The following is a 112,247-nucleotide window of genomic DNA, read 5'->3' as shown; positions in this document are numbered from 1 at the left end:
AGCAACATGACCTTTCCTGTTGGAGCAGGCCCTGAGCTGAGGCAATGTGACTCAGACACTTTTCAGTGTCCGATTTGCCATTTGAAGGGGAGCTATTTTTTTTTTTTTTGGAGGGGATCTTGGGCGAACACCTGGCAAAAATTCAGTCTCACAGATAAGAAATGTGTTTTTACTTGCAGCTATGGGAGGAAGTTTGCTCACTTCACCAAGGAAGGCAGAGCAACAGCTCAAGGAAACACAGCACCTGTCCTCAGGGTTTGCCGGAAAAGAAGGCACTCGGGCTCCACTGTGGTCAGTAATACATACTCCATGGATTGTTATGACACATGTAGTATGTTAACCATGGTTCTGTGTCATTCTGAATCCAACATGGATCTCTTTTGGAAGTTGTTTACATTTGCATATGACACATGCTGGCACAATTCTGATTGTGATGATGATCGTTTACAGAAGCCATCGGATGCAGATGACCATATATACGGCAAGATGCGGTACATCTTTCCTGCAAAAGACTTGGTTAGTCTAAGCATTTCTTTCATACATCAGTAAACACACAGATGTGTTCTGTCTCATTCAAACTTATCTGTGTATCCATTTAGGGCAGTGATGTTACTGTGGTCAATTCAATGACACATCCACAAAGAGTCTTGTGGTACGTAAGGAAGTGCAAATAATCAGGGAAAGAAATTGTCTTATTCAAAGTACTTGAATATATACAGTGTTGCATATTTATGCATTGTATAATTTCATTTTAGGAGAGGGCCCAACAGGCAAAAAAGAAACAGCGTGAGTCCAGTTGCCTGTTAGTTCAAGCAATTACTGAGGATCAAGGCATGCTGCAACACCTTCAAGTGAGTTTGTCAAAAAGCATTTTGTGTGGGATTTATTTATTTATTGTATTTATATATGAATACCCAAACTAAAAACCTATAATATATTTATAGAAAATCATCAGCGGCAGCACAGTGTCTCCCTGGGCCAAAGAGGAGGACAGGGTCGTCATTCTTTCTGAAGAAGACGACCAAGTGGACAAGGTGATGAGCTTCTTGTCTGGAGTACTTGAAAGTACAAAGACAGACAAGAAGTACGCTGATCCAGTGGCTTTCGTCATGGATGTACTTTTGCCAGAGGTGAGATATCAGACACTGATTCAAAGACTACATATTTTATATAACTGCATATGTCTCCTTTTAACACATGGTCACTGTCCAACACAATCTTAATCTTCATGACATAGGCAACAATATTCGCCCTGGCAGTTGTACACTCCATTTCCCTGGACAAAGCCACTGAGCTGTACAAATGTGGAAATAAGTTTGACTCGAGGTAAGTCAGGTAGTTTAGAAAACTGTTAAACCAACTTTCACAGCAGTGTATATTCCCAAATGTATGTGAGTGTCATTAATGACTTCATCATTTTGTTGTATCATTTTGTCTTATCAGTGAGATAACGCTGCTCAGCGAACAGCTTCAGAGCCAGAGCCTGTCGGATGAAGCAAGGCTCAAACTCCAAAGCCTCTTGGCCAGATTCCAGAGCGCTTTAGAGAGTGAGGACTTTCTTCAGCGACTGTGATTCGAGTCAAACTGTTTTCCATCCATATGTCCATTACCTACCACTTTGTCCTCCACTGAAGGGTCACGGGGGGTGCTGTGCCTATCTCAGCTGACATAGGGCGATAGGCGGGGTCACACCCTGAACAGTTCACCAGTCCATCACAGGGACACATATAGAGACAAACAACCGTTCACTCTCACTCACACACCTACGGCCAAATCACCTAATCCCCAAATCTGCATGTTTTTGGACTGTGGGAGGAAGCCGGAGTACCAGGAGAAAACCCACGCACACACGGGAAGAACATGCAAACTCCTTGCAGAAAGGCCCTTGTTCCAGCAGGGGCTCTTTGTCAAAAGTGTAAAAAGTTTATTTTGTGTTACACGAATAAAAATAATATATCATTAATTTCTTGTACTCATTACATGGATTTGAAAGTAATACAACTTTCTGTGCAGAATCAAATGTTTCAGAGCTTTTGTAGGACTTCATTTGTCAAAATATCCACTAATGTCCAACTGTGTTTGATTCAGATACCAGAGTTTCACATATCTACCTGGAAATAGGTAACAACTCCTTAAGGACATAATCAGCAATAGTTTAGTTTATTGTTGATTTTGTAGAAAGCTTTGTTGAGTGATTTCATAGTTGTACCTCATGGGAGTGTAAAAACAGAACAAGTAGACTTCTATAGTTCTAAAACTTTTTCTGTCAAACAGACTAATAATACATTCAAAAAGTGTAGGCTATTAAACACAACTTTTTATAACCTACAGTTTGCTGTGATCATGGAAGTTTGCAAAAATAAATTAAATTACTCACAAACGTTACATTTTACAGAAGCTATTGCTGTCACAGTGGAAATGTTTTTTTAACCCTAACCCATCAGTAACAAGTTATAATGTGATACTGTAATATATAAACGTGATCATTATATTTTATAAACGTGATCATTATATTTTATAAACGTTATAATTATATTTTATGAATGTGATACTTTATTTTGTAAACGTGATCATTATATCAGAAACGTGATAATTATGTGTATGTGTATAATCTGCATTTATATATTTTAGCAGTTTGGCTATATTATTTAATAGTTTACAAAGTGGCTTTAATTATTCATAAATTGCATACAAAGTACACTTATATGTTCATAAATGTCAGCGAGTATTTTATTCGTCTCTATTATTGTCGCACACCGTGGTAAAAAGTCTCTGTCAATGAGTTTGCATGGGATACGCGTGTATAAATAAAGTTTCGACAAAAGCAAACGTCATCACGTCAGACGTGATCTCTCACCCAATCAGTGTTGAGGAGAGGTGCCTGCGTGTAAGGGGAGTGTTGAGGAGGCGTGCCCGCGTGTAAGGGGAGTGCCCGTAATGGGTAAGGGGAGGGCTGGCGTGGGGTCTACGGCCCGCAGTTAGACCCTTCTCTGTTTTATCACAAGTAACAACTCGGTGCTAATGCCAATGCTAACGTTAGCTCGGTGCTATCTTTTCAGACCGAGTTTGTGCTGTCCTGTCTACAGAGTGGGAACATTTCTGATTGTTTTCATGTCACCCAGGTACGATACAGGCTCTTTATATATGGTGCAGTAGTAAATCATGACATGCAGATGAGCTGAATTGCTTTGTTGCTGGTGTTTTGCGCATTAAATTATCTTATACTCAGTGTTATATAAATATATGTAAAAGGCATAACTGTTCAGTGCGAAATAATTGTATCCACTATACGATCACAATGAATATTGTAATAATTGTAATGGGTCACACTGAGACCTGGGAAGAGATCAACTGTAGAGACCGAGTTCGTGCTGTCCTGTCTACAGAGAGGGAACATTGCTGATTTTTTTTCATGTCACCCAGGTATCAAATAAACCATGCAGATGAGCTTAATTGCTTTGTTGCTGTTTGTTGTGTTTTGCGCATGAAGTTATCTTCTACTCAGTGCTACACACATATACATATAAATATATGTAAAAGGTATAACTGTTCAGTGCGAAATAATTGTATTGTGTACCTTTATTAATTTGTATACATATTCTGTTTTGTTTCAATAAAAATCCACTATACGATCACAATGAATATTGTAATAATTGTAATTGTAACGGGTCACACTGAGACGGCTATGGCCTTGACAGAGTCAGTTGAAATAATTATTGATGCAGTCGACCAGAAACTACATACCATAGGGATCTTTATCGATCTGAAAAAAGCATTTGACACCATTAACCATGAGATCTTGGTAGCAAAACTAGAGAGATAGGGTATTAGAGGTATAGCACGGGAATGGGTCAGAAGCTACTTACACAACAGATCCCAATATGTCAAATTAGGTGATGAAGCGTCGCAATGCTTGGACATAGTCTGTGGGGTCCCACAGGGGTCAGTTCTAGGTCAGAAACTGTTTATATTATATATAAATGACATATGCAAAGTATCCAATATTCTGAAATTAATATTATTCGTGGATGACACGAACATCTTCTGCTCTGGGAATAATTTGAATCAATTGGTGGAAACAGTCAAATGGCCAAACTTCAGGTGTGGTTCAACATAAATAAATTATCACTGAACTTAGAGAAAACTAAATATATGCTATTTGGGAAAAACGGTCACAGGAGGAGCATCAATATTCATGTTAACGGGGTGGAAATTGAAAGGGTTAAGGAGCATAAAGTGTTGGGCATGATTATTGATGAAATGTTAAGTTGGAAGCCGTATATAAGACAATTAAAAAGTATGCTGGCCAGGAGTGTGTCCATACTTTGGAAGGTACAAAAGCTACTAAACCAAAATGCTCTTTATATGTTATACTGCACACTAATCTCTCCTCACCTTCACTTTTGTGCGGAAATTTGGGGGCCCATGTATAAAGCGAACACACAACCCCTGCTAATATTACAGAAAAGAGCTCTGAGAATTATACATTATGCCAGCTACAGGGAACATACAAATCAATTATTTATCAAATCAAGAATACTTAAACTTTATGATGTAATACACTACCGTGCAGCACAGTTTATGTACAGGGCGGCTAACAACAGCCTCCCTCGCAACCTTCAAGCACTTCTCCCAGTAAGAGAGCAGGGACTTGAGAGGAAAATTAATGTTTAGGCAAAGGAAAGTGCGAACTACATTAAAATCCTTTACCATGTCGATCGCAGGTGTCAAGCTATGGAATAATTTAGATGACGAGATCAAACATTCAGCTTCACTGAGGGTTTTTAGGAAGAAGTACGTAAACATGATTATTAAGGAGTACATGGTGACCCAGGGAGGATGTGGATGAGGTCACAGTCTGAGATCTGTAGACACTATAGAGATAAAATGGAGTAGGATCATCAGCTGACATTGAAATGTGCTTATGTCAACATGTATGTGTATAAAGCGGGGATACGCTTACCAACTCATTACGAGAATACTTCAACTTCACAATGGATCTGCTGAGCTGGTCTCTGAACGCGATTGACAGGCGGAACCTTCCCTGCCGGCTACAGCAAAGATGCCTGGGGAAAATGGCAAGTCCTGTGCCTTGCTGCGCTGGACATAGAGGATGTGGAGGATGTGTACATATTCACATTCATGATGCTCGGAATGCTAACCTTGGCAGGTGGAATGTTCATGTAATATTGGAAGCTGAGAAAGGCCGCCGCTGAGCAGCTCAATGCGAGAGTGGACATCGCCACGACTCGGAGTGCTGTGATGGGGTTGCGCACTGACATCTCCGCGAAACGTGACTGCGTGGTGAAGATGGGAGTGGATGCAGCTAAAAGAGATAAGCTGGTGAAGCTGAGCGTAGTGAGAGCTATGCAAGAGAGGGATGAGGAGAGGGATGAAGAATGAATCTGCAAAAACGGGCTCCAAGTTAATATTCGCACCACTGAAAGGAATTCTGTTTATTGGTCCATCTTGTGACGTTGTTACACCATGGCAACAAGTCGAGACTGTGATCGCTCGTGACGGTTCGATAAGAACACATGTACGGTCGTGCACGTGGACTATTTACTGTCTTGAGATGTACTGCAGCCTTATGATACTACTGCTCGTTACGTCAATACTGTCTAAAATTAAGAAGGGAAGAAGAAGAAGAGAGAAGGAGAAAAAAAAAATGAATAAAAAACTACTCTGTGGTAATGGGGGCGGGACTAGATAAGCTTTGCTTCTCCCGCTTTTGCCCTTTCGGTCAAGTGTATGAAATTAAATGTGGATGTGTGCAGATGTTGTTGATTAACTGTAATGCCCGAAATAAACAAATCATTCATAACGGTTCAGTGCGAAATAATTGAAGTTATTATATCAAAGTTATTATTGATATAATAATAACAATGAATATTGTAATAATTGTAATTGTAACGGGTCACACTGAGACCCGGGAAGAGATCAACTGTAGAGACCGAGTTCGTGCTGTCCTGTCTACAGAGAGGGAACATTGCTGATTGTTTTCATGTCACCCAGGTATCAAATAAACCTGCTGTGAACCCTGAACTGCTCCCAGTGATTTCTTCAGGCAGAAGACAACATACGGTGGTTACATTGGTGCCGTGACTCGTCCATGACTACACCGGACCGGGTGAATGTCTTCTCATCACTGCATCACTTTGGAGTAGGATCGGTTTCTTAAGTGTGTTTTATTGGTTTTTTTTTGTGTGAGCAGTTTATTTAGTGATATCATCTGTATTATTTGTGATCTGTTGTTTTAGCTGAGTGTAGTTTTGCCTGTCCAGTATGGATTTCAGTGGGTCTGATACCTTTGATGTGTCCCCTCTTGGGTTTGGCAGAGGTTCGGGGAAGAGGGTGGCACAGCACACCTGCTCCAATTTTACGGGGTCAACATGATGTAGGAGCTAAATCTGTTTTTCGTGAAGATTCTGTAAGCAGTCCCTTCAAGTATGGTGATGTAATGGCACCTCAAACGCAGCCCTTAGATGAGTTGAGTCCACCACAATGCACTGATACAGCGGCTCCTCAGTCCCCTTTGAATGATGAGAGACTAGTTGATCAGATGTGCACCATTGTGCAACAAACAGGGCAGCAGGTTGCTGATAGCATTATGACACACCTCAACACAACTAGCCCCATAACAGCTGTGCACACTGACCATCGCAGTAAGTGCGAAAATAAGGATTCCACCCCTTGCCGCACGCTCGATCTCTCCCAGGTCCAGCTGGTCACTCAGCGAGAAGTCAAGGACCCACCTGTATTCCGGGGTGAGAGTTCGGATGCACTGACTGTAGATGAATGGGAGGAGTCAATGAGAGCTTACATCAGGAAGAGTGGAGTTCAGCTGGAGTATCAAGCAGAGGAAATCCTGATTCACCTGAGAGGCAGAGCGAAGGATGTTGTGAGGTTTGGCATAAGGAATAGTGGGATTGATGTGCAGGATGACCCACAAGCCATTTATGGGCTCCTGCGCAGACACTTCGGCTCTAATCAATACTCCTCTGTGCCCCTAGCCGACTTTTTTTCCACCCAGCCAAAAGACCAAAAGGACCCATATGAGTACTGGCTTAGACTGAACAAAGCAGCTGATGTTGCTACAAGTTGCTTCAAAGAGCAGGGTAAGATGTTTGACAACCCCAGTGTTGAAGTCACGCGCATGTTCATTAGATACTGCCCCAGTAGAGATCTAGCGCTTACCTTTCGGGCAAAGACGATTGATAAATGGTCAGCTTGTGAGGTGCAGGAAGTGCTAGAAGAATATCGGCTAGAGAAGGGTGTCACATTTTCTAATGGGGGGAAATAACAGAATCAATGTGAATGCAGTTGAGGTTAGCCAGAATGCTACTCCAGTTTCTGACACTCCAGACATGAGAAAGACTGTGAGGCAAGATTCTTCTGCTCTAGAAAAATTGATTGGCATGCTGGAGAAAGTGTTGCTTCAGGGCCATACTTATGCCAAAAGAAACCCAACTAGCAACAGAGGTCCTAGGATTGAGGGCTTAACTGGAATGCCATGTTCTGTGTTTGGAGACACACATTCAGCCCTCACCGCACTGCCGAGAGAACAAGCTGTGTTTTGTCTGTCATTTACCTGGTCATTCAAGACGCACATGCCCAGAGGGGAGACACCCTCCTCTCAGTGGTCAGCAGGAAAACTGAATGTTCTGCGTACAGGGGAGGAATAAGCAGACCACATGAGTGAACCTTCCAGCTTGGATTTGATGGAAGATGACTATGAGACATTATCACACCTATAGCAGCATAGTCCCATCGCACAAAACACTGATTGTGCAAAACCTGCAAAGACTTCCAACGACTAATGAACTGTTTTATACAGATGTAACTACTGATGGTGGCAATGTCCTTAGAGCCTTGGTGGACAGTGGATCTATGGCGTTCCCTGTGAGTGTGACAGCTGATTCAAAACTTTCACAGATTGTCCCGAACATTGAAAAAAGATCTGCTGAGGAATTTGTCATTGTTGGTTGTGGTGGTCACCCTGTCACACCTTCTGCGATGTATGATCTGGCTGTTTCTGTTTATGGTTATAAAGTTTTAATCCCTGTCGTGGTTGTGCCAGGCCAAGCCGACGATATGATTCTGATTTCTGATTCTGAGGTGGAGCAGTACCACTCAGAATCGGCACAGCGAAACTCAGGAAATGCGTTACTCTACAGCCCATGTCTGAACATTTAGTGTGGGCTAAACTGCCTGCATCCGATGTCTCTGTAGCAGGTAGCATAGTCATCATTGAACCCACCCAGTCTAAATGTAGGCCTGCACTGATTTTGGTTGGAAGAGTTGTCACTCAATTATGGGGTAATGGCTGGGTTCCTGTCAAAAAGGTGAACCCCACTGAAAAGTTACTCACTCTTGGACGAAATGCAAAAGTTGCAGATGAATGACATGGGACTGCAAGATTTGGATCTCTCATCTTGTGAAGTCTCCCCTGAGTGGAAAGATAAATTGCTGCAGCTCATTGTGCAGTTTGAATAAATTTTTTTGAGACATAAAATGGACTGTGGTGAGGCAACAGATTTTGTCCACAGAATCCGCCTGGTGGACGACAAGCCGTTCAGGCTTCCATACAGGCGGGTCCCGCCATGCCAGTATGATAAACTCAGGATTGCTTTGACTGAGATGGAGGAATTGGGGATAATTCGAAAGTCCCAGAGTGAATATGCTTCTCCTTCTTGTCCTGGTAGCCAAGCCAAATGGTGACCTCCGTATTTGTAATGACTTCAGGTGGTTGAATGCTAGAACTGTGAAGGATGCACATCCATTGCCTCACCAGACAGATGCCCTTGCTGCACTTGGTGGAAATGCGTTCTTTTCCACAATGGATCTGACATCTGGGTTTTACAACGTCAGACTTCATGAGGATGACAAAAGATACACGGCGTTCTCCTCCCCTTTCGGTCTTCATGAGTATAATAGGATGCCCCAAGGTCTGTCTAACAGCCCTGCTACTTTTATGCGAATGATGATGTCTATATTTGGGGATGAAAACTTCACAAGTCTATTGTGTTACCTTGATGATGTCATGGTCTATGCTCCGTCTGAATGTGTTGCTCTGGAGCGTCTGCAGATGGTTTTCTCACGCCTTGCTGCAAATAACTTGAAGCTCTCACCTAAGAAGTGCTACTTTCTCTGCCGGTCTGTGAAGTTTCTAGGACACATCATATGTGAGGATGGTATAAAGACAGACCCAAGTAAAGTACAGGCTATCAGTGAGGTTCAGGAAGCTGATTTGATGGAGTCTGATGAGAAAACACCATGTGCTAAGAAAATAAGATCTTTCTTAGGGATGGTTCTTTACTACCTTCACTTCATTAAGGGATGCTCTGCTGTAGCTAAACCATTGTTCAGCCTGGTAGCCGAGCCTGCTGCTCCACACAAGAGAGGCAGAGGCCATAAGCCTAAATTCAAAAAAGGTAATGTGAAACTGTCTCCTGCTGATTGGACTGATGAGTGTAGGGATTCATTCAGAACTTTGAAACATGAGCTTGTGCATAGGGTCACATTGGCCCATCCAGACTTTAATGCTCCATTCATCCTCGCAGTCGATGCCTCGTTTGATGGTTAAGGTGCTGTGCTCTCACGCCTGCTGATTGTGCTGATTGAAAAATCGCCAGACCAGTGGCGTTTGCCAGTAAACACGCTCCCACTCCCAGCTGAACTATCCAGCACATCGGTTGGAGTTTCTCGCAGCTCCTTCTTCACCACAACAGACCGATACAACGACTGCATTACTGCGGCCGCTGCACCGATCCGCCTGTCAATCTCACGCTCCATCCTTCCCTCACTCGTGAACAAGACCCCAAGATACTTAAACTCCTCCACCTGAGGCAGGATCTCTCCACTGACCCGGAGGGAGCAAGCCACCTTTTTCCGGTCGAGAACCATGGCCTCGGACTTAGAGGTGCTGATTCTCATCCCAGCCGCTTCGCACTCAGCTGCAAACCGCCCCAGCGCACTCTGGAGTTCCTGGTTCGTAGGAGCCATCAAGACCACATCATCTGCAAAGAGCAGAGATGAAATCCAGTTGCTCCCGAACCGGACCCCTTCCGGCCCCTGGCTGCACCTAGAAATTCTGTGAACAGAACCGGTGACAAAGGGTAGCCCTGCCGGAGTCCAACATGCACTGGGAACAAGTCTGACTTACTGCTGGCAATGAGAACCAAGCTCCTGCTCCGGTCGTACAGGGACCGCACGGCCCTTAACAAAGGGCCCCAGACCCCATACTCCCGGAGCACCCCCCACAGAATGCCACGAGGGACACGGTCGAAAGCCTTCTCCAAGTCCACAAAACACATGTGGACAGGTTGAGCAATATCCCATGAACCCTCGAGCACCCTGCGAAGGGTAAAGAGCTGGTCCAGTTTTCCAAGGCCAGGACAAAAACCGCATTGTTCCTCTTGAATCCGAGGTTCGACTATCGGCCGAACTCTCATCTCCAGTACCCTGGAATAGACTTTCCCCGGGAGGCTGAGGAGTGTGATCCCCCGATAGTTGGAACACACCCTCCGATCCCCCTTTTTAAAAAGAGGGATCACCACCCCGGTCTGCCATTCCAGAGGCACTGTCCCCAACTTTTCCCAGACCCGAGTTTTTGCTTCTGCGACTGCTCGGGCCGCTGTCCGCTTGGCCTGTCAGTACCTGTCAGCTGCCTCAGGAGTCCCTCCAACCAACCAGGCTCGATAGGACTCCTTCTTCAGCTTGACAGCATCCCTTACTTCCGGCGTCCACCACCGGGTTCGGGCATTGACACCGGAGACCTTACGGCCACAGCTTTGAACCGCCACATCGACAATGGAAGTGGAGAACATGGTCCACTCTGACTCAATATCTCTAGCTTCCCTTGGGATCTGGTCAAAGCTCTCCTGGATGTGGGAGTTGAAGACCTCCCTGACAGGTGATTCTGCCAGGCATTCCCAGCAGACCCTCACAGCGCTTGGGTCTGCCAAGTCTGTCCAGCTTCCAGCCCTGCCAGTGGATCCAACTCACCACCAGGTGGTGATCGGTTGACAGCTCAGCCCCTCTCTTCACCCGAGTGTCCAAGACATGAGGTCGGAGGCCAGATGACATGACCACAAAGTCGATCATTGACCTCCGGCCTAGGGTGTCCTGGTGCCACATGCACTGATCGACACCCTTATGCTCCTTCCAGGGACTCCAAAAAGGCCGGGTACTCTGCATTGTCGTTCGGCCCGTAAGCCGAAACAACAGTGAGAGACGGGCGCGGAGGGACGCGACCCTTTCATTCTGCGGAGAGAACTCCAACACATGGCGGCTGAGCTGGGGAGCTATAAGCAAGCCCACATCACCCCGTCACCTCTCACCTTAGGCAACTCCAGAGTAGTAGAGAGTCTCAAGGAGATGGGTTCCAGAGCCCAGACTGTGCGTGGAGGTGAGCCCGACTATTTCTAGTCGGTACCGCTCCACCTTCCGCACAAGCTCAGGCTCTTTCCCCCCCAGCGAGGTGACATTCCATGTCCCCATAGCTAGGGTTGTTGTCCCGCGATTGGGCCGTCGGGGCCCACGACTGCCACCCAAATCGCATTGCACCGGCCCCTTATGGCCCTTCATGTAGGTGGTGGGCCACGTCGCTCTTTCGGGCTGAGCCCGGCCGGGTCCCACGGGCAAAGACCCGGCCACCAGGTGCTCGCCTGCGAGCCCCACTCCCAGGCCTGGCTCCAGGGTGGGGCCCCGGTAACGCCAATCCGGCGTTACCTGCACTTGTGAACTGCTCTGATCCGTCACCTAGGACCTGTTTGCCATGGGAGACCCTACCAGGGGCATTAAGCCCCGGACAACATAGCTCCTAGGATCATGCGGATACTCAAACCCCTCCAGCACGATAAGGTGGCAGTTCAAAGAGGGGGACACACAGGTACTGGTGTTGTCTTAAAAGCCCCACTGCAGACTCTCAGTGCCTGTGCCTGAATCACATCCAGCTCCTCAAGCCTTGACCTAGCAGCTGATCCAGATGAAATACTGCCATAATCAAACACGGCTCTAATTAAGGCCACATACACTCTTCTTAGTGCCGAGCAACTGGCTCCCCAGTCTCTACCTGTCAGACATCAACACATTTATTACATTTTTACATTTCTTTTCTACTCTATCAATGTGACCTGCTCATGTTAAATGTGAATCAAACACCACACCCAAAAATGTAAATGTCCCAGCTCTTTCTAACCGATTCCCATACATTTTCAGTTTCATTCCTTTCACTATTTGTTTTCTCGCAAAATAAACGGTCTGTGTTTTTTCCACTGAGAACTGGCATCTCCAATCATAACCCCACTCCACCACCTCATCTATAGCCCCTTGTACTTTGCCCATAACATATGCCACATTCCTTCCTCTTTTCCACAAAGCCCCATCATCCGCAAAAAGTGATCTGCCTATCTCCTCTGGCACTTTTGAAATCACATCATTTATTTACTGTAAAGAGTAATGGGCTAATCACACTCCCTTGAGGGATACTGTTCTCTACTCCATACTGCCTCGACAACTCTACCCCTACTCATACCTGTATTTTTCTTCCCAGCAGAATACAGTTGTACATCCTTCCTTTTATACCCATGTTGCACAGCTTTATCAGCATTCCTTCCTTCCACATCATGTCGTATGCTTTCTCAATATCTAAAAATACTGCAACAACTGACTCTTCATTTGCCTGTGTTTTTCTTACCTCAATCTCAAGCTGTATCACTGCATCCATTGTATTTCTTCCTTTTCTAAAACCACTTTGGCAATTTGCCAGCATTTCTCTCTTTTCAAGATCATATGTTAATCTCTCCGTTATCATCCTTTCCATTATTTTGCACATATTTGACATTAATGCTATTGGCCTATAGCTAGTGGGTTGTGAAGGGTCCTTACCATGTTTTCTTATGGGGACAACTACTCTTGTTTCTACTACTGCTTCTTTCCAGGCCCCTGGTAATCTTCCCTCTTTCCATAACTTGTTATACATTGGCAGCAGTGTTAATAATGCTCTGTCCCCCAGTTGTTTTAGCATTATATTGGATATTTCCCAGGAGAAAGTCTTGATTTATTTATAGCTCTCATCATTTCCACCATAGTAAACGGTTTGTCCATTGCTTCCCCTGTTTCTTCCCTCCTGTCTAATACACCTGGATACTGACCCTTTGTTTTCTCTCTCCTCCTCCCCTCTTCTGATAGATTTTCTGTGCCTGTTAGAAACTGCAGTCTCCTCCCCACAGGTCATGACTGGATAATCCCATACCTTTCTTATCTTTTTTATCATTCCCCAAACCTCTCCCACCGGTGTCATTCTTCCTATTTTTCCACAAAACTATCTCTAGCTTTCCCTCTTGGTCTGGCGTATTGTTCTTTTCACTATTGCCTGTGTCTTTTTGTACTGGATTAGCTGGTGCATGCAATGGGTTATTTTAAGTTGTTTAATGTTTCTACTTTTAACAGCCTGCCAACATTCCTCTGTCCACCATAGTACCAGTTTCCTATTTATCTTATTCTTACTCCTAGGAATAGCTCCCTCTGCTGACCTTAAAATTCCTGAAGTTATGTTGTCATTTATCTCCTCTATATCTCCTGAGAGATCAGCACGTTCAGCATATCGCGTACATTTGTCTCAAAATGACTGTCCGTCTGTCGGTGGTTCACGTATTTGGACAAACATCCCATAATCCACCAGAATCACCGGGAGGGCTCTTCCCCCTGGGTCACCACTCTTTACATGGTTCGTCTTTTGCGCTTCACAAAGCGATCCCCCTCTTTTTTTTCACGTCCTACGGCAAAAACCATCGTCTTTTTGTAATGTGATAACAATCTCCTTCCATGAATATAAGCTCATGGGACTGACTCATACAAAAGAGTCATACAAATGCGTGTACAAGTGGACCTGCTCGGCCAGCCTTCCATTGAAAATGAAGAGTTGGTGCGCACCGTAGCCAACAAAGTTAGAAAAATTCAGAGGTGTGCGCCCCAGCGCCGTGCCACCTTTTGGAGCTTACACGCTTGTCGCTACACAGGATATGACGTCATTTTGGGCGCGCGCCCTGGACTACTACCCGCACTATGGCGAATATAATCAAGGCTTTAGGCTGCACCCCTTATCCACACTTCCCATACTCATGGTCACCTCCACATCTTGCACACCTCCTCTTTTCTTTACAATTATTAGCTATATGTCCAAACCTTTGACAATTAAAATATCTTAATGGTTTTGGCACATATATGCTCTCATTGGGAAACTCACAAATCCCAGGAACACTTTCTTGGGCATGTTCTCGTCTTCAGGGCCGTTTCTAGCTGTTTGGGGGCCCTATCGATACTATTTGGGGGCCCCTATTTTTTTTCAAACTCGAGGTAGAGATTCCTAACTTTTTCATATATTCTGTGACGATGCAGCAGTTTGTTACATTTTAAGATTAAAGCAGGCTAGAGTACATTCACAAATGCAACAGATACAGTTTGTTCTTGAAAAATGTTTAATATAAACTTTAAGGTGGCATAACAAAACAGTTTAACCCACCATTCAAAAACAGTAAAAAATTAATAAGTAAACTCACTTATAAATAAATATGTAGTTGACCAGCATCCATGTTATTGCACCAATAAAAAATAGTGATGGCCCTGCTGCTTGCTCATCAGAAGCTGATGAAGGTTCCCCTCTCCTGGCTCTCCTTGAACTGGATCCCAAATATTTCAAAATTGCTCCTGCACAGACAAAGCTCCCTAGGTTACCAAGCAATCAGAAGCAAATATTCAGATCATATAACTGCAGCCCTGTTGCACTATGCAAAATACTCTGAATCTGTTTTTATATTAAAACATTACAATATACAGTGTCCCTGTTTAAGCATCTATTTCTGGTGTTATCTCCACATTATACTAGTTAATTAATACAAATGAAGGTAACTGAGTGATTGTTAGGCAGGCAGAACACAGCTGGACCCAAATGCTCGAGACTGGAGGCACGCTGGAAGGTTTTAAGAGTCTTCATTTAAGTCTCTAGAATTCAAAACAAAAGCGTAACACTATGGCTAGATAAAGAAAGGAACAACAAAAAGTGTAACAATATGTAAAAAGAACAACCAAAAGCATAACACTATGGCTAGAAGATATTGACAGACTTGACTTAGACGGGCGTTCGGTTGGCAACATAAACAACGTACTGACACATGACTGAGGGACTGGGAACACTATATAGGGGAAGAGGGAATCAAGGGCAGGTGTGAGTGATTACTTAAGGATCACCAGGTGAAGAGCATGAGGGAATTAGGGTAGATGTGTTAAGGAGGACGAAGTGACAACGCAACAGGAAGACATGAACATTACCAAAATAAAAGGGGAAGTGAAAATCAAACCCAACACCAAAAAGGTGACATGAACTTCCCGTGACTCTAAAGCAACAAACAAACAGACGACACAAACTAAAAACACTAACATAACTGACGCCTCATGACAGTGATGAGCACCATATGATATAAAGGGATTATGTTTGCATATATCTTGCAGTGCATTACAACGTGGACATTGGCAACTAGCAGTCCTATGCAGTACAGGACACTTTAAATGTACAGGTTTGTTCAAATAAGTAAACTACACAAACAACAAAATATATTCTAATAATTTGGCAAGGGGAATTCAACTAAATCAGCAGATTTGTTCAGTAACCAAATCACAGTAAATACAAATACAATAGAGAAAATAATTGGATAATATTTCATAGCACAGTGATCATTTAAAATTCATAGTACTATATTAATAATCCACTACTTTACTTTTTTTTTTCAATATAATTTAATTCAATTCAGTTGTATTTGTAAAGCACCAGTTCATTACAGAAGTTATCTGAGGACACTTTTCAAATAGAGCAGGTCTAGACTGAACTCCTTCTAACATTATTTACAGAGACCCAACATAACCACCATGAGCACGCACTTGGCCACAGGAGCAAGGACAGACCCTCACTGCTACTACTAGGGGAGAGCGGGGCAATGCGGGACATAGGGTAATGTGAGACATCCCCTGTATCTAGGCAACGGAACACATTTGTGGTCATGTGACCATTATGTTTTCAAGCCCCTCCCATTCCCCCCCTGCCAGGAAGGATAAGTTGGTGCTGGTGCTGAGGTAAGTATGTTTTTACACAAAAATGTGTTTTTTACATACTTATATCATACATGTTGATGAACTTCCAACATATAAAACCATGTGATTGACGCTAGTTTAAAGGTCACATAGAGTGGTCCTGTTGCACATAAATGTTAGTTATGGAGGTCTACTTACATATATTAACTTGTTTTTATGGTCAAAAACCTCCTAGTTTCTGTAAATTTGCCGACAGAAATCCTCTTTTCTGACAGTGTTTTTCAGCCGCGATGTTTCAGAGTGAACTTTCACCCCCAGGAGACAGAGTCTTGTGATTGGCCAGTACTATCCAGCACATCCGTTCTCAGAAGCGCAGCGCCCCCTCTGGAACGGCGGATGCACTGCTCCTCATTATCAAAACATTGTTTTAACAGTGTTTAAAAATAGCTTCGTCACGACTCCCCGCCGCAGTCCCTTTTATGACTTTAAACCGGAGTCAGACCCAGAGTCAGAAGACACTGTCGCTCGTGAAACACCTCCACAACGGACGTTATTCTTCTTCTGTGGTTCAATGTACGCAACCGGATGTGCCCGGACTACCGCCCGGAGGAGGACGATCGGTTGTTCAGGAGAACCGCTGCTTACGTAACTATTACGGGATTTTCAGTGATCTCGTTGAGCCCCGAGATTACAATAAAACACAACGTTCTCAGCAATGGCTGAACTGTTTGTTTCGAACCGTCAGGCTTCATAAACAAGGTAATGACGCAGATACACACCAAAAAAAACAGCGATAATAGGAACTTCCGGTCTAGTTCCGCTTTAAGATTAGCCTAAATTGCTCAATCCACTCTGCGTGGTCCACATGGATGTGCCACGCCAGCTGACTCAGATGTGCCACATGTTCCCAGCCGACATGTGTTTCCTTGTGAAATCCTACCACTTCCCAAATGTCCCCCCAGATCACAAACCAAAAGAAAGCGTGTGAAGACAGCCATACTAACTGATACTCCAGAGAAGCAGACAATAGAAACGGCTTATGAAGGGACTGGCAGGGAAAAAGCAAAATAGCAAAGAAAAGGGAAAACCGATAAAGTAAGCATCCAAAAAGAAAATCATTGACAGCAGCTCTAAGGGGAGTGATGTCCCAGTCCCACTTGATGAGGAGTTTGACAAAGAGAGGTCTGAGGATGAGAGGAGTGATCCTGGAAACACAGATCTGAACATGGGTGACCTAATTAACTTTGCAACCAAACGCAGGAGTCTCCGTTATGTTGGCATGGTTAAGAAAGTTGGGGATGGCGAATTACTTGGCGAAAATGATGTGGCACATGCCTTTAAGGCCACATTATACTTCTCCGACTGCGTATGCGTTATCCGTCTGCGTCACCACGGAGACGCCTCGAGCATTTATACTTCTGCGTCGTGGTGACGGACACTCGCTGCAATTTCCCGCCCGATCAGTAGGGGTCGCTGCGCAAGGTTGTTGTGCTTCTGGCTACAGTGAGCAATGGCGTCCGAGAAAGAAAGAGAGAGAAAGACTGTTGTTGTTGAAAAAGTGTTAAGGGGATCGGCGGGGATCAGCTCCGCCTCTGTCAGGACGCCCGGACGCCCGGAGCGCACTGAGAGCCGGCACAGAGCAGCTTAGCTCAGCCTGTCCTGAGGACCAATCGCAGCTCTTGCCGTCTCCGTTGTCCCTTGACGGAGTGACGGACACTTAAAAAATATTTCGTGCAGACGGAGACTACGCAGAGGCTCTTCGACAGTCTCTGCGTCGACGCAGAGTCTCTACGTAGCCTACGCAGAGCACTTTACGCAGAAGTATAAATTGGGCTTAAAGGCCACATTATACTTCTCCGACTGCGTATGCGTTATCCGTAAAAGGCACATCAACTGACACAGGAAGCACAGAGGAAGATGCCGATCATCTACACTGTCATCATCTTTCCACAGAACGCTTCCAATACTGATGAAAAACAGTGACTAAATTCACCTGTGAAAGTCTCTTATCAACAAGTCCGAGCATTGCAATCACTGTTATCTATCATGTAGCTTCATTCCCTAAAGTCACCACACACAAAGTGGGTCTCAAAGACAAGCTTACCTTGAATACTGTGGAGGTAAACTTTGAGGCCTGAGCGCAGCTGCTGATCAGGGATCCTTTCAAACTGCTTGGACAGTCTGTTGATGGCACTGTGCAGAGTGCCATACCTCTTGATCTCCGCTTTTATTGCAGTGGAGTTCACCGATTTACTGTTGCCGCTCATCCTGGCACGTGGCTCCGTTTTAAAACTGAAACAAAGTGCCTGCTTCAGCCCATTTGAACCCCTGGCTACTTGTTCCACAGGATGAAGACAAACTTGACTGCAGACACAGAAGCTAACAAATGTCTCTCTCTGCCTCTCTCTGTCTCTCTCCCTCTTGCTCTGTTGAAAAAGTGGCCGTTTCTCACTTTTCTGTGTCACGGAACGCAGTTTTAAGATAATTTGAGGCGAGAAATTGGCCATTTAGAGTCTAAACATGTGCTGTGTGTGTTAAGATATGACGTATTTATAGTTCGGCAGCGGCGTTATCGGCGGGGATCAGCTCCGCCTCTGTCAGGACGCCCGGAGCGCACTGAGAGCCGGCACAGAGCAGCTTAGCTCAGCCTGTCCTGAGGACCAATCGCAGCTCTTGCCGTCTCTGTTGTCCCTTGACGGAGTGACGGTGACGGACACTTAAAAAATATTCCGTGCACCCGGAGACGACGCAGAGGCTCTTCGACAGGTTCTGCGTCGACGCAGAGGACTCTGCGTAGCTACGCAGAGCACTTTACGCAGGAGTATAAATTGGGCTTTATGTGCGCCGAGGTAAACGTCCCTGCCTTCACAAAAGGACGCTGTCAGTGTAGTGGGTCTGAAATAGCCACATATAGTTTATTATGTTAACAGACACCCCCCTCTTTTTCATTGTAATATTTGAACCTTTATAAAAACAGTTTTGCAGAAAGCACTACTACTTTCCGCTCTGCTTTGCTCTGCGCATGTACAGAGAATAAACATACCGAGCAGCAGTAGCAGAAGCTAACGGCCCTCGTGTTGTGTGTTTGGATCCACAGGTATGTAAAATGTACTATTTGTACAGTTCTGTTCAGTTCAACTATGTAACAACATATAAGCGAAGCTATGAAGTAGAGCTAAGCATTGTGTGATGTTGAAATATGTACTTTATTGCCGTGTTTACTTCCTTCCACCAAAGGTCGGTTGAACAAGAATGAGTGTATATGTGTGTGAGCCGTTCCGACTGTACACGTTGCTGGCTACTCGTTATTGTCTGTTAAACTATTCTGAAAGTAATTGGTAGGATATTTGCAATGTTGTATATATGAAATGTGATGTGCTCAGCGCATGTGCAGAGAATAAACATACTGAGCAGCAGTAGCAGAAGCTAACAGCCCTCGTGTTGTGTGTTTGGATCCACAGGTTTTTATACCGTAGCTCAGCCACTCAGTGCACGCTGCCTGAGGGGCTCATGCTGCCGGACCAGAGACCCCTAGCTCTGGCGCCGGTAACATTTGGGGGCTCGTCCGGGATGATTAGCGTTTCTGCCTAGTGAAGTGAGTGTCGTGACGACGGGAAACGGTGCTTGAAGTTTCAGGGAAGGCTGCTGCAGTCCAGAGCGTCATCCAGAGAGCGGGAGTCACCAGAGTAACGCCAAAATGGCCACTGTCATCCCACGGCGAATGCTGATCTTCAAGATCCAGAAGAATCTGTCGTATTTGAGTCCAGACCAGCTATTGGCAGTCATGAGTTCAATAGATGATGGCAGCAAAACTCATGATATTCCATTTGAGTGAACCAGAACTGTATGACCTGATGGTGGACTACCTTAGGAGTGGGAAATCAAGTGCTATGGAAGATGAAGGTATGTCTCAACTCCTTGTCCTGACTGACATGCTGAATGACCTGCTGGCCACAGACCCCGGTGGAAGTGAAGCTTACCAGACTGCGACGGAGACAGGACAGCCAGTGGAGGATTCATCACCCCACCAGGAGCAGCTATCCACTTCATCTTGTTCTGACCATCACGACAGTCACACAATTCACTACATCCACACACAACCACAACATTTCCACACAGCCGTTGCAGGTGGACAAAGACATTCATTCCCTTTCACCTCCATCATTGGACAAAGATGCACACACTAACAGCCCATCACAGGACAGAGACATTCATACTTATCCAGCACCTTCACGAAGAGACAGTGGACGGCCAGTGAGGAACTTTGACTCTTCCACAGTCACCAGGGCTTATACCGCAGGCGTTGATGGTTCTCCCCATGGTAGAGTGAGTCTGGAATCCAGCATGGGAGATCAGGTATTGAGGGTGAATGATTTTGCAGCTCTGCTCCCATGCAGAGAATTTAAGATACATGGTGGACAAAACTCTGATATTGGGTCTGATATGTCATACAGTAACCTTTGTAAACAAATCGAAGAAGGTATACAGGAAGGTTTTACTGAGTCAGAGGTGATGCGTACTGTGATGAAAAAAATCAAACCAGGTAAATTCAGAGAAATGTTGACAAACAAAAATTATTTAACTGTTGATGAGCTCAAGCGGTTTCTCCGCGTACATATCAGGGACAAAAGCAGCACTGAACTTTTTCAAGAGTTAAGTAATGCTAAACAACAGGACAAAGAGAGTCCTCAGCAATTTCTGTACAGGCTAATGGGTTTAAAGCAGCGCGTTTTGTTTGAGTCACAACAACCTGGTGCAGAGTTTGGCTATGACAAAAAGCTGGTTCAGGGCACCTTTCTCCACACTCTGTATCAAGGTCTGAATGAGAAAAATAGCCATGTTCGTTATGATCTAAAACCTCTTCTCACAGACTTACAGGTTAGTGATGACTTTCTTTTGGACCGAATCACTAAGTCTACCAGTGAGGAGACAGAGAGACTCAGACGCCTTGGCACAGTAGCTAAAAACCGACCAGTGACTGTGAGCCCCACTCAGCTTGACTGTAGTGACTCAACTAAGCAGACTAGAGTTGACACTGAGTTACAGGCTAACCATACTGCTATTAAAGAACTGACTGCACAGGTGTCCTCCCTGTGTTGAACTGCTGACACTGCCATCCCTGTGACCACACACTCAGCCCAGCCAATGCCACCAACACCTGAAGCCCGTGGCAGATGCTGCAACTGTGTTCAGAAGGGCAAGATGAGTTGCTCTCACTGCTTCATATGTGGCCAAGCTGGACATCGGGTGGACGGCTGTCTTCAAAGGAGGACGCCGGGAAACGGGATGAGGTCACTGGAGAAGGGCAGCCAGTGACCGTGACAGCTTAGGAACCCCCAGCCCAACCCAGCATGTCTAAGGCAGCAAGTCCTGTAAAAACAAAAGCACAGTGTCAACCACCAACAAAGAAACGCTTAGCACAGCTTATAGGAAAGCGATCTATGGTATCATGTACTCTCAATGGTGCTCCTCTTTAGATGTTGCTAGACTCAGGGGCTCAAGTGACGATGGTGGGGAGAGACTGGATGGAAGAAGCACTCCCCCCTGTCAAAATCTAGCCACTTGAATCCCTCCCTCTTGATGAGCCGCTGGTGATTTCTGCAGCAAATGGCACAGATGTCCCCTTTGATGGATGGGCAGACGTTGAACTCCAAATCGGTAACAAACACTGTGGGTATGCTACCATTCAAGTGCCAATGCTAATCAGCCAGAACTGTCTCCACTGGGATCAGCTCCGCGTCTGTGGACGCTCGGTGCTCACTATGAGCCGGCACAGAGCAGCTTAGCTCGGCCTGTCCAGAGGACCAATCGCAGCTCTTGCCGTCTCCGTTGTCCCTTGACGGAGTGACGGACACTTAAAAAATATTTCGTGCAGTCGGAGACGATGCAGAGGCTCTCTGACAGGCTCTGTGTCGACGCAGAGTCTCTGCGTAACCTACGCAGAGCACTTTACGCAGATGTATAAATTGGGCTTAACACTGTTAATACATCCTCAGCTCAGGTTAGCACAGACAGACAAAGAGAAATAAGTGAGAAAAACAAGACAGAGGACACAACAGGCCAGAGATGGCACCCCCCTGTTGATGTGTCGCATCTGGAGAGACACAAACAAAACATAGTCAGAGACATGTTGTATGAGGAGTCAGATGTCTTCGCCAAAGATGATTGTGACATTGGGTGCATCCCAAACCTGCAACTGAAGATCCATCTGAAGGATGACATGCCAGTGCAGACGTCCTACAACTCTGTCCCTAACCCTGGATTTCCACTGGACGCGGAACGGCAGCGGCACGGTCGCCGTTGCAAATCGCTTCCATTCTAATCAATGAGAGCATTCCAACCGGCCGCACTGCGGCGCGTCTCAGTAGCGGCCCAGAAGCGGCTTGTCGCGCTGCAGCGCTATCGATAGGAATCAGTTATATTTTTTACGTTGCCGCTGCTGAACCTCGTAAATTTCAACGAAGCAGATCGCACAAGACAGGAAGTCCGACACAGAATCAAAGTAAAACATTTCCGCCCCCCTTTCAAAATAAAACACAATACGCAGGTCATATAGCCTGTCACAACTTCACATCAACATTACGTCGTGACCGGTGCTGCCAGGTAAACAGTCAATTAATCAGAGCGTCTCGGAGAGTCATAATGAACGACGAGAGACTGATTGTTGAAGTGGAGAAAAATAACATAATTTATGACGTCCGTTCGAGATTATCGCGCGATCTTCCGTGAATACCGCCGGCTCCCAAGGCTCCGCGCCACTGCCGTAACGCGGCCGTTCAGCGTCCAGTGGAAATCCGGGGTCAGTCCTTGTACAAAGAGGTGAAAGACTATGTCCAAAATCTGCTTGACCAGGGCTGGATCAGAAAGTCCACTTCTTCCTACTCATCTCCAGTGGTCTGTGTCAGGAAGAAGGACAAGAGGTTGCGTCTGTGTATTGATTTCAGAGACTTGAATCGGAAAACCATCCCCGACCGCCACCCTCTTCTACGCATCCAAGATCAGTTAGACAGTCTGGGGGGGTACTCATGGTTTTCCATCTCGACCAGGACAGTGCATACCATCAAGGCTTTGTCGATGAGAGCTCCAGGCTGACTGCCTTCACCACACCCTTTGGCCTTTATGAGTGGACCCGCCTCCCATTTGGTCTAACAGACGCTCCAGCGGCTTTTCAAAGATGTATGGAGAGAGTTCTTGACAGGTTAAGGGACGTCATATTTGGATGACATTCTCTGTTTTTCTAAGACTTTTCATGACCATGTTGAAGATCTGAGACGGATGCTCTGTTGCCTGCGAGAGCATAGTATCAAACTGTGTCCAAACAAATGTGAACTGTTTAAAAGCCAGGTCAGGTATTTAGGACGTTTAGTGACACGTGAAGGTGTTCAGATAGACCCTAAAGATATTGAGGCAGTTCAGCATTTGAAAGAGAAAGAGCCAAAGAATGTGGGAGAGGTCAGAGCCCTCTTAGGTATTTTGGGCTATTACAGAACATTCATACAGGACTTTTCTAGGATAGCAAGACCCCTGTTTCAGCTAATAGAGAGTCCTAGTGAGCCTAGCCAGAGAGCCACCAAGGTCAAGTCAAAAAATACTAAGAGTGTTCGGCTCTTATCCAAAACACCTGTTTATTGGACACCAGATCACATTGTTGTAGTATCACGCCTGGTGGATATGTTAACCAGTCCTCCCATTTTGGCTTATCCAAAGTATGATTTACCTTTTGTACTCCACACAGATGCCTCGAACGAAGGTCTGGGTGCTGTACTCTATCAACAGCAGGGAAGCAAGCTCCAGGTTATTGCTTATGGCTCCAGGACACTCACGCCTGCTGAGAAAAACTACCATCTCCATTCTAGCAAGCTTGAGTTTGTGGCGTTAAAGTTGGCAATCTGTGATAAATTTAGAGATTACCTCTATTATGCCCCCACTTTCTCAGTATACACCGACAATAACCCCCTCACATATGTTTTGAGCTCAGCCAAGTTAAATGCAGTCGGGCATCGTTGGGTGGGTGAATTAGCAGACTTTCATTTCACCATCAAATATCGGCCAGGCAAGTCGAACACCGATGCTGACACCCTGTCAAGACACCCAGTGCATCTTGATGGTCACCTGAAAGAGTTCACAGAGACAGTGTCCCCTGATGTAGTCTCTGCCATCTGGCAGGGAGACAAAGCTGTAAAAGACGGTGATGTGCCATGGGTGGTGTAAAGTTCGTATGCTCAATGAATAAGCTTCAATTGAACTTTCTACTAGCTTCAGCTAGTTGTTTATTAAAGCTCACATGTTGTCTCATGCTAACACTTCTTCATGTGCTTCCTGTAATCACATACAGTCTCACAGAGGTCCCTTGAGGTTACACTGCCACCTATGGTTGACCGTCTGCTACCACATATCACTACAGGTGGCTGCATTACAGCTGCAGTCAGATGTTGGTGATGCACACTTTGGAGGCACCCCAGTTATCACCCCAGAGAGTGTCAGAGCTGCACAGAAAGAAGATGGCCCTATCTGTGAGGTGATAAACCTAAAGAAAAGTGGATGGAGTCCTCAGGATAAAGACAAGAGACAAATGGGACGAGAAACACGCAGACTGGTACAGACTCAGACTGGACAAAGGGATTAGACAGACAGGACAGAGGAAACAGTTGGTTAAAGCGGAACTAGACCGGAAGTTCCTATTATCGCTGTTTTTTTTGGTGTGTATCTGCGTCATTACCTTGTTTATGAAGCCTGACGGTTCGAAACAAACAGTTCGGCCATTGCTGAGAACGTTGTGTTTTATTGTAATCTCGGGGCTCAACGAGATCACTGAAAATCCCGTTATAGTTACGTAAGCAGCGGTTCTCCTGAACAACCGATCGTCCTGCTCCGGGCGGTAGTCCGGGCACATCCGGTTGCCTACATTGAACCGCAGAAGAAGAATAACGTCCGTTGTGGAGGTGTTTCACGAGCAACAGTGTCTTCTGACTCTGGGTCTGACTCCGGTTTAAAGTCATAAAGGGACTGTGGCGGGGAGTCGTGACGAAGCTATTTTTAAACACTGTTAAAACAATGTTTTGATAATGAGTAGCAATGCATCCACCGCTCCAGAGAGGGAGCTGCGCTTCTGAGAGCTGACGTGATAGATTACGTCACTTCCAGATACCTGGCCAATCACAACACAGGTGGGAAGGCTCTTCGCTGGCTGGCCAATCACAACACACTCTGTCTTCTCGGGCGAGATTTATGGCTAAAAATAGCGCGACTGACAAGGACATATTTCAATCGGCTCGTTTACATCAACTAGGAGGATTTTGACCATAAAAACAACTTAATATATGTAAGTAGACCTCCATAACTCACATATATGTGCAACAGGACCACTCTATGTGACCTTTAAAACATTTACATGATGACATGGGGCATATGGGCGCTGACAAAGTCATACAGCACAAGAACAGTTTTATTGGCCTTTTATGCAACAGGACATAGAAGATTATGTCATTCGCCAGTGTCAGTGTGTTAAACAAAAACATCCTACCCGACCAGAGAGAGCACCTATGGGTTCTATAAGAGTAAAGGCAGTTATGAGTACATTTTGGTCCTGGTAGACCACTTTACTCGGTTTGGTCAAGCTTATGCCACAAAAAAACAAATCTGGCAGAACAGCGGCTGAGAAAATCTTTTATGACTTTATCCCTGGCTTCGGGTACCATGAAAAGCTGCATCATAACCAGGGCCGTGTTAGTTTGGTTCTAGATGTCGGAGACATCTCTTGAAGCAGGGGAGAGTGTAGTGGGTCTGAATTAGCCACATATAGTTTATTATGTTAACAGACAACCCCCTCTTTTTCATTGTAATATTTGAACCTTTATTTGAACCTTTATAAAAACAGAACTAAAAAAGCACGACTACTTTGCACCAGTAGAGGGTGCTATAACACCAGTGGGTCGGGTCCAAGCAAACGGTTTCTGCTCTGCTTTGCTCTGCGCATGTACAGAGAATAAACATACCGAGCAGCAGTAGCAGAAGCTAACGGCCCTCGTGTTGTGTGTTTGGATCCACAGGTATGTAAAATGTACTATTTGTACCGTTCTGTTCAGTTCAACTATGTAACAACATATAAGTGAAGCTATGAAGTAGAGCTAAGCATTGTATGATGTTGAAATATGTACTTTATTGCCGTGTTTACTTCCGTCCGCCAAAGGCCGGTTGAACAACAATGAGTGTATGTGTGTGTGAGCCGTTCCGACTGTAAACGTTGCTGGCTACTAGTTATTGTCTGTTAAAGGTCACCTAGAGTGGTCCTGTTGCACATAAATGTTAGTTATGGAGGTCTACTTAGATATATTAACTTGTTTTTATGGTCAAAAACCTCCTTGTTGCTGTAAACGAGCCGATTGAAATCCTCTTTTCTGACGCTGTTCATCAGCCGCGATGTTTAAGAGTGAACTTTCACGCCCAGAAGACAGAGTCTTGTGATTGGCCAGTACTATTCAGCACATCCGCTCTCAGAAGCGCAGCTCCCCCCTCTGGAACGGTGGATGCACTGCTCCTCATTATCAAAACATTGTTTTAACAGTGTTTAAAAATAGAAGAAATAGAAAAAATAGAAGTCCCTTTTATGACTTTGACCCAGAGTCAGACCCAGAGTCAGAAGACACTGTCGCTCGTGAAACACCTCCACAACAGACGTTATTCTTCTTCTGCGGTTCAATATACGCAATGTGCCTGGACTAGTGCCCGGAGAAAGACGATCGGCTGTTCAGGAGAACCGCTGTTTACGTAACTATAACGGGAATTTCAGAGATCTCGCTGAGCCCCGAGATTACAATAAACACATCGTTCTCAGCAATGGCTGAACTGTTTGTTTAGAACCTTCAAGGCTTCATAAACAAGGTAATGACGCAGATACACACCAAAAAACAGCGTTAATAGGAACTTCCGCTCTAGGTCCGCGTTAAGATAAGGTCAAGTGTGTGTTTATCAATCAATCAATCAATCAATCTTTATTTATATAGCCCACAGTTTACAAAACATAGTTTGTCTTACGGGACTTCACAGGGTTGGTAACATCCTCTGTCCTTAGACCTTCGACCAGGGTAAGGAAAAACTACCAGGGAAAAAAAACCCTTGTAAAAGGGAAAAAGGGTAGAAACCTTAGGGAGAACCACAGGTGAGGGATCCACTCCCTGGACAGACAGACGTGCAGTAGATGTTACCCAAAACATACAATACACAATGACAAGAATAAAAAGTGAAAAAAAAAGTCTTTAAATGCCAGGATCATCTGGATCACTGGGTTTATCACAGCCTGTAGTGAAGACTGTTGTGGTCAGAGACTTGAGGATGACGGAGTCTTCTTTCCTGTCCTGACCTCATGTCGTTCACTGGTGTCAGCAGACCTGTAAGAGATTAAAATCAGTTAGAGATGTGCTACATGTAGATTTATGTGCTACATCTCATGAGGGTACATCGGGTAAGTGGTGAGGGATGAAAAATCGAGGACGGGGTAGAGAAAGTGCGGCTCGTGCAAAGTCTGTGCTCATTCTAAGTGCATGATGGGAAATTCCCCCAGCAGTCTAAGCCTATGGCAGCATAAGATAGACTATTCTAATCAGGACTACCTGATCTAGCTTCGACTATAGGCTATGTTAAAAAGGTAGGTTTTCAGTCTCGACTTAAAGGCAGAGACCGAGTCAGACTGTCTGACTGAAAGCGGAAGTTGGTTCCACAGGAGAGGAGCCTGGTAGCTAAATGTTCTACCACCGATTCTACTTCTAGTTATTTTCGGAATAACCAGTAGACCTGAGTTCAAGGAGCGCAGCGGTCTATTCGGCTGATATAAAGTGATTAAGTCACAAATGTAAGAAGGTGCCTGATTGTTCAGGGCCTTGTATGTAAGTAGAAGTATTTTAAAATCGATTCTACTTTTCACTGGGAGCCAGTGAAGAGAAGCCAGGACAGGAGTTATATGGTCACGTCGTCTGGTTCGAGTCAGTATCCGTGCTGCTGCGTTCTGGACCAGTTGAAGGCTTCTCAGGGACTTACTAGGACATCCAGACAGTAAGGAGTTACAGTAATCCAGCCTATGACAATGTGTTGGTTTGTTAACCTGCTGCCTGAAGCCAATTGAGTCAAGCAGAAGTTTAAAAGATGAGCCAAGACTATCATTGGCTACATCTACGTGAATATTAAAATCACCTACTATGATGATTTTGTCTGAACTAAATCAGATAAAAAAGCTGTTGTGTGGTATGCAAAGTCAATAATCAACCTATTCATATCAGCTTCAGATATGGCTTTATTTAATTCACATTAAGGTGTGAGAGGCAGGAACTCGTGTCATCTAAAAAGCTTTCGTTTGTTAACATTTTTACATGGTCTTTAAATTATTTTCAGCACTAATCGACTTCCCTGAAGGCAGAAGTGGAAGAGTAATGTATATAAACAGCTTTCATAAGAGAATGACTGTCTCAGGGTACAGTATATGACAGTGGTGCAGAGTGAGGCTGATCCAAACAGATAAGTTCCTGCATAGCTGCTCAGTCTCTTTGACACAGCTCTTTTCTCAAGTCCATCCTGGATTACTCTCTCGTAATGTACCTGACTTCAGTACCAGTGCAGAAAGTGTCAGCTATTGTCTTCCATTCTTTCTCACTTTCTCGTTCTTACAGTAACCAGACACTGCCTCGTATTGTCCCATTGTTGCCTTAATTACTGGTCGACTTGGGTTCAGAGTGATCGGCTTACAGTGTGTTCTTCTCCCTGGCTATGGGAAGCTTGACTGGGATTGGGTGCATCAGAGGCCATGGCTTTGACACAGAGACCCAGAGGAATGGTGATCAGTCTGCTATTGAGAAAAACACATTAGACGGTTTAGGAAAGTGAGAGGCACAACAAACAACTTCAGACAAGAATTGTAGTAGTTTGTCATTTTGAATTTATTCTAATCAACAATTTAGCAACATTCGTGATTAAGTGTGGTTGAAAAAATATGAATTTTGTGCCACAGCAATATCAGATACCAAATTATTGAGCCTCTGTTTAAACCCTCTATCACCAGTAGAGGGAGTGAGAGGACCATTTACAAGTCACAATTAGTATCCTCATGTGTTGGAATGTGTTGAGGTTCTGATGAGATTAATCACAATCATCTGTAACCATCAGCTCTGTATTGGCCTTGATTTTTCTGTACTGAATCATCAGTGGGATTACTACATTATTAAATACACTCCGTTTAGATTACACTGTAGGATGTGGTTTTAGAAGAAGAACATGAGATTCCAAGGAAACATGATCTGGGATTTTTCACAGTTTTCAGGAAATCCTCACTGTGCTCAATGTATTTCCATAGGATCTTGTTTGAAAGCACTTGAAAAGACTTCTGAGGAGTTTCTCTTTGGAATTGCAGTTGTCTTGCCAATAAAAAGCGAGCCATTGCAGAGAAACAAGCCCATAAAACAAGAGTGTGATGTAAGAAGCACCATTCATGTTCTAATACATCATAACTCAGAACATGCCAAATGTTCCATGCAGCTTTTTACACGTTCCACCATGTTTGTTTGTTTGAGTTCCAGTTGTGAAGCTGGACTCCTGCTGTTCCCACTCAAATGTGCAGGTTGCATGCTTGACCTCCTCCTGGGGGAGGTTGGTGAATGGTTGGTGAATGGCTTACACATGGCCCTGTGTGTGCGTGTGCATCTCCCAACAGTCTGGGAGTCATTTCACATATCTGATAAGTATTTAGCTTCGCAGAAAAGGAAAATGAGGGGCTGCAGATGTCCCACCATCATGGAAACACTGAAGACTGAATCTTTTAAAACCAAACAGATTTGATAAAATCTGCATTGCACTTCTCACACAAAAAGCACATAAAAAGCTTAAAATTAAATTAAACAGGATAAGCTTTTTTTTTAATGTATTTGTGTCATATATCCTTCTCGGCAATTCAATTAATCACTATTATTATGTTCATTGATTGAATAAATGGAATGGAACAAAATAAAAGAACAAGTAGTGCACACAGACTTAAGAAACATGCATACAGTGTTTATTTCGCAACCAGGACACATTAAATAAAACTACAAAGATACTTCACTTATACAAAAGATAGATTATATCCCATTCACATAAAAAATAACAATAATTTATCGTATAAATTAAACATTTCACTATCTTGTTATTTACAATTTCATGAAAACAAAGTTACGGGGCCTCCTGATCATTTTCACACAATGTTCTCATGTCGTCAAACACCAATGCTTCAGAAGAATTCTCTGACTGACTGGAGGACAGGGCTGAAAATGGGACTTAAACTGCCAGGATTTTGATGTGGCTTGTGTTAGACTTTCAATGTACAATTATTTAATTAAATCCTGATTATTGTCACATCTACGCTGCTTGCTCAGTCTGCTCTGAACACTACAGACCCTGAGGCGTGTGCTCTCGTCTTGGAATAATTACCACGAGTTCCAGATGAACAGGCAAACCGAGCATTTTTTATTTTTTAACAAACAAAGGGTTCTTCTTCTCATGGGTTTTCGCTCAAACAATTCGATTCTTGAGAAATCTGTTGAGTTAAATGTGACTACGCTGCTATATAATGTGTAAAAACTGACCTTTTGTCTCAAGTGCTCAACTGTGTAAGTACGGTCTCCAATGATAAGAAGGATCAAATGTAAGTGCATTGCTTTATGGCCAGTTTTTAAGTTTATCCTGGTGGTGAATTAATAATCTCTGCAGAGGCCCGCACTAACATCCAGTCCAACAATAGGAAAAGGCGAGTTAACTATGCCAGTCACGCACTCGTGGACTTTGGCCCTTCATGCATTTTAAATGTCACAGCAATGCACAGAAAAGTGAGAATCTGTCGACAGTGCCATGAGTGCTTTTGGTTTTGTTTCTGTTTCTTTTGGCCTGAAAGCAAGGTGACTCGTCAAAACTTGAGAACCTTGAGATTGTTTAGGCCACTTACTGCTGTTTAAAGAGAGAAGAAAACACATTCTTCTTTTGATCTAATTAGTACAATATGTACTTTGAAAGGTCTCACAAATGCCTAGACACAAAATGAAAGCATGGGATATAAATATCATCTTTCCCACACTGAATTACACAATGTACAACACTATTCACCCCCTGTCATCAAAAGAAAACTTAAAGTGAACAATATGTTCAGTAAATGTCCAAGACTACACATAAGAGCATAGACAGAAATGAGAGATATGTTTTTGTTCCAATATGAAGAGCTCCGATCCAAAAAGCTATGACAAAAAAAAAAGGTCAAACATCCAGTTTGGAGAGGTGTTTGGTTGAGTGCACTATGGTTAAAAAGACGATTGAATTCTTTCAATCACTGTACAAGATAAAGCATTTTTTATTTTTCTTCTTTATATTGAAGAGGTGGAAATCCCTTTTTGGAATGAAATTTCCTTTTTTTTCTCTTTTTTTTTTTTTTTGCCAAAAGTGCAGAGATTTGTGTAGGACCTCACTCGCTTCATAAAAGAAACAGATGTGAGGAATCTGAGATGTGGAAGAGGGGGATTCAAAAGGCACTTGAACAGCATCAAACCGGAAAGGATTCCCACCCACAAACTAGAAGGAGGAAAAAGCCCTCAGATCTTCCCATATCTCCCTAAATGGCAGTTAGTCTACAGACTGCCAACAGTTCCACATGAGCATTGAGCAAGTGTGTGGGTGAGCGCACATTCTCTCTGATCTTTTCATTTTACACCAAGTGATTCAAATCCAAAGTGCTGCAATATCTAATTTCTGTCCTTTTTTCTATGTAAAGCACAACAAAAAGAAACACCAGAACTCTGCATATAAAAGTCAAATAATTACACAAATAACTCTTTGTATGGAAGGGTTGAGGCAGTTAAAGGAGTGTATGTGTGTGTATGTGTTTCTTCATACTGTCCTGAAGATGATTCAAGAGCCACAGTGACAGTGAAGCGAGTCCAAAACTGAACAGTGAAGCTACCTGCCTGTGTTGTGACATCACTGGTGAGCCTGCAGTCTGGACATGTGCCGCTTGTTAGAGACTGAAATGGAACCTTGCCGAGCAGAAGGAACCTCCTGCATGTCTAAAGCATCCTTGTATTTTTGTTAGAGCAACAGATTTTCATCCATCCCATCCCCTGTTCTCCTCTCCCACACCGTGGCCACTGACAGCCCCTCTTTCCCCTGGTGCTGAGCATGCTGGGAGAGCCCATGGGCCATTCAGTGGCAATCACTCAGTCACTGTCTTTAGCCACTCCGCTGTTGGCTTGTTAGTGTAGCGCCTCATATACTTTCATTGTCTGAGGACAGAACACCTGGTGGCCCTTGTACAGATTAGTTGTGGGTGGAGGTGGCGTTTGGTTAATGGTCGAGCGCAGCAGTAATGCTAGTTGCCCACCAGGGGGCTGAGGTCGCCGTGGTGGTTCTTTAGCTTCTTCTTGAAGAGGGAGATGGTGGAGGGTCGGTACAGGATGATCCAGGGCTCAGACGACGCTGTGCTCTGGCTGCAGCTGTCTGAACCACTGACTGTCGGGATGTTGGGCGACCTATTAGGGAAGGAAGGAGGAAAGAGAGAATGAAACATAAACATATAACATCACACTGTCATGCTGCGCTCATGTGGTACCTGACACCATCTAAAACAATGTTGGACAGCCATATAGGGATGTAGAAGGCTGTATTTACATGACCTTACTTTACATGACTCTGAAAAAAACATTGTTTCGACTAATATTCAGCATCTTTCAGTTAGATGGGGAGGGCCCTTTATTAACAGAGAAATAAGAAGATTGCCTCTTTGTGCAGTTCTTCCTTATGATGGGATAAACGTGTTGAAAAAGTTTCTCTTAGATTTACTTGCAGGCCCCTTTTAACAAACCTTTTTCTTTTTTTTTTTTACACATAATTTAACAAAATTTATCACTCACAACAACATTAAAAGATTTGCAGTGGTTTGTTTTTCAAGCAATCAAAAAAACAGAGAGAATGCCAGCAGTAAATCACACACTTGGCTTTGTAACAAACTAAAACTTCTCCATTTCAACATTAAAGAGTGGAAGCTTCTTGCATAAGAGGGTAGAGGAGGACAGACCAGGCCACAGAGTGGAAACGGCACATTGTGGCCACCAGTTGGCAGTGCAAGCTGGATTATTAGACTGGCTCCAGTTAATCTCTAATGAGCTGAAAGTAACACGTAGATGTAATAACTTGCACAGGACTGTGTCCAAACATTGGAAGAATTTGTAAAATGTTGGAATCACATTGAAGTTCTACATGGAACGACTGAATCTGAATGTCATCCTGTTCTTTCATCTTTTCCCCAATATGACTTGCGTGAAATGTAATACTGAAGACAAGTGCTTTGACATTTGATGCTTGGCTGATGGTGCAAACCGCAGACATTCTCATACTTACTTGACTGTGATATGCAGCAGCAGCTTGGCTACCATGGCTATGACAGTAAGTATCAGGAGTGCAGCCAGCGCGTAGATGGTCCACACTGCAGCGAGGGAGAAACACAACAACAAGACATCAGATATTGTGTCACGTCATAGAAAACAAAATGAAGCAGACTGAAAGGATGAGCAAGCCAATGACTATTCAAGCACTGCTGGCACACCTGTTAGCAGTGTCCAGCCAGCGCATTGTCAAGAGACAGTGATGCATCATCAGTGCACATCTGTTCCCCTCTGCTTGAGAAATACACCAGATAGGCCTCTGAGACCTCAGAGTTTGGAAACAATAATGTTTGAGGGAAGTAAAGAAGAGTACGTCAGTCCATCCCAAGAGGCTTTGACAGGAGGACACATAGAATTACGTCTATGTATGATCACAGGAGGTCACTGTGAGCTTCTCAACAGACCAAGATGTTTTATAAGCATTCCAGGAAAGCAGGTCATACAGTAAAGAAACCTTCCAAACAGAGGGAAAGACGAGGGTATGGTGAGTGTTAACATACTAGCTCTGTGGCCGGTGGTCTCGCCGCGTCCAGCCCACTGACCTGGCATGTTGTGCTCCGGTTTACCGGGGCTGGACGTGATCACGTAGAGGATCTGGGAGCTTCCACTCGAGGTGCTGTTGGATCTCTCAGTGATGCCACCAGTCAACTGTGGCCTTGTGGTGCTGGAGATGTTCTCTCCTTCATCTTCAGCTTCTCCTTCAGCCTCCATTGTTCTGGTGTCTTGGCTTCTCAGTGCTACAACAAGAATGCAAACAGAGAGACTCATGTTGTTTACATTACATTACATTACATTACATTACATTACATTACATTACATTACATTAGATTCTACTGAACTACAGAAAACCAATCTGTCGTTTTCGTTGTGGCAGAAATAGAACTTTAATGCTGATCAGGACCCAAACATCACTTAGTCAGATGCTGTAGTTTCTGCTAAAGTCATCTTGAGCCACTCACATTTTCAAAATCCTTCTCTCACACACACACACACGCACGCACGCACGCACACACGCACACACACACACACACACACACAAATGCTAAAATGACATTTTCACTTGATAGATGATACTACGCTTGAGCAACTGGCAGGTATTTCTAATTCAATGGAAAAAGACATGCTCTCATGCCAAAGGGTGACTTTTGTAAGCATTCTTAGTTCAGTAACATGGTTTTAAAGTTGGGTGGGGCAATAACTGATATAATTATAGACACTTAAAGTAATACATGTGTCATCAAACGCCATTATATTCTAATGAAATTGTCACACAGTTAGTAATTAATGTCAGTGTTCAGTCACCTCTTTGAAAAAATTTCAACTAATTAATTTCCATGACATACCTGTGCTTTGTCCAAACACCTGCACAAGAAAAACACTGTTCTCATCACTTTGATAATGTAATATTATTCTTACTTTCATTCTCAAAACATATTTTAAACATATAAGTTTTATATGAAATTTAAAAACTTCATTTGTCAGTAAGAGCAAAATAAACAGCTGACAGTGATGGCACTGTATTCACCCTGTAATACATGACTGTCTTCATGGACTTTGTGGTAAATTCAGTCTTTCTGTCCTTCTTATTAATATCGCTGCGTATGTTTCTTATTGCTGTTTGTGAGTCTGTCAGCAGAGTTCTTCAAAACCTACTGAACACATTTCCAGACTGTTTTGTAAAGCGATACAGCATGAGTTCATGACTCAAGGAAAAACCCACAAACTTCTGGGTCATATTCGTAGAACTGGACATTTCCAGGAAATGTGTTCATGTCTTGGTAGAGTTAGGCGCTCTCCAAGAGCCTTTCTTACTCAAACCCAGACCTAAAAATACTACTTTTCCAGTTTGGTCCATGAACATGACTGATCACCTGTGAATATTTGTACTTCTCATAGATTTTCTCATAGTTCTGGAGAGGAGCGTTGAAAAGCTGAGGAGGCAGATCACTGAACACGCCTGTAATCATTCCTGTTACATGAAACACACGGTAATAGGATAGGTTGTGTTGATCATGCTGTTGAAAGCATATACAGCAGAGTCACGAGTGACTATTTAAGACCAGCGGCATTGTTAAGACATGGATTGACACTGTTGTGAACCTGCGGTGTTCAGAGCTCTTCTACGGCACACATATGATTCATGATTCTTTCAACCTGCTTGCACCACATGGCCAGTTTGCTTCATAAAACCACATTTCCAGAGATTGTGGACTATTTCAACTAATTTAGGTTTGTCCCAGAGGAAAGTGATAGCCTAAAAAAGCCTCTGCTGACTTTCATTCATTTCCACTAAACATAGATGTGATTTATTTTAAAATCACCATGATTTTGAGTTTGCTTCTCCTGACAAAACAGTCTATATATCCTCTGCAAACACAACACAGAACAAAACCTGACAGTGGTGTTCCCAGAACTTATCACATGTTCCTCATTTGCAAACAAAATACCATGCAAGTCAGAGAAACGTCCAAGAAACACTGAGGAGATATAAGATGCATTCATTAGTTCTAAATGTTGGATTGGGCCTAAATGTCGTTTGTCTTTCAGGATCTCTCTTTCCTCACAGATTCCATTAAAAAAAAAACCCAAGACATGAGCAGAATGTTTGTGCCTGCCCAGTGGTCAGAGGATCTGGACCCTTTAATATGACACTTTTATTACTGTACGACCACCAGGCTAGTGACATATCATCAAAAATGGAGGCAGAGAGGGAGGAGTGGGGGCAGATTGTATCATATCTTGGTTGTGCTGCATGCATGTCTGCAGAAATTAATAATTTAATGTGAATATTAAATTACTTTCAGTGCATTCTGGATATTCACGCATCACAAGAGACGACAATATAACGAAAAAGGACAGCTTTCCCTTTCCAAGATAAGTCAAGCGAGGGATGAAATAATTCACTGTGAGGTTTCTAAATTTGCAAAACAGTTTCCACGGCTGTGCGTGTGCTCTGCAGTTAAATCGCAATATCAAAAAGCACGACACATAGTATTCTGTAGTGTTCTGTATGTAGGTGGCATAAAACAAGTGCAATTCACCAAAGAAGACACTTGAGAGAAGCAAAGCAGTCTGCTGTAAGTTGATAAGAGGCCGTGTTCCTCAAAAGTTCAAAACATGATTTAATGATGCAGAATCAGCCACGGTGGTCAGACACTGACTAATAAAAAGGGCTTGCCAATGGCACGACAACTGCCTCACAGTCAACAGGCATTACGCCAATGAACTAGGCCTGCAATGCAAATGGCAGCCCAGCCCACACCTGATCATGCAAATGTGGCTCTTGCTGAGGATTTGGGGTTATGTAGTTCAGACAAGGTGATGAAGTGAAGTATAGACTTTTACATTATTAAAAAAGTTCCTCTTTGATCGTTCAGGAATTCTTACCCTGGTAGAGCAGAGCAAATCCATGGGCTTGGTTGGTGCGGTCTGAGTAGAAGTAGATGATGGCGAAGTCACCAGTGACGTTCACTGGCTCTCGTGGTCGGCTGCGCCAGTCAAAGCGCGCCACCACCCGGTTGGTGTAGCCATCGAGTAGCTCCACCATGTCTGTCTGATCGGAAATGTCGAAGAAGGTGAAGTTGAAGAGAAGGGCAGAGGATCCAGGGACCTGGATTGTCCAGTAGCAAACACGGCCAGGCTCGTATTTATCAGGGAAATCAGGGGAGTAGATCACTCCTGACAGAGAGGTGTAATTCCCGCCACAGGCTCCTACTCGGGCTAGAAGGAGGAGAAAAAAAAAAAAGATCTATGTTTTCTCAAAAAATATGTTCTTGCCTAAAAGGAGTGGGAAAAGGCCAAAACTACTTCTTTTTTTTTAAACTGAGGACTTAAAGTACAATTCTTAATAAATATTGCTAAAAACATACAGTTCTACTTATTTAAAACTTATTTCACAATATCTCAATGAGATATCAGATTAAGGATTGTAAAGTATAAACTTTAATGTACAGCAGTGTGGAATCCTTGTAGGATTAACTGCAGTTGAAGCAGAGCAAAGGGGGAATTTTTATGATTCATTTAAATGATTCCGAGAGGTGTTAATATGAGCAAAGCAGTAACAAACACTGACAGTTCAGATAGAAATCTGTTTTTTGACTTTATTTGAAGTGAAAGCACAGAAAATACAGTCGAATCAGACCCAGACAACACTCACTATCAAAGACGATGACCCAACCGTCTCCACCACAGGGCTGTGTGTGGTCGCCGAAGCAAACGTGGTTACACTCTTTGCTGGGCGACTCTCCGTGGTCATGCAGGTCCACTTCATTGCCGCAGAAACAGGCGTATCCTGACTCCATACCTGCAAGCTGCGAAAAATCAAAAGGTGTTATGCAAATCATCTCATTTGCAATTGAAAAACAAAACAAAAACCGTAATCTTTTTTTTAAAGAGTAAATCTTTATTTTATTTATTTTATATTGCAGAACATGTTTTGTGGAGGAAACATGATCATTTTGGCTGTTTGCTCTCGTCGATTATAACATGTCCAAACTGGCCTCTTTCTCACAAGATTACATGAAGCTTCCCAGTCTGGAATAACCACAACCAGTCTGCAGTTTAGAGGTCTGATTTCAAACACACAGCGACACAGAGAGAATGTCATGAATAGAAGTCAGAACAATAGGAACGCTTCCTTATTTCCAATCTAAACTGTTGTTTTCCCAATTCCCAACAAACTATTCGCGTCAACGCAGAAATGTGAAACGTCAAAAACCTTCGCACATCTTGACCTCACCACCACTGGCTGCTTGTTCTCAAAAGAACGTTTGTCCTTCATTCAAATGGACACAATTGTCCCTAAATGAATCCACACAACTGAAGGTACTGCATCATTTCCCTGTCCTCGCCTCATGGACCAGGAATTCACGCAGCCTCTGCTCTCGCCACCACGTGTCAAGCTACATCCTTGTTTCATTATTCTATCTGATGAATAAACGTCTGAGGACACCAGTGTGAATATAGGCGATGAATTGCTGCCTCACTCATCAGGCATGCTCTTTGTCAGAAAGTCACGTGGGATTCGTTCTTTCAAGCACAAGACATTTCATGGACAGCGACAGAAAGGCGAAAAGGCAGGCGGTGCCAATCTGCCACAGCATCCCGTACCATCTGCTGAAGGACGGGGGGAGGCAGAAGCTGTCAGAACCTGTCAATGCAGACCAAGTTGAACCAGATCTGCTGAGACCAAAAATGAAAACCTGGCACTGTTTTCAGTCTGGAAAATGACGAGCCGGATACAGAAATAGAGAAGAGGAGGTGGATAAAAGGCTCATAATCGTTCATTTCCAGTTGTCAGCCTTGATTGCTGCAATTATTTATCATTTGTCTGTTTTTACATTTGAAACAAAGACTCATGACGGCTGTATGAAGAGGGTCTCGGATAATGCTCGTGTCAGTGCTCATGAATGCAGATTATTTACATGATAGCTTGTCAAACCTTATTCATAAAATGAGAGGGGAAAATGTGAACAACTAAGAATACAAGCTAAATTTAATTTTATTCAGCAGAAACTGTGACCTTTGAGTTAAAACATATTATCATCAATGAAATCCTAAGTGAAAAGATAAGTTAAATGGCTCTTTGGTCTGCAGAGAGTTTGGACCGTGACAACTCTTCACACCGGCATTGAAAAGCATCCTGGATGTGTCTCCTGTGACCAAGCCCTTTATTCAAATACTCACTAACTTCATAAGTTCACGTCTGTTAGTGAGAATGAAATTATGTTTTTAACTAGTTTGACTGTGCACACGTCTCTGATGTCAGAGAGAGAGAAGCTGAGAGAATCAATGCTCTACTCGTGCTGCTGTGACATGAAATAAAAATGTAACCATAAGAAAAAGCCCTATGTGATAATCAGTGTTAATATTGTGAAAATATGACTGGTAGCTGAGGAGGCCCCTTCTAATTTCCTGGTGACGACTTGTGTTCATGAACAATCATGTGGTCATATCCTCAATCCTAATAACACCCTCAAACCACCTACAACTGTGTTTTTGTGCCTGGATGAGGGGACACGTTCAGGATGGTTCCAAAGTATTCAGACCTGACCTGACCTGTGCAATCTGACTTTTATGTGATCATTCAAAATGGATGTTAACGCCAGGTGTGAATGGGGTCTAGGAGAAACGTTCAATATTCACAACACTTCATCCAATCAGGAGCCACATCTCTACAAAGAGGCAGTCCTCTACTCATTTGTCAGTGAAAGATGGTAAAAAGGGTCAGAGATGAACACTTGTTTTGGAACCAGCAAACTCTCTGAACAAGGCGAGCAGGTACCACTTCAATGGAGTGTTTGAAATCTTACCTTGTATCTTTGCTTGCGACAGAAGTTGATACATTTCTGAATGGTGAGCTTGTTGGAGGTCTCACTGGTGCCCGACAGTGTTGGTGGGTTCCCGCTGTCTTTGAAGCAGCCCAAGTTCCCAGGCACTGCAGAGAGAAAACAAGAATCATCAAATACACCACTCTCATCACAGGCCGTCCATTAGATTTTCCTGTACAAACATAATGGCCTTTGCTAAACGCAGCCTTCCAGGAATCAGTCCCAATTATTGTTGTGGTTTGAACACAGTATTACTTATGTCATGGGTTCCTCTGAGTTGTACTCTGGAGTTGTTTATGCCTCACAGACCTAAGGTCAAAGACCCCTATCCCGTAAGGTGACACACTCCACAAATATTCACTTCTGTGTTGGTGTGAAGCAACAATGTGGTCACTGAAAAGAAAAGAGAGGAACAATAAGAAGGGAAGAGAAAAAGAGGCTAAAGGAAGACAAGAGTCTTGAGTCATTGTGAGACAAAGCTAGAATCTAGAAGAGATATGTACCCTGTCAGATATGAGAGCAACTCTCCTTCAAATGTGTTTGGTAAGAGATTGTATGCTTTAAAGTCTGATAAACGGCAAATACAACAGAGAACTGTAATGTGGCACTGTGCAAGAGAGAAATAGACACAGCAACACTTTGGGTCTTTACATACAGCTTCAATTAAAGATTCATTCATTCCCAGGCCCGATGGGATATGGAATTCTTCAACCAAGTTCTGGGTCTACAAAATCTTCTGCAAGGTGCCAGGAGTCACTCAGATCAGATACCCAACGTCAAATGATTTGTTTTTACACGGAGTTTCCTTTGGATGTCCAAACTCTTTTGTAAGAGATACAAGCTGTCTCACATTATTTCATTTAATTTTCTTTTCATACACTTTAAAACACTGCCACATCTGTAAATTCAAAATAACAACAAAGCCTCAGGCAGTCAAATCATAGTTATCATTTGTTATTCCTTGCGATCCAGACAGTCGTACCCTTGTTTCATTTCCATATTCGGGGGCAGAAACAAATTTGACAAACCAAAGAAAATGTATGACTTGAAAGTCATTTCCACTGCACTCACAGAGAACAACAGAACAATTTCAAAGAGACAGAATACACACGTACAAAAGATTAGTTTGTGCTGCTTTGAAATAGGAGGCAACAATCAAAAGCATATGATGTTCTAAAATGTTCTCGCACTTGAACAAGCATTGAATATTTCTGTATTTGATTACACATTAAATGAAGTACAAATCATACAGAGCACACTGTGTGATAGTGTTTCCTGTTTAAAAATTCAATAATTCAAAGCTCTTTAAATAAGTCATGAAAGCTTGTGACTTTCTTTTTTGTAAGGAAAGCAGCAATTGCACTGATAACAGCGGGACACATACTGTATATTGCTATTTGCACAGGTGGAATCTCAGAATAACAATGTCTTGCTTTTTGGGTGCTACAAATAAACACTGTGGAGCCATTAACCAACATTGTGTCTGAGAAGGGAACACCTATTCTGAAGAAGTAAGATGTATGGTTGAATATGCAACTCAACAGTTGAGAAGCATCATTAAAAACTACCTTCATGAACTAGAGTAACCTTGATCACATCCACATGTGCAGGTGCCAGCTGTGGCCCATGTTAACATTTGGGCTGAGATGAAATCTCCTCAACATGCACAACAGATGCTACAGATTCATTCTGTTGATGTAAAACAAAAAAAACGTATGCCATGTTTTAGATTCCAAAAGTTGTTGTATAAAATAATGTCCACCACAGACAGTGGGTAAAAAAAGGTGAAGTGGGGGAAACGAGGAGAATCAGAGCAGCAGAGAGAGAGGGGCAGTGTTTGCTGATCGTAAAGTCATTTAGTCCATGATTCCCTGCTGTTTGTCAGATAACTCAACACTTAAAGACAAAGTCGGTCAAACTCTGTCAGAATGGTATGAAACCTGAGCTTCATGAGTGTATGCACATGGTTGTCTGAATAATTGAACAGGAACCTGATGCACACCTACTGTGGTCAGTCATGGCAAAACTGGTCACAAGTCTACTTAGGGACATTTTGAGTTATTTACAGATTCTAAAAGTGTGATTTCTAAGTTTTCCACCAATGTCCAATGGTCCAATGGTGGTTTATTCTGTTATCATTTCTTGTCCTTACACTTGTGTAAGGACAAGTTTGGCAAAGTTTGGGCACCCCTGTAAATGTTCATGATTTTCCTTTATAAATCATTGGTTGTTGGAAAAAGACATTTCAGTTAAATATATCATATAGGAGACAAACACAGTTATAATTGAGACGTGAAATAAAGTTTATATGATTTACAGAAAGTGTGCCAGAATTATTCATAACAAAATTAGGCTTGTGCATAAGTTTAAAAACATTTGTGCATCCTTCTTTTGCAGAAATAACAGTCTCTAAACACTTCCTATAGCTTCTAATTAGAGTCTGGATTCTGGAGGAAGGTATTTTGGACCATTCTTCTTTACAAAACATCTCCAGTTCAGTTTGATGGTTTGCACCGGCACAACTTCAACTTTGTCACTGATTCCTGGACATTGTTCTCCAGAATCTGCTGACATTGCAGACTTTCTGTTAATCATATAAACTTTCTTTCACTTCTCAATTATCACTGTTTGTCTCCTATATGATATATTTAACTGAAATTTCTTTTCCAAATAACCAATCATTTATAAAAGAAACATGAACATGTGCCCAAACTTTTGCATACCACTGTATTTCCATCATCTGTTTTTGTTGTTTCATGAACAACAACAAAAGCTCTGGAATGTGAGATCGCCACACCCAAACTAGGAATGATTCACAGCGATCAAACAAACCTTAATTCAAATATAAAGTTTATGGTTTTAAGACCCACAATATTGTGATTTGAAGCATGTAGTGGCTTCTTACAAACTTCAAGTTGAACAGTTTTGAAAAATGAAAATCCCTCATTTTGAAAAAAAAAAAAAAATCATATATATTTTTTTTCATGTTTTACTTGTTTTGCGCTGGGCCGACTTGCGCCCCCTTAAACCACCAGTTAGTACCAACTGGATTAACATGACAGGTTTAAGGCAGACATGACATTAATAGGAAAGTTCCAGGTGCTTCATATTTTCAGGGTGAAACCGGTTGTACTGCTGTTTCTAAAAAAAATAAATCCTCATCATGAGTAATCCCAGTAAGATGGTAAAAAGGGAACAGAGATGAACACTTGTTTTGGAACCAGCAAACTCTCTGAACAAGGCGAGCAGGCACCACTTCAATGGAGCGTTTGATAATTGGAGGTGAAAATCCCACTGCAGGGCCATCAGCCAGATTACAGGCAGCAGTGCTCTTTCTTCACTCTGCTTTGACAAGAAGATTGTAGACTACAGTTAATTCATCTGTCTTTGTCCCCTTTTGGACCCAGAGGCTGTGAGGAACTATAGCTTCACCAGATCGTTCTGGGTTTGTATGGAAGAGAAGACAGAGGAGGTGTCACCTTCCCCGCATGTACAGAATCTATAGAAATAAGTAAATGCAAAAAATGTCTTGGCATGGAAACTCCTGAGCAAAGTGTTGTCCCTTAAAAACATCTGCTTTGCAGATTGCAGGTGCAACAAGTGCAAATATCTACATGTACAAGAAAAGAAAAAAGCATGCACACAAACACGTTCAAAACACTTCAAAGCTACTGTTGGAATTTAGACTTTACAAGCCAGAGGGGAGAAATGGAGGAAACACAAGGTGCATAAATTCTCTAGTCAGCCCAAACCAGACCTCTGAAAACCTCAGTAGATCACAGCCGTTGGGAGGGGACTCCCACAAAGCTTTCAAAAAAAGAAAAGACAGAAAAAGCTAAACAAGCTCAACCGCAGCCAGACTCATCACAACCTGGCAGCTCAGGAAAGAGCAGTTACTTGGCCTTCCCAATGCAGTGCGGTGTGATGCAGACAGGCGGCGGCAAGCAAAACAACAAAGTGCCATGGGTGTCTGTCTGTCTGTCTGAAACAGGGAACAGGAGACAGACACAACAATGACACCAACACATCAGCAACGAAGAGAGAGGAACAATACACAGGAATATAACAAACAACATCAAACATTTCCAGCAGGCGATGGCAAGTACACATGTGAGGTTGATGAGCTGGGGGTGGGGACGTGTGATTAAAGAAACATAATTACAGATATAAATTCCTGTGACATCTGGAAGCTAAGGAGTCAAAGAAATGGAGAGAAAAACATGAGCGGATACACGGGGAGTGAGACAAAGTTAAAGAAGTGTTGTTCTTTTTAATAAGACTCTGGGTGTCTCGCTTGTGCTTTGCTTGCATCCGCCCACCAATAATATGTGAGATAATTTCACTTAAAAGATGAGGTAAGGCAAAGAGAGAAAGACAATATGAATCCTTGAGGAGGACTGAACCTTCAAAGTCGCTGCTTTATAATCACAGTTAAAACACTTTAGAGGTTTAGAGAATATGTCTGTGTCTGAGAAGCTATGATGGCAATAAAAACACAGGAGTCTGGAATAAAACTTTAATAAAACAAAAAATGATCTAATAAAACATCAAAATTAGAGCGCTGAGATATATTTCTGATTCATGGCCACTGCACAACAAACTCCATATTAGCACTTCTTTTATTTAACATTCTCAGTCAAAACCTCTTGATATTGTTCTCTTGACAGTTGCTGACATTGTGTTGTCACAATGAGAAAATTCCAAAGGTTATGTCAGTTTTCTATGTGGGATTATGAAAGGCCAGTTTAAATGTGGACGAGTGACGGCGCCCACAGATCATACTCAGCTGCGTAGGTGATGATGAATGACTACAGTCACAGAGAAATGTCTGCCTCCTCTCATTCAAATGACATCACATTATTGAACATTTTAGCTGTATTCACTCGTCTTTACACTTGCCACGCTAAGTTACATCTGCCCCTTCATCATGGGACACTTTACAGCAGCCTATGAAGCTTTGCAGCTTGATCTCATTTGTTTTTGTTCACTCTTACTTGAATATTGTCTATAATCCGTTATATTGTATATGTTTGAATAATAACTAGTCTCTCTTAATAATCAATAACATTACCTGTATAAATAAAGGTAAAATGAAATGCATATCTACTCGTAAACAAGAGTTGATCAGCAATAAACAAAATCCATTGGGTCCATCCATTCATCTTCTGGATGTTCAGGAATAAGTGGTGCTACTTAAGAGGTCTGTTAATGTTTTGCCAGTGGTAATGCTGTTATCTAACATGCATCAGTGATTCCCATGTCTCCAGACTTTCACTTTCTTTCATTTACCTTGATGTCGGCCTTAATCTCACACATACCAATCTCAGTGTCAGGAAATAAGCAGTGGAAAAAAGCAGCTCCTGGAAATATGTTGCCATGGCACATGAAGAGAAACACATTTAGATATTTAAGCAGCCACAGTCACTGTCAGATGACAAACCATGTGATTCATTCCTTCATCATCTACTGCTTTATCCTTCACATGAGGTTGCTGGTGCCAATCCCAGCTGACACAGGGCAAAGTGCAGAGTATACCATGGTCAGGTAGTTCAAAATACATTTTTTGAGAGACTCAACACCTGAAGATGTTGTGTGTGGGAGATATAATGTCCCAACAAAACAATGTAAAGCAGCATGTTCAAAATCTCAGCTCCACGTACTCTAGTTTCCTCCCGCAGTCCAAAAGCATTTAGAGGTTTGTTCTGTCCAGGGTGCACCCCACCTTTCGCCCCATGTTAGTTGGGATTGGCACCAGCTCCTTGCGACCCTCATGTGACAGATAAAGCAGTAGATGATGAAGGAATGAATCACATGGTTTGTCATCTGACAGTGACTGTGGCTGCTTAAACATCTAAATGTGTTTCTCTTAATGTGCCATGGCAACATATTTCCAGGAGCTACTTTTTTCCACTGCTTATTTTCTGACACTGAGATTGGTATCTGTGAGATTTAGGCCGACATCAAGGTAAATGAAAGAAAGTGAAAGTCTGGAGACATGGGAATCACTGATGCATGTCTCTGATAACAGCATTACCACTGGCAAAACCTTAATGGACCTCTTAAGTAGCACCACTAATTCCTGATCATCCACAAAAAAAAGAGAAAATCATTAAAGCTTAGCATTCACGTCAAAGGAAGAGGAGAAGCAGGATTTCTAAAGCACATTTCTCAGGTGCTAAAAGGCTGATTTGAGTAATTTAAAACACAGGTATGTTAAATCCATCCCACTGACTAACCCATGAATGCACCGCCAGCTGAATGTGATGCACACCCTCACAAACATGCACTACCTTCCCAGCAACAATTATGAATTATTTTCCTCTGTGCCTTTAAAACTCCCTGACTCTCCCTCTGCATTAACCCTTTTGTATGACAGTATATTAAATGCATAAACAAATACAGCTGCTGCATTCCAGTGAGCCTGTGATTAGTCGTGCGGACTGCACCACAGCTGGTGAGAAACACCAGAGAAACAAAGAAAACATGTCACAAACTCCCCGTGGACACAGTGATTTTTGTGGAAGTGGGACCTTCTATTGAGTTTATGCTTTGTTTTTTATGGGGATCGTAAATTCTCTAGCGTGTAAATGGGAACGGTTTACAGTTACACACAATAAGAGATTTATTACTGGACAGAATGAGAGAAGTCCTTGTGCGTAACAGAGTGACTTTGCTTGTGGGATGTTGAAAACACACTGCTGGCCTGGGAGTATGTTGGGGTTTGGTGTAGGCTGTGTTACAACAAGATTGAGATGGACGAGATCAATGCCCCCACCCAGGGCCTTGGGAGGGTGACTAACCATCTAATTAGGAGGAAGAGGGGAGAGTCAGAGCTTTAAATGAATAATTAGTGTCTACTCAGGAGGAGGGAAGAGATGAAAAATGGCCATCGGAACGCAACTCTCCGCCTCACTGACAAACCAAAGAGTCACAGGGGATCTGATATTGTGGCAGCTGGGAGATGAAAAGACACTTTCAGTTCACCTCAGGGCATGCTGGATAACCATGGTGCTGCACTTCTATTTATCATCATTCACTGCCCAGGAGAGTTTCACCTTGTACTGGGGTAAGATGTCCTTGATATCTGGATATCAATAACAGGGTCTTTTAGCCCATAAAGATTTATTTATCCCATCAACAATATACAACAAATAAAAATGGAACTGGTGGTTTATAGTGTTCCAATGTCAGTTTGACCGGAGCCTTTGTGTGTTTTCCATTTTAGTCCTACAGTCCAAAGACATGACCTGCACTTTGACTCTTAAATGATGGCACGGGTGTGAATGAGAATGTGACTGTTTGTTTGTCTCAGTATGTTGTAAGTATCACACCTCTGGATTGGCTAGCAGCAGTATTGACAGATGATTTTCAAATTGTCCTTAAGAAATGGCTATGAGACAAACACTTTGTATGCAATTTGCAAAGTAAAAAATCAAGAAAACCAAGACCAAACCCAAGACATACCCTGTATACACAGTGGCCTACTTTTGGTCTTGATTCTTGTCTCAGTCCCTACAAGTCTTGGTTTTGGGTACACTCACGTTGTGATCTTGACTTCAAAACCAACTCTTACAGCATAATGGGACAATAAATGTCCAAATGACAAAAAAAGGATGTATGGTTTCAAATAGAGTTGTTCCGATTCCAATACTATTATCAGAAAGGCCTCCGATACTGCCGAAAATGCAGGCATCGGTATCACCGCGTCCTGTAGTCCAGGCACCGATCCAATACCACGTAACTTATAAGGTGCCTGCAATGTGACTCTGCCATACATTGACCGATCTGCACGAAACACGATATGCGAGACAAGGGAACTTCCCTGAACATGTTTAGGGACACGCCCCTGACCAAACAGGAAGTAGGCCATTTTAAACAGGACGTGCCCACCAACTTTTCTGTACGTTGACCGATGTGGACGAAACTCGAGACGTGAGACCAGGGACCTGTCTTGAACATGTCTGCAAAAGATGACCTCCAAACAGGAAGTGCAACACCCAAAACAGGAAGTAAAATCTAACACTGTCCCATCTGCACGAAACTTGACAGGTGTGACAAGGGAACTTCCCTGAATGTGGACTTTGCACGAAAAATGTACACGCCGGAAGCAGCAGGCACCATCGAAAGTTAGAAATAGGAATCTGTTTACTGGTTAGCTCCATTAGCTCTGACACAGTTCTTCTCCGTCACTTTTAAAACAGTTGCGATGTGCTGCCACCAGCAGCTGCTGTTTTAGAGGCACCAAAAAGAATTGATCAGGTGCTGTTAGCTAAGGAGCTAATGTTAGCGCATCATGTCGGCGGTTTGGCAGCATTTCACACTGGATGCTCCCACCAGTAAGACTGCAACATGCAACATATGCAAAGAAGCAATTTCGAGGGGGGGCACTAGTGTTGCAATTTTTAACACCAGCAACTTAATCAAACATTTAAAGCCGCGTCCACCAAAGAACACTAAGGAAAAGAACGACCAACTCCAGCCTCAGTGACGCTGACATAGTTCCCTTTGTCTCATTTGCATTTAAAGAGACAGGCACTCAAAAGCGAGAGTTCTGAACAGGGCTGTTTTGGCAGGGTGATTGAACTGCTGTGGTGCTTCATCCTTAAGGTATTTTGTTATATTATATATATGTTCATTAGGACACAAGGGAACTAGGTTCACTTGCAGAAATACGCTTTAATATGTCTACTTTAGCAGCAGCACTTAAGGAGCCCATTCTGCATCCGTTTTGAAATTCCTCTCAGCTTTAAACTCTCTCCACCGTTCAAAAGCATGTCCTATATAGACCCTCGCTTTATCTTGGTGTTTTTGACATTCATACCGAGGTCTTTTAGGTTTCTTTTCATTTGTAGCTACGTAACTGGCAACCCATGGTTTCTCAACAGCTGCTCTACTGACTGCTATGATTGGTAGACGGTGGTAGATGGCGCCTCATGCCAAAACATAATTTCAAAACATAAACAAACTTTGCAGTGTGAAAAAGATTTTTTTTAATACAAATATTTTGTTGTACTGTTGTTGTTGATGAGTTCAGTTTGTTATATGAACATTATTCCTGGTCCTCTGTGACATAATGATTATTTTATGGCCAGTTGCTTTAGATTTATTACATAATGCACCTTTAAGTTGCTGTTGGACTACTGTTTTATACTGTTCAATTTAAAAAAATAATGTAACATATAAATGGCTTCCATTTTCTGTATTCATTCAAGTTTTTCAAAGGGTTTAACCTGAGCCAGGCCTCACCACAATGATAATCATATCACAGTCATGCAGGTATAGTATGATTTAAAAAAAAAAGAAAAGAATGAAAATTATAACACACTGGTATCGGTACTCGGTATCGGCCAATACCCACAGCACAAGTATTGGAAACGGTATCGGGAGGGAAAGAATGGTATCGGAACATCTCTAGTTATCTGAAGAAGAGGGTGGAGGAGCCTTGAGCACACTCATTGTTATCTTCTGCTGGCCTCTGACCTTCTTCCAGCTCCACCCACAGTTGGCCTCAGGTGAAATACCTGACTGCAGTGGCGTGAGGACACTCTCAGACAGAAAGTAGAGTGTAGAGACTCAAACAAAAGCAAGCCAGGGCCACATCAGGTAGATTTAATTTCTCATCCTCCATTTCTATGGCTCCTTCCCTCTCTCATCATGGCCAGGGTTGGATCAGCCAGAGCCATTAGGGAATTAATGGTATTGATTGCGAGGCGAGCTGCTTGTGTTGAATGTTTGCTAATGAGAGCAAGTAGATGGCCATTGTATCGTGGTTGTCTTGGAGAAAGGGGGAGCTCAGGAATGAGGACTCACATCCAAATGCATACAAGCAGACCACAGTCAATATGCTGTTAGGGTTATTTTAGTGTCATTAATGTACATTGAAGACACGATGCATTCATTTTTCATGTCTGTTGCTGATGTTTTTAGCTATATTTGTTCACAAACATACAGTTAACAATAACGTGCTAATTTTCCGGCAATAATACTTACAGTCTTGCTGTCCTCTTAGCTTTAAAGAATGCACTTTGCAGCAAGAAGACTCGGGTTCGAGACCTGGTCAGAACCAGGTCCTTTCTGCATGGAGTTTGCACGTTCTCCCCATGTATGTGGGGGTTTTCTTTGGGTTCTCTGGTTTCCTCTCACAGTCCAAAAACATGCAGATTTGTGGATTAGGTAAATTGTATACTGAGTGTGAGTAGATGGCTGTTTATCTCCATGTGTCATTGTGATGGATTGGTGATTGGTCCTGGGTATGTCCCGCCTATCACCCTATGTCAGGTGAGATTGGCGCTGAACCACCGTGACCCTCATTTTGGTGGATAATGCAGTAGAAAATGGATGGATGAATGGATGGAGATACACCAACATGTTAACCAACATTTGTCATAAGAAAAGTTTTGAAGAATCCATGACAATCCTTTGGGGAAAGTGGTGCAAAGATGATTCACAGTTTTGAAGAGCATCTGAAGGGCTGTCATATACAGCCTATAGAGATCTAAATTTGCCAGCCATGAGATTTACTGAGCACATCTGTGTTCTCTGCAGGATAAACTATGACACTACTTCTTTTGGATCTCCTGTTCACTGACTCTTAATGGAGTTGTCTTGTTCTACCCTCAAACCAAAATGTCAGTTGTATCCAAAAGATGCAGTATGTAATTATCTAAGCGAGAAATTTGCCACAAAATATAAACAGGATATTAATAGTCCCTCTAAGCCCTGTTGTTTAATAACCATGTCTTTTTTTATTTTCTCCAGCCTCTAAATAAAACACTTTGCTCCAGGACTGAAAGAAAATAATCCGAATGCTGTTTATGATGCTCTTTACTTTCATATAGTGAAGCTATAAATGACTAAAGCAGCTCCAAGGGGCCATTATGGCTTCTTCTTCTTTCAAACAGTGTTTGATGTTCCGATACCATTTTTTCCCTCCCGATACCGATTCCGATACTTGTGCTGTGGGTGTCTGCCTATTGCGAGTACCAGTGGCGGATCCAGAAAATTCTACATGGGGTGGCAAAGCGGGGGCAAGAGGTCTTGGCAGGGTGGCATGGGAAGACGGTACGCAAGAATCCCCAAATGTAAATGGGTTTGACATAACAAACATAAAAATACTTTAAAGCGGAACTCGACTGGAAGTTCCTATTAACGCTGTTTTTTTGGTGTGTATCTGCATCATTACCTTGTTTATGAAGCCCTGAAGTTTCGAAAAACAAACAGTTCAGCCATTGCTGAGAACGCTGTGTTTATTGTAATCTCAGGGCTCAACGAGATCTCTGAAAATCCCGTTATAGTTACGTATACAGCGGTTCTCCTGAACAGCCGATCGTCCTGCTCCGGGCACTAGTCCGGGCACATCCGGTTGCGTACATTGAACCGCAGAAGAAGAATAACGCCCGTTGTGGAGGTATTTCACAAGCGACAGTGTCTTCTGACTCTGGGTCTGGATCCGGGTCAAAGTCATAAAAGGGACTGTGGTGGGGAGTCGTGAAGAAGCTATTTTTAAACATTGTTAAAACAATGTTTTGATAATGAGGAGCAGTGCATCCACCGTTCCAGAGGGGGGAGCTGCGCTTCTGAGAGCTGGTGTGCTGAATATACTGGCCAATCACAAGACTCTGTCTTCTGGGGGTCAGAGTTCACTCTGACACATCGCGGCTGACGAACAGCGTCAGAAAATCGGCTCGTTTACAGCAACTAGGAGGTTTTTGACCATAAAAACAAGTTAATGTATGTTAGTTGACCTCCATAACTAACATTTATGTGCAACAGGACCACTCTATGTGACCTTTAAAACTAATTACTGTTTTATCATGAACAACAGGAACAAGCCCATAGTGCATCTCTTAAAAAGTAAAAGTATTAATAGCTAAATTAAAAATATAAAATACAAAGTGCAATAATCAAAAATATTAAAAAACATACTTAAAAGTCTGAGGACCCTCTTCCTCCCTGTCACTCCTGCCTCTGTCTCACTTTCTGAATCTGCAGCAGCCTCCTCCTCTTCATCCCTCACATCCTCCTCCCCTTCACTTATTTCTTCATCTTCTTCTGCTTTAAACCTCCTGGTTTCTCCAGCTCACTACCTTCTCCTTCATTTCCCTCCTTCTCTTTCTGCTGTGCACTTTTCTTACTAAAAACCCTTTCAATATCCCCACTTTTTGCTCTCCTTTTCATTGTTCTGCTCTCTCCAGCTACTCTTGCCTGCAATAGTCAAGACGTGAGAGGCTCTGGTTATCCTTGTACCACTGCACTGTAGGGCATTGTAGCTAATACATATAAGAAATCTAAAATCAGAAGATATTTATTACACACAACAGTTATGTTTAGACTACTTAATGCTATTGTATTTGCTATTTTCCCAGTTAGAAAAGTAAAGGATGTGACCTGGTTTAACTCATTGCAGTGATAGGTGACAGTAAGTGGTTTTATAGCAGGTCTACTTAGCTTGATAGCTTAGCTAATCAAATCAATATGATCCATCCAACTACAACTGTGTAGTGTGTTGTGAAGTAATCCCGCGAAACTGCGATCCTGTGTAAAAGTTATGGATTAAAACATGACAGGTTTTAATATATTGTATGAAGCTGTTAATCAAAACTAATCAAATAGCAAAACACCTCGAGCCTTCATACTTCTGCGCCTTATCATTGTGGTGAGGCCTGGCTCAGATTAACCCTTTTGAAAACATGAATGTATACAGAAAATGGAAGCCATTTATATTTGAAATTATTTTTAAATTGATCAGTATAAAACAGTAGTGCAACAGCAACTTAAGGCCTTTCCGATACTGGCATTGGAATCGGAACAGCTCTTGTAAGGACACATCGAATATTGTGGAAAAACAGATGGGACTGCCTCAAACTTAACTAAAGACAATACAGACCCAACAAGCTCCTGGTAAAACATTTGTTTTATACTACAATGTGTAATAAATCCCCACATCTCCAGATTTACGGTCTTCAAACTTTTCCCTCTGCTTCTCTAGTTTTTAAATACTTCTCCAATCGGATGTCGGCAGTAAGTTACCGCTGTCACGCTGTATGCCGGACGCCATTTAAGCAATCACACATTGTTTATGGTAATTCTTATCAAATATTCTCCCTGAAAGGGAGGTTGGAATACTTCTGTGAAAAATGTATTCATTTGGTTCAGGAGGGTTTTGGTTTTGCGAGATCAATCCATTCAAAATCTAGTTTTGGTGTTGGTGATGGGAAAAACAGAAAAACACGTCAGGGCAGCAATTCTGACCATTTTAACCTCACAACCAAACAACACTTAATGAAGACAGGAATGGCCAAAACAAGCACAAATCACAGTAACATCCTCTTTTGAATTGTGAAAGTGTTTTTTCACTGTCAAAACTACAGGAATAAACATGAACACACACACACACACGCACACACACACACGTGCATCTTTTTTCCACCCAGTGATGCCTGAACCTGCCTCAGTATGCGGGTTGGTTGTGGCAAAAGTCGGTACAAGACCACCTAGGGGAAATATTCTCATTCTGACAGAGAACGAGATAAATACTGCAATAACAAAACCTGAACACATCACCAGGTTGCGTAGATTCAACCACAACAGCCATGAGGCAGGAGGCAGGAGGCAGGAGGCAGGAGGCAGGAGGCAGGAGGCAGGAGGCAGGAGGCAGGAGGCAGGAGGCAGGAGGCAGGAGGCAGGAGGCAGGAGGCAGGAGGCAGGAGGCAGGAGGCAGGAGGCAGGGCTGAGGGTTCAGTTTCCACACCACATGTCCGACATGTCCGACATGTTCTACGTGTCTCGACATCTTGCTTATTTTGACACGCAACAGTTTGGGTCACTCAACTGTTTGACTTTTTCTGCCCATCACAGAATCTTCAGTGGTGTTTCTCAACGTGAGAAACCATAGAATTGTTCACAGCACTGTAATTAAAGGAATAACTGTGTGTGTGTGTGTGTGTGTGTGTGTGTTTACTGTTTCATTAGTGTATTGATTGCTTGAGGCAGATTCACCTATTCATCTTTCACAGGATCGTAACGCAACAGTCACGTGAGATGGAATATTCCCCTTGTTTTGATTTGACTACCGTAATCTTTTTACGATGTTGTTACCAAGTGGTTTTATCGTCATGTTTCCACCTTAATGTGTGATCTTCAAAGTGCTTTTAAGTGTTTCCTCCAGCTTCACCTCAGTAAAGCACTTTCAGAACTTGAATCATGGTAAATGAATCACATTTATCATCATCATCATCATCATTATTATTATTATAATAATAATAATTATTATTATTGTTAATAATATTTTATACTTGCCCTATACTATTTTCTGCTTTGTCCAGGTGCTCCACCTGGATTTTTTAAAACTGTAATCAAATTGCTAGTGAAACTCTCAATTAACTTAATAAATAACTTAAATCAACAACTTTATGACTAATAAAAAGTCCAAGAATGGATGAAAACAAATAATGACTTTAGATTTAACTTTTTTTCCGTTTTTGTTTTCGTTTTATTTGGGATTTGATGGAGAGTTGAAGATGATAAGAACATCTTTGCAAATAAACATTAAAACATTTTTCATTCATGTCTGCTCCAAGTCACCATTATGTAAACAAGCTGGTGATGCTAAAGAAAAAGTAATTGGACGTTATTTTCTGTGGCCCATGAATGCTTGAATAATCCCCACTCCATGAAACGGCAGGGGATCCCTAAGGTTACTTTCCACTATTTATCCTCTGGACACTTACAAAATGTCCATGGCAATCAAGACCTATGTGCCTAAAAACCTAAACATATTACTGGAAAAGTCTGTGGTCCATGAAGTCTGTATTGTTCAGCTTCTGTCTGAGTTAAGAAAAATGGCGTTTACTGGGGTTTGTATGAAAATAAGTGATGACAAATATACAGCTCAGCTCCATAACAAAAGGTAAACAAGGATGAACTTACAGGTAATTATAAAACAGGTCATTGTTTTCATGTTGTGGCAGAGCAGGGTAAAATGATGTGACCTGTTTTAAAAGGACATTATTCATAGTCATCTGTGACGTCACTTAAAAATGATTTTGAACTAATGATCCTGTTTTACTGATGTGGCCAATCATCAGTGTACTATAGAGATCGGGTCATATTAATTCACTCGTCATATTTCCTTTCATGTTCAGCAATAAAAGCTTGGACCAAGCTCATTAATCTTTGAGGTGTGGCTGGCCAGCCTGCCACATAGTTGTGGTTCCCTTGGTATTGACAGATCATGTTGACAGACAAAGTTAATTAAAAATGCCTCATCAACATTCAATTGTTTCCTTGAGAAAGTTTGAAAAGATAAATGTTAGTTACCATGAGTCATAAGCTATCAATGCACTTTCAGATCCAGAACAAGAACCTATCAGAGTGTCACAGTCACTTACAGGAATTCTTGCGTAGGGTAATAATGATAATAATGAGCATCTTTCCAAGTCAGCAAATACTGTTGGCTATGATAGTATGTGACAAAAAAACGCATGACCTAAGAAGAGGATGTTTTCTTAAGATTGGAGGTGTGGTAACACTCATCACTTTATATGCTGATGATATCATTTTGTACTTACAAAATTAAGAGGAATCTGTCCTGATCCTGCTCCAGTTAACAACCTTTTTTGGTAAACTATCTGCACTGTTTAAAATTGTTCAAGACCATCTCACCTACCTTGGTCTCAGAAGACCTTGGGACATGAGCATATGTTCAAGCTCAACTTTCTACAAAGTCAAATTCTACCAAATGTTCTGGCCTCAGCCTTCTTTAAAGAACTGGATTCTATAAGCTTGTCTTACATTTCTAATTCTAAGAGTCATGGGATCTCTAAGGTTCGCCGGCAAAAGGCCAAATCCGAATATTGTCAGACCACCAGTGTTCAGACACTATTACTGACCAGCTCATGCTACATGGGGTCCTCAGGTAATTTGACCCCTGGTGCCCCCATGTGGCTGCAAATAGATTCAAGATCTATTGTCAATTCTTCTCTGCCATCTATACTAGGGATGGGACTTTTTTGTCGACAAATCGATCGACAATCGACACGTGCGCACCTCGACAAAAAAATTACGAGTAGAAAAAGTCAAAGTGTCACAAACACGTAAAGTTCACAACCACGGAGGTTGAGGAAGCTGTGCACGAGAAGGTGATCCTGCTGTCCAGGCTCTCTGCGCTCTTACATGATGCTGCGCGCGTCACCGGCTCGTTATCTCGAGTGGCTGTGCGCGTCCAAGCGTGTGTGTGTGTGTGTGTGCAGTGCGAACGTGGTTGCGCTTAAGTTTAGGACGGGGGTGGGGGACATAACACAAGCGCTACACAAATGAAGACGGCATCTCACCCAGTCAGGATCACTGTACTTCACTCTGGTGGACACTTAACGAGCGCAGGTTCAAAAACCTGAGCCGTCTGCGAGTGACGACACACGTGTTCCAGCGGAGAGTCTGCTTTTTTTCTTTTTTTTTGCCCCTCATTTTTATTACCGCTGTTCTGATGGTCAATAATGGACATGACAGCCATGTTTTGAGCCTAAAATGAAGTAGTACAGTGTAGAATAATTTATACCCCCGCACTGCTGCTGGTTGCTGTAAAAAAAAAAAAAAAAGTCGACAAAAAATTTGACACGTGGACCTCGACACTAAAAATATGTGAAATTCCCATCCCTAATCTATACTATATATTTCTAAATTGAAGAAGCCTATGACTATAGGTGGTCTGAGTTAGGATTCTGAGTTTACCAGAGATCTGTGTGCAAACACCAATTTATTTAAATAATTCCTTTCTTCCTCCATCTTCCTCAGGACTGGGAAAAGGCCTCATCTATGATCCAGAACAGACAGCAACTGAGGCAACTAAAAGTTGTTGACTATCTTCACTACTGTAAATCCAGTTTACATAAAATCTTCTCCTCTCTTGCACCAACACGTGACAGATGTAATGTCTGAGGGAACCCTTAAAAAAAAAAAACTATTTTAATATTTTTGAAATTCCATCTGTATTTTTCCATAATGATATTTTGTAAAGTTGGAGGTGGCACTGAGATAAAAAATAATTAAATACAGAGTTTAAATCTCATCAAGTATATGTCAGTAAAGAATTCTGAAATCTTGAATCAATAAATAAGTTTCTAAATGTTAGTGTTACAGTTAAAGCTACAAACAATTAATGGAAAAAAAAGAATCAACTGCATTTCTCAGAAGTTTTAAAATGTTGGTATTCAGTGCACTTTAATTTCTGGGTTTTATATAGTATATAGTAAATTGGCATTTTGCTCCAAAATCAAAAATTGCTGCACCTTAACGTAGATGCAGCCAGTCTCTTTAAATGAGGAAAGCACAGTGGCACAACACGTTTTTCTTGCTTTTACGCTGTTGAGAGATGAGCTCCCAACAAACAGATCAAAGTGTACTTGATCTTGGCAAACGCTCGGAGGCTTCAGTCTGACAGTTTCACCCTGTCAGTTGAATTCAGCCAGGGCACATCACTGAGCAAATGCTTGGCAACGTATAGAAGCTACAACAAAACAAAACGTCCTCTCAGTGCGGGACACTCTGTGAGAGGAAACTATGAAAAAAAATGTCAAGCATGGCCAATGATTTTGTTCACTGCAGATGCTACAATATCAAAATAATTATGAAGCAGAGCTACACATGCTAAGCCTGACATTAAAGGCTTCTCTGCCTGACACAAAAGAGTTGGACAATTATATAATATTGATTGTAATACCACCATTACACAGCAAATAACAAGCTCATGTTGTATATATTCTGGCTGCTCAGTTTCTGTTTTAATATTTAATATTATTCTATATGGTCTTCACATTCCCTGTAGAATTTCTAGTTGCAAATATAGAGTTGTACACAGGAATTCAGTGGCCCACCTGTCACTGAAACACTACACACATGGAAATATAGACAATGTGCCTTGACAGCATGCCTTTTTGAAATGTTGAAATAATTCCACCAGCATCACAACTGCAGCCGTGAGGGATTACTAAGATCAACAAATGTTGTGGCCTACCCTATAATCCACACTGTCAGAGTATGCCTCTCTGGCCTCATGTGACCTGCCTGCCAGTGTGTGCTGAACCAGGGTGTGTCGCCCTCACCAGGGTGATGACCCCAGATGACAGGGAGCCCAGTTGGATAACAGAGCAGCCGTTGGCAGGCTCCAGGTGCCACAGCCAGCGGCCACCAACTACCAGCCACTCAACATCAAAAGTAATCAAAGTGTAGACGAAACCGAGGCTCAGACAAAACAAAAGCCAGACAATGAAAACAAAGACCACTGTACTGTGTTTTTCATCTCTTTGTTGCCAGCAGCAGCAGCAGCAGCAGCAGAGAACAGTAACACAGAGAGAGTGTCAGTATTTTGTCACTCGTGAGCTTCAAATGCATTCGTGCTTGTTGTGAAGAAACACTGCCAGAAGGTAAGGCACCACGTGGCCACTGTGGTTTCACAATAGATGAGACAGAGCATTTGTGTGTCAAAGATCCCTGCAGGGAGAAACCGTCTCCAATGAAGAGACCTGTTTTCATGTCTCACAGCAAACCTCATCTTCTTTTCTAACATTACAGGGCTCAGTATACATTTTATTTCGCAAACAGAAAAGGCAACACTCGTGTAAGACACCATCCGATACGGGTGAAGCTCTCAGCCATTAGAAATGGGCCATATGTTGAGAGGATGGGTTACATGCTGTCCAGGACTGGATCCTAGACAAAAACAAGGCTGAACCAGCACATGGCAAACCCATGTGGAACAAAAGGTGGCCTAATTTCACCAAAGATAAGAGATAAGCCCCACACCACACATAATTGGTGGGCTGCTCTCCTCTTTCCTCTCAAACCAAAAAAGGTTAGAGTATTGTCTATTACACACTGAGCTAAACTAAAAGGATAGTTGTCAGAAATAGGTCAAACAAAGGTCTTAATGCGAGGTAGTACACAATTTGCCTTTACACATGAAATCATTCGGACAAACACACACACACACACACGTTTGTGAAGCTATTCTTCTTAGGACACTGCATTGACTTCCATTCATTTGAACACCCCAAATAAAGTGTTATCCCTAACTATATCCAATAACCACTAAACTAAAACCCGGCCCTAAAACAGTTCCTCAGAAACCATAACCATTTCATGTCTAACATAAGCTTAACCTTCAACAAAATTCTAATTAAATTTAATCAGTTACTAAGAAGTGAGGTTCTGTCTCATTAGAACAAGGTTTTGGTCTCACCATTTTGTCCCCATAAGGAAGACTATTCAATTCAATTCAGTTTCATTGGTATAGCGCCAAATCCCAACAGACATCATCTCAAGGGACGTTACCGCTTACGTCAGCCTGTTGCAAAGTCCCCATAATATGACTATAAGCAGATTTCTATCCCTACAATAGTATAATACCTCATACACACCGTCTGATCACTGCTCTCCAGCACTTTATCTCAAGTTCAAACACATGCTGCATAATGATCTTTAGGCTTTTAGGTAGCATGGATTATTAAAGAATGCAAAAAGCATCCAAATCAAAAAGTCCAGAAAACACTGGGCATCTCAAACCATGTGAGAAAACAAATAATAAACTTCAAATAAGTTCACACACCTAGGTGCATATAAACACTCACATAAAAGACATGTCAAAACAAGTTACTAAGCCAAAGGGGAAATTATGAACACATACAAAAACGCAAACAGACACAATACACATACACAGAGGCAATGATTGACAGCTTGCATTAAAGTGAGGGCAAGCCCAGACATGGAAGGAAGAGGGGTGATGGGAGGCAATTAGAGACATTTGTGGATGATAACAGCTGTGAACACGACATGCAGTCTATAACAGCTAAGAGCATTGCCCTGAAAATGATCAGGTCTGTTTGCCCATGATATGGCCCCAAGGCCATGGAAGGGCAGAGCACACAGAGACAGATACATGAAATGAAGTGATAAAAAGGAGTGGCAATCATTCCTTACTCTGGCATGAGGGGATGTCACAGTATTTCCAGTAGACCCCATCTTCATTATCAGTAATATAGCACCATGGCTGAACATCCCCATCAGGATTCCTGCAGACACAGAAGTGTAAAAGTTACATCGATTAAATCTGATGATGCATCGTTACTCCCAAAAAACATTTCTGCAGCCAAAACTGAACACACCTTAACGCCTTTGTTTTTGAAACGCTCCAGCAAACACAAACTTGCAAGCAGGGATCAGGTTGTTAAGGGTAGCAGTGCAGGAAAAATTGTATCGTGATTATATCAAAGATCTCTGTTGCTGCCCATTCAGACTGAAATACAAGCCAGGCATTTCAAATAAAAACGAAGCCAACTTAATTTTGGGGGTCTTAATAATGCTGGGGTAGAGTGGACAGCAGTCATATCAGGGGTGGGATTTATTTGTTTTTAACAGAGAATAAGTCATGTGGATGAAGCCTTAATGTGTAGTTGTAGAGATGTGTTGGGGACGTTGGTGCCCAACACATCTCTACAACTAACCACGACCAGCATTTCCACAAATATAAATCAACACAATTACAAATATCTACTTCATGAATGACATCTATAAAGAACTACTGGGTGCAGTACCATAGAATGTCTGCAGGTGGAGCCCCAGAGCAAAAAGGTCTGGAAAACTACAGGAACCTTCAAGGAACCTTTGAACCTACTGTGACACTGGGGCCTTATCAACACAGAAACACAACTTTGCTTCTTCTTTTTCATTCTTCAAAAGTTTTCAGTAAACACATCATGTACATGTCAGGGCTGAACGTGGTGCTGTAACCTTGCTACAAAAATACACAAAAAAACATTGAGAATGCGCATAAAGCATGTGCGCTGTGTACAAACTTTAAAAGAGAATAAAGAAGCTTCAAATAAGTGTGCATTACGATAAATACAATTACAGAAACAGAGACAGAGTGAACTAAGCCAGGGTGACTAACCAAATAAAATAAAATATATATTAAAGTGAGTATACCAAACAATCTAAATGAGACAACAAAGATAGTGACAGCTAATGCAAAAGAGAGGAGAGACATGACATCATCGTTGCTTATATACAAAAGCACAAGGGTGGCGTTTGAAATTTTTACAAAAATAGCATTAAAGTGCTCCCAAAACACAGGTTCTGTTTGGATAAAAAGCCAGGACAATAAAGAACTAAAGAGTGAATTAATTCTTCTGAACTTGTTTTTGTGAGTATCAGGTTGGACCCTGAGTGTTTTGTATTTTTAGTTTGATTTACAAAAGCGACATAGAGTAGGACTGAAGGCAGAACAACAAAAAATTAAATATCTGTGCAAGCTTCATACCTCCACGTACATCGTTGTAAATCATGACCATTTCTGGAACTTCTATACTGCTGCTCAATTAAATCAAATCCTGATATTTGTGCTATTTCTATAAGACTATGAGCTGTGAAAACACCTTCTAAGATGACATTGCTATTTTTCAGCCCTGACTGTAATTGCTGGAGACCTTTTCTGTTCTTTTTTGACACACCTCATTGTAGCAGCTTGAAATCCCCCCGCGGCTCTGCACTATCTCGTTTCGCCCTTTGTGAGCAAAGTTGTGAAGGGCGTTTCCATTTCTTTTCTTCTCCTATCAAAAACACTATCCTGAGTTTCCTCCTCTCTTTTCACAGTGAGAATGGGGTAATGACAAAGATGTCGCTGTAAAGCCCTTTTCTGGGTTGAACTCAAGTTTATGTGCCTTAAAGCTCTTCACTCTCCATATGGGGCAGTTAGCAGTTAGCAGGCTCGTACTAACACCCTGTCAGTAATGGGAATGTGCAGAGAAACTCATCAAGACACATTTTATTCACAACTATGAACTCCTCTCAACCTGAAATGTCCCAGTGTTTTCAGAAATAAGCCCAGATCTGTTTGTTGTTCCATATCCACACACCTGTTTGTTTAGCCTGAAGCTACTACTGAAATAGTTGAAAAGAACAAAAACTGGGTCCTGGTCATGAAAAGACTGGATTATATATTCGCACTTCTCTTTTTCCTTTGCCGTCAACATGTAATAGTCCTATTTGAAATAGCATTCCCAAGAACTAATCTAAAGCTTCTTATATAATTTACTAATTTAACCATCAATGAAAATCTCCATAGTCCCCTCATACCATGTCTGAACCCCCAGCCATGTGTCCTCAGTTGAAGCCGATCAGATGAGGACACATTCAGGATAGATTTGGAGAATTCAGACCTGTACTTACTGCAATCTGCACATTGTCAGATTACTGAGGACGGATGTTGCAGTAATAACAGGTCTGAACGGGGTCTCCCTCTCCCTCTCTCTCTCTCCCTCTCCCTCTCCCTCTCTATCTCTCACACACGCACGCACGCACGCACACACACACGCACACACACACACACACTCCATTTAAGTTGTGTTAAGTTCTGTTAATGAACTGATTATGGGTAAGTGTAGAGATACTGCTTTGTCTCGGCTGTCCAAATGAACGGACTTGAGTACAGTGATGAGCTGTGTGTGTGTACTTGTAGGACCAGTAGTCCTGATGGGGACCAAACCCTGCACCTAATGAGGCAGAATATATTTTTTGAGGAACTGTTTTAGGGCTAGGGCTTAGTTTAGGGTTTGATCTGTGGTTTTTGGTTGTAGTTAGGGATAACACTTTGTTTGGGATATCCTACTAAGAATAGCTGCACAAACCTGTGTGAATGGAAATGCCGTAAAGCAGACAACCACTTCAGATTAGCTGAGAGGTAATAGTGCAGATAAGAGCAGACCACGATGAGCAGAAATCAATGTGTTTATTCCAGCAGCGCAGAGCAACACTGTATATACAGTGTATATATATATAGATATACAGGCTGTATATACAGGCTGTATTTAAGGAGGTTTTTTTTTTGGGGGGGGGGGGGGTTGTGTTCACATCCATGTGCGTCAGAGAGGGTTCACTTGGCTCTGGGAAGAAGAGTTTGTTGGAACACTTCCATACCCAGAGGTAGTTCTCTAAAGATGTTTGGACACTTAATTGGCACAATTATACCGATTGACTTATTGCTCACAGTGAGCCACACACTTCAGTACAGAGCCAATTGTAGCCACATGCATTTTGCCTCACAGTGTCTCCGGTTATGTGTTTGAAGACAAGAGAGTGGCTCACAACTGATCAACGATTCTCTTTAGAATGCCTGGCACTGTAAAACTTGACATAAAAATATCAAACTTAATTACATCAGACCAGGTGAGGAAATGCTGGGAGAACACGCTTCTAAGTGAGACTGTTTTTAAAACCTGAGGTGTGTAAACTGTCAAGCATCAAAATGTCTGCCTCTCAAACCCATACTCACATGACAGCATTAACACCTGTCCTAAACACAGACATCAGCTCAGCTCAGTGGCTTCCTCCAATGTTGGGTTAATGTGTTTACCAATTCTGAGTGGGTGAAACTACTCCATACAACATGAAAGAGCAAAACCTGTGCAATTCCCATTCTAAAGACATGGTTTTGGTTAAAGAAAAAAGTCAGCAGATAGAGATTCAGAGTTGCTCAAAGAAACAACAAATATAATGTCACCATCCCTGCCTTAGAAACAAGTGGAAAAAGACAAAAGCGAAACTTTGCTCATTTCACAGAACTGCAGAGAAGAGAAATGCTGATTGGAAAGTGGTGTTGAGAAGCTTGTCTGGATTGGGATTTGAGGTCCACAGCATATCAGAGTCTGGCAATTTACTGCCTGAGAGAAGACTCTTTAATTGACTGGGATGATTTAGCATGCAAACTGCTGCCTTCTGCTGTGCTGCATGAATGCATGTATTGAAGAGAAGGACTTGCTGTTTGTGGCCTGATATGTATAGTCTACTGTCCATTGTTGTTCTCTCATGAAGTTCTAATGTCCTTGTGTCATGCGTGGCTGTTGAAGACACTTTAAGTTCCCTAACTTGTGCTTAAGAGAAAACAAACACCTACATTACTCTTTCTGAGTTCCTGCCTCCAACCAAATATAATGGTGATTAATGGAATTTCTATTTGTAGTTCTCACAGCACAGAGAAATGATTCTTCAGCAGGTGTATGCTCACAGAAAACAAGCCTTGTTACTTTGGGTAATCTATAGACGTCACGGTCGACAGTTTTTGTTTAAAGAGGGTGTTTCTAATAATAATAATGACAACAAGGACTGAGGATTATCCACTGTTACAAGGACAACAGTGCCCTTTTTGACTATCACAAAAAACATGGGAGGAGTTATTTCTGGTGCCTTTCCTTCCCTCAGCAAGTATGTGGTGACTCACAGTTGGATTTTCTGCTATGGCTTCACCATAAAAATCCCAAATGTCCAGTGTGTAGAATTTAGTGGAATCTAGGGGTGAAGTTGCATATTACAACCAACAGTTGTACAAAACGATGGACTCTATGTAAGAGACACCCCTAACTTTAAGATAAGTTCTCCTCCTTTCTCCCTGGTGAGTACAGTCTCCTACATTTACTTTCAGACACCTCGTAAGTTCAGATCAATGATAACTGTCAGAATATAGACCAGAGCATCACGGTTGGGTTCAAACGCCGGTTGGAGGGATTTGAAGGGCCTTTCTGCAAGGAGCATGTTCCCCCCGTGTGTGCGTGAGTTTTCTCCGGGTTCTCTGGCTTCCTCCCACAGTTCGAAAAAAACATGCAATGAATGATTGTGGTGGTCGGAGGGACATTGGCAGCCACGCTTCTGTCAGTCTGCTCCAGAGCAGCTGTGGCCACGCATAGCTGACCACCACCAGTGAGAATGTGTTAATTAATAATGGGTAATTTGTAAAACGCTTCGGGTGTCTTGAAAAGCGCTCTAGAAATGTAGTGAATAATGATAATAATAAAACATGAAACACAGACATTGGTTCAGATAGTATTGTGCTGGGAAAAATAATCACATTTAAAAGCTGTTTCCATAAAAAATTTGGAGGTGACATAATGTGTTTCAGCAAAGGATCAGTGAATCCATCTTAAAAGACGAAGAAGAGCGGCATTTCATCTTGTGAAATGTGATCATACTTTGATTCTGCGATAACAATTAACTGGATGGTGCCACACAGTTCATCTTCTCACAGGACACTTCTATTAACTTCTCCAATTTAACAAAGCAGCACACAGGCTTTGTAATGCAATCATACCACGCTGGACAAGTTGGCTGTGTTCTCCTTGACCACAGATTTTCCCCCGACATCATGGAGATTCAATTACAATCAACTTGGGGACATTATTCATTCTGGCATTTCCATTATCTCACCGATGTTTCAGGAAAAGCAGTGGAAGCCATAGTGGACGCTCACGTACAAATGCACACACAAACCAGCATATAAATAGCCAGAAAATAGACACTGAATGGTTGTTCACATTACATTCTAATACTAGGCTAATGCACTAGAGAGTGAGGGGAACAGTAGATTAGAAGGAGCAGAATATAAATTGGGATTTTGATTAGTGTGACATTGTTCTTATGAATGTCATGAAGAATTCAGAAAGGGTCAGGGAAGAAATTAAGAACTGAAAAAGCTCTTGGCTTAAATTGAAAAGTACATGACATTAATAATTCTACATCTGTATTATTTACTTCTATGTGAAGATAGAAAACTAATTCTGAATTGAAACGTGCAGATGATCAGTAATGTTGTAATGCTTTAACACCAGAGCTCCTGTCTCCTTTTCTTGAAGCTTTGCTCTCCTTTTTCTTTGCAGGGGAATAATGTGACATTTCCTCCTGCCCAGTTTGTCCCTCTTTTCATTGGGCTATTTTATAGCAGGCCATAAAGAGGAAATGTGGGGGCTGTTTGGCCTCTTTTTTTCAGCACCGCTGTGGTGTCCTCTACAATAAAATCACCACCATGAAAAAAGCAAATGATGGGACAGGAAGTGAGTTTGTAATCCTCTACTTCTCAAAATGGGATGTGTGCTTAGAGTGGTGTGTTCCTGGCTTTCACATTATCCACCTGTGGCCCAGCCTTAGCTCTCATCTCATTAAATCACAATTTGTCTCAGGGAAGGACATGCCAAAACTGTTCTGGCTCACCCCCTTCTCGCTTTTCATTCTGTTATCACCCTCTTTTGTCTGAGAATTACCACCAGAAATTGCCACCAAGAATTCTAACCAGGAATGTCTGCAGAAATGTAAGCCTCAGACGAAAGCAAACAGAGAGAGAGGATAAGGAGATGGGAAAGTTTGAGTTCTAAAGGGGGTTAAACAAATACTGGAAACAGAAATCCTGCCATCCAAATTGAGCAACAACCTCCAGGGCAGCAAAAACAATCACATAAGCCAACTTTCTGTAATCAACAAGACAAAAAAATGAAAGCGTTGCACAGCTTTCTCTGCGGTGGGATGACCTTATGTTCTGCAGGCACGTATGTACAACATATGCACACATCCATACACATGCACGCAGTGACGAGAGCATGCACGCATTCTTGACCTTGTGCAGAAATGCCATAAATGCCATCCCTCATCATGTCACATTGAAGTGGCCACTTTGGTCCCCACAGCACTGGTGATGGCTGACTATTTACGAGAAGGGAGTCTGAGACAGACTGGGAGAATTTGTAGCTGCAGCCCCATGTGATAGAAATCCCTCTGTCTGAAAAGGAACAAAGCTCAGAGCTGTCAGTGAGTTGGGAAAGCTGCTAACTGCATGTGCGGCCAAAAGAAGGAAAAAAAATGCAGGGAAAGCCTTCCTCAATGGTGCTCATAATTCCTCACAACTGTCATCTGAATCTGTTCAGTGCCACTTCAAAGCACAACTGTGTTATGAATTTACAACCATGACTTAGAGAAATGTTTCAGGGGCTTTGGGTTGAGGAAGGGGGCGTTCTGTTTCTTATAACTTGATAAATGTGAACAGCCTCAAGCATGTAGTGATAGGATTGGCAGTTCATTTGAGTGTACTGAATCACTAGTTCATTAAAATGATTCCTTCAAAAGATTTGTTCACCAAATCCTTCAGTGATTAGCAGGAGCCCAGTGCCCTGCTACGTGACTCACGTCCTCCCTGAGTGCAGTACGTTCACGCCGCGGGTCACAGAGTGAGTGACAGCGCGGACGAGATTCATGTCCTCAGCCACAGTTCACCAGTTCTCAGTTCGTTCCTCAGCCACAGTTCTCCAGTTCTCAGTTCGTTCCTTAGCTACAGTTCACCAGTCCTCTGTGTGTCAGTTCGTTCGCGATGCGAACAAGATTCATGTCCACAGCCACAGTTCAGTGTGTGTCAGTACGTGCACGGGTCAGTGAGTGAGTGACAGCGCGAACGACCCTTTCTGCCCTTGGTTTCGTTCTGGCAGCGCATCAACTGACCAATACACGCCAACAGAAGGAGCCCAAACTAAGCCCACACGTTGGTGAAATCGAGGTAATTCCACTCGGGCACTGGCCTTCTCCCATGCAGTTTGGTTTATTCCATGATAAGTTTTGTGATCTCCGTGGTGAAAAATAAATAAAATGTGTCAATCGGCTCACTAACAATGGCCACGGCATAGCAGGGAGTTAGTCCTGAGTCTGGAGGCTTGAACTGGAGCGTCAGGGTGTTTGTGGGTGCCCAGATCCGTTTTTAGGTCCGCCAGTGTCACCTCTTCCCCACAGTCAGAAGAGTCAGTGGAGTTGGTGGGAAGTACTCTTCATCAGCTGTGTCAATGGAACGCATCATGCTCCGTGCGCTCGGGTTCAATGACCATGTTTAGCGCCTCCGTGGTGCCGCTGTGATGCTTCATTGTGTGTGGTTTGACATGCGAAGTCCAGCTATGCTCCTTAGCTCTGCACAGACACCTCATCACCTGTACACCTGTGATCATTGAAGCGCGGTGCACAGGTGAACAGATCGGGCTTTGTTTTGGCTCTAAGATCGGGGTTATGTGGGTATGTGTACACTCACATGCACACATACCCACACAAAATTTCTGCCTCAGACTTTATGTGTGGAGAGGGAGGGCGGCTTTAGTGGGAGTGCCATTGATCAGAAAAAGCAGTTTTTTTTCTCCATGTGCCAAAAAAAAAAAAATTACTCGATAGATAGAATCTTGATAGAAATGTGTCAGAGCACATATTTAAAGCCTTTTGCTTCAAATGATGTAAAAAAAATTTAGAAGATTCACGTTTTTTACTTTATTTGAGCAGGATCAAAAAAAGTGATTTGAATGGGTTTCAATGTGCACATTTTGATTCGTAGGTGTAATAGTGCTAGCATTTCAGTTCACGTTGTTTACGATGGACTAATATCTATATATATATATATATTTAAAACACTCAACCTCAAAATACACAACCTGGCAAATGTTTAACAATATGCATGAAAAAATGAAGAAGATATGCTAAAAAGTAAAAGTCAAAAACACAAAAAGGTGTCTAGGTGTGTTAGAGGGTTAACGTGACATCATACAACTTTGCCTTCATTCATCAAAGATTTGTCTTTTCAGTTTTCTAAAAAAGATTTAATGTATGTATTATAATGCATGTAAAATAATATATTTGATGTAGTGTCATTGCTGCAACTGCTTACAGTTTAGAATGATTTGACATTAAACCTGAGGTCAAAGCTTCATTGTTAATGCATATCATCATCAGCTTGGATGTAGGTACTCACCTGCAGTAGTTGTGGCTGCCTAATCCACCCTCTCCATTGGGGTATTTGAGCGTGTTGTATGGGTGCTGAAAGGTCTCATTCCACAGAAGACAGGGTTTACCGCCATATAAACTGGTCAGGTTCTGGAGGCCTCTGTAGTCCTCGCCATTGGCAGTATAACACTCTGTAAACAGAGAGATCAAATGGGAACATGAGAAAAATTAAACAAAATCAAAATCTGGTGTTTGCCATTCAGTATTAGACAGTTATTAAGATGGGAATCACGAGCTTGGCAAGATGTTTTATACAGGCATGTAAAAGCCAGCCACATGTGTGACTTGCTTGTGTAATTATATTTTTTAATGTGTTTGGAATGATCATAGTCATTAAGTTTGGAGTAATTGCACTCTTTGCCCAGACATAATTAATTTCAAGATCTGGCCAAAAAAAAAGAAGCAAAATCAATCAACGCATAGTTTCAATTAATGTCAACACATGAACACAGGAGGCAAACGCTCTGAAGATATTCAACAAAAGCAGACATGGCGTAAATTTCCAGGAAGCGTATGACAACCATATGCCCGAGTGAGAGAGAGGGGGAAAGTGTGAAAGAGACAAATCCAAGTTCCCGAGGAGAAACAATGGCAATAGAGAAAGGCTTTTCTTCTGTGAAGAGGGAATTCAAATAAACAATGGCTGACAGGCGCATGATGAGCCATCGCCACTCATTGCTCTCAACCTCCAAGAGGCTCCTGTCCAAGAGAACAAATCCAACTCAATTCTTCTTTTGATTGCATTATGATAGAAACATTCATTTATCCTGTGAATGTCATAACAAGTCATTGCTCTGAATCAGTTTTCAGCTCTGAATTGTAGAACATTTTCATCCATGAAGTGCAGACAATTAGCCATTCACAAGTGACGATATAATATTAAATTATTATTAAACAGCCGGACATTTCCAGAACATTCAGGTGAGGGCTGGTTTCTCAAGACAAGCATGACACTCTCCCACTCGCTTGCTGGGAAAACAGGCCTTTAACCCTCTACATAGAACATTAACGCGCAAAGGAAACTGCAAATTATAATCATACATAACAAGGCAACAGTTATTAAATATAGTAATGCCTGTCAATCAAACCTCAATAAAAAAAGAAAAAGAACTACATCCGTTTGTTTGGCTCATCTCCATGGGCTCTTGTTGCTATGTACGTGGTTAGCCGATGACCGGTCCCTTTCATCAAGGCAAGCTGAGTATGAGCTATTGCTTTACAATATGACAGTCATTCTACCCCTCTGTGAGCCAGCTGTGCTCCAAGACTCCTTCTCCTCTCTGTCCGTCCATCATCTTATCGTCTTATCATATCTCTCTCTCTAACCCTTCTGCTCCTCTTCTGCGTTTGCCTTTTCTTTCATCTCCTTTCAACTCAACATTTTCTGTTTCTCAGCCTTGCAATCCAACTTCTGCAGTCAGTTGCCAGGTCCAGCCTTGACAACCATCAATGACAACCACTACAGGTCATTTCACAGGTAATAATAATAATACCTTTATTTGTATAGCACCTTTAAAAACAACAGTTTATGAAGTTTTACATTACATAAAAATGCATACACACATAAACGTAATCTGTACACAAAATCTATCATTAAAATAAATATTAAACTGATTAATGGTGCATACAAAGAAAGAGAAATGAGAAAAAAGGATTAAAAAATTTAATTAAAATTAAGATAAAAAGAGATGAAAAGATAATAAAAAGACGACATCACATAAAGGCCAGTCTATAAAAATACGTTTTAAGAAGTGATTTAAAAGAAGACACTGATTCAGCAAGCCTTATCTCCGCGGGCAGGCCCTTCCAAAGCCGAACAATTTGGCCTTAGATCCTGCCTGCGGATCTAAGGCTGCAAACAGGCTTGTTTGGGGTCAGCATTTCTGAGATGTATTCAGGGGCCAGACCTTGACGAGCCTTAAAAGTAATCAGTAAAATCTTAAAATCAATTCTAAAAGAGTAGCCAAGATTGGAGTAATGTGATGCTGTCTGTTAAAACTGGTGAGAAGCCTGGCTGCTGAGTTTTGAACCAACTGGAGGCGGGAGAAGGCTTTGTGGTTGATGCCGGTTAGAAGGGAGTTGCAATAATCTAAACAGGAGAATATGAGAGTGTGGACTACTTGTTCTAGGTCGGGCTGACGTCTTTTAAACAGTCTAAAACAGCAGCCAAGCTTCTCGGATCGTTGGGTCTCAGAGGGAGGTATATCTGTGTGTCGTCAGCATAGCAACGGAAAGAAACATTATGCCGCTGGATGATTTGGACGAGTCGGGGGCATAGAAATAGATAATACAATTAGGTAAAAACTTGGCGTGTGCATGTGAAACAGATAAAACCACATTGAATAAAATTGCTTTATGATCGGACACACAGATATCCAGAAGTTCTTGGGGCTGAGACCACTGAATAAAACCAAGTCTAGTGTATGACCTTTACAGCTTGGGTGAGATTAAAATAATCTAAAACATCTAAAAAGTACGTGATAAAACTTTGGGTGGCAAGACAGATATGGATATTAAAATCAACTTGGATAAGAACCCTGTCGTATTTACACATAAAGTTAGATAAAAACTCTGAAAACTCTTGGATAAAAACATGGGTTTGGTCTCGGAGGTCTAAAAATGATTAGAATCAAAACTGGAGTATTTGAATTTATCGTAAAATCAAGTTGTTAAAATGAGGTAAAACCATTATAAAAATGTGTATGAAATAAATCTTTTTGAAGTAGAGTTTAGATTCTCTGCCCGAGCCCGCGGGGCAGGTGGGGCCGATATTTCCTGCCACTATCCTTGATCAAGCATTTGTGTTTTTTCTCCCTTGTCGTGCTCGCGTGGTATGTTATAGCACGTCGTATTGTGTGATGTTGTAAAAACCTGCGGCCATGAACCCATCATTTAAAAACCAGGAAGCGTATCGTCATTAGCAACATATGCGGATCTCAGCGCCTCTGTTCTTGTCTTAACTGTGGCAGCAGGCAACAAGCTCCCGCTGTGGGGAGGACGTGGACGTACGTGTACATTTACAGCTCACATATTAAAAAATTGTCGGGTTTAAATCGGGCTCAGGCTTGTAATTACAGTAAATGTGTCGGGCCGGGCAGCGCATACAACAACATACAATAACCCATACAACACCCCGTACAACCACCTCGGACCAGGTGGGCGATCTGTTGGACGGCCGAGGACAGGTGGAGGTGTTTGCTGCATACATGGAGATAATCTGCTGGCCTAGTTCCTCTTGCATTCACCTGTAATGCTGTATGCCACAATACAAATTTAGCATGAATCAGTTATGCGGAAGAACTACACTTCTACACCGTCTGTTTACAGCATTACAACTAAATCACAAGGCAGAAACACAAGGAAAGCATGATGCACACAATAAGAAATGTCAACAGCAGCAGAGCTTCAGCGATAAGATATTTTGTTGTGTATAAAACAAGGCATCTGTCCATTCTTATCTGATGAGATGAGTTTGTCGATCCCAAAACATGAGTATTTTCATAAACAATGGATGAAACTCAACAGTCAATGATGTTTCCACTGATCTCTCCTATATTGCAGCTGTAATTAAAGTTGCCTGGGCTCGGGTGCTCAGTCAAGCTTATCAGCCGTAGATCGTCTGGCTGACAGGAACCTTACGGCAGCAGAGTGTCAGGTTCCTACTATTATGATGCCAAACTATTGTCTGTAAATGGGTCCCAACTCTCTCAGCAAATGAATACCTCCATGGCAGACAAGGATATCAGCCACCTGATTGTAAATCCACCTGAGAGGGGCTGAGGCTGAACAGACTCATGAATGTTAGAAAGACGTTTTATGGGTTATAACAGGAGTCATGTTTTTGTCACCTATTATAGACACTTGGTGGGTGCAAAAAGTGATGCCAGGGTGGACAGTTAAGCACGTTAATTAAACCAACAACATATGGAAAGTCCGAGTTACTGCACGTACAAAGGATGTCAGTGATCCACAGAGCAGAGTTTTCCCTTGGATTATACCTATTTTTGAAGTTTGTGGAGTGGATGTATTTGGATGACGGTATAATATGATTTACACTAACATGATTAGATGTGAATCATGATGATTTTTCAATGTATGTGCAGTGTTCTGCAAGCTGGCAGAAGAGAGAGAGCAGGAGAGAGAGAAAGTGAAGGAAACACTGCTACTGAGAGTTTGGCAGCTGCACAAGCACAAACATGAGTCACTGCTCCCCAAAAGCAATCACGATTGTTACTGCCCGAGTCACAGAGGATAACATCAGGCAGGGCAACTGACTGCATCCCAAATGAGCTCACATCCTTCAAATATCTCCTCCTCAAAAAGAACCAGTATTAAAGTGACTAAAGTTGGCAGGGTGTGTTGCTGCTCAACACACTGTATCAAAACGAAAGAGCCAAATGACTTTGTAAATGTCTCCTCCTTCAGGAAACTTTGCTCTGGAGTTTTGGGATGAAGCAGAGCTTGTCTGCACATGGTCCACTTGGAACAAACTGCTGTTGGCAATCATCCCACCCTACTGTGGCCAAGCTAGCTTTCCAGGATGAGATGGTAAATATGGCAGCATTTTGCCACCATGAGGGAAATGGGAGAGAGGTTCTTCCATGTGGTTTCTTGGCACCATTTGTGGCTTGTGGTGGGAATGGGAAGTAGCAGATCTGCAAGGACTCAGAGATAAGTGAGGCCATCGTAAAGATGAATAGACCATTTAAAAGCCCTGTGGATGGCCACACATCTATAAAGCTGAGGAGAAACTTTTTAGATATTAGCACTGTATCCTTATCCTCTGAGAAATGACGTGTTCATCTGCTGATTGGACCATCACCGCTTCAATCCCACTCCCATCTGAACACACCCAGCCCTCACACCCGTTTTCTTGTCACCAAGCAACTATTGCGCTCTCGTCACAAGGCCTGGGCTTTTTTTGTGGTTTCATCATAGGCCATGATGGGAAACAGAACCACCGCCGCATAAAAGACTGAGAGAAGGAGGGGGAAAGCCTCCTATAAAATACATGCAGATCTAAAATTAGAAGATTTTTGGGAAAAGGAAAAGAAGGACTCGCCCTTTACCAAGCCCTGCGCTTACAGAAGACAGCACCAGCCCAGCAATAAGTGAAAAAAAAATGTGATAGAGCAGAGGGCAAATGAGAGCGAGCTAATTGCCCGTTATTGTATTTGTTGGGATTTGCGGTTAATGATTTCCACATTGCAACTTCAAAAACACTTGATGCTTTGAGAAAAGGAGTGGAGTGACTGGAGAGGATTTGGTCATGTGATCGCAGGAACATATACACAAAAACAAACCAATGGTTTCACCAAAACACATTGCCAGATCACAAAAGAGCTCTTGTTGTTGTGTTTGAGGGATGAAATGCAGTGATAATTACAGATGACTGCTTCCTCACAGTGGGCTGACATTAAGAGCTTCCTTCCATCTTTATTATATGCTTTGAGCTTTTGGGGACAGCAAGACAGACAAAACTTGAGCATTTGTCCCATTATTATAAGTATCTGAAGGTTTCAAGTACTTGCAGAGATTTATATATACATGATCTGCCACAATATGTTTTCCCTCTAAGGTGTCCTGGTAGCCATTACTGTTGTGGTGCTCATTAATGTCAACGTAGTAAGAAAAGAAAAGGCAGGGCCAGGCCAAACCAGGCCAGATGTAGTGGGTTACAGAGTTCTCTTCTGGGGGGACACAGCTGGCTGCAACACAAATCTGGTTTTCCTTCTCCCTAACAACACTCATTTCCACCCCAAAACCACATCAGACTTCAGAGAAGCGCAGAAAGCCTGTCTTGCATTTATTATCCAGATCTTACAGATAGTCTCAGATTTAGTGAGGCTCTTTTAATGAGATTGCCAAGGAGAAGTTGGTGACTTTGCTGAAGGGGGCATTTGGCAGTTAATGGACCACACCTTGTCCCTGCTTCTCCCATCTCTGTTCTTCTTAAAGTTTTTTTTTAGCAAGCCCCCATGAGGAAGGGTCAATGAAAGTGCAAAAAGAGCAGTGTTGCCCTTCATGCCTCAACTAGTTAAACGTGACAATGACTTCTCAATGGGATTTTATTGTCATTCTTTTCTTTTCATGGGTTTTTCATAGTTTGTAGCCCCAGATAACTAGACCATAAACCAGCAGCTCATTGACTCCCAAAATAGCCTCTATCACCACCATTCTTCCTGCTAAAACCCCTCCACTGCCCCACCTCCTGAGTTCACCACCACCATAGCCACAGACCCACAGAGCCACAGACTCCCTGCCAAAGTTGCTTGGTAGCACCTATAAAATATGGCCCCATCTCATTCTAGAGTGGTCCCTATTATTTGGCTCTGTAATGGTAAGAGTCTAATCTTCTGGAGCCAATAAAGGGTTTCACATGCTGCCAAACCCATCTGTTCAATGTCACATGCGACAGTTTTCTATACTTCACAATACAAGCTGTTCTCTGAAGTTAAATTAAATACTTATGTCTTGAGAGATTTTGAAAAATCAGTCAGCAACCATACCAAAGTGGATAAAATGTCACCTTTGTAGGGTTTTCCAGTGGCCAGGATGATATCTGATGCACAGCATCAGGGCATTGTTATTGGCCAAGGTTGGAGCAACATGAATTGATTTTTTGAGTTTGAGTTCAGAAATGACTGATGGGCTTCAGACTCCTAACACTGATGTAAAGGACACTGAAGCACACTGTGAAACCCCAAGAGAAAAAGCTACTGACAAACTTTCAACATCAAGGACCTGCAAACCAACCTGACATGAGGGCGGATGGTAAGTCATACTTACCATCTGCCAAAAAGAGGACATATTTCAAGAGAAGATTAAACACTTCTTCGTTTTTGCTTCTTGTTTCTAGTAGTTTCTCACACGCCAACATGTAATCGGGAAACTCTTCACACATTAAGAAGACAGGTTTAACAAATAAAAGGGGCAAATCTCCCATAAATTCACACATATGTTGTTGAACCTGCTCTAAACCAACTCTGACACCTGAGTAAACAAGACTATTGCGGCCAGGGAGAAAGCAGACAACTGTAAATGAATATGGGGCTAGAGATAGAGAAGCTGAGAGGAGGTGAGGATGTTCCCAGTTTTCCAAGATGTACAATTACCATGTCTTTGATGTATCTATCTTTAATCAAACCAAACATAAAATAACAACAGAGCATTGAGAATCCAGGATTGTGAAAGACAGAGCAAGGGCAGATGAGATTAACATAAGCAGAAAAGAGAAGAGAGGAAAACAGAGGAAATCAGAGTCAGGGTGGGACTGTTTCTCAAACATAGCACCAGTGAACATGTTTTTTTTCATAGTTCCCTCTGTATTATAGACAGGGACAACAAAGCCAACGTTTGTAAAATTAACAGCACACACAAGCACTCTCGTACCTTCAAACTCAGACCCTGAGTTTGAAGGTCTATGCTGCAGCTGCAGCTGCACACTGGAGTCATTCACCAGCAAACAAAAAACTGATGCACAGCGTTCCACACAAAAGCTTTATCTTTCTAATGCAAGAAAACAACACATTCCCATATGGGCCCCACATAGTTCAGAGCCTTTGGTAACTGGAGGATCTGTGGCTTATGTTGCTCATGGTTGCACATCCCTTGTAAGGTGTTAAAAAGTTGCTCTTTACATTGTTGTTTTCCCTACACATGAATGGTAAAGTGAGCTCAGACAACATGCAAGCAGTGAGAAAACATGCATTCATCTGCACTCCTGCCCGTATCATTCCAGCCCTCCTCCCCCCGTCTCCCCCCTCATACCCATGCTTCCCCCATATGCATTTACAGTCAGAATGAAAGGGAGTCATTTTCATCAGCAGAGTAGCCACAGCATTTAGCATTTTAAGATGAATCCAATGTGGAGGGAAGGGAGCAGGCACACACACACACACACACACACACACACACACACACACACACACACACACACACACACACACACACACACACACACATATGCAAATAAATATGCACACTGGCTCCTTTGTTCCCTCTGTAATAAGGCCAGTGTCATTGTGGCAATACCATTCATCAGTGCTGTAGATATCTGTCCACAAAATGTGTGAGCATTCATACACACACGCACGCACGCACGCACGCACGCACGCACGCACGCACGCACGCACACACACACACACACACACACACACACACACACACACACACACACACACACACACACACACACACACACACACCAGTACACCAGTCAATCCATTAACTTCTCTACTTACAATGGTCCAACATCACAAAGGCAGTAATCAACTTGCAGCAATGTTATGTAAGTATTGCTTCACTTTGCCTGGACTGTCTCACAGGATAATTTCAATTTTTCTTGCTCCTCCAGTGATAATAAGCTTCTGCCCTGTACGTTCAGCCACGTTAAGGTCGTCTCCACTGAGCGTCAAGGAAAGACCAACCACGGAATAAAAGGAGAAGGCTTGTTGCTAAACACACCTGTTTTCCATCGTCCCGTTTGTACTCAGGTTGGCTGGTATCTGAGGAATGTAAATTATATGTGGTTTGGTTTGGTCTGAAGCTGTGTCAGGGCTGTTGAAGGGGATTGTGTGTAAGCCCCCCCCCCCACACACACACCACCTCCTCTGTCTTTTCTTTCTGTTTAAGAAGTCCTGTGTGATTACAGACTGCACAAAGATGAAGTCTGACTTGAATAAATAATGGTCTCAGGTCAAGAGGGGTAGGAATAATGTGAACAGCACTACTACTACTAATAATAATAATAAAAATATATATAAAAATAATAATAATAATAAAAAAAAACAATAATAGAAACCACGGCTGCTCCAGATCAAAGGTTCAAAGGGTAAAATCTGCTTTGCGTCAATCTCAATTTACTTTTATTTTGTGTACTATGTTATCTTTTATTAGTTTATTATTTTATTGACTGGAGGAAAATACAGGTAATAGAAAAGCATCTGTCTCCTCCTTCAGACATTTTAAGGCTCTACAAGTCGTATTTAGGCTGCATCAGTGTTTCTATTATCTGTAATTTAAGGATGGATTAACAGTTGTTTTTGCAATCACTCAATTGCTCTGCCATTCATATTATGTATTGCAAAATTAGTTTTGTACATGACATTAACTCATTAACTCATGACATTAACATTGAATATTTTCTCATAAACTGATCACCTAACCTGTTCTTTCTGACATACTGAGGTTTATACTGTTACTGTATACTATTTTACTACTGTGTAAGCAGATAAAAACATAATATACCCATTAATTTCTATAACACATTATATATCTGTCTGTATAGTTTCTTCACCCTGAACACAAGTGTTACCTCAGCCTGGGAATCCTGGGCCTGCTCACCAGCTCTCATGCCTGTTTTCATGAGTTGATTCCATCAGAAGAGTCTCAACATGTTTACTGGAAATTGGGCTTCAGTTAAATGTCTGAGTGCAGCTTTGAGACATATGTTCTGATTAAACGCAACTCCAGCTGATAATCGGTGTGTCCACCATGTCCACTGAGTTCACACTCTGACCAGCCCAGAGGTTCAGATGGACACTGTGAGGTAAAAAAACAACAAAAAAACAGTCCTAGCTGTGTATTAAATTCTGAAGTTTATGCAACTTTTACTTGCTTGCTTGCAGTGGAGAGATTAACACACCCCATATGTGGAGCACAAACATGCACCCATCTGTATCCAATGAAATCTCAGCGCACTCATTTGGAGTGAGGGGCAAACACATGAGAAAAAAGGGCCCCAGCATATTTGTTTGTCTATCTTGTAAACTGCAGATGGAGGCCTTCATCTGTTCTCTCCACATTCCTTGGCACCATTACCTTTTTTGACACTGCAGATCCATGTACATCGCGGAGATAAGCTTTCAGATTCAGATTTTCTTAATCATCTGCCACACTGAATCACTCGGTTTGAAAACCATTTGCCCATTCTTCTTTTGTAAATTGATGTTTCTTAAAAAATGTACATATATTATTTCTCATTTAATCACCTTGACTGGATGACCTGGTCAGAGGACATAATGAGCACAGAACAGTTCCACTGTTTCCAGTCATAAAAGGTGATCAGATAAACTGCAAAAGAGCTTAGTTCCACGACCACAGACGGGACCACAAAGTTCAACATTGAGACCTCTTTTAACCACCTACGTCTCCAATTCCTGATCTTGATGGTGAAAGTGATCCTTTTTCACTGTGGTTTGTGTGGCTGTGGGAAGAGTGCAGTACCAGGAACCAGATGGCTCTGCTAAAAGACAGGGGGCATCCCAATGGCCTCCCTAAGAAGGGGATCCATTACGGAGGATCTATTGAGGGCCAGCAGATTCTGTTTCATGGCATCGGCCGAGTGTGACCACACCTCCGGTGGTGCTGGTCAAGGGCTGGTGCCACATAGGCTGCTGCAGACCTAGCTCATTTTGTGTCCACCTTGGGGAGCTGTATTCACCTTCAATGCAGGACAGACAACTAAATCAGGGCCTCTCAGTGACTTGGGTTTCATCCCGTCAGTTCAAACGTCTTTCAAAGAGACGTGGATTGCAATTGGATATCAGCGGCTCCACGGCTTGGGAAGACAATGTTTTTTTTTGTGCAAACAGTTGAGATGTTCCTGTGCACTTGTAAAGAAAGATCTATTAACTGTACAAGCTTAGTTCCCCAAGGTATCAGAGCTCAGGTTAAAGGATTTCTTTTCTCATACTGTTTCAAAACCAACCACATGGAAACATGTTGTCCATCTTTTGTTCTGCACTCTCTGATGCTGAGCACATTTTACTGTCACAGCCTCTTTCCTCTGCCAACTGGCTTTGTTCTGATGTTTGCTGTCCACTTAGCTAAGGCTGCTCCCTTCACTTGTCCACATGTTTGCTCCAGTCCACTTAGCCATGTCCACTTGCTTGTCCTTGTTAAATTAGTCCTGTCCTGTAGGCGTTTCCTGTGAGGAGAAAAGGCGACAATTTGCCTCTTTGGCCACAAACTGTTGCAACTGGACATAAACCAGAGCCCAGGGCTCGGCAGCAAAATTAGTCTCCATTTATTTAAAGTGGTTGCCATTACTCTACCAGTGAAGCACAGACCTCAGTGGCCCTGGCCCAACCATAACTGCAGTATAAAAAGAACTAAAGTTCGATGGACAGGTCATGTCTCACACAGTAGCAATTCAATATCCTGCCGTTATGCTGTTGGTTATGCCTCTCAAAACTCGGAATTGCATGTGACACCACAAAAATACACGGTCCCTCTGAAACTCAGTCTGTGAAGAAAAAAATCCAACCAATCACCAATGCAATGTTTGGAACATGTTTGAATCAAAGACAGAATAACCATGTCACATGATTTATTAATAGTATGTTCAAAGAGGAATATGCAGACAGGAAGCCAGAGTGGTTTTGGACAGAAGAAATCATGCCGAAACCTAATCGTTTTTTAAAATATTTTCCTCAAATTGCAAAAACCCATCGAGTGTGGTTAGGGAGTCACACATCTGCACTTCCCTTTAACAATAAACCCAGAGCTGATAACACTCTATTTTGATTTTACGTACATAAATCCAACTTTGAGGCAGGAACCTATATTTTCTGTCTTTTTTTTTCATTCATCAGCCACTTCCTCCCTGGAGCCTCGAAACCTCTTTTAAAATCCCATTCTCTGTAATTGTTTGTTGGGGAGTTAATAGAATTCATAGAAGAACATAAGGCTATATGGTATTTCAGTGCTGTTCTCTGAAAATTTGATTTACTCCCACAGCCTCAAGTGTTTTCCAGCCGATGGGCTCAAAGAGAAAGGGAGAGCGAGAGAATGTCGTTGTCTGTGACGGCAGTGTGTTTCCTCATACATACACCTTTTGTAGAGAGTCTGAAATTTAAAAAGTTGTGAGAGAATAAGTAAAGAAATTGCTCCATTCCAAAAACCAACATGTCAGCTCATTGGGGAGAATACTCTGACTGGTCCTGAGTGACCTTAGAGCAACAAAACCTCACAAACCACTATTCAGGCCACATGAGTACACTCTCCCACCTAAACATTGTTTATCTCTTTTAAGCCCAACAGTTGTATACAGCCAGCAGAGGCTTGACAGCTTAATTTCACATTGTCTTACGAGACCGCCTCCGTGGATTATGGACCAGAGTGACACACTAAACCTTGCACTAGTTTGTTTGGGGACTGCCCTTTCCTTTACCACTCTATGCTTTCCATGACCATTGGGTCCATCACGCCTCGTCATACACCACCCTCACCATCGTACATCCTGGCCGGGGAAATGGCCTGGCTGCTTTGCATGCTGGGTTGCCCTGACCAACCGACTGAGCAGGTGCTAATTTGCACAAGGTAAGAGAAGCGTGAAAGAGCTGAGCTCAGCTGAAGTTTGATGAGAGAAATGGTGAGCGCTGGGTACAACACGATCAAACAAATACAAGCCTTTGAACACGACAGGACGGGGATCACAGTGGCATGATAATAAGCATGATTGTGTTTATAATAACTAGGTCTGTTTCTCCATCTTTGTGGTGAGTGGTTTTATGGGCGGTCCAACCACTTGGCATGGCGGAATAGGGTGTTGCACGCAACTTGACTGGCCCAGGGCACCACCCAGAGGTCAACAGGAAGTATATCAGCAGGAAATGGAAAGAGTTCTTTTGTTGCCAGCTGTCACCAGCATAAACTTATGTTCAGTAAATGAGGGAACTCTTCAAAACATCGGCCTGTCTTTACATGTCAAGACATGTACACAGGTACCAAGAGTGCTGGGATGTTCAAAAGGGAGGACGCTTTGCTCGATGTTTATCCATTATAGATTTGTTTTTCATGACTAGCTTCTCGATAACTGGAACTCTCTTCTCTGCTATCATCTAGGTGGTGACACACAATCAGCAATAGCTTAGTTTTTAATCATTCATTTGATCTGTATTTATACAAATATACTCAAAGCACTTTAAAATGTATGAGCAGGTAGATGTCCATTTGATGGAAATATGTATTTCACTGGGCCATGATATGTAACTAACTCTACACTAACTCTTTAATATAATTTAATTTCTACTATTTCTATCCAGCTAACAGGCAACCATTGTGACCTGGCTGCTTACTTATGCACATGCTTCTCCATCGTTGGGTAAACGTGAGGACAAACAAGCGTTTTAGCATCATCTCTCCACTGTAATGCACAAACTTGGTCTGATGTTGTCTGTCACCTCACACTCCAAGTGTCAGCTCAAGTTGATGTTTTCTTGCTAAGCTCAAACCCTTCTGGCATTCCACTGAAGATTTATGAGGGCTCCATGGTGGCTGGTGTGCACCTGAGTATGTGTGAACGCAACACCGCAACACAAGAAGAGAAAGACTCTAACTCTGTTTATGCTAAAAACAACCAAGAGATACTGATACATGAGTGCAACTAAAAGGACATTTAAATAAGTACACATCAGCCAAGTCACCCGTTTACTGATCATTCCAAGTGACAAAAGAAGAAACACTAACACTTTGTCCTGTAATTGAAGCCACCATGTTTGCATGCCCTTGAGAAAAAGAGTCAAATAATGTCAAAAGCTAAGAAAAAAAGAGCACATATTGTGTTACCTCTTAAGCTATTCATGTAATTTGTTTTGGTGGTGGTAATTATGTCACCAGGGATGCCAAAAACATTTCCTAACATCTCATACTCACTTAATGGTAGCTATTACTACAAATGATGCCGCCTGACAATGAAATCAAAAATTTAGTCAGTGAAACACTTGACTTTAAATGTGTAGCTTGACATCGTCTCACAGACTCTGCACGGCTTCTGTTGGTAAATCTAAGAGAAAACTGAAAACTTGTGATTGTCCCACAACACAGTATGACGTGTTGTGGGACAATCACAAGTTTTCAGTGATTAGTTATATGCTCCTTGTTATATCTAACAAGGATCCAGAACACCACAAAGAATCAGTCCTCTCAGCTATCCACTCTTTGACAGGTGAATGAATGACCGCCTCACCAAATGCATTCATGAGGTGATGCAGGGAGGAGGGAGGGAATGCCGACGGCAGCAGCAGACAGGAAGCCAAACGATGACATCACTGACAGCAGCTTTAAAGAATTGTTTTCAGTGATTAGTGACCATACTTTGATGCACAGTGAGGGACAGCTAAGATAAAAGTTCAGGGGACGAGAATGTAGTTTCACACTTAAAACACACTCTCCATGTCACCTGTGCTATTTTAAAAGATGTGGTCAAAGCTGTAAACATACAAGCACACAACGATATTTCCAGTTGAAATCTGTGGGGAAATATCCGTCTCTTCATCTGATAAAAACTGCTGCCACAGCAGCTCTCCTCACCGAATATTTGTGGTTACATGCCCACTTTAAAATAAAAATAAAAAATAGATTAATAGGATAAAAATCCGATCCTAAATCAAACTCTCACTCTAAATCAAACTCCTGAGTCCATTTTCGACATAAACCTGAACCCTGAGCAAGTCGAGGGCAAAGTTAAACCTGAACACTCTGAACGTCTGATTTCTAGCTCACATCTGGCTCCTACATCACATCCATAACAGCTACATAGATGTACGTCTCACGTACGCACGCACACACACACACACACACACACACACACACACACACACACACACACACACACACACACACACACACACACACACACACACACACACACACACACACACACACACACAGTGCAGTGCACAGATCTTTCTCAGTGGTTTGTCTGAACTTGTTTCTGTTGCACAGAAGCTCAATGAGGGATGAGAGGTTTCCATCTCTGTGAACCAGAAAGCAGGGTGGGTGGGGGTTCGGGGCACAGGGCCCACATCTGAAACTCAGGCCCCGACCGCCCCCTTCCCACAATGCCCTGTGATACTCCCTACAGTCAGCGCAGAGGGTTTAACCCAAAGCCCTTCTGTAAAACTCTTTAAGAACCCACTGTCTCTCCTCAAACCAATGCTCCATCGCGATTACCTCTGCCAACACAAGCTAGTGTTTCTTTAAACGGCAGCGGATGTTCTGTCATTATCCTGTGAGGCAGATGATCCAGAGTATCTCTTCCTCACACATACGCTCAATAAAGAATGCTCTGTCTCAGGGGTTAAAGGGCGCTGATGGAACCAATCATAAAGTGCACTGTATGGACCGATGACATGGTGGATCGAGTAAAGACAGATACAGTGACGGGGGAGGATGAGATTGATGTGTGCGACCTCATGGTTTGACACTTGACGTGACCTCTTTTGGAGCAGGAATGTTGGGAGTTTGTAGAAACTGCAGACACGTAACTGAACTTAACTCATATGTTGGAGGGATGGAAAATTAATAATGAAGTGCAAATGTCATTTTTCTTAGTTTATATTATAAAAAGGACAGACATTATACAGATGTGATTTTTCCAGGAATTTGTTTTGAGCTTTATCTCAATCGTCACTGAATAAAAAACAATAGGATGCATTATGGGATGCTGTCAAAATATGGACTACTCTGTTCTAATGGCAACTAAAAGCGGACCTAGACCGGTAGTTCCAATTAACGCTGTTTTTTAGTGTGTATCTGCGTCATTACCTTGTTTAAGAAGCCCTGAAGGTTCAAAACAAACAGTTCAGCCATTGCTGAGAACGATGTGTTTTATTGTAATCTCGGGCTCAGCGAGATCTCTGAAAAAAACCCTTCTAGTTACGTAAACAGCGGTTCTCCTGAACAGCAGATCCTCCTAGTCCGGGCACATCCGGTTGCGTACATTGAACCGCAGAAGAAGAATAACGTCCGTTGTGGAGGTGTTTCACGAGCAACAGTGTCTTCTGACTCTGGGTCTGACTCCGGTTTAAAGTCATAAAAGGGACTGCGGCGGGGAGTCGTGAAGAAGCTATTTTTAAACATTGTTAAATCAATGTTTTGATAATGAGGAGCAGTGCATCCACCGTTCCAGAGGGGGAGCTGCGCTTCTGAGAGCGGGTGTGCTGAATATGTCACTTCCGGGTATTGGCCAATCACAAGACAGTTGGGAAGCCTCTACGCTGGCTGGTCAATCACAACAGTCTGTCTTCTGGGTGTGAGAGTTCAGTCTAAACACCGCGGCTGAGGAGAGCGTCAGTAAGGAGAGATTTCCATCGGCTCATTTACAGCAATGAGGAGGGTTTTTTTTTTTACCATAAAAACAAGATAATGTATGTAAGTAGACCTCCATAACTAACATATATGTGCAACAGGACCACTCTATGTGACCTTTAAAGAAATTAATTTCCCCCCAATGTATTACTTTTTAAGAAAATACAACACAAATCAACACAAAGCTCTGACTCATAGACCATAAATAAAAAGTGTCTTTCTGTTTGTTGGTGGAAGCCAACGCAGAAGTAAAAATAACGGGTATCGCCACCAGGGCTTAATTCCACTGGGCACAAAAAGAACATAGCTTTAAAGAGATCTGTACATCTTTCTTCAAAATGAGAGTTCAGATTCTCATGGCGGATGTCACGACCAGTTACCACTTGCTGTGAGTGTGTTATATAGACTCGGTAATAATAAAATAATAATTATTTTAAATGGAGCTCATGGTGAGGTGGTTTCTCAGATGATGTTTTAAAGACAAGATAAACTTGAATATCTAAAGAATATAACGGTTAACTGCAGTCTTACAAAACACAGCTGAAAATAACACGTCAACCTCGTGAACACAAGTTTATTGACAGTTAGCAGGAGCAAAATCTCCATTCTAAACACGTGTGTGAGCTACTGTTCACTGTACAGTGTTTTCAACCACACTTCAGCCTCCAGTTCTGTCTGTGGCTGAACGCATGGGATCTAACAGAGTCCAGGCCAACATGGTGCCCTGCTGGACAGCGATCACACAGCGAACAGGAAAAACACAGAGTTGCCAGATGAAACAGAGGGTTGCCAGTTTACGCAGCAGTTTAGAAGCATGTCAGGCCACAAAGAGAAATCAAAACACATGCTGTCATTCACCACCCATCACTCACTGTGCTGCCTGCACGGCTTCAAGAGAGGAATAAAAGCACCAGAGTTGGACAAGATTAAAGAGATCAAATATCTCCAATCCAGTCTGGAAGTAATCGAGTGGCCTCACCTTTGATAAGAGCCCTTATATTATAGACGTTTCTCAGTATCTCCTCACAAGTTATTTCATGCACTTATATCTAGTTAAACATGACCTTGTCAAAGACTGCAATTGAAAGGAAAGCCCATGAGGCAACTCTTGTCTACTCTGATCCGTCCAAAAACCTGGTTGGGCGCAACCTGATGTCAACCTGATGCTCAGTTCATGCAGACATATTTTTGACAGCTGTGAATTCTGTAATTACATAATGAGCACACATTCCAAGTTGCCAGAATGTTACAGCCTGCCCTTTTCAAGCCTCAGCTCGACAAAACCAAATCTAACTGCTTCCCTTTAAAGGTGAAATAAAGTCCAGTTGTACACAGGTTAAGCCTGTTACATGTTGCCCTCATTCATGACTACAAAATGTTGGATCAGAAATGCAATGTAAAAACCAAAGCAGTGCTCTCTGACTATGTCTTTTCCCAGGCTGCATAATTGTGCCACAAGCAATTTGACACTTTTACATTTGTTTTATTTCTACAGGACAGAAAAAGGCAAACCTGTTTCACAAGCATATTTTAAAGATTCACACACAAACTATTATAGCAATAGTTCAATATTCTAAGAAATACGCTTATCTGATTTTAGGCACTGAGCAAGATGTGAAGATTTACAAGATTGTTATCTTAGATAAGGATATAGACTGGAAACAAAGGCTAAACAGCTGGCATTGTTGCATTCAAAGTTAAAAACTTAACCTCACTAATAAAAATATTAGCATATATAAAAATAACATCAGTTTGTTTGTGTGTGACTGGTTAGCAGGGCTGTTGCAAATGGATAGGTTAAGTAAGTAAAGTTAGCCTGGGGCCCCAACATGAAAAGGGCCCCCAAAAAAACAACTGATTATATCAGTCAACAGCATTGACAGTTTAGTCAGAAACCACCTAACAAGAACAAGCCCATTCCATGTACCCCTGACTTACTGGCAACAACTTCATTTCAGAAGACTGGTGAGAAGAAAATCAACTTAGTGAGTAAATCAACCCCCATGAGTGTTATCAATCTTCTCATCTGACTTTTACAACAAATAGGCTAATAACCATATTTCCCGAAATGTTGGACTAATCCTTTAATTCTCTCAATCCTCCAGGTGAAGAATCATTAAGACAGATTATAGGTTAATCCTGCATGTACAAACACAGCAACAGCTACTGAAATTGAAGAGATCGTCATCAACTGTCTACTTCAAAAACATTATGGATCATGTTCATTTAACAAAAAAACAACACAACACAAAGCAATGTTGTTGATTTTTCTTTTCCTCTGACCCACATCTTGATCTCACTCAGTATCACTGGTACCAGGAAGATGAAGAAAAATCTTCTTCCCAGCTAATTAACAACCTTGAGTGCGTTCACAAGGCCAAAACTATCAGCTAGGTTATTAGCGGCTTACTCAGTGACGGCTCATGTTGACAGCTCTGACAGCATTCAGCTTCCACTTGTATGTACATTTTTATGAAGGGCACGAGCGGCTGCCAGGTGAACAAAAGCAGGCCACAGTCCATCACGACAGCAAGTGGGAGTCTGGACAGGTTCTTTTACAAAATCTCTGAGGAATCACATACGTCATCTTTGCTTTACTCATGCTCTATATACAGTATGTAGTATGACCTGCACAGTATGGAAGATATCATAAGTCACATGAGAGCACTTATCTGCTTTGCTTCACGTCATGTTTCACCCTTACCTCCAACTTCCCTTTATTCAACCGTTCAAGCATGTGTGTATAAATGTATTTGCGTGTGTGTGTGTGTGTGTGTGTATATATTACTGAACACAATTATCCATCAATGCAAAATAAAGTGCTTCAGTCTACCATGACAGTGAAAGCACTCCATTATAATTGATTTTGACGCTCTGTCACAAACGTACTGTGGCTGGATCTGTGCACAACATTAATACACTGCTGCATGAGCGAGCTGTGGCACTTAAAGGAAACATTCAACCATTTCATTATTCACATTTGCACACATTCTAAGATCTTACTTCCTAATTACATCACAGCATGAGTGTATGCTATAGATAGTATAAGCAATTTTACAGCACATTTATAGATAGATAGATAGATAATAATAATAATAATAATGCATAATATTTAAGGCGCCTTTCAAGACACTCAAGGTCGATAGATAGATAGATAGATAGATAGATAGATAGATAGATAGATAGATAGATAGATAGATAGATAGATAGAGTCTTTAATCAAGTTTGATTTAATTTGAATGGGAACAGCAATACTTCTTTAAATAAAGTCAACTATTTCAGTGTGTTTCTGTGTTGAAACTCTGCTTGTTTACATGCGTCTACTTTCCCTCAGCTTGTCACATCCACTTCCCCTGAGGTTTCCACATTTCCTAGCATGGACGTGGACAACAAGCCACACCAACCATCAACTTCATCTCTTCTGACAGATTTGTCCTGTTGGACATGAGCAAAAAAAGAAAAGAAAGAAGTGGAGCCATATTATGCTTCTCTTGCTCCCTGATTGTGAGTGTGACATTTTAAATCAGCACACATTTAGCGCAGTATTTATGACCACTTCTCTGCCACTCCAAATAGTTTGCATGTAAATTGTGGTAATAAAGAACAACATTACAAAAGTTAAAGCAACAACTCTGAGGGATGGACTTTTCCTTTTGGTTTTCCACTGACTTTTCCCCCTTTAATTGCACAGACTTGACATGTGAGTGAGGCTAAAACAGAGAAAAGAGAGCCTGAATGGCCCATTCCTTGCAGGCGCATAAAATGATTGTTTTACTATACAGTAAATGTGCCACAGCTGACTTGAACTAAACTTGGTCCCTTTTTTCTTTCCCCTTGTGTTATGAGGGGGAATACCATCGCTTTAAATACTTTGTTAATACATAGGTACACATGGGAGTACTTACGCACTATCCCAGATGCTGGACCCTCTAATTTGAAATCCAAGGCTATAATTAAGAGACAAAAAATTAAAAAGGAAAGCACGAGGATTTGCTGCTTCGACATGAAACGCGGCGCAAATTACAGCAAAAAGAAGCTTGGTTTGTGTGGTCATCATTATTAGATATTCACATTAAAGCTTTGAAACGGGATCCGGCTGAAACTTTTGTCACAGTTCTCACACATAGACGCACGTGCATCCGCCTGTATTCATCTGAACTTAAAGCTTCTTTAAATGGATTTGATCTGTGTGTGTGTGTGTGTGTGTGTGTGTGTGTGTGTGTGTGTGTGTGTGTGTGTGTGTGTGTGTGTGTGTGTGTGTGCGTGCGTGTGTGTGTGTGTGGACATAATGACACGGCGTGGGCATAAAAAACCTCGCAATTTCGATTATTACTGAATCGGTCGTGTTTCAGTGTGATTCATAAACTAAATGCATCCGATGCAGATGAGAAATCCAAACCCGGGCTGGCAGCGCAGCATGTGCCAGAGTCTGGTGCGTAAAAGCTGCTCCTTCCTCTGAATCTAAATTTTAAGTACAGTCTAAGAACAGTTCACGGTGACTTTAGAACCTTCTCCACATTCACATGAACCCACTGTTTCACTTGACTCCCACGGGTCGTTTTTGAGCACGGTTTGGATCGGACGTGTTTACCCAGAAGGCGTGCGTATGTAAGAGAAATATCTGATCAGACCAGTCTCTCTGCTCACCACACTGTTGTCTTTAAAGTCAAAGACAATACGACAGCTCTCCCGTCTGCTTTAGCGTCTCTGTAGAGCTAATAATAGAGTGTTACTGCGTTAAAAGCTCCATTCACTTTGGAGACGCGCGTACGCAGCGTCAGAGAAAACGAGGCGATGCAGAAAAGTTTTTGCTTACCGGTGTCGAAATGATTAAGAGCTGCAGAAGAAATAAAGCCAGCGATAAGAAGAGCAGAAGTGACTGTCCAGGAATCCATGGTGAGACTTAGGATCTCAGGTGAAGCGCAGTTTGACGCACAGATGAGCGCAGAGCGGCGGACTGTCCGTCTGTCTGTCTGTCTGTCTGACTGACTGACTGACTGTGTCTGAGTGTTCGGGTCTGTGTGCAGCACTCACTCTTTGGTCCGCGTTAGAAAAAGTCCCTGAACTTCAAAACGGCTCCTTCAGCTACTACTACGCTGACACTACAAAGACGGGAGAAGATAATAGAAAAGCAGGGATCCTGTTTCCAACCCATGTGACAGGAAATAGAGGCAATAGATTCAACCTGCAGCGAAGGGAAGCAGCAGAAAGAACAGAGGAGGGAAGGAGGGAGGGAAGGAGAGAGAGGGAGGGAGAAGGGAGGACTCTGGAACAGCAGATTAGAAAATAACTGATTTCTTTTCTATGAACATACTGTTTTTTTGTTGTTTTTTTAAATGCACACAGGAATAACTTGATTAAAACAGCTGTAGAAATAAAAGAATAACAATAAATCCAGAGGATTAAAACTGCCATTAATCAACATCACTCACTGTATTTATGAGGTCTCATAAAGATTAGAGCAGTGGCGTGCACAGACATTTGGAAGAGCAGGGGCAAACAATTATAAGGCACCACATTTCCCACATTCTCACACACCTGTGTATACCTTCAAAGGGACATCCTTTACAGCACATCATCACTTTCTTTTCTATGCAGCATTGAATATCATTTCCTCTAAGGACGCCCTTTGGGACACTGTCATGTTCAGGGACAGAGGGGAAATTCATAACCGCACCCTTTTTGATTGGAAGGACACTCATGGGAAATGAAGTTACAAGGGCATCTTATTATAGGGCGCTGCACCACTTTTCTCCACTAGAAAGGAACTCCTTTAGAAAACTTTCGAAAATGTATGGACTGGCACATTGTCCAGGGTGAACCCTGCCTGAGTTTGGCACAGCGCCCCCATCACCCTCATGTGGAGGATAAAGAGGTAGATGGATGACTATTTTGCTTTAGAGACTGCATTTTTTTTGTCCATTAGGGCCTCAATGACAATGAATCTACCTTTAAGTATGACAGTTCACTGTAAACATGCTGAGGATCAGCAGGGGCCCACAATGAGAACTTTTTACATTAAAGGTCTAAATCTAAGTTTTGGAGACTCCTGGGTTACAGTAATAGCCATATGGTGTAATAAAAGGAAGGGGAGTGAGGGGGATAATCTGGAAGAGCAGGGCTTAATATTTGATTTATTTTGGTTTGGTTTCATCCAAAGTTTATGATTAGACGTTTTGTATCCACACAAATTGTGGATTTATTTTGTGAACTGGTTTGCATCAACAAATGGTGCAAACCAGATCCCGTTATTCAAACAGGATCTGGTTTGTACCATTTGTTCCAGGCGAGGAATACTCTGCCATGAGTATACATTTAACAGATTAGAATATAAATCAGGATTTGAAAGCACCTGAATAACTTTGTTTCTATATGAATACCCTCATCTTCTCGTTCAATCAACAGAGACAGGTGTGAGCTCCCTGTCAATGCTTCTCACCTCATATTCCTGTTCAAACAGCCAGTCTGGTCCTCAGTGTGAAACAGCGCCCTCTTGTGTTTCCCTGAGCAGCTCTGTGAAGAAGCGTCCAAGCCATGAAGCGTCCAAGCCATGAAGCAGCCAGTTGAGCCTAAAAATAGAGAATCCACGATGATCTCACCACTCTCAAAGAGGGAAGGCCCAACTTTTATTTTGCCAAACCCAACTGGGTTGAGATGGGGTGCACTGGGAAAGTCATCAGAAGTCATGGAGCATGACGCATGTCCTTTGACATATGTAAAAACTGGCTCCTAAAAGCTTCACTCACAGTATACACTACAGTGTTTGACAGGGAGGGGAATCATTGCAGTTTATCAGTACTGACAGTTTCATATGTGTCATTCTGCCTGACAGCTACAGTATACTTTTAGTATGAAGTCATCATTTCAGTGATCAGGCACATTTACACCAGGTCTGTTCTTCAATAGTCTTCAGATACTCTCCTATTACTTATCCACTAACATTCAGAGGAAAACACTTTGCTAATGATTTATACAAATAGTTAATGTGCTGATAAATACTTTTTTTAAATATTAATTTTTAAATGGATTTATATGTTTGTTTTTTATAGTTTAAAAGTCTTTTTTTAATGAGCATAACCTCAGTTAAATATGACTGCACTCATTTGTTTCTTACACATTAATTACACCACTGATAATCACTGAAAATGAGCCATACCTATACTACATACTATACTACACGTATACTGTTGAAAAACCAACAATTATTTTCTCAAATAAGGTTCCAGAGCCGATACAGATACATTTTGTAATTTTGTACTTCTTAACTATTTAAAATGACAATAAATAAATAAATTCATCAAATAAAAAAAATCCAAAGCGGGAATTATGGTCCACCATTGCTTCAAACTGACTGTTCATGATGTACCTGAAATTACGTTTTATCATAGTTTACTCTATGATATTGTTGTAGCATGGCCTCCTGTGTGTGTGTTTGTGTGTGTGTGTGTGTGTGTGTGTGTGTGTGTGAGAGAGATAACATGTTGAGCTTGTCTGTACATGTTGCCTGGCCACATTCCTTGTGGTCTACAAGAGTTGTTTTCTTTTCTTTCTCTCCAGATAAAAAAATAAAATAAAACAAATAGCCACTGCACATACACGAAATTCACACTTTGAACTTTTTTTCCATTTGGACTGTTCACATTTTCTCTTTCCCATTTTGTCACATGTAAAGTTCCTCGCCGGTGAGACCCTAACAGTGTCACTGTTTAGTTTTCTTAGACAACACTAACCTTCCAGCAAATGGGAAGTTATGCATGGCTGAATTAGATGTTGGCTCAGATACTTTGAATTCAAACATTCAGGAGAACAGAGTGTGTCATGTCCTTGTTCTCTCTTCAGTAAACACCAGAGCATGGACCTGAATCTTAATGCCACATTCCTCCCATTTGTGGTCAAACCAAAGCTTTTTTCTGGGCATGCATACATGATCATTGTATTGTGATTTCAGACTTTCAGATCATAAACATAGAAAATACTTTGCTCTGTGTGGAACCAGCAGCCATGGAACTTCTTTTGTTATTTTCACTGATTCACTGACATTTTTGCCACTACTTCGGTACAGTGAGTGGAACGAAACAGCTTGTTTCATCCATCCATTCATTGTCTACTGCTATATCATTCTCAATGAGGGTCGTGGGTCACTGTGGCCAATCCCAGGTCACAGCTAGTTTAATCTGCAGTTAATGATTTGAGACATTTTCCATTTTCCCCCCATTTCTTTGTATAATGCAACTGCATATGTTGTGTGCCTGTTGGCTGGATATTATAAGAAATGTGAACATGTCACCTTGAATATATATTGTCTGACAAATCTATCACAAGAAAATATTGTGGCAGAACAAAATTGGTCCCTTGGAGAAACCTGGATATTATTTATGTAAGGATTGTTGAAAACAAATCAGCATTCTTTTTTCTTCTTTTATGGCTGCTGCAGCCATGCTTAGAGGGCATCTGGTGTATCAAGGTTGGAAACGTCTAAACCTGAAGAAACAAATCTTTAAAACTATCACGTACCTCGTTTCTGAGGCTAAATCTATAGGATTAGGGAAATCTCTCCTTTCTCCTCGGTTTCTCACTGGTTTTAGCAACAACATGATAAGAGGATGATGACTGTGTATCCTTCTCCGACATCACCCCAAAGTCAGCATTTGTGGTCTGAACACATTTCCCTCAGCACCAAAAATAACCTCTCATTCATCAAAAACAGAAGACACTAACATACACACTAATGCTCAGGGAGGACACAGTGAGTCAATATGATTATTCAACCATAACATCTGCTTGTCTGAAGTCTCTGCAACCCAACCGACAACCATCAGGGTCTGTATGATCCATATCATTAGTGGTTGCATACACAACATGACGCACAATGCAGTGTCGCCCTCTGACCCCAGCAAAGTTCTTTCCACTTGATGAATTACTGCCTGAAGGACCAACTGCACCAGTATTCTCATCATCCCATTCCCCGACATACCCACACCTGCGCAGGCCCCTGAGTGTCGCCAAGTTCAAAGCTAAGATTAAAGCCAGCGTTTACATCCAGCCACCTGCACATAACCAGCAGCCACTGTACAACCGCAAACCCTACTGCTCCGCCTCTCTCCACTGACACACATCCGTCTAAATTTGGCTAACCAGGGGCCTGATTTACTAAAGCTTTGCGCGTGCAAAAACGTGTGCAAACTGGATTGCACACGCAGATTTGCGTTGATGCTGATCTACTAACAAGGCGCAACAAGGAGTGCGTCCCTCAGACGGGCAAAATAGCACTCGCAACCCATTTAGCGTTCTTGCCTTAATGCATATGCAATGTGGGGCGTTTACATGCTGTTTTGAGTGTGATGGGAGGAGAAAATGTAAATTTGTTATTTTAGCACGCGCAAAGTGATTTATCAAACCTAAAACTGATTGCGGTGGTTATTTTTGCGTCTGTATTTAGCACGTTTGAAAGGCAGGTCTTAACTGGCACAGCGGTGCGCACACATGGCTGCGGTTATTTATAGTTATATTATATTTGTAAATCAGGAAATTACACTTTTCCAGAGCATGTTCAACTACACGTTCACAGGTGACGCACATTCATTTCTTATTTGGTATATCTGAATAAATTAAATATAGATATCCATAGGAGAAATGCATGTTTGTACTGGTATGGGCTTACCTTGGTCTGCAGTTTGTGGTTGAAGGAGGGGTCGTACCTATGTTCCCTGGTTAAGACTGGAGGAACGGGGAACCCTGCTTTACCTTAACGGGTCCAGCTCTAACCTGGTCTACTCTCGGTGCACGGCGAAGCGCAGGCGGTCACCAAAACCTCACAGGCAGGTTAAATGCAATAAATAATCACAACAATCACTATTTAATGTAACTATCTGAATCAGCACATAGATTTATATCTATATCAATTGTCCCGTCGCCTCTGACGTCAGATCAAAGGCTGTTGGCACGCGAAATGGAAACTCACCCCGACTGAATGAACACAGATGAAACCAGGGACGAACTGGGGCTAAAAAGCCGTTGTGATGATCCTCTTTATTTATTTATTTACTTGTTGACAAGAAAGTCACTCATCCATTGAAATTAGACCTATGTGTAATCTTGAGCGAAACAGCAGAGCGCCCCCTGGCAGCTGTCAGTGAGCTGCAGGTGAGTCAGGAGGAGAGTGCAGGACCTTTTTTTTTTTTTTCTTACGGCATCCATAGTCCATAGTTTTCTTTGTTTGATACGTCAGGTAATGATGGAGCTGTCCAAAATACCAACGCAGGATTGAAATAATAATAATATAAAAAGGTCTTATGGACCCGGGAAACATCCCTCGATCCAACATCAGCTGTGCTTTCTGTTCAGTGGCTTCAAATTTCATTCTGCGCTTCCGTTGAGTCTGCTCTTTCTCCATGTGGACAACTCTTGACTAGTGCAAAATCCTCATTTAAATAGGGCGGTCTTAACCACTTCTGCGCCTGTAGTCAATTGCGGCCACAATCTTAGTAGTTCACCTGCAAAACGTAATACAGTAACAGTCTTTCTGCTCGCGCAAGCAATTTAGCGCTCTCTATTTGGAATCTTAGTAAATCAGGACCTAGGTCTTTTATTAAGCTGCGGGTGGATGACACCCTCTGGAATGTTTATTGTAACACGGGTCTATTACAAAAAAAATTAAAAGGGAGGAAACACTCAAGGATTTGAGGTGAATGGAAAATTTTTGTGTGCACTCAAATGTGCACACAACGTAGTAAACGACTATTCTGGTCGAAGGTCTAAGGACAGAGGATGTTGCCAACCCTGTGAAGTCCCGTGAGACAAAGTATGTTTTGTAAACTGTGGGCTATACAAATAAAGATTGATTGATTGATTGATTGATATTCTAGCTACAAACGTCTGGTTTTTAATGGAATATGTACACAGGTGTACAGAGGCCCATTTCAAGTGTTCTAATGGTACATTGTGTTTGCTAATCGTGTTAGAAGGATATTGGATGATTAGCAAACCCTTGAAAACCCTTGTGCAATGATGTTAGCACAGCTGAAAACTAAAAATTTAAAAACATTATTTCTAATCGTGTCAATGTCTTGACTTTATTTTCTATTTATTTTGCAACTCTTTTGATGAATAAAAGTGTGACTTTTAATGGAAAACACAAAAAAATTGTACAGGTGACCCCAAACTTGAATGGTAGTGTATATGCCTATTTCCAAATTTTACCCACTTTTCTCCAAGACAATTAAAAAAATAAGTCATCAATCGCTATATACAGATTATCTATTGGAAAAATATCAATACTAAATGGGTAAGAAAATTATCGTTCTCCTGTGTCTTCTCTTTCTCGTCAACCTGGGTGATTTTAGCTTCAGCTTAAGACACAACCTGTGGTTTCACTGATTGTTTTGTTCTACAAGTTTGGTGGGAGGGGCAAGAGTGAGAGTAGGAGGGGCAACAGTGAGAGCATGAACGCAGCAGCTGTCTTTAACCACAGTCGTGGAGCAGCCATTCACGTTTCTTGTCTATTGTTCATCTGCCTCAAAAGGCAAAAATACTGACAACCTCAAACATTTAAAAACCAAACCAGACATGAGAAAACCTCAGTGCTTGTAAACCAGAGCCTGATCCCTGCATAACAGATCATTCCATTTTTGGAAAAAGCTATAAAAATTTGCAAAACTGAGGTGGCAATAGGGCTGAAAAATGAATTATTTTAAAAAAGTACTTTGAGATGTACACATAGGTCTACTTTCAATGGATGTGTAACTTTTTTGTCAATAAGTAAATAAATAAATAAAGCGGATCATCACAACGGCTTTTTAGTCCCAGTTCGTCCCTGGTTTCATCTGTGTTCATTCAGTCAGGCTGAGTTTCCATTACGCGTGCCAACAGCCTTTGATCTGACGTCAGAGGCGACGGGACAATCGATATAGATATAAATCTATGTGCTGATTCAGATAGTTACATTAAATAGTGATTGTTGTGATTATTTATTGCATTTAAATGTGCCTGGAACTGTGGAAACCTGCCTGTGAGGTTTTGGTGATGTTAGCGCACCACTCAGTCAAACTACCACTGTGCCACCTGCGCTTCGCCGTGCAGTAGAGTAGTAGAGAGTAGACCAGGTTAGAGCTGGACCCGTTAGGGTAAAGCGGGGTTCCCCGTTCCTCCGGCCTTAACCGGGGAACATAGGTACGACCCCTCCTTGAACCACGAACTGCAGACCAAGGTAAGCCCATACCAGAACAAACATACATTTCTCTTTATTCAGATATACCAAATAAGAAATAAATGTGCGTCATCTGTAAACGCGTAGTTGAACATGCTCTGGAAAAGGTAATTTCCTGATTTCCAAAAAGTATTTTTGTTTATGGATTTCTCATGGATATGTCCGTAACCGCAGCCATGTGTGACCATTTAAGACCTGCCTTTCAAACGTGCTAAATATAGACGCACAAATAACCACCGCAATCATTTTCAGGTTTGATAAATCACTTTGCGCGTGCTAAAATAGCATATTTACATTTTCTCCTCCCATCACATGCATATTGTGTGTAAACGCCCCACATTGCATATGCATTAAGACAAGAACGCTAAATGGGTTGCGAGTGCTATTTTGTCCGTCTGGGAGACGCACTCCTCGTTGCGCCCTGTTAGTAGATCAGCATCCACGCAAATTTGCGTGTTCAATTTTGTGCACGTTTTTGCATGCACAAAGCTTTAGTAAATCAGGCCCAGAGTGCGAAGGTTCTCCGCTCTACTCTGACTATAGGCTTGGACTGCAGAGTTTACTGTGCTTTGGGAGGTGATCCCAGCAACACACGCTGCTTTTTGACCACAGCAACTGCAGAGTGATACATGCTTTCACACGAGAGTCTCCAAACACCACAAAAAATTTGCAAAAAATCCACTGGAAAATATAGCATATTAAATATGCTATATTTTCCAGCATCCTCTCCAGGTGTGAAGTATTTACCGTGATCTACCCTTACACTTGAACAATAACACAGCTCTGTTAATACTGGAGTGGAACCTTCATTAATGTTACTGGTAAATCCTGTGTTTGTCCTACTATCTAATTTAAAGAATTATCTGATGTAAAAATTGTCCATTACGCCAGGTTCTGCCTCATTAGAACCAGGATTTGGTGACCATGAGGACCTCTGGTCCTGACAAGTTCAGTGTTTCTGCCAAGGTCCTAAAGACACCATAACAAAAAAAAATCCATGAGTTAAGAAAGAACAAGCAACTGCGAGTTTGACATCTTATGCATTCATATTAGTGGCAATCTTAATAAGATATAAACATGACATTTAAATAACTCGCCTTCACTGGATTTAATGATGGTGAAAAAGCACTGGTGTATTCAGAGGTTTTAAAATAAGGCACTAAAGGCGATATAGAAAAGAGAATAGGCGAAAGAGATATAGAGACATATTTGGGCTGGGGTTAATCAGTATGTACTGTATGTGTGTGTGTAAGCAGCCACACACGCACACACACACACACACACACACACGGCACACGCACACGCACATGCACACGCACACGCACACGCACACGCACACACACACACACACACACACACACACACACACACACATCCTTTGGCTTTTAAAGTTTCCCTTGTTCTTGGAAGCAGCTTTGGCGTAACACGGTGACTTAAGAAGATCACTAAGTGTAATGGTCGGGGAGGTTTGCAAAGCTTTATCGCTGATGACAAGAACAAAGTCAGTGGTGATCAGACAGAGGATTGTGAGGCTGGGAATTCCCATGTCTGCTGGAACATTTTCATCTGTGTAAACAGACAGGTGCTGTCATACAGTCAAGGAATAACTGACTCAAGTTTACTTACTGAGACTTCAAAGTATATGGGGATGAAGTTGGCCTTTGACAGATTATATCTCACATTTGAAGGTTCTTCCATGGATATAAGCCATTACTGTCCATGTCTGGCACCAACTTAATAATTTAATTTATTTGTTCTTAAAACCTGTTCCTGAAAATTCAAGATCAAGTCTATTTTTTGTCAGTTGAGCATTGAGTGATTTAAGATTAAAGGCCACACAGTAATAAAACAGGTGCTGGTAAAAGATATATTCAATAGATAATTTTATTTTAATTAAAACAGAAATAGATTTTTTCTCTGATCTGGTGAGCAGGGTATCAGAGTCATGAGGAGAAGATGAGATTGTGTCTCTAAGGCCTGATCTTCTTCAGAAAAAACATATACTACCAGAGCATAGCAAAGTTTTATTTTACCTGCCACAGTTGATCCATCCATAAGGTTTATTATTTTTAAAAGTCACCCTTGGAGCCACTAAAATGATGTAAAAGGAGAACAATGGAAAAGCTTCACCCTCTCTGCAAATAAAAGTTGAATGACTTGATTTATTTCCTCTTCCAGTGTCAGTACCCCCCACTCTTTGGATTTGAATTGCTCTAAATTGGGGAATTGCTTCCAGCCAGTCCTCATGTTTATGAAAACACAAGTTTCCAAGAGTCTATAGGGAACCGATGTGTTGTTCATCGCTGTCCTCTGGCAATGTGCCCCTCTATGGAGGTTTGTCCCCCCACTTTCCACTGTCTGACTGATTGATTTGCCCTTTAATGGCTTCCTGTGTTGGGTACGTTTGAGGGTGGACATCTGTAAGGGTGGACTGGGCGAGCTGAGTCTGTGTCACTCTGCTTCGCTCATCTGTGGTGTAGTAAAGTGAGGTATCTGCCTTTTCTGTGGCCTAGAAGAATGACGTGCTCCATTATAAAAAGAACTGACTCCAATGAAAAATGAGCTGTGGGTCCGATGGCGGCTGACTGCTGAATGGATTACAGAGCCTCAAGGGATGAGGCTCTGTAATGCATGTGTCTGGTCTGTCAGTGATAACGTTATAGTGTTAACATCAGGAAAGGTTTGTGTTTGCAGAGTCACTGTGATAAATCCTCACAGAAGCAGAGGCTCAGCTCTGGAGCTTACAGTGAACTGCCCAGACGACCAACGCTGAATTAAGATGGTGAATATTTATAATCTTTTCAATCACAACAAACTGTAAAACAGCAACATGTCCAGACCAATGTGGAAGAAATAAAATATTCAGAAGGTCTTATAATGTAGCGATTAAATGCATCATTCAAAAAATATACTGGAATAAAAGGTCATTTTCATAATACGGTATAGGTAAAGGTGATAGGTTTTAAATGAGTTATTAAGTTAATAAGTATTGTATTTGAATGCTTTCATATTCACATTGACAAATGTTGCATTTTTACTTTAGGAGTTGGTATATGAGCTTGTCCTACATTTATTAAAAAAAGAAAAAGAAAAAATTGATTACGAAATCTTTGACTTTGCTAAAATCTTCTATCCAGGGTAAGGAGAGCTTGTTGCCTTTGACAAACCTCTGTGTTTGGGTAAATGCCTTAATCCAGATATCAATCTTTTATTTCAACCAACGCCTTAAATTCACAAGTTAAGATCAGAAGGCCCTGTACAACGGTGAGGTATTAAGAGATGAGGGACCAAGCACACCTGCAAAGCTGCAGTATAGACATGAAACAACAAATAAAAAGCACACCCAAAACAAAAGCCTCATCCAAAAGCCACTTCAGAAGCCTTTCTTCATAATCCATGGATGTAGTGATCTGAGATCTGAGAAATGGGAAAAGTCCCACGTGAAAAGCAACAAGTTTCCACAAAAACACATTAGCATGTACTTGTTTGAATTTGATTGAACTAATTACGCCAGGCTGTTGGGATGATAAGCGAATGTAAATATTCTTGGTTGGAACAAGCCTCTGCCGAGATAAAAAAAAAAACTACTTTCATCACATGCAATGACTCAGCATCTGACTCTGAGAGCAGATCGCTGCAGCACAGACACATGAAAGCAGGGAGTTTGCCTTCACTTGTATGGTGAGTGAAACTGTAAATATAGGAAGAGATCAGACAGTGACACTCAGGTGGAGCTTACGGTCATGACTTAAATTACCAGGTAGCATCACAAGTGCAGCAAGTGCTCATGTACAAATGTATGATCCTGAAAAGCATGAATGGAGCATCTTTGCCTGTACTTGTTGGTAGGATTGTGTGTGTTTGTGTGTGTCAGCGAGGCATTTAGGCGAGTGTATGTGTGTGAAGTCAGTGTCCAGGCAACCGAGTTCCCTTCTTGCCCTTTTGACTTGAAAACACAGAGGTGTAATCACCCGCTTGCCTCTGTGACTCCTAACTCCCCTGACATCCATCTATTTTCTTTAACTGAGGCAACAACCAACATATTTGTCTCACTATAATCTCTGTTTTGGTTGCTATGGCCAGTGTGATTGACACCTGTATCATCGCAGAGTGCCTGGTTGCAGTTCTTATATACAGTGGTTGTGTCATACAAGGACAGTGAAAAACACAATACCAGGTCAAAGCTGTTCTCTCCATTGTATTGGAAACAGAATAACACAGAATAACACATTTCCTTTGTGTCATGATTTTCTGAAAAAAAAAAACATCTTGAGAAATCAAATCCTGGACTTTTATATAACATAAAAGTAAATGGTGTCATTTCCTTTTCACAAACACAAGGTGCAATCAGTTTTAACACACACAATGACAGGCTTAAGGCAAAAAGTTGGGCATTTCAGCTTTAATATGAAAAACATCAAGAGCTCAAAGGTCCTTGAAGCATGACGGAGCAGAGTCAGTGTGTGTGTGGACGAGCTCGTAATGGATACAGCATTGAAAAACCACCAGTAAGGAAACAGAAAAAACTTCAAAGCCTCCTGCATTCAGAAGGCCAGGTTATTTCAATTAGTCTCCAACAAGAACCCCTCTTCTTTTCCCAGATGGACCCCCGCCTATCTCCCCCAAGGATCAGCCACACGGGACTCTGTCACTCTGTTTCCTTTACCCCCCCAATCATGGGCTTTGTTTTGGAAAGGTAGAAGTGAGTCAGGTTCAAAGTAGAGAAGGAGCGTTGGGTAACATGAGATGACGGTTGGTCCACACACACACACACACACACACACACACACACACACACACACACACACACACACACACACACACACACACACACACACACACACACACACACACACACACACACACAGGTTTGTGCATCTATCCCTCTAAGGACTCTCACCCACTCCTGTTCATTTGGATAGTCTCATCGCATTGATAATGCCTGACTCTAACCTTTAGGTTATGGTTGGTGATTTAGGTCAGCGATTATGACAGAAAAGGTCTTAGAAGGGTAAAAAAAATACAATCCCACACACTCCGATAATCAATACACCAACATTAAGAATTTCCTACATTGATTTTCAATCAAATGCTTTCAAATCCAGACATGTGTCAACAGAAATCAAACATGTTGATGAAGAGCAAAGAGGTGACCTTTATGTAGCATTAGTGGATTTCTTCAGGCTCAGTCACTTAGCAAAGCTCTTGGTTTGACTCGAGGCAGTGAAGCCACACAAAGGCTGCACACAGTTTAGTCTTTGAAGCAGAGTGATCAGGTTCGCCTCACGACTGACACCAATATGAAAACATCTGGTCATATTTTAAAGTGAACAGGAGAAGGGAGTGTTGATTGTAATGATGATATCTCTGTGTAGTATTTACACAATTGTCTTGTGAAGATCGGACGTTCAGCCATGCACAACGGGAATAGAACAACAACTGTGACATTTTTTCCCCTAATTCAATCCCCTCAATCCTCACCCCCATGCACCATTTACCACCAACTGAAGGTTTTACAAACACAGGGAACAACATGTGGCCAAACAACATGCTGAGCCTCACAATCACCTGAGAGTTTTCTCCAGGGTCACCGGGTTGAAAGAAGTTCATCGTGATGACCAACACAACCCCATATGACTTCTTTCTTTGACATGGGTCACAGAAATGAAGGCTTCACAGTGGAGTTGTGTTTCATAACCTCTAAAGGACCAAGGTCACCATCTGGTCTGGTTTCTCTTCACGCTCTATGAAAATACAAATGAATAATAATAATAATAATAATCATTCAATTTACATAATAACATGAAAACACGTTCTTTATGAAAGATTCTTATCGGATCCTCACCTTTCAGGCGTAGTTTTCCTCAAGTATTTGCTGCTTTAGTGAGGATTGAATTAGCTCAATAATGAGGAGCAGATGTTTAATCAAAGCTGACAGCAGGAAAGCTGTCTGTGACATCACAACAGCAAACAGCGCTATTCTGTTGATCGCTTGCTTGATTAATCGCTTTGTTGTCGAGTCCAGAAAATGTCAGAAAATTGTGAAAAGTTTTTTAAAATTACAACATCCATAAATTGTCTGCTTTTTGAGTACAAAAAATATTTAAATATGAAAAGCTGAAATACCAGTTAACTTTGTTTTAATTACAAAAATAGCAGGGTATTGCAACAAGTAACACTTTGACTCAAGTATTCACTATTTTGGAATTTATTTTGTGCGATTTCAGATTTTATTTCACAGCAAGAAAAGCTTGAGCCAGGGCGAGCATGTCTGTGCGTTGTTTTTAACAAACACAGGGAGGAAAATAAATGCATTCATGCAGACTTTCTGCAGTCAAACTCTGTGGACAAAATGTAATACCTCATGAAATCGCAATGAAGACTTTTTCAAACTTTTTAAGGGCCTTCATTTTTCCAAAATTGATTTATTAACTTTTAATACTTTTTAAGACCCCACAGACACCCTGATTAATATCTAGTGAAATATTGTTGTTCCATCGCTCTAATAAAGCATCAGAGACAATGGCAAGATGGAAAAATGGCCGCCCAACAGCTTACCAAAGGGTGCGTATGTAGAAAATACAAACTCTGTAAAGATAGGGTTTGGTCAAACTCAGAATCCAAACCAAGAAACCTTGTGCTGTGAGGCACCAAAGCAAAGCAGCTCACTGCCATGAACTCCTCTCAATAAAAGGACTGAATACTGAATACACTACATGTTCCCATTCACCCATTCACCCATTCACTCACACTTTCATACATTTTTCTATCACTCATCTTTCATACCCACTCACGCGTTGCCGGCACAGCCGTCAGGAGCAATGTGGTCACATCGGCTTGTAGACCAGCAGAGCCAGGAATGGAACCCACAACCATCGAGTTAAAAGACGACTCGCTCTCCCACTGAGCCACCGTCGCCCCTTGAATGATTCTAAGGATTCTAATAAAACATTTCAAAGCTCACAGCATATTCTTTTAACTTCTCTTTGCTAAAGGCTTTTTCCCTTCTCTCCCCCTCTCTGGGACAGGCTGAGACAAAGCCCCCACCCCAACTCTCCCTTTGTGATGTGTCATATATAGACATGATGGTACATCTACACAAACACAGACCCACATCTTCTGGTGTAATGGCTTCCTCACTGGTGTGATGAGCTGCCATTAGACCTGCTCAAACCTGCACAGTAACCCTAGATGTGGAAAGTACCCAAGCAAGAAGTCTGAGAGGAACTGAGCCACAGGAGGCCTGCACTATCTACCTGACACACACACACACACGCACACACATACACACACGCACGCACACACACACACACACACACACACACACACACACACACACACACACACACACACACACACACACACACACACACACACACACACACACACTGCCAATGTTGCTCTAATGTCAGACATGTAACCCAGACTTGATCTGAAAAACAGTAAGACCCAGAGTACTTCCATCCTGCTTCTGATGTTCAGGATATTTGTCTACACTTGTTGGTTGGAGAAATGTGTGTGTGTGTGTATACTGTGCGTGCGTGCGTGTGTGTGTGTATGCGCGTGTGTGTGTGTGTGTGTGTGTGTGTGTGTACATGCATGTCAGTGAGACCTCTCACACTACAGCAATGCTTCATATAATTTCATGCACTCAGGCTACTGTATGCACAGTATGTTTTGCGGCCGTGTGGCTTTGGTCCTCTGTATTAGCATGTTGTGTCTATGACATCACCTTTGGCCTCACACATCTGCAGACCCTTCTCGTTCTCTTTTTACACAGGTGTGCTCCCCCCTTCTCGCCCTGATGACTTGAAAACACAGAGGCTTTATCGCCTGTCTGCCTCAAGTGCTGCTTGAAGCAGGACATGACTCCTAAATGTCTTTATTCTTCTCCTGCTGGAGTTATAGCGGGGGGAAATCCCCCCAAAAAAGGACTATGAGCCCATAAAACGGGCCTTTAATTAAAGTGAACATGCCTAGGAGCTAGCACTAGTGCAATCATGAGTATGAGTATGATCCCACAGGGTATGGTTTCCTTTAGTCTGCTTAGATCAGAAAGAAAAAATGATGAGTAACAGATATCAAGTAAGGGTGGTGGGATTCACTGCTTTTGTGTATTTCTTTGTTGGCGCAGCACAAAGGTTTCAAATATTGGGAGGAAATTGGAGGGTAAGAAGACCTGTAGCTATATTCCAGTTGTCACATGATAACGAGCGCCTCCTGTTTCCAACATATAATCTATATATTTAAAGGCAAAGTGAAAGATATATGAGAGCCTCTGGGTGAAGTGCTACTGAAAAGAAGCAATTACTTGAGTGATAATCCTGTGTTTTTCTCACCTGTGGAGTGAGGTGTGTACTGTTTAAACAGGGGAAGCAACAGAGGAAGAGACAGACTGTTTTTCACTTTGACTCTTTTTGTAATCACAAAATAACGCATGAACATAGGAAGGTTGACCAACAACTCAAAAAAAGGTGGTTTACAGAGCAACAGTTGGTAAAGTGATGTCTAATGATGATCAACTTACTCTGACTATGATAGATTTAATTAGATGAGCACAATTTCAATCCTAGTTTTAACAGCCATGCTGAATGCATGCCTGCCTCACACCTGCAGTGCAGTCACTTGAATTTCAGACACTGAATATGCATTTATATGAATATTCCACACTTCAGAAACTCAAGATCCAAAAACCACCAACATTTTCAGGAAATGAAACCCTGCTTTTTTATGCATGAACCAGACAATGCTATATTACATCTCTAATCTGTTAATGAGTATCAATCCCACAATGTTTTTACCTGTATAATACAAACATTAAGATGTCACACAAACAATACTACTGTTGCTGTTTATCTATCGCATTACTATCAACTTCATAGTGTTGTGTCGGTCACAAACAATTCGTTAGAAAGAACTGATATTTTGAGTGAACGAACTGACTGGGATCACTTCATTAATGGATTTGTTCCTTTCTCAGTTCAGTTGAGTTCAGCAGTGAGCGTGGTGGCCAGGAGTGGAACTGCCGTGTTCTGTGAATCACGCTGTCACTCACTGACTCACAAACGTGACACAGAGAACTGTCACGGAGGAGAACGTGAATCATGTTCGCAGCTCGCGCTGATTTGCGAACACAGAACTGTCACAGATTCACGTCCTCAGCGAAACAGTCGCGGCGGCACGCTGCTGTGTGTCTATTGTAGAAGACTTTTACAGAAATGGATGACAATTTGGCGTCCTTTTCTCCAAGCTAACGGCTAATGTTAGCTTGGAGAAAAGGACCCTCAGTACCTTTAATTAACAAAATAGTAACAAACCAGGAGATAGTCTGTCATTTTAGTTCATAACCTGTCTTTAATGAGATTCTCAGCATTAGTTTCAGCAGCATTTCCAAATTTATCCAACCACCTGTCTTTTCCCTCTTAAGTTTCATCTCATGCAGTATAACAATCTAAGATTTCTGTATTTTGCTTTTTTACTATTGGAATCAAGTATTATGATTTGTCACTTCTGAACTTGAAGCAGTCTGTTATACCAGAATAACCTGTAGGAAAATCAGCAAATTAAGGGGATTTTAGATTTGATTTGTTCATCTAAATCTCATTAATGTTGATGGAGCATAAGCAATTGATACAATCCTGCAATCCTCAGCAAGCTTTGCTGATTTCCTTTGTTTTGCTTTCATTAATTCAGTTTTGAATACAGCCAACCCTGCTCTTGCGTTATTCCTGTTGTTGTTGGCCTTCTGCGTTGAAGAAAACTAGTATTACTAATTCTAATTGTCTTTTCTTTTGTTGTGTTTTACTTTTTACTGCTTTACCTATACTTTATAATCTTTATTTTGTATGTTCATGTCCACACACATTTAAATCAAATGTTCTGGATAAATTCTAATCTATTAGACCTGTTTTCCCACTAACATATTTTGACTATCCTTCATGAGGTCAGGACGTTTCTTAAATACCTTCAATTAATCATGATATTTACTCCTGTAGACTATTGAATGAAATACCTAATTGTATTCAAATGTTTAAATGTTTAAATTCTACAGCAAAATATAAACAATTATGAGAAACGGCTTAAATGTCAGAATTCATATATCAATCTACTTGCATATATCTTAAAGGTGAAGTAAGTAGTTTATAGTGCCATCTAGAGGAGAGGCTGAAATTTACATAAAAGAACTGCTCCTCTGCTCACCCCCTCCCTTCCCTGAGCGCTACGGTATCCGCAGCTGGTCAAATGTCGTCCTCGTTGTCTTTCTCCGTGTCAGCAGATGAGGTTCGTGAGGCGAGGGAGAGGGCGAGCTACTGCGGCCGTAGCAGACGAAGCGGAGAGAGAGGAGGCGGGACTTCCGCTACAAGTAAAGAGACGCTTGATTTGTTCTCTCGCGTTTGTCCTTACAGGCTCCAGTAGAAACACGGTGTCTCGCTGCTAACAGTGGCAATGCAACCGCGGCCCGCGACCATGTTATTTTACATGACTTTTTGAAACACTACGAAAATGAAACAAAAACTATTATACAGCGACTAGACAATGCAGGAGCACATAATATGTATAAAAAAGTGGATTTTGGGTTATATAAACCCATAAATACTACACAGTGTCCCTTTAAATCTGCTAAAAATGCTCAATTTAAATGTATTTATCCAAATCTTATTAATAAGTCTCCACATTTGAATTGTATGTGTGTAGCTTACATACAGTGGCAGAAGTGGTTAAGACCGCCTTATTTAAATGAGGATTTTGCGCTAGTCAAGGGTTGTCAACATGGAGAAAGAGCAGACTCAACGGAAGCGCAGTATGAAATTTGAAGCCACTGAACAGAAAGTACAACTGACGTTCTGCGATGAGCAGATAACGGGTCCATAGAACATTTTTAATTATTATTATTATTATTATTTTAATCCTGCGTCGGCATATCAAACAAAGAAAACTATGGACTATGGATGTTGCTGTAAAAAAAAGAAGGTGCTGCGTAGGCCTGGGCGATTTTCCTGTTCCGACGATTTTAAAAATAAAAAATCAATTATTTTCTCCTCTTATTACGGCACACTTTTTTAATGTTTGCAATGGGGAAATGTTCCGGGGAACGCTTATTCGCGGCACCACCCGTGCATCTCCTCACAAACACTGGCCAGGGTTTATTTTACTTTTAAATGTGACCAGCATAAAACGGATTTCATAGGGCCCTAGATCAGTCAGAGTCTGTGCTACGGTCATGGAGGATGTATTTAAAATATTTTAATTAACTGACACTGAAACACTGTGTATGTGTGTGTAAAACGTCAGGCATTTACACATAGTACATCATATGAATAATTATTCCCCCCTCCTTGAACTGGCAACCCCTCCTTGAACTGGCACCTTATCGTGGTGGAGGGGTTTGAGTATCCGTATGATCCTAGGAGCTACGTTGTCGGGGGCTTAATGCCCCTGGTAGGGTCTCCCAAGGCAAACAGGTCCTAGGTGACGGATCAGACGAAGAGCAGTTCACTTAACCCCTTATGAGAAAACACAACAACAAGACGAGAACGTCGCCCGGACTGGCGTTACCGGGGCCCCATCCTGGAGACAGGCCCGGGAGTGGGGCTCGCAGGCGAGCGCCTGGTGGCCGGGTCTTTGCCCACGAGACCCGGCCGGGCTCAGCCCGAAAGAGAGACGTGGGCGCCCTTTCAAGTGGGCCCACCACCCACATGAAGGGCCATAAGGGGACGGTGCAATGTGATATGGGTGGCAGTCGTGGGCGGGGGCCCCGACGGCCCAATCGCGGGACAACAATCCTAGCTATGGGGACATGGAATGTCACCTCGCTGGGGGGGAAGGAGCCTGAACTTGTGCGGGAGGTGGAGCGATACCGACTAGAAATAGTCGGGCTCACCTCCACGCACAGTCTGGGCTCTGGAACCCAACTCCTTGAGAGAGGCTGGACTCTCTACTACTCTGGAGTTGCCCAAGGTGAGAGGCGGCGGGCTGGTGTGGGCTTGCTTATGGCTCCCCAGCTCAGCCGCCATGTGTTGGAGTTCTCCCCGCAGAGCGAAAGGGTCGCGTCCCTCCGCCTTCGGGTGGGGGGTAGGTCTCTCACTGTTGTTTCGGCTTACGGGCCGAACAGCAGTGCGGAGTACCCGGCCTTTTTGGAGTCCCTGGAAGGCGTACTGGAAAGTGCTCCAACCGGGGACTCCGTAGTTCTGTTGGGAGACTTCAATGCTCACGTGGGTAATGACAGTGTGACCTGGAGGGGCGTGATTGGGAGGAATGGCCTCCCCGATCTGAACCCGAGTGGTGTTTTGTTATTGGACTTCTGTGCTAGTCATGGTTTGTCCATAACGAACACCATGTTCAAGCATAAGGGTGTCCATCAGTGCACGTGGCACCAGGACACCCTAGGCCGGAGGTCAATGATCGACTTTGTGGTCGTGTCATCTGGCCTCCGACCGTATGTCTTGGACACTCGGGTGAAGAGAGGGGCTGAGCTGTCAACCGATCACCACCTGGTGGTGAGTTGGATCCGCTGGCGGGGGAGGAAGCTGGACAGACTTGGCAGGCCCAAGCGTGTTGTGAGGGTCTGTTGGGAACGCCTGGCGGAATCACCTGTCAGGGAGGTCTTCAACTCCCACCTCCGGGAGAGCTTTGACCAGATCCCGAGGGAAGCTGGAGATATTGAGTCAGAGTGGACCATGTTCTCCACTTCCATTGTGGACGCGGCTGTTCGAAGCTGCGGCCGTAAGGTCTCCGGTGCCTGTCGTGGCGGCAATCCCCGAACCCGGTGGTGGACGCCGGAAGTAAGGGATGCTGTCAAGCTGAAGAAGGAGTCCTATCGAGCCTGGTTGGTTCGAGGGACTCCTGAGGAAGCTGACAGGTACCGACAGACCAAGCGGACGGCGGCCCGAGCAATCGCAGAAGCAAAAACTCGGGTCTGGGAAAAGTTCAGGGAGGCCATGGAGGAGGACTACCGGTCGGCCTCGAAGAGATTCTGGCAAACTGTCCGGCGCCTCAGGAGGGGGAAGCAGTACTCCGCCAAAACTGTCTACAGTGGGGGTGGGGAGCTGTTGACCTCGACTGGGGACATTGTTGGGCGGTGGAAGGAATACTTCGAGGATCTCCTCAATCCCACTGACACGCATTCCCCAGAGGAAGCAGACTCATTCATTACCCAAGCCGAAGTCACTGAGGTGGTTAGGAAGCTGCCCAGTGGCAAGGCACCGGGAGTGGATGAGATCCGACCTGAGTACCTTAAGTCTCTGGATGCTGTAGGGCTGTCCTGGTTGACACGTCTCTGCAGCATTGCGTGGCGGTTGGGGACAGTGCCTCTGGAATGGCAGACCGGGGTGGTGGTCCCTCTTTTTAAAAAGGGGGATCGGAGGGTGTGTTCCAACTATCGGGGGATCCCACTCCTCAGCCTCCCGGGGAAAGTCTATTCCAGGGTACTGGAGAGGAGAGTTCGGCCGATAGTTGAACCTCGGATTCAAGAGGAACAATGCGGCTTTCGTCCTGGCCGTGGAACACTGGACCAGCTCTATACCCTTCGCAGGGTGCTCGAGGGTTCATGGGAGTTTGCTCAACCAGTCCACATGTGTTTTGTGGACTTGGAGAAGGCTTTCGACCGTGTCCCTCGTGGCATTCTGTGGGGGGTGCTCCGGGAGTATGGGGTCGGGGGCCCTTTGCTAAGGGCCGTGCGGTCCCTGTACGACCGGAGCAGGAGCTTGGTTCGCATCGCCGGCAGTAAGTCAGACTTGTTCCCAGTGCATGTCGGACTCCGGCAGGGCTGCCCTTTGTCACCGGTTCTGTTCATTATTTTTATGGACAGAATTTCTAGGCACAGCCGGGGGCCGGAAGGGGTCCAGTTCAGGAGCGTGTGGATTCCATCTCTGCTCTTTGCAGATGATGTGGTCTTGATGGCTCCTACGAACCAGGAACTCCAGAATGCGCTGGGGCGGTTTGCAGCCGAGTGTGAAGCGGCAGGGATGAGAATCAGCACCTCTAAGTCCGAGGCCATGGTTCTCGACCGGAAAAAGGTGGCTTGCTCCCTCCGGGTCAGTGGAGAGATCCTGCCTCAGGTGGAGGAGTTTAAGTATCTTGGGGTCTTGTTCACGAGTGAGGGAAGGATGGAGCGTGAGATTGACAGGCAGGATCAGCGGCCGCAGTAATGCGGTCGTTGTATCGGTCCGTTGTGGTGAAGAAGGAGCTGAGCCGAAAGGCAAAGCTCTCGATTTACCGGTCAATCTACGTTCCTACCCTCAGCTATGGTCATGAGCTTTGGGTTATGACCGAAAGAACAAGATCCCGGATACAACCGGCTGAAATGAGTTTTCTCCGCAGGGTGGCGGAGCGCTCCCTTAGAGATAGGGTGAGGAGCTCTGTCACCCGGGAGGAGCTCGGAGTAGAGCCGTTGCTCCTCCACATCGAGAGGAGCCAGCTGAGGTGGCTCGGGCATCTGTATCGGATGCCCCCTGGACGCCTCCCTCGGGAGGTGTTCCGGGCATGTCCCACCGGGAGGAGACCCAGAGGAAGACCCAGGACACGCTGCGTCACCCGGCTGGCCTGGGAACGCCTTGGGGTCCCCCCGGAAGAGCTGGAGGAAGTGTCCTGTGAGAGGGAGGTCTGGGCGTCCCTTCTCAGACTGCTGCCCCCGCGACCCGGCCCCGGATAAGCGGTGGAAAATGGATGGATGGATGGATGGATGAATAATTATTTTGTTTTCAGTAGTTTCAAAAAAAACTCCTTTTAAATCGAAAATCGATTTATTATTAAATAAATCGGGGATTTTATTTTTAGGCCATATCACCCAGCCCTAGTGCTGCGCTCTCCTTCTGACTCACCTGCAGCTCACTGACAGCTGCCAGGGGGCGCTCTGCTGTTTCTCTCAAGATTACACATAGGTCTACTTTCAATGGATGAGTGACTTTTTTTGTCAATATGTAAAAAAAAAAAAAAGGATCATCACAACGGCTTTTTAGTCCCAGTCCGTCCCTGGTTTCATCTGTGTTAATTCAGTCAGGGTGAGTTTCCATTACGCGTGCCAACAGCCTTTGATCTGATGTCAGAGGCGACGGGACAATCGATATAGATGATATATCTATAGCTGATTGAGATAGTTACATTAAATAGTGATTGTTGTGATTATTTATTGCATTTAAATGTGCCTGGAACTGTGGAAACCTGCCTGTGAGGTTTTGGTGACGTTTGCGCACTGCGCCGCCTGCGCTTCGCCGTGCACCGAGAGTAGACCAGGTTAGAGCTGGACCAGTTAAGGTAAAGCAGGGTTTCCCGTTCCTCCAGTCTTAACCGGGGAACATACAGTAGGTACGACCCCTCCTTGAACCACAAACTATAGACCAAGGTAAGCCCATACCAGTGCAAACATGCATTCTCCTCTGGATATCTATATTTAATTTATTCAGATATACCAAATAAGAAATGAATGTGAGTCTTCTGTGAACGCGTAGTTGAACATGCTCTGGAAAAGTGTAATTT

The 112,247-nt window shown here is 42.6% G+C and overlaps 1 protein-coding gene across 1 annotated transcript; it reads right to left on the bottom strand.

Annotated features, from left to right (window-relative positions):
* Window positions 1-32,458: 32,458 nt before the first annotated feature.
* Window positions 32,459-89,463, bottom strand: kremen1 (kringle containing transmembrane protein 1; the record flags this gene model as incomplete). The annotated part of the gene is made up of 9 exons (XM_083904985.1): window positions 32,459-32,618; window positions 33,487-33,571; window positions 34,031-34,267; window positions 36,918-37,250; window positions 37,687-37,840; window positions 39,842-39,966; window positions 59,831-59,922; window positions 68,442-68,604; window positions 89,385-89,463. 9 exons carry the CDS (start codon window positions 89,461-89,463, stop codon window positions 32,459-32,461), a joined length of 1,428 nt encoding a protein of 475 aa, XP_083761111.1.
* Window positions 89,464-112,247: the final 22,784 nt, after the last annotated feature.

Source organism: Microchirus variegatus (assembly GCF_963457635.1).
Source record: "Microchirus variegatus genome assembly, chromosome: 18".
Taxonomy (NCBI): domain Eukaryota; kingdom Metazoa; phylum Chordata; class Actinopteri; order Pleuronectiformes; family Soleidae; genus Microchirus; species Microchirus variegatus.
The sequence above is the reverse complement of the archived record's forward strand: the minus strand, read 5'-3'. Positions and strand labels throughout refer to the sequence as shown.